This window comes from Cololabis saira, chromosome 11, assembly GCF_033807715.1.
Source record: "Cololabis saira isolate AMF1-May2022 chromosome 11, fColSai1.1, whole genome shotgun sequence".
NCBI lineage: Eukaryota > Metazoa > Chordata > Actinopteri > Beloniformes > Belonidae > Cololabis > Cololabis saira.
Window position 1 is genome coordinate 24,596,667 of NC_084597.1, and position 131,148 is coordinate 24,727,814.

A 131,148-nucleotide genomic window follows, 5' to 3' on the forward strand; every position below is an offset into this window, starting at 1 on the left:
AGTAAGAGTAAAACTTTATTTTGGTTATAAGTCATTTAAATAATTTCCTCAGCTTGTCCACCTTGAATGAGAGAAAAAAATAATAAATATCTATATCTATAGATATAGAAGAAAACAAATAGCAGGACTGTGCCCTAATATAGGAGCTGCAAAACCCAGCGTTACATTTTGATAAAGGTGTCTCAAGGATTATTCTTACTTGATGTCAGAAGTGGTTAGTTACTAATAAAATGAACGTGCATAACTCGTAATGAAACAACAAGAAAACATTGAGCAGGTCTAGCATTTACCTCATTGGTAAGTCAATCAAACTCAGAAGAAATGTTTGTCATAGATTTGTTGACGCTATAAAATGCTGACAACCTTCCAGATTTAAGGGATTGTGAATGTCTAAACATGTTTAGGACGCTGCTCTCGCCTTTTATATAGTCTTGTTAAAATATAATGATAATCAGTGGTCCATGCTGCATCTTATTACCTTTTGACTTGTTCTCCCAAGAACCTTAATATAAAACACACAACTAATAAATCAACAAAGAACACAAATGATAGCCAATTCAGCTCCTGATTATTCACCATTCTTATAGAAGCCAATAATTTTGTTACCAATATACCCACGAGTCCCTGTATTTTTATAATGTATCAGTAAAGTTTTCTGAGAAAACATGTAGCTGCTTGCCTCCTCCACCCACATTAAATCCAATAAAAGAGGAGTAAACTCGTGTAGATGGCTCATTCAGGTAGCTCTTTACTCATAGCAATACACCATTCATCTTCAGGATTCAGTGTTAAATTAAACTCTGGCGTCTTGCCTTCTGTTTTTCCTCCCCTCCATATGAAACTCCCATGTACAAACACAATCAATCCACAGTATACCCCTCGAGCAGCAATTACAGAGAATAGTTTGTTAGCCCAGCACGGCGTCCATCCTGCCTCGTTCCCAGGCCAATCCTTTATGATTAAGCAGATAAGTGCTGGAACTGGATGATAAAACAAACAACAAATGCCCACATTCCTCTCATAGCTTCTTTGATGTGTGGTGTGTGTGCCTCTGCAGGAATCTTACCTCTCCGAGTCCCCCCCCCCTTTGCTATAATCAAACTGCAGAGTCATAAACAGTGAGGGATGGGGACTATAAAAATGATCGGGGGGCTCTTTCGGCCGATGGGGACAGAAGTTCACACGTCGGAGTGGGTCAGTTTCAGAGCGTGGAAGGTGTGTGTTGGGGGGGTCTGTGGGACTTGTTTGATGCTCCTGAGACAGAAAGCAGCAAGGTATAGACTGTGTTGGGACAAACGGAGACTGAACAAGGTTATGTTTATGTATCTTCAGTTTTGTCATTTTACACCAATTTTGGACGTCATTAGTGAACATCCTGATAACCAGTACTCGAGTTGTAAAAAAAGATCAGGGGGGATGGTGGATTTTATCATATGGGGACAGATAATTTGTGCTGATTACAAATATAATATATTACAAATAATAGCACTGACCAAAACACCTGCAGAAATACTGCAGGAATGACATAGCAGCAGTTAAATGCAGCCTTCTGTAAGCTTTAAATATCCACTGGGCTTACATCAAATACATCAAAACACAACAATAAAAAACAGTTTTCTGAACTTATCAATATGCCTCTGTCCTTCATAGGATAAGTAAAATGGATCACTGCAAAAACTCAAAATCTTAACAAGAATATTTGTCTTATTTCTAGTTAAAATGTCTTGTTTTAGTAAAAAAAATCTCATTACACTTAAAACAAGACTCATCACTGGAAAAAACAACAATTTTCATCTGTTTCAAGTAGATTTTCACTTAAAATAAGTAGAAACATCTGCATGTGGAACAAGATTTTATTGCTTGTAATAAGAAGATAAATTTTGTCCCATTGGCAGATTTTTCTACTTGTTTCAAGTGAAAATTGACTTGAAACAGGTGAAAATTGTCAAATAAGTTATTTTTCTGGTAATGACTCTAAATGTTGAAATAGCACATTCATTGATGAAATGACATAAGGGATGGAAAGGGGGATGATTTTGACCGTTTTTATTTCAGGGGGGATGCCATCCCCCCTCATCCCCCCTCAACTCGAGTACTGCTGATAACATTCCTTGGATAAAGTTGTTTTGGACACCCTTGAGGTGACACGTTTTCCTCGCAAGAACTGATAACTGTTTATTATTTTTTTAGGGAACATCTCTGAAACACAAGCAAAAATCACAAGATAGTAATTGATGAGAGGTGTTTAAATGGTTGTTCCTGGTGCTGTTAAACTCTTTCCCTTTTTTTGTTGTGATGGACGTAAACACGTCTGGATGGTTTTCATATGCCTTGTAGTGTACAAGCACTTTCACTGTAAGCTTCTGCCATTGGAAATCAATCATGTCTAACAACGAGTAAGTAAAAGCATGAATCAATAACAGTTTGATTGGTGTCTCACTCTCCTCTTGAGTAAGGTCACAGGTCCTACTCTTGACCCCTCAGCGACCCTTGTGCTGAGAGGAAATAACACTTTCCATCGTCCCAAACCTTCCCATATTAACTGATTGGCCTTATCAGTTGACACATCTGGTTCAACTGTCCTTCACTGGCCCTCCTCCATCACACTCTCTTGTCCCTCCCTGGCACTCGTTTTATCACCCCCTCGCTGAGACAGAGACCCAGCCCCATCTGTCATTACAGCACACGATGACAGATCCTCACACATGCTTGGATTTTTACATTTGACTCATCCAAGGGCTTACTTTACTGTAACCGATTCAATATTTCTCAAATGAGCCAGCCAATCTGCATGCACGCCACAGTGGATGAGATGATCTATGGCAGCGCTTTAATAGATTTCCCAGGCCTCTGAGCCCAGCTAGTGTAGAGGAAGGGGGTATAATCTGTGCAATAAAAACACAATTATTCATTCAAATTGCTTGATAATTTATGTTACTCACATGTTCCAAAGCATTAAGATTAATTTCTGTGCATTAGTTAGTCTGAGTGTGTGAGTGTGTATGCGTGTATGTGTATTTGTGTAAATTAGCTGGGCTTCTTTTAGTATAACTAATGGAAATGCACACAAGAAAGGCTCTGTTAGGCGGCAAATGCCTTAAACATATTAGTTTTAAATTTGCACAGTCATCTATAAAATCAGAAATCACATCCTGCCCAACTGTAGCACCTTCCGAGGCTGAAAAATAAGGCTGGAACGTGCCGACGCCAGACGTTCCTTCAAAATTGATTGTCACCGAAAGAAACTCAGTCAAATGATTACTGAACTTAGCCCAATGGAACTGAATGATATTGATATGACATCATTTATTTATCCCCACGAGTGAGGACATTATATGCTGTTGCAATTGAGACAAAATAAATGCAAGATAAATACAACCTCAAATTGAAGTAAAACTCTAATGTTGAAAAGCTGTAAAGAGGTCTCTAGAGATTGGGCACGATGTGCTGTGATTGTAGTCTGGCAACTGATCTGATGACATCCCATTCAGCAGCATCAGCAAGACCGATAGAAATTCAAAGATGAGAGTTCAACAGGCAGGCAGGAGAGATGCTCTTGCATTACACCATTGGTGGTTAACAAGCGCCAAAATCCCTCCTCCTTCACTCTTTCCCGCCGTCCTCCCGTATTAGTATTTTCCCGTAAATTTCCCGTTTTATAATATAATAATTTTTAAAAAGGGTCTCGCAAGGTTAGTGGCAGCAAAGGGAACAAACTCGGAACAACAAATCAGACCAGGTTGTCGTGCGACATCTTTTCTTGTTGTTGTTAAGTGGAGGTCAACCGGGGATTGCCTGGGTCGCGGTCCACCGCCACACGTACGAACACACACACACACACACACACACACACACACACACACACACACACACGCATGATCATATACATACATGCATACACACACATAGACATACACACTGGCTTGTTCACCTGCATGCTGGCTCTGTAGTTTTTGGGGTTAGGTAGCGGTAGCGGTAGCTTAGCTCAGACTGCGATCAGATCTCAAGATTTGGGTCGATTGCCGTTCATGTTTTGGTCGGCTCCGTGCCGGTTTCGTGTTTTGTTTGTGGTTTTTTGTTGCAGATTTCCAGTGCTTGACGTGTGTCTCCGTGTGTTCCTGCTGGATTGGCAGTGGATGTCGTCACCCCCCCCAACCCCCCCCCCAAAAAACAAAAAAAAATCACTGGGTAAGTGTATATTTATGTATGTGTATGCGTATGTATGCGTATATATATGTATATATATTAAATATAGTAATAATGCACATATACCTTTGGTTTGTACCGTCATGGTATCAATCATTAATATGTGTGCAGACAAGGTAAAAAAAAAAAAAAAAAGTCGAGGTCAACCGGAGGTGGCTCTTTGTTGAAATGGTTACCATGGTTACAGCGCCACCTAGCGTCACGGAGTCAGCCATGCTCTGGCCATTTATCCGATCTCTGAACAGCATGTAAACTCAGGCCACGTTTACACATAGCCGGGTATTTACAAAAACGGATATTTTACGGATACGTTTTTCCCCTCTACTTTTTGAAAAATATCCTTGTTTACACGAACCCGCATAAATCCGCTGTTGAGGTGCTATGATCATCCAAACCTGCAGGGGGCAGTGTGACGAGCACCGTAAAGTCATGCTAGCCAATCAGAATCCTGGAAAAAAACGTCAACAAATGACACGTGTGAAGCCTGAATAATATGGTTCCGCGTTAAATCGACGGCGTAGCCTACGTACGGTGCGCGTCACCGCGTACCCTACGCCGTAGGCTCTGCGTTGGTGTAACTCGGAACCATAAATCAGCCAGTTACTTCCAAGACGGAACGAGAGTCTTTCGTTTGGAGTGACAGAGAAGTGGAGTTACTTTTAAGTGTGACTTTAGAATAAAACAGGTAAAATACAAGAAAATATTGACGGTGGCCAAACAAATTGTAAACACAGGTTGCACACATGACGCTGGTGACGTTTCTGTCTCATAATGTGATGTTCTGAAGCCTAAATCTCTGTTTCCCTCCGTTTACAAGCAAACGTGAAAACTGAGTTTTTGAAAATCTCCAGTTTGGCCGGAGTTTTCAGAAATGATCGTTTTTGGTGACTCTGAGCTTCGTTTTCGTGTAGACGAACGGCCAAAACGCATGAAAACGCCACAGTTTTTGCTCCGTGTAAACGGGGCCTCAGACAAGTGATCCGGTCTTCTGCATGTCGTTATCTGATACGATCAGAAATCCGATCTCTTTGCTGCATGTAAACTACTGTTTCTGCTCGTCTGAAAGACATAAAAAGTGTTGGGGAGCAGAATATGTGTCTCTTCTGCTATGCAACGGTGTGTACTGACAGTGCTAAAAGTATGTCAATTTCTTGGCGCCAGTGATCTCCCTTTCCCCAAGATGATTCAAGAAAGAGATGGTTTAACCCCCCATCTTGTTTTTTTTCCCCATAAGTGTTCAATGTCTCCCCTTCAACTTGTCTGAATTTTGAGTCTTATTATGTTGACTTTTGACTTTGCAAAATTCAATTAGATGCTCCCACATGTAAGTAAACTTCACTTGGCATGGTAACACTATTTGATGAATTACCAGCAGAAATCCCGTGACTACAACATCCAAAGAGGCATCAAAAACAATTAAACTAATCCCAACTCTACATCAGAATTACCAAAGCTTTGTTCTTTGTAGTTTATTTCCCCATTGATGATAGGTTTTCATTTAACTTGTTTAATTAGGCACAAAGCTATACTTAATTAAAGGTAGAACTACTTCGAGAGGTGTTGTGGCCATTATTCAACACGTGTGGAGCGTCCCCTGTTTCTCGCTGCCTCTCCTGAAAACCCAGGTTAAACTTTAAACTTTAAACAAACATAGTGGGTGATGTCACTATAGCAACATGCAGCTTTTATAGCAGTCTATGATCCCAAAGTAAAGATTAGTTTCAGTAAAATGCGGCAAATGACAGATTTATACCAAAAGTGAAAAACCAGTTTGTGTGGATAAGTTATCGGTAACAAGCCAGATTTGGCCATTTTAAATGTCTTTGAGATAAGATTTTTGTATTTTTGAATATCAAGTTTGATACCTTACTAAACTCTGTTGGTTCATTGTAATTGTTGCTAGCTGTTCCGGCTGCTCTCAGAGCTAACTGAAAAATTAACTACTTAAGCATCTGGTTAGCGCTGTAGCAGTCATCAGCTGTGAGCAAAAGCAGCTACCTGCTCGTAACTGAAACTTCTCCCATGGACCCTTTCATAGCGGTTGGTTAATACTTTTGAAAATTCAACAAGTTCCCCAGAAATGCTAATTGCTAAGTAGCTAAAGAGATGACAGCTAGCCATTGGCACTAGAGATTGCAATGCCAGAGAGCAAATCCCTAATCTCCTTCAAATCTGCCCTAAAAAACCACCTACAGGAGGCTGCTACTCGTAACTGGGAATAATCAAAGCCTCGACTGCACATCCCGCTGTTCCTTCTGATTATTGCTTCTTGTTTTTGTTTTTGTTTTTTTGTTTTGTTTTCTGCTTTTGTTTTGTATTACCTAGCTTATTCTATTTGTCTCATCACCTTTTTAGTCTCTCTCGGTGCAAAATAACAGTAATTCCCCCCTTTTCTTTTTTTTACAATCTTCCCTACAAAATACTGCTTCTTACCTGTATGTCATTCAATGTTATATGAATTTAAAAAAGGTCTCCAATGTAAACAAGTGTAATGCTTTCTTGGAATAATGCCTTTTAGTTGACTTTGTATCAGCAAATCTGTACTGTCATGAAACTGTACCTGATCATATGCAATTCTTCTAATAAATTCTTCAATCAATCAATCAATCAAAGCTGAAGTGGCCGGCATGTCTATTGGAGGTTCCTGTCTGGCAGATTTACTCTGAACTCCTGCTAGTGGAAACATGCCTTGAAGCTCACCCCTAGTGATGATTGAAGAAACTGCACATCACAGTTCACAAAAAATGTAATGTTTGTCTACCTATCACATAGCAGACTGAAGTGGTTCCGGCTGGGGTTTTATTATTGTTAATCCTTAGGATAAACTTTACTAACTCTTGTACTTCTCTGGTAAGTAATTTTTCCCTTTGAGCTAACAATAGTCTACTTATTTCACTTGTGACAGGGACACTTGTCACTTACTCTTACATTTAGGAACAGCTCAACTCTGCATAAGTTCTTGGTCCAGATTTACTGTAACATTAATATCCACTAAAACACAAATGTTAGTGACACATAAGTGGAGTTTAAACTTGACTGAGGCAATGGGTGTAAAAGCCAGATTGGATCCACCAAACTGAACAAAATAATACACAAAGGACATCATCAACAGTATTCGTCGAAGACACTCTATTTTAAAATAAATATAAACTAACAATCCTGAAGCTGTTGTTTGTGTCCTATTATAAATACATTTCAGAAAAATGCACAGTAAGGATTGATTTGTGCACAAGCCTCTGTTCTGCTGCACTTAACTAAGTGAGACTGTGTGCACCGGGGAGGGAAAGGGAAATGTTTGGTTTTTATTTTGTTTTTATCTTGCATGTCTTTTATGTCTTATACTGAAGCTTTGCGAGCTCCAGAGAGGGTGAAACAGGGAGAGGAGGAGAGTATTCTCAATTTCCTTTCTAAAAAGAAAATTCATTTGCAGTTGCTAATGTAATGTCATCGTTGTGTTTACTGAGCGTGGATGATGTATAGGGGATGTTGCATTGAGTGAGACTGCTTAATGATGCATAGAATTAAGTCTGTGGCTTTCAGCTGAGCTCCCTTCTCTCTCATACACTCCTCTTCCTCCCTCCTCTCTTTCATACACACACACACACACACACAGAAACTCAGACTCCTTTCCTCTCTCCTTCCCTCCCTCTCACCTCTCTTTCCGTTTAATCCCCACCCTCCTCCTTCTCCTTCCCACCGCACCAGCCTCTCTTTTTCCCTCTGATGCCGGCTGTCTTGGACTGTTGGCCACACGTTGCTCTGTTCTGTTGCCTAACTCCATCAATCACTCCGAACGGAGAGAAGAGAGTGTGCACATGTGCAAGGGGAAAAGAGAGGGGCGATAAAAAGAGTAAAAATAAGATATGGTTGGAGGAAACAAGGGAGATGAAAACAGACATTGAAAAACCTGGAGGGAAGTGAACAAATGAGTGGGAAGAACATCTCTTACATTTAATGATCCGCTGTGCGCGGTGCCAGTCCAGATAGCGGCCCCAAAACTGTGTGCATACATGCAGTTGTGTTATTTCTGGGTCTTACTGAGCTGCGACCAAGGAAAGAAAAGATAATGATGATGATTATGATGATGTGATTTTACTGCTTACTCTATGTAAATGGTTATTACCTGAGTGAAATGACTACCTGAGTGGGAGGACTGCAGTTCTAGATGAGCTGCAATAAACAGAAACGAAGTCAATTTGTCAACTTCTTAACAGTTGACTTCACTCTTCTCTTGTCGTCTTTGTCTATTTATAGTTAAGAATTATTAAGAACCTTTCTCTTTAACTTCCATTAAATCATTTATATTCCAGACTTCAACCTCGTTGACTCAGCAGTTGAATCTTAGTCTTTCTTTCTGCTGATGAAAATCTTGCATGAAGATCTTGCGTATGGGTGTGGTTTTTCCCTTGACAAGTGGGAAAGATGAAAAGGATAGGGATGAGTTATACACAAACATGAGTAAGGATCAGAGAAGGTAAAGTTGCCTGAGATTCTGTACAAACTCTCAATTTAATTCACAAAAGTTTAGATATTATTGAATTTCAAAAGCAGAAATTATAATTGCAAGAGTTTCAAAAACTGTTTTAACTCGTGGAGCAATAAGTGTCATGAGATTTTCACATGTGTAAGTAAAGCAAGGTACAGTACTCGATAGCGTCTTTGAAACTTTAAAAACATCATTGAAAGTACATGGCTTTGCTTGGCTTACCCTGCTGCTGTGAGGAATATTTGAGTTATTTTTGACCAGGATATGTCCTTTTATGCTAAAAGCAGTCTACTATTGCGGGATTGAATGGTCATGTGACTGCTCTGACCAACTCCCTCTCTAGTCGGTCATTAAATTACAGGATATGGTATGGAAGGTGAGCTGGAAAGTTGCATATTGGAAATATTTCCAGAATAGCATACTGTTCAGTTTGTTTTTTTGTCTTTTTTTGTTTGCATATTGCAGATTGTGTAATTACTCATGCATAATACGTTGTAGCAAAATTAACACCAGAGTGAAGTGTCAAAAGTCTGGAGTCCATTCATTTGTTACATCATTAACGTCACCTTATTATTAGGATTCCAAGCAGCTCTCTGAAAAGCCTTCAATTAACCCAACAATGCAAGGTTATTATAACAGAAATCAACAGGAGCATCATATTCATTCAGTTTCATTTTTTATATCGGTTCTGATAAAATACAAAACAAACTTTGAAATTCTTTGAAGGGTTATGCGTCATCGTATTTCAAGAACCCATCGTTCAATAACTCAGTTCCATGTCATCCCAACAGAACACTTAGCTCTCACACTGCAGGTTTACTTGCAGATTGTAGAGTCTCCAAAAGCAGAACGGGAGGCAGAGCCTCCAGATAGGTGGTTATGCTGTTACAAAAACAAAAAGAGAGCTGCAAGCCTGTTGTATTGTTGGACTGCGTAACGGCAGTTTACAACTGTTAGTGTTGAACCATGCTGCACCCTAATGTCTAGGGTTAGTTGTGGGGTTTTATTTTGGACCCAGTGGCAACAAAGTGTTAAATGAATATTGGTGAATAAAGGAAATACCAAAAATATGTTGGTTGTACCAATTTAATTTGTGTGGAACCTGTTGACCAACTAAAATTAGGTCACACTAATTAGTATAAAATAAATTGGATGAAAACTTATTTTAATAAATTGAACTTAAATGTATTATTTTACTTCTAATAACATTCATGTTTAAATGATAAATGTAAAATATGTACCCTGTAAATATATTATGTATGTTCATGTAACATAACTGAATTAGGTTGGATAAGCTTAAATATCTATTGTCGATCATAAGTAATTGTATCTAGTTTGGTCAATTCACATTGTGTTGATGTAATTCAAGTTAGATGACCTTAACATTTTTGCTTTTAACTAAATAAAACTACGTAAAACAATTTTGTGGAACCTGTTGACAAAATAATTTTAATTAAAGTCAATGTTTCATTATCAGCCACCTGCATGTCAAAGCAGCTCTCCATTTGAGTTCAGTTGGGATTTTGTGGGAAAAATATAAAATGCTGATCAAGAAAACAGTACACTGTATCAGCAGAATAGCAGAATATGCAGGACCTTATTTGGATAGTCCAATGCTGACCTTTAAATAAATAACAAAAACTTTAAACATTGCTGCAGTTTGCAAAACAAATGAGTGTTTAACATACAAACACAGATGAATTATTGCTTTGTGGTTGAAAGACAAAGTAAACATTTTATTAAAACTTAAAATATTATAAACATTTACTTACTATTCTCTGAATTTGTGATGGCTGCCATTAATGTGTTGCTGTGTGTGTGTGATTTTGATCTCAAGATATTAAGACATGATTCCAGCTGAGATGAAGTCAATATTCCAAACAAAATGTAAAAAAAAAACAAAAAAAAACTGTCATTTTAGATGCTGTTGGATGTTGAAAAGTATTCTTTTGAAACATAAGTGTGCTTCCTGCTTGGTGACAAGCTTTTTGGGAATGGAAATTATGTTTGATAATGAGAAGTCAGCCTGAGACAACGTACAGAAAACCTTTTTGGCGATCTGCAAATGTTTTGTTTGTGTGTTGATTTTCCAGCTTCTCTTTCACGTCCCACCGCTGCATATCTCACTCCGTCACTCACTCCATTGCTCCGCTGTGATCCAGCTGTCCGCCCCATTCATCATCCCGCCGCTCTCCCCCTCACAGAATTATTATTTCTTTGATGTGTTACTAGTTGAAAACAAATCCATTTTTCTGACCATCAATTCATCATTTGGAATGGGGAGTCACACTTGAGTTGTAGGGGCGACCACATTTCCCCAACTTGCACTGTGCCCGTGTGTGTGTGTGTGTGTGTGTGTGTGTGTGTGTGTGTGTGTGTGTGTCTGCATATTAGACGCATGTATCCTGCTGAGATCAGGGCTGAATGCAAGATGAGATAAATCTGAGGTAGATAGAAATGAAAGGAAAAAACGAAGGCAGGTGTTGTTAGGGAAAGTGAGTGAGAATGAAAGGTGTGTGTGCGTGTGTGTGTGTGTGTGTGTGTGTGTGTGTGTGTGTGTGTGTGTGTGTGTGTGTGTGTGTGTGTGTGTGTGTGTGTGTGTGTGTGTGTGTGTGTGTGTGTGTGTGTGTGTGTGTGTGTGTGTGTGTGTGTGTGAGAGAGAGAGAGAAAGGGTGCTTCGCTGTTCTTGTAGTCGTCCTCCTTCACCTAACGTCTGTGATAATTTATCACTCCTTCTAGCTTGGCTGACAAACTATTTGCAGGAAAATGAGTTTTTCCGCCACGGATTTGTCCTCTGGGAATAGAAAGGGGAGCTGCTGTGTTTTTATTCCATCACACACACACACGCATGCATGCACGCACACGCACACACACACACACACGCACACACACACTTTCAGATGGTTGTTCAAGTGCGCACCCACGCACGCTTGTGAGATCTCCAGCATTTATTGGGGGGAGGGGGAGGTGGTTAAGATAAATGAGGTAAATTAATAGAGTCACTGAGGGAAAAGATCTGCTTCCACACCAGCAGATCTGCAACTGACACACGAGGGATGGGGGCGCACACACTTTCTCCCTGTTCCTCCCTCCCTCACCTGCCTCCCTCCCTCTCACACTTTCCTCCTGATCCCTCGTTTGCCCTCCCACAGATGACAAATGTAACACTCAGACAAACAGCGATCAGGACCGTGCAGCATAATGTCAGCTTAGATCAACACTGGGACAAAAGCAAATATCACAGCATCGACACTGCATCACAGGCACTCAGCCTGCTTGTGCGTGTGTGTGTGTGTGTGCGTGTGTGTGTGTGTGTGCCGCTGCTGCTGCTGTTATGGCAGCTGGCCTGGGTCACTGGATTCCAATCTCACTTTCAACCTCATCAACCGAGATATCGACAGTGTGCTTGACGGAGAATTACGCGACAGTAAAGGCCTAATTACATTGCTATTACCCTGGGCTATCCATAATCGTCAAACACGACGCATCAGTGGGACATCACAGCAGTAAATCTGCATGCGCCCCCTCTCTGTCTCTCTTAATGCCTGTTATCATTACAGTGTTAACATTTCTTTCCACTTTATTGTCTGTCTACGACAGAGTCAACCAAATATACTCAAGTCAGTCACACTTTCATTATGTTGCCTGAATTGACTGAATGGAAATGTTTGGGTTGTAGTGGGAGCTGCAGCGTTCACTGTGGGTTGCATAACAGTGGGAGAATACAAGCGTATTGTAGAGTGAACATCCCACTAAATCCTGATTTTACTTTCAAACCATTTTGATCCACTTAGTCATCAACGGCTGTGTGGCCAGAGGAGGCGTCTCTATCTGCATTCATACAGCCAATTCACTTCGCTTTAGCGGCTTTATTCCACCTCGATGTGCTGAGTTAAATGCACAGAGGCTTAACATTTCATTCCACTGCTGACAGGGCCCTGTTCGGTCTTGGGAGGTAGTTACAGGGCCATGTCAGAGGTGAAACAAGTACTGTGTGAAATGTCGATCCAAAAAAGGTGTAATAGGGGTGTAAGGATGGCTGCAATGGGACGGTGAGAGACAGCCTGCTGTTAGGAACTTAACAATAAAAAGTTTCAAGAGAATAGCTACAAAGAGAACAGCAAAGCCTGAGTGACAACAAAAGTAAAAATGCTGCAGAAAGAAATATCAACAGGTCTGCAGCTATATTGGTTGAAGAGGCAGAGGCAAGCTGGTATGGCCGTGTTAAGAACTTTGTCACTTAACTTGCAGTACTAGCCTCTCAGCGAACCCTGCTGTCTGGCTCAGCCAACTGGAGGTGTCCCCACATACTGATGTCAGCCCTGCATCTCCCCGTTTCAGCAGCAGAAACACTACCAAACACCAGCAATGACTGCAAAACTGAGGCCAGCATTGTTGTGTAACCCAGTCAAACCTGGTACAAACTTGCATTTTTGTATTTGACTAAATAAAGCTCAGTGAACAAACTGACATCTTAGAAGCTTGCTGCTGCACAACGATGCACTAAAGGGTCCATCTTCAAACTGTAGAAAGCAATATTGGGCTTTCATGGGGTCATTGTGAATGCACAGCTGGGGAGTGGAGGTGGAATAAAGTTAGGATGTACACGGTGTCTTCACAGTGATCTCCATGTGAAAGTGGCTTCTTCCCTCCTCCACTGGCCACACAGACAAACTTATTTAACCTGCCTATCTATACATGGGTTTTACATTAGTTTCTGCCGTACTTCTCAAGTTTCACGTGCATACCAAAATTTAGCAGATACTTTACGTAAGACAACTTATAAGAGAACTTTGTTATGGCAAACAGTTGATAACTTAAAGTGGAAAATGTATGTTTCTAGAGGCATTTTACACTTTATCTGTTCAAATCACCTTTACATTTGGGTAATAAGAAAACAATTGTTCTGAGACTGATCAAAAAAATTAAAAAAATATCTGTCATGTGTGAAGGCCAGGTCACGGTATAAGAAAGCAAAAGTATTCTACTTGGGCTGAAGGCTATGATTGATTTGATTCTAACCAGCCATAAAACCAATATACATCTCAGAAGGACAGGAATCTACTGCTACTACTACTGTCATTTAGCAGATGCTTTTATCCAAAACAACTTACATCTGATAGAACAACACAATTGAGAAATCACATATAGGAATCTAATGAGTTTAAAGCAAAACAATTTGAGCAGACAAGGTGTGAATGTATGAATGAATGCCTCTTATTCATCTTTAGCATATTTAGCAGGTCTATAACAGAAACATTTACTTTAGGATTTAATATACGGGGACTGTGAATTATTATATTTCTTTGCAAACCATGCCCTGCTTGTTAAGATATTTCCGTCCTGATATTTCAGGCAGTGGATGAACAAAGAGAAATACTGCCCTCACCTTAATACCAAATGCAAGGGTAAAGTTTGGTGCATTTAGCAATGAAAAGTGACCTTTTACAGTAACAAAAAGTACATTCTTCCAGACTCATTTACAGTGAGGCTCAGATAAGAAAGGACACGTGAAAGTAAGTTCTGGGTAACAAACTTTAATTACTCGCCCATTCATGTTGTTCAGTTTCATTTATTTCATTAGAAGCTTTAGATATGACACTTTAATCAGAAGTAAAAAAAAAAGTGTTCTTTTCCCGCTGTTTAGATATTTTTCTACATCATCACTATACTATTCTCAAACAGAGGCTCTTTAACCAACCATTTGATAAACTCTATCTCTTGTAAAGGAGCACCTGAGTTCCCGCATGACACTTAACTCCACAACCCTGCAAACCGATCAGCCGGTAGCCAGCTTTGTGATGCCTGTCTCTATGGCGATAGCCTCTGACTGACAGGCATGACGACAAGGTCCACCAGCCACTCTGATCAAAGTCTCCTGCAATTACTAGTGTGAGTGGATCAGAGAGCACAAATGTGTGTGTTTGTGGCCTGTGTCATCCACACTGAGCTCACTCATGTAAATCATCAAGGTAATGACCATGTATTCTGATAAATTCCTCCACCTTGGTGGTGGTTTAAGAGAAAATGAAGAAGGATACAGGAAAGCACCAGTGACAAATCATCAAAAGGCTGAGGAAATAATAAACATGAGCGCGATAAAGTGAGAGTTCACTTCAGACCACCGGTCCAGGTCACATGTGGACTAAACCCATCTAAACATGCTGCTCACACCAAGCCCCTCTGTTGCTAATGGCTCTTACTGCCCGTATGCTATTGTAGGCTTCACAATAGCGATCATGCTGGGATTTTGTGTGGGGCTGGCCGGCAACAGTTATTAGTCCGCTAAAAGAAATCTAAAGGGGAACACAGTCAAGAGAAGAACAAGAAGATTTGGTGTCCCAATTGAAGGACAAGGGTGGTGGTTGGAGGAAAATGGAAAAGGAAAGTGGGGGGGGCAGGGAGTGAGGTCAGAGGGTAACACCAAAGCGGAAATGTGGGGGCATGGGGGTAACAAAAGATGTGACAAAGCTCAAGGGAAGGTGGGCAGTGCACAAAACACAGGGAGATGAGGAGGAAAAGATGAGGGGACAGAATGGAGGGGAGCTGCAGCAGATGGTAAAAGCTGGTCCAACAGAGAGGGGCGGCACCGAGAGCATGGGCGGAGGGGTGGCTCAAAACCTGTTGATGTCATGAGCAGCCAGGTTCACATTAAAAGATTGTCTTACAAACTATGCCTCTTAAGGAGGAAATGTTGTGTTTTTTTCCTCCTCCAGCATAGAAACGTCAAATGAAATGAAAAAATGCCCATAAAGACAAAGAAAGAGGTGCTAAATAGAAACACTGGGTGAATAAACATTCTTTTTTAAAGAAATACTTTGTCAGTTGAAGTGCGGAGAGTTTCAATATCAACACAGCAAAGAGCCTGAGGACCTGCATGCGCAAAATCATTACCCAACACATTACTGAGGTGTTTCTCATGGCCTACCTGTGAGTCTCATCTGGACAAGCTGACCACAAAGAGACATGCCCCATTAATAAAAGTTGTAAGTGAGCACATTTCACGCAGTACGCTCCTAGGGAGCGAGCGCAGGAGCAGGAGGGAAGCGACGCATCATACGGGAGCGCGCACTGCCAGTCGGGCGGACGCTCCTCTGCCTCCGAGAGGCCTGGAGGATGAGAGGGGATGAGAGGGGCTGCAAGCACCAATTACAATAGAAATCGTTTGTAAGATCAGTTTTTGTTGTTGTTTTTTTTTCCAGTATTTTTTTCTTCTCATATTACACACTGTGTCGTTTCTTCCTCCAACAGCGGTCCGACACCAAACACTACGGGGCCTACAGTATAAACAGGAAAATTGTTATGCATGATGTCTTATCTCCAGAGTCGGAAATGTTTGCTGCGCTGACCTTTTACCCTCATCTCTGGTTGCCACCTGTCGCCGCAGGTTACCTGCTTTTTTGGCAAACACAAACTTTCCTCCAGGAAGTAAATCCGGAGATAAACAGAACACAGGAAAGGAAAAAAATAAGAAAAAAATGTTACATCTTTACTCCGCCTGATTATGCGCCCAGCTTTTCTTGTTTATCTTGCAAAGAAAATAGCATAGCCTATATATATATATATATATATATAAATATATATAAATATATATATATATATATATATATATATATATATATATATATATATATATATATATATATATATATATATATATATATATATATATATATATATATATATATATATATATATATATATATATATATATATGCTTTGTAACGACAATTTAACTGACGCGCATGCGTTCAAGGACAGTCTGAAAAAAGTCATATTTAGGAATACATTTAATGTATGATTTAAAATCCAGAAAACGGAATATCTTTCGAGGGTTAGCATCAAATAGTCTTAGAAACCTTAAGACCTTAAGTTCTCTGCATCCAGTCTTTTTTTTTCTTAGAAATTCTTCTACTTCTTCTCATATTGTGTTTTTCCTCTGCCCCTTCCAAATCCCTTACCAATATAAACGATATACACAGCACGTTTTCTATGAGTTTTAAAATCCAGATTCTATTCAAAAGTACTGTAATTTATATTTACAGTTTTATTTGTGGGAAGACACGAAAAATAAATGTATATAATTCTATGGAACCCGGTATAAATTGGGCTTAAATGTTTTTCTCCCATGTGTGGTTGTCTTTTGGGGATTTCTCTCGCCATCGAATAACTAGCGTTTTTCTGGTGCAGAGTTAAATAAACTGACAACTTGTTTGTGTCCTAAAAATAAAAATATCTCACAGTTCCTATTTTACAACTCACGTTAAAACGGAAAAATATTAAACTTAAGGGGGGAAACGCAGAAGCTTTGGGTCTGCATTGATAATTATAGGCTGCTCGTAATGTTGGCCCTTGGCAAATGGACCCTTATAATTACGCACTATTTTAATTCACATTCGTTATCACGGTGACAGATACCGATCAGTGAGTTTTAATCCCTCGTTCAACTTTCGGCAACCTCTGTGTGCCTCTTGTGCCACCTCTCCCTGCAGGCACTTGTCTTTTACGCGGCTCTCTGGTCACTTCACACAAAAATGTTTCTGTTTCCGACTAATGCTACGATATCCTTTACTGTCTTGACGGCTGTATTTATTTTAAAACAGTGTCCCTTTTGTCCCCCAGAGTCTCTGATGTAGCCTAATGGCAGAGTTTTACAAAGACGAAACAATCCCCATCTGCTTGAGGAGCATTTTGCATCCCTGTTCTTAATTTGATCGCTTACAATCACAAATCTATTGTAACAGGCTTTAATAAATTAATTTAATTCCACTTTTCCACTTCTGGTCGATTTATCTTGAGTCCACGTGACTTTATTTTGGAGGCAGACAACATGGTGCCAATGGGAGTAATTTAAGGTGTTGTGTTTGTTTTACAGGTTTGTGAGAACAGCGTTAACAACATTTAAATCCACCAGGATCCTGACACCCTGCTGCTGTCACGCACACGCGGGCCCGGGTGAGGGTGCACAAGGTGAAATAAAGACGCTTCAAGTCGTTTTCATGCGCAATACCATTTCTTTAATGATTTGTTTGTGCAGCATTCAGCATAGAGTTAAACTTTACTAAAAATCAAAATTTTATATTTTGTAACATTATTTTTACTTTCAGACTTGTGGCAAAATATAATTGTTAAAAGGCGGATCAGTTGAGGAACTGTCTGACAACAAATTACCAGATATCGTGCGTCGGGAGAGGTTCACTTCTAAATATCAACTGAATTAAATCTGCCGACGCCTGATCCAGATGTCAGCGATTTTGTTGTCTTCTTTTTAAACTTATCTTTGCACAACTGACGTGACTGAAGACGAAGCTGGCACAGCTAGTCCCTGAGTTACTACGTTTTGAAACGTGATTTTCTGTCAGTGTTTAACCTTCTGCGTGCCAAACTGCCGACCATGGTCGTCTGTCGATATCGTTTATCTAAAATAAGTTGGATGCGTGAGAAACGGTGTCACACCACTGAAAAAAATGTCTAAGCAAGGGTCGGATGGAGTTAAAAGTAAAGTGTGTCCGCGCATCGCTCAGTGGGACGGCTACCAAAACACAGGGCCACCCATCCTTTCAAATAAAAAAAATCTAATAAATAAAAAATCAAGTTAAGGGAGGGTGGAAGGAGACGTTGTTCTTCTCAGTTCCCATAAAAGCACACCTCCTCGACACCAGCTGTCCAATGGGCGCAGTGCGCAGCCCTCCGCGCAGCCCCGGTTGGATAAAACCTGCCTCGCGTCTGCTCCGCGCACACATCACAACACAAAGCAAACACAGTCCAGTCCAGTCCTGCCTCTGCAAACACAGCCTGGAAACGCGGGCACCTTACGCATCAAGGGTCCCATCCTTTGGATAATAAACCAACAATCGTCGGGAGCGCTTTTTTTCTATTTGGAGGTCCACCCTGGAAAGGTAAAGAGTCTTATTAAGTCGTGTCTTATGGAGTATTGTGTCCTTCAATGAGACTATGAGAAATGAAAAAAGGAACAGTTAGCCATAATCTTGACTTCAAAGAGACAAATAGCGGAGACTTAAACTCTCTAGAAATAAAACAGAACGTTTCATATTAGCATGTTGCAGCGAAACAGAGAATAACCAGTAATAACAACTGATTGGAATATAAGTGTATTTATCTGACAGCAGACACGTGTGTGGCAAACGGGCACAAATCAGATTTAAAGGGAAATTTAAAGCCGGGCGAATTTTCTGCAGCATAGGCTACTGATATTTAGGAGCTGTTTTGATACATCTGCACCCAATCTGGAGCTAGAAATAAATCCACCGTAGGCTGCTATGTAGCCCATAGTTTCGGTGAATTACAGCCCAGAGGAATAGTCTCATCGGCTGAATTTTGATCTCTGTCAATTAGCTATATGCTGGTGTGAAGTAGAACATTTCTGTTCAGCACTGTAGAAAATCGTTAATCAATTTGAGTTTCTAAGCTTTAATTATAAGCTTTTTTTATAGAAATAATAATAGCATAAAATAAATAATTGTTCACAGTAAGACCCCCTGTAAGTTTTTTTGTTTGTTTGTTTGTTTGTCTGTTTGCCTTTTAGCGCTTACTAGTGAAACTGCTTTTAACTCTTGTTGCAGGTCTCAGTGGTTTTTGACATCCCAAATATCAGACCGAAAAAATTTCAACAAAACCCATATAACTGGAAAAAGAACAACAAAAAGGCAGATTAATTTAGCTAAATTAAAGTACATTGACTTAACAGTTGTAATTTTTTTACAACTTTTTTTTAAATAATTTTTTATCTTGAATTTTTCTCATTATTACTTTAGTTGATTTAGAAATCCTTTTCACAGATTGATTTAAATATCTGTTTTTAAAATTTCATTTAATTTCCTTTTTCTGCATTTCATAATTGATATAATTTCCATGATATAACATTTTGCAAATGTATAACTCATAAAACGAATAAAAGTGCAAATAATGTAAAGAGAAACTGACTATTAAAATGTGTTTTTTTGTTTTTTAAATGAGACTAATATCAGATTGTAAAAATACAACAACATGCTACAATAAGTCTCAGTCAAGTTTTTTCTTTCTTTCTTTTTTGTCAACTTTTTGCATCAAAAGGTTTGACAGTTGTCTAAGCTCCTCAGGGGAATATGACAGTAGGCTAATTTGTGCCTCAGGAAAAAATAAAACAGTGAATATAAACGTGACTTTTTTTTTATTTATTTCACCCATAACTGTCTTTCTTCTATTTTTAAAAACCAGGAACAAATAATCGTCACTACAGTGAAAGTCACAGGTCTCATATATTTATTCAGAAAAACCAAATACATTTGGTGCTTTTCTGTGCATACTTAAAGGCAATTGAGGTTTTTCTCCGTAAAAGTACTCTGGTCTCATTTTAATTCATACTTTTGCATTAAGTGAATCACTTTCCATCCATCCATTATCTTTACTTATTCCTATTTGGGCTACTTTGCTTGTCTCATTTTATGTACATTTCTAACTGAATGTCCTCCTGCAGCGGCTGATCTAATAGCTTCTCCAAACAAGGCTCACAAGTGCTAACCAGAACATACAACACAGATTTAACATCCAATGAAGACTTAAGAGCCTGATAATTTGCCTCATCTCTTGTCTCACTTGTCGCATTTTACTTTTCACTCACATCAAAGCTTTATGTTTTTGGATTTTAAAAAATACCACTCATTCTTTTTGGAGTTCAGGACCCCAAATAAAATGGATTCATTAGTAATGATTTAATTGTGATTAAAGGCACCCATCAGTTCCATTTATGATGCAATTGATTAATGCTAATATTTATTTATTTCAAAACAGTCACACAAGTGTGGCTGAAAGGGGGAAAAAATAATTTAAAAAATACAAATAATATTGTTTTCAGGACTTGCAGGCTCTCCCAGTTGTTACTGTGTGCAAAAATATACACACAGATGATTCAGAGACAGAAATGTAGAGCAACACTTGCAGGATGTTAGAAAGACACAAGGGACATGTGAGGACCAGTTTAGCGTAATCTCTGCGTGAGGCATCACAACAAACAGTCAGTTCCACATCTTCTGTCATCCTGCAGGTTGTGATCAGTGGCGTACTCAGCAGCATACTCATGTCAGACGAGGTCAGACCCGCAGTAAAAGCACTTTAGGTGGGACAGCGGTGGAAGACAGCATTGCATTTAGCTGGTGGAGCGAGGACCAGGAACTCAGGGAAATGTCCAACAACACTGGAAGAGGTAAATACCCAACATGGGTCAGTTTGCAATCCTCCGACATTTATCCTTACTCCTCCTATATTCCACTTCTGACCGGCTCATCAGAAAATCTGTAGCTCTTTCTGGTCTGAGTAGTACAGAAAAATTCACATTTTTATGAAGACAGGTGATTTTCAACTTCTGCATGTTTTTTGTCATGAGAACCTGCATCTCTTTACATACTACTCCAACTTTTAAGATCATTTTTTCACCTTTAAATTTAGAGTGGGGCAAGAATGTGACATTGCCTACATAAAATACTTGAGGCTTACAAGGTGCACACATGTTAAATCATTTCTAAACAACCATGGCTTCTCCTTGGGGGCTTTAACATAGAAACTCCTGACTAAACAGGTGATAAAAGAAAATGCAGTAAGGTAATAATGCAGATTATATCTTCATAAAAAAATGAGTTTAACTGTAAGCCTTCATTAAAAACATTGAAACATACAATTATAACCACAGTGTTTACCTTCATGCTACAATAACATAATGCGTTCTTAGCCACTTATTAAGCGTTTTTCATTTGTTTTAATGGTAAAAAGGTTGTTGAAAGATTAAAGGTTTTTTCTGTAATAAATTCGTGCGTTCGCCGCGTCTGTGCACCGCGTACGCGCATGCGTGCGCGCTCCCGCCCCCGTGGGGGGGCTGCTCTCTTTAATATCCTGCAGGTTGATGAACCTTGGCGGGGAGATTTTTTTTTCCACACTTCGCTGCTGGCGTTAATAGACGCTGCCCTCCTCCGTCGGGGCGCCGTTTGATGTGGAAATGAAAGCTGGGGAAAAAACAGCGACTGGGGGGGTTAAACTACGAAAATGTAATGCAACGGTGATGAGGACAGTGGAGCTGTTTGCCTGGTAAAACAGTTGTTACACTGCATTTTCCTGCTTGTCATTTTGTGCGATCTGAGGATAAATAAACTCGTGTTGGATTCATTGTACACATAAAACATATTTTAACCATATTAACTTTTTTACAAGCCTTTTTTTGTCACTTTTTGTCATAATTATCAGTAACTGAGTACATATATGAACAAGTATTCAAATTACTTTGCAGGAAGGAAATATTGTTTTACAGCAAATTATATATTTTAATAAAGGAGGGTAATACACATAAAACTGGTGCAAAACGTTTGTGAAGAGATTAAAATTTAATTCATTTGATCTCAACAGTTTTTAAAAAATGTGAAGCTATGAAGAATCTTGATTTTATAAATGTCATCTTTACAATCTACTAAAAGTAAAATATCATCAGCCGCTGCACAAGCTTCATGTTTTAAATGGTTGGATATAAATGAGAGGCCAGAACATAAGACAAGACCATTCAAAATGAGGTGATCGGCTGCAAAAGCAATTACAACATTGAAGAAACGAGCATCTCAAAGAAAACATTTTGCTGTAACCTAGATTTTTTTTAAATCATATATATTTGTATGTTTGTTGTCTGTGTGATTTCACATCCAGCATTTGTTTATCTGAACTGAAATTCTTTGAAGCCATTTGAATAAAAACTATCATCTTGAGGACTAGTTTTTATTTCCAAGAATGCTAAAAAATAATTGCAAAAATAATATCTCAGTGATTTCTATTATTCAACAGTCTTATTTATTCACTTTCACTTGTGTCTTGTTTTCTTATAGCTTTAAATGGAAAACTTCAGCACACTCTCAACACTGACCCTGCTGCTATTTATGAAGAAAAACATAATCTGCTTTTATCAGATCATTTGTTAAAATGTGTCAGATTATTTTATCACTATTGTTTTCTGGAAGATTTAATCTAATACCTTTATTTCCAAGCCAAATCCAATGTGTGAAGCTGCCCAGTGTAACATTGCAACTTTATCTCAACTTTTCTCACTTGCAGCATCAGTTTCACAGTTTCACTATTTAAATGTTGCTTTCATGTCAACATTCATTCAATGTTTTTAACAGGACACGTGTATCTGTAAAACTTTCATTTGTGCTCATGTGATGTATCCATTTGTAGCAAATATGTGTCCTTTAATGAAATATAAAACTTGGTTGTCATAAATGTCACGTGAAGATGTAGCATTATAGTTTCCAAAAGTATCATCCAGTACTCCAAGTGTGTGTGCAGGTGTAAGTGAGTACAGTTACAGTGTGTGCCATGACATTTATAAGTGTTCATCCCCCTTCCTCCCCCAGGTCATGGGGGTCCTAACCAACTAGGTGGAATGTTTGTTAATGGCCGCCCGCTTCCGGAGGTGATCCGGCAACGCATCGTGGACATGGCCCACCAGGGGGTCAGGCCCTGCGACATCTCCCGGCAGCTCCGAGTCAGCCACGGCTGCGTCAGCAAGATCCTGGGACGGTGAGTCAATCAGCAAGAGGCTTACTCAACTTCCAGTTGATGTTAATCAGTGTTTTCTGACCTGTTTGCGGGACAGGGACACTTTGGTGACATCTAACATGACTGAGACTTCCTTTTTCCTTTTCTTTTTTCCACACAATCATCCTCTACTTCAGCTACTATGAGACAGGCAGCATCAAGCCCGGCGTCATTGGAGGTTCTAAGCCTAAGGTGGCAACTCCAAAGGTTGTGGAGAAGATTGCTGAGTACAAGAGACAAAATCCCACAATGTTTGCCTGGGAAATCAGGGACCGACTGTTGTCAGAGGGTGTGTGCGACAGCGACACAGTGCCCAGCGTGAGCTCCATTAACAGGTGAAAAACAAAAATATGAATCAAATAATGGACGATAATGATTATTTGATTTTTTCCCATTATTCTCCCATATCCTCCTAACATAGATATGATTATGGCACTGCTTTCACCTTCTCAAAAATATTCAACGGTGCTGTTGTTTTTATTTTAGAATAATTCGAACAAAGGTCCAGCAGCCTTTTAATCTACCCTTGGATGGAAAGGGCCTTAGTCCTGGACAAACGTTAAGTAGGTTTCTACTCTTTGCAAACACATGAACAACAGAGGTTGCTTATCATTCATATCACCCCGTATTACCCCAGCATGCTGTAGGATTTAACTTTAGGATCTGCTGTTTCTTCCATATGACTAAGCTCATAACCTTGTAGAACAGCACCAGTGAGGTAGTTATATTTGAGTTCCCTGTTTCAACCCTGTGTCTTTTTTGTTCTGTTTCTCAGTACCGAGCTCAGCCGTCACCCCTCCAGAGTCTCCCCATTCAGACTCAGTGGGTTCCACATACTCCATCAACGGCTTATTAGGTATCCCTCCACCCAACGCTGATGGCAAGAGGAGCCATGACGACAGTAAGAATTGCATCAATGACGTAATTCTGACGCAAAATCCTTAAATATAGTGGAACCAAAAACTGAGAAAATTGAGAGAAATGTGGCTGAAAACTGTACTCTGAATTTCTCATGAAATGTGTTGCTTAGGTATTTTGATATTTCTGTCTGCCATTCTGTCTACACCAGAATAAGCTTTAATCCCTCAGATAAGGCGTTAGCTGAAATGGCTTGTTTGCAGTCCTGTTGTACTTATCTTTTTCAATATATATAACATTTTCTCATCACCTGTCTGATAGATCATTTTTAACATCATAAAAAAAATTCAGTTACAGAGACTTAAGTCCACAATGAATCAGCCAGAGCAGACCTCTAATCTTTCTTTCTGTGTCTTCAAGAGACAGAGGCTAAAATGGAGCATTTCAGAGCATTTCAGCCATTCAGGTGGCAAGAAGTCTTAAAACAATTCAGAGTATGAGGAAAAATATATAATTTTTAAAGATTCAGGCATGTTTATTGATGTAATAAATTCCCAAAGTAAAAATTTAAAGTCAGCATAGCATAGACACCTTTATTTTTTTTTTAAACATTTTTATTGCTCTATCAGAGACAGCTTTTTTTTCTTCTTTTTATTGCTTTTGAGGAGTCCGAGAGTCATGAAAAACATCTGTTTTTTTGGGTAGGGTCATTTGATTTCTGTTATTTAGTGCATCCTAATAAACCATGTGTTACACGCAGGCACTTCCACGCCAAACAATTTTGGGCTATTGGACTTTCCTTACCATGAATTTTGTACCATATATCGAAGTTGTGCGAAGTCAAACTTTTGATAGGATTTGAAAATGTGTAAATCCAGGGTTCATATGTTTATTTAGGTAAATGGGCCTGAAACAAAGCTCTGAGGTACACCACAAACTAGCTCAATCTCATCTGAGGCCAGTTTTACAGTAAATACCAGCTATTAACCACTTTATCCCAGAGACATCAGACAAAGGCTAAAGTCTGTAGAGGTGAATATTAAGGTGACGTGTCAAAGTCATCAATAATACCTAACAGAAAAAGCACACAAGGCCTTTTCTCATCATGCTGAGTGATTATTTTAATGCACTGTCATGAACAGAATCCTGAGAAATACATTTGAAAGATCTTAAAACAACAAATTATTTGCAGTTTTACATTTCTTCCTGTCCATCATGTCCAGGCGACCAGGACAGCTGTCGACACAGTGTGGACTCTCAGGGAAGCGGAAGTGTTCCAAGGAAACGGATGAGACTGGATCACTTCCCCACAGCAACGCAACACCTGGACTGCGGATTTGATCGGCATCACTATCCACCTGATTCCTTTAGCTCCCCCTCCAGCAGTAAAACAGAACAGGTAGCGATGAAGGATACATTTGATGTTCAACAATAAGCCTAAAGCTAGACAGAGGGATGATCTGGAATAAAAACAGTAATTCCTTTAGATGTTTATCACGACTACTTGGAACAGGGAACCACAGAACTGATCTTCCTTTTTCCACTTGTTTATATTTGCCCACACAAGCAATATTTGAATCAATAGTTACCTCCTGTTTATCATCCCCAGACTTTGTACCCACTGTCACTCATCAATGGCACCCTAGACGAGGCCAAGACCAGCCTCTCAACGCCCAGCTCTATCATTGGACGGAATCTCTCGGCACACCAGAGTTACACCATGGTAACAGGTGAGACTTCATACGGGAGTTAAAGCGGAAACTAGGAATGGGCGATATTTTACCGTTCACGATATACCGTCAAAAAAATTCCCCACGGTAAGAATTTGTCATCTCACGGTAAAAATGATAAATTCCCCTTGATGATGTTTTTGTGTAAAACTGATTTATGGAAGGAAGGAAGGAAAGGAAGAAGGGAAGGAAGGAAGAAAGAAATGAGCCTGAAAGAAAGAAAGAAAGAAAGAAAGAAAGAAAGAAAGAAAGAAAGAAAGAAAGAAAGAAAGAAAGAAAGAAAGAAAGAAATGAGCCTGAAAGAAAGAAAGAAAGAAAGAAGAAAGAAAGAAAGAAAGAAAGAAAGAAAGAAAGAAAGAAAGAAAGAAAGAAAGAAAGAAAGAAAGAAAGAAAGAAAGAAAGAAAGAAAGAAAGAAATGAGCCTGAAAGAAAGAAAGAAAGAAAGAAAGAAAGAAAGAAATGAGCCTGAAAGAAAGAAAGAAAGAAAGAAAGAAAGAAAGAAAGAAAGAAAGAAAGAAAGAAAGAAAGAAATGAGCCTGAAAGAAAGAAAGAAAGAAAGAAAGAAAGAAAGAAAGAAAGAAAGAAAGAAAGAAAGAAAGAAAGAAAGAAAGAAAGAAAGAAAGAAAGAAAGAAAGAAAGAAAGAAAGAAAGAAAGAAAGAAAGAAAGAAAGAAAGAAAGAAAGAAAGAAGTTTTGCAGTACAGGTGTACTAATTTAATTGTTTTTTATTAATTCAATTTAATTGGTGTAGTTTAGTTAGTTTAGGTTTTTTTATCGTCATTTTTATCGTTATCGGGATAAATGCCAGAAATGATCGTGATACATTTTTTAGTCCATACCGCCCATCCCTAGCTGAAGCATCAACATCGATTTACTCACTTCTATCACTCAGTCTGTCTTTAATTTTGACATCGTTTTCATTTCCACTCATGTTCACCATTTGTTTCCATCTTCTCAACCACTGTCTGCACACACTGGCTCTCACCACCTCAGAGCCCCTACAGACACTGCAGCGCTGTCTAAAACAGGAAATGTCCCCAGAAGTGACCAACGCAAGCCCTTCACCGAACTTTGCAGCGTCCAACCTGGCATTTGTGGACCTGCAAACGCTGCAGAAACCTGTTTCTCTCAGTAGCAGCTGCAACAGCAGCAGCAGTAGCACCTCCAACCATTTCCCTAACGCCTTCAACTCATTGTCCCATCATCCACCAGCGTATGGGCAGTTCAGCAGTCAGTCTGTCATCTCAGGTAATCCAGACATCCATCTCATTCATGTTCAAAATCATTACATGACAACGTGGATGTTTCTTAAAGTGACTAATAGGACTTTTTTTTTTAAATTCATGCTTACTTATTCCTTGATGTTTTTCTTTTGTCTGACAAGAAGTCAAAAGCTGAGGAAGAAGATCCAAGATGCAAAAATTATTAAATATTTTTACATTTCTGATTTATCTTTTAAATATATATTGTTAAAATATAAAAAAAATGGAAATTAACCCATTTAACTTAAATGATTCAATCTCTTTACATGTACCCCATAAAAAGTAATACATTTCTATATGTTGATGTTCGCAGTGTTTTGTGCTGTTTTCAGGGCGTGACATGATGAGCTCCACCCTGCCGGGTTACCCACCGCACATCCCTTCTGCTGCCCAGACAACATACTCATCCTCTGCCATCACAGGCGTCGTAGCAGGTAAGATGCACGTTCAGAAATAAAAGTAAAACCAATCAATGCATCAAACAGGTAAAGAGAACAAGAACGTGAGGGGTGATGAAAAGCAGGAACAGAAGAAAAAGTGAGGCTTGGATAGAGGCTTGCAGATTAACAGGGAGACAGGCTGAGTTAATCAGTATCCTTGCCAGGATGGTAAAGCGTGTGTGTGCGGTTGTGCTCGCGGGCGCTTGCGGGCCCGGGGATGCAGGGAACAGGCCGGGGGTTCCGCCCTGCTGCCCACACCCCCCATATCCAGACACCTCTGACCACATATTGCCATGGGAACCAGGGGGCCCAGGAGGGGGATGCTGTGGGCGGGAAGGGATGTAAAGTCTGGATACGAACGAAGAGTAGGAGGTCTTTGTGGTGCATGCGTGTGTGAGCTTACTGTTGTGTGTCAAGATGCTTGCATGTGACCAGAATGTGTGTGTGTGTGTGTGTGTGTGTGTGTGTGTGTGTGTGTGTGTGTGTGTGTGTGTGTGTGTGTGTGTGTGTGTGTGTGTGTGTGTGTGTGTGTGTGTGTGTGTGTGTGTGTGTGTGTGTGTGTGATGTGCCTTTTTTATTTGAAGTCTGCCCTCCGAAGCGCGAAATGAGAGGGTCTGATTTATTATTTTTCTGGTGGGCTCGCTGTGAGGAAGCGTTGATACACAATTACTGAGTGAAGGGGTGTATGTGTGTGTGGAGTTTGGGGGGAAAGAGCAGGAGGTGGAGGAGGAGGGGGGGGCTCAGGGATTCATTCCAGCCAACATAATTACCAATTAGATATTGGAATGTTTAAAAAAGAGAGAGAGAGAAGAAAGAAAGAAAGAAAGAAAGAAAGAAAGAAAGAAAGAAAAGTGTTGGAGAGCAGGAACTGCAGGACGAAGAATGGAGGAGGAAGAGGGCATTTCAAAGGGCAGTGGCTGAAGGATACGATGGGGCCGACAGCTGAAGAAAGAGGGCGTAGAGGCTGCTGCATGCACGCACCACTGGTCTGAGGGATTTTACCCTCAGCTACCCACCTGCACCGCAGATTAATGGTTTACATGCTGCACTAACTGCTGGTGAATTATGAGCTAAGTCTGAGCAGATGCTGGCACACAGACAAACAGCCCGACTCTTCAGAGCATGTCTCTGCTTGGCTTTTAATAACAAACGTCTTGATGAATTTTATATGTGATAAACAGACATGCGTCCCAACATCTTGTATTTGCAGCAGGTGCAGACTACACGGCTCAGTCCTACAGTCATTCACCCTACACTTCCTACGGTGACGCCTGGAGGTTCACCAACTCCAGCATATTGGGTGAGCACAAGAACACTCTGACAGCAGTAACAGCATTTGTGTGGCGCATTTTTATTCCTTGGTTACCGCTGGCACAACTTATGTAACCATTCCCTATTAATATTGATTAGATGTCTAAATATGACCTCTAGAATAAAAGACGATGTAATCTGCACACAAAAATTCATAAAGCCGTTCTGAGAATTTAGAAGGACTCCCTTCTACTGACCTTGTGATTCACAAACATTTAATCGTTGCTTGAAACAAATTAATCACTGCCAAGAAATGAAGTGTATATTGCCTCAGTCATGTGTTTAGCACTCAAATGTTTTTCCTCTGTAAAAACAATGATCCATAATAATAAGTATGATTTACACAAAGCAATATTTTACAGTTACAGTCAACTTAAGGCTGTCTACCAACCCAAAGGAGCAACACTAAGCAAATAAAAGGACCATACATAAAGAATATTTAAAAATGATTTCATTAATGCATTTTTTAAAAGATTTGAATTAATCTATGGTGTAATATAGGGAGGCTTAGAAATACAATTTTCAACAATCAGCTCTATTTTCTACTTGACATTAAGTCCAAACATCCCCATAGTCTGTGTTGTATTCCCTAAGATGATACAATGTTCCTTATCAGCAGTAATAGGGGTTCAATTCAATTTAATCGGGTGGTATTATTAAAAAGAGGGAGTTGTCTATAAGTATTGTACATGTTCATGTTAGCTCAAATAACAAGCAACACAAGCCCCTCAGACTGTCTGTCAAACCTTTAATCACATGAATTCAGAAAGCCTGACTTCCAAATATAATCACCTTCCTCTTGAGATGGCTAACATCTGTGATTCCCTCCTCCTCCCGCAGGGTCACCCTACTACTACAGTTCGGCCTCCCGCACCGGCCCCCCATCTGCAGCCGCCTACGACCACCTCTAGTGCCCGCTGTCGGTAAGGACTCTCTGCAAGTGGACCTTGAACTCTGCCAACCAAGACTGGAAACTGCTGACATATAATGACGGACCGAGGCGTGAAAGTCAAAACTGGATTTGAACTTGTGACTCTCCTGACGAACCAACACCACATTCTTTTTACACCCTTCCACGGTCAACTATGTCCACTTATATGTTATTTATTTTTCAAATACCATTCTGCATGGTGACTCATGCACGTTTACACTCTCATCCAGGGCTTGTCTTCACTAAATCAGCCTGGTGATGTTTCACATGGTGCATTCTTTCCATTTAAATATTTTTAATGCAGTTTCGGCCAAAGACTTTCTTTTTCTGGTATCATCAACCCAACTCCACTGATTGAGTTAGGGAATAGGGATATGCAACTTCTTTATACTGAACTATGCCTGTTTTGTTTACTTTTTTATTTTTACACAATTTGAATCCATTCATTAAAATGTAATATCCTATTTTTGATCTACATCTCCTTGCAAAATATGTTTGTGATTAAATTAGCTGTAAATTCAGATTTCCTGCGGTGAACATCGACTGAAAAGGCATTGGCTCACTGCAAAATACACCCCTCAAAGATGATTAAAGTATCTGTCCAACTAAATGTACATAATGTAAATGATGAATTACGTATGGGACCGGTGATGCAGTTTTACTCAGAGACTGATAGGTGAATTGAAGGAGATGAGGGGGATTTAACAACAAGGCTTGAAATGTTTTTGTTTTTGTTTTTGCTTGAGATACATTTAGTTTGTTGTCATGCTGGAAGTTCTGTTGTTTGGCAAAGAAAAAAAACTGTGACTATTTTTTCTTATACTATTATTAATATTATTGCAGATGTAAATATGGAATTTCTAAAGATTTATTTTAATTAAAGCATGACAAATGGATTGTCGCCAAGAGTGATTACTTTGTCTGAAAACTTTTTTTACTATCATTATTATAATTATTATTATCATTATTATTATTACTGACATGCTGAAATGCATATTTTTTGCAGCTGTCGGCATTTTAAAAGGATGAGGTCAATGATCCTGAAAACACGCATCTGTCTAATTTCTTCTTTTATTTTCTGCATCATGTAGTTTTATTTGCAATCATTTCGCCCCTCTTTGCGGCCTCATTATTGCAGCGCGTTAACGAGGCCACGGTTCGGCGGCGCCGCGGCCCACCTGGTGCCACAGCGGCGCGCGGGACGGCACGAGGACAAAACGATGGTCGAGGCGCAGCAGCGCCCGCGGGAATACGCATTGGAATTCGTATCTTAAATGTTCCTTAATTTGAAATTACACTACTTGTATAAATATAGCTGAAAAAGTAATGTAGCTGAAAAGTTGTGATAGTACTGTAATTATTGTAAGCAGCAAAACAAGCTCTCCAAAGAGAGTTTAAACAGGAGCAATTCCTTCAAGCCATTTTCCTCAGGAGATCAAGTTGCTCATTTTGAGGTTTTTTTCCACCGATTTTAATTTATCTGAATAATAAATACAATTATAAATACATTTTAAATAGCTCTTGCTATGTCCTCAATCGACCACTACAATTTCTGCAGGATGTTTTTACCATGTAATTAAAAACATTCTGCAATTGTTGAATTAAAGGTTATAAACGCATTTGTCTGCCCTCTGAGACAATCACCCAAAGTCTTCAACATTTTTGTCAGAGTTTTATTGTATCTACTGAAGAAGATCAGCCCAGATGTCCCCCTGCAAGCAGAGTCTTTAATCTGCTCACATTTCACTGGTTTCCTTACATTATTCCCCCTTTCTCCAGCTGCACCACTGTACACTCAGCACAGCCCTGTAAACTTCAAACAATGGCTGAACCTCATCCCATTGTTTTGTCCAAGTGGCCTAGCCCTCTTCATACAGCCCATAAACATACTTGGCTCTCATTGTTTCCAGGTCCCTGCTCAGGCATGAAGGAGCACAGACATCCATGTGAGTCCATACGTACAGCGCCGCTTTCAAGTTGTCCCAAAGGGCTGGAAAAAAATGCTTTGACGGAACCTGGTTTTGGATTCCTCGGGCAAGGAAACATGGGCAGCAAACGTTAGACATTAACGGTCCCACTGCCAGGAGAGTTAAAAAGAAAACATCATACTGCAACACACAAGCTAAAGTCTCTCTCTGGGCCTATTAGTGAGGAGGTTTCGGGCCACAGTGCTTCTGGTAATGAGCCTGGCAGCACAATACAGGCAACGGGCCGGAACAGCTGAGGGCAGACAAAGCTGGCAGGACGGAGTGACTGGGACTTACATTTAACACATAGACATACTAATGCTGCGTCTGTGTGAAGTGCAGAGACAGAATGTCTATCCACTGTATGTGTGTGTTGGTGTGATAAGTCACTGCGTGTGTGTCTCTGTGTGTGTGAGGTGTACAAGTTATGTGTCCCATTATCGTTATGGGGACAAACCCAAAGACAGTAAGGGAGGCCACTGGAGAAATTCCTGCCAAAAAGGCAACAGAGGAGTGTGTGGCAATCAGTGGGATGACGGGTCGGTGTTGTCCGGCGCCAGTCATCTGGAAAGTTCTCCACTTATCTCTGGGCCGGAGTTACAGGCCAAGCAATTCAGCTCAGCAAATAAGTATTATGTAGGCTGACAGAATTTGTCTGTCCAAATGAACTGTGCTACTGTGTGTGGTAGGGCTGCTGTGCCATCCCCACCCAGTCCAGGCTTTTTTTGGCTCTCGAGAAGACACAGATTGTGTGCATAAACTGTTTTGGACAAAACTAGCTGGTGATTCTGAACCTTGTGTGGTATTTTTATGTGTCTGTCATCGATAATAGGTTTGGATTCTACTCTGGCTACATTTCATATCAGAGATTCATCTTCACGTGCTTCAGCGGATGAACTCGTCAGATCATGTACCAGCATCTAAACACTCGTCTTTCAACCTTTTTCCCACGGTTGGACTTTAAACTATCTGTCTGAGCATATTAGTAAAGTCTGAAATTGGAAAATGTCATAACTGAGTCAAACTTTTTTGCGTTTTCATTACCATTTTTCACTCAACAAAATGGTCCGTCTTGAGCATCACAGTCCTTTATGCCATCAAGTGATTCTGTTGCAGATGTCCGTCGACCTTCCACATCTTAAGGCTGCACATGATTGCAATATCAATGTAATGTGTTACACTTAACATTAACTAAAACACAAAACACATTCTGCAAGGGACTGACCGGAAAGTAATATCCTCTAAAACCATGTTTATACACAAACACTGAAATAAAATAGAAAAGGTTATCAAAGCTGCAAAACGTTTAACCTATGTGCAATAAAGTCAAAACCAAAACAGCCCCAGTTAGGCCAATGCCCCGTAGTACAACTGTTAAAATGATCTGGAGTCATCACTAAATTTAACAGACTCTTCCCTCACCAAAGCTCCATTCTGGCAGGTCATCAGACACCACTTCAATCTAAAATAGCTAACTGTGACTGAAATAAGGTGGGCATGTTCCAGGCCTGCTCGTACCACCCGTTTGGAGCTGTGCCAGGTTTAAAAACACTCTTCAGAAAACCTGCGTTTGATGTCACAGCAGCTTTGTCCAATTGTTCTTATACAGTCTATGATGAAACCTGATGCGTTGGCGTACAAAAACACGGCAATGTGGACTCCAGAGCGATGCTGATACAGCTCCAGTTTTTTTTCTTCAATTTTTTGAGTATTTTTGTGCACATAGTCAAGAAGAAAAATAAGAAACACAGACGTAATTGAATGTGATGGCACCCTGAAAGCTTGTGAAAACATTTGTTTATTCCTGCCGAAAAGTGTCTGAGTCAAGGCAATTATCTCACCTGCATACTTCAGTACATACAGTAACATAGTAAAACTATAAAAATGTGAAAAGAAGGGATTTGTTGTTTATTTTACAAGGAATTTCTTAAGCTGTTCAGATAGATCTGTTAGTATCCCTAAAAATGATCTTAAATCATTAAATCGAACCCTTTTAACCTCAGTTATTCACATTTCAGTTGTAATAAAGTTCAGCTGTCAGAAAACATACAACAGTCATCCTAGAGACTCAGGTTTGTATTTGTTCGGTCGACTGCATCTGAAGACTCTTACACTTCTTTTTTTTTTGCTTTCCTTTGCGTTCGGTTAAACCACCTGACTGAGTTTAGGTATTAACAGCTGTATTATTCGGTTAGGGTGAACATTAACATCATGGCAGAACTTAGAAAAAGAGTTGCCGTTTCATAGTGTCCACAACAAATCAGGAGTCGGTTTCTGACTGAGAGGGGAGTGAACCCTACCGTATCTAGAAATTACATCAAATTGATGATACTTCAAAATGTAGTATATATTTTTGAAAATTGAATGAGACTCAACTCTGCTTCCTCATTTTTTCCAGGAGCCTTAATATGTTTTTCTCCAGCTTCTCTGGTGGGTTTGTCTTAATGTTTCAGTTAATGATGCCAGTGACATTGCATCATTTCATGGGTGGCAACCAGACATAGCTTGCAGCTTCAATCACAGTGGCACATCTTTAAAATCTTTAGAATCTTTAAAATCTCACTCTTAAAATCTCATAGCCATCATTGTTGTCCATCGTTCATGTGGTTTGTTGTGCTAGTCTGCCCCTGCAGGCCGGAGCTTCAGGAGCTGCGTGCTGACCTGCAGTCCTCTGATCATCCCACTGCTGCTTCCACCTGTCTGTGTGGATGTCTGCTATATGCTTGCTAACATCCTGGCCTGGAGTTTTTCCTTGCCACTGTTTGGCTTAAGGTTTTTCTCCCACTAGGCTAGTTTTTACCTGCCATTTTTTATGTTATATTTATGTAATAATTTCTCGGGGGTCATGTTCTGGGTCTCTGGAAAGCGCTTAGACTTCTGTTGCAATAGACTATATATAGATTATATTATAGGCTATATAAATAAAATTGAATTGAATGGAATTGAAGTCTTTTGAAATCATGACAAAGACATCACCATTATTTGTTCCCATCAGTCGTCTTTACCCAGAACACCACAAACTCGAACAGCGTGAACTTAAAACACTGCAATCGCAGGCCCATAAAAAGGTCTGAAAACACCTGAAAGAACTTCAAATGACAGCAGCTTCCTCAGATTTCAAAAAGCCATCTTATCTCCCCCACCTTTGACTATAAAGCAACTGAAACAAATGTGCCAGTCAAACAGAGCGAAGTGGTCAAACAGAGGGTGTTTCTGTGCTGGAACAGGCAGGTGCCCTGTGTCAGACCAACCCATTAAACAGCACACAGACCCTGAAGGCAGGAAGCTGCTATTGACTGGGAGACATCAAGAAAAAGGCACCTTTCAAGGCACTCACACACACACACACACACACACACACACACACACACACACACACACACACACACACACACACACACACACACACACACACACACAACACACACACACACACACACACACACACACACACACACACACACACACACACACACACACATCCTCACTCACTCATGAGGTGGATAAAATCTTCCAGGTATCAGGTGCTGCCCTCAGGGACAGAGCTGACCTGCACGAGTCCACAGAGTCAAACACTTAACTGACAAATACTTCATTCAACATCACATGCAGTCAGGTGGAAAAGCAAATCATACCCTTTTTAAATCCCAGGTTTCCATATCAAGATGTAAAATGAATCATTTGGTCCTTACATAGTCTCATAATACGGTAAATTCAAGCTCAGATGAGCATATAACACTGGCTTGTTGCCTGCTTTAAGAAAAATTGAACCAATATGCAGAAGCAAAGTAAGTGCAGCCGATGATTCAACAGCTTGTAGAAGCAGCGTTTATCGTAAAAACCTCAAGTGTCAGTCTCTCACATCACTGAGAAGGAACTTTTTCCTCACTCCTCTGAACAATAACGCTTATCCTCATTGATATTTGTGAGTATCTCTTGTATAAATGTACAAATTAAATGAGATATGATGGAGGAGATAAGGAGGAGAAAAGTCCTCAAACATTCTTACTGCGCCCCGAATATCGATTTAACCAATGAAGCCTGTCCTTTACAGTCCCGGCTGTTATGTTTGTCCTGGACTAAAAAAGCTGCCGAGTCTGCGCCTGAGGACTCTTGTCAGACATAGGAGGTCGTGTGTGTGTGTGTGTGTGTGTGTGTGTGTGTGTGTGTGTGTGTGTGTGTGTGTGTGTGTGTGTGTGTGTGTGTGTGGCTTGAGAGGTTGAGGGCAAAAAGAGGTCATGCGTTAAAATGCCCTTAAGCAAGGCACTTGCCTTAACTCCTTCATTAAGAAGCTCCTTTGCTGGAAAAAGGGAGCATTTGTAAGAGTTACTCTTGTTTGGACTGGCTAATAAAATGAAAATTTCCGGCCACGAGAGAAGCCGCACTAATGAGTGCACGAAACCTTCTTGTTCATTTCCCCATCAGTAAGCAATAAAACAATATTTCTTTTTGAAGTCAGTAAAAATATGGGAGGTCCTGGTGTGAGTGGACGATGGATAAAAGCAGGAGGGAACGAGAAAAGAGTTAATGTCTACTAAATAGGCGAGCTGAGTCTGAGCGGAAAAACAAAACCTCCTGAAAAGACCACAGAGAGACTTCAAGGGTCCTGGACAGCAAAAGACACATCACAACAGCGGCAGTCAAGAGAGAAGGATGATGAAAGAGAAGCAGAAAAAAAGAAGGCACTCAGAGGGGGGAGCGTTTTTTTTCTTCTTCAATAGCTGAAGAGGGAGAAATCAAGTGTTTGTGCAGATAAGAGAGAAACAGTAACAAGTAGAGCGTGCAAGGCGTCTGCAGCAGATGGAGAATGTGCATCGGGAGGAGACAGCTGATGGTCACGGGGGTTGATAGTACAGTTTGTATTAGCAGGTTATCAGAGAGTTTTGGCTTCAATATGATGAGACTTTAAGAGCCAATGTGAAAGTTTAGAAGAAGAACAAGAGGTGACCTGATGTTTTAAGAGTCTGTTTTGGATGCCCACACAGGAAAAGCCTCTAATGATCCCTACTTGAGCCCTTGCCTTTTTAATTACCCGCCCAGGCCTGACTGAGATGCACAAAGCTCGAGAACGGAGCGCTGCAGACGGAACAAAAACAAGGCCAATTCTTTGGAATGGGTGCCCTCTGAACCCACCAGCTAATGCAGCCCCTGCTGCTCCAGCCGTTCATTATCGTCGCCACAGAGGAGGAGAGGGATGGCACTCCAGGGAAACAAGGCCACCGCCACTGCCGAAGTCATGGTCCACAGGCCATGTGAGAAGAGCTTTCCCTGGAGAGCTGCTCCGTGACGCCAGCAACCAAACGAGTGGCTCCGGGCCTCATTGTGGCCTGTGGGATGATTTCACTTTTCAGTTTGATTCAAAAAACAAGAAGCGTTAATGGCTGCCTCTCAATGAAACATTTCGTCACAGGCCCGAGAGCATGTAGGTTAGCCAATACGGCATCACCTTTCCGCATCCCAAGGTGTTGTGATGGCCCTGGGCTCCTGTCACTCATGTGGCCAATCAGTCACCCTCATCTGAAGAATCTGACTTTATCTTAATGAGCTCTTGTTATTCCTGAGGATGAATGAGGGGATTTTTCTAACACCATGTCAAGTAAGCGCAGAGTTCTTCCTGCTGTCTGTCTGTCCATCCAAGAGTATGTACTGTATGTATTGTACATTTTCAAGGTGAAGGAAGAGCTTCAGAACTGAGTAAATGTCCACTTGTCCAGTCTCTCTAGATCCAATCCAGACACCCAGACAGGATGGGTCTTTGTCTGTTATCTCTACTTTTCATTGTGTTTCTTAATGTCACATCACTGTCCTGTGTGTTTGTTGAGCATTTGGTCCGAGATGGGCATAGAGGAATGAGTGGGCTTAATTCCAGACATCCTGCTCATACCGTTGATCTCTCCAGGTCGACGGCGGCTCAACATGTCATGTGAAAGACCACAACATTGGACCCGTCCCGACTGAATACTGTCACACACAATGATCATTTCATTTCAGACTTTCACTATAATTTCTATATTTTAAAATCAGGCACTTAAGTTGATTTTTTTTTTTTTTTTTTTTTACACTCAACGGATCAGGAGCACAATTTTACCCAACTTAATCAGTCTTTAATAATGTGTGAGTCCGTGACAGCTCTGTGGAGGTTTTCACAAAAAAAGACAAATCTGAGGACTGGAAATTGAAGTGTGAGGACACAAAGAGAGGCAAGGTCCTCCAAAACAGATCAAACAAAGGGAAAAGAATGTTACACATACTACATTTCAGCTTTCAAAGGCTTTTTTTTATGCATTTACAAAAGGCAAAGTTCAACCCTGCTGGATCTTCTTTATACAACTGGCAAATACGATAAAATTCATTCACAAATAACTTCTTTTTTTCTCAAATTATTTAAATAGTCTGACTATTAAACACATTTTGTTCTATAAAAGAGCATTGTTTATTATTTTATACTATTATACTCTGTCACAGAATTCCAGCCAAAAAATACATGTTACTGAAATGATTATCTAAATTATATATATATATATATATATATATATATATATATATATATATATATATATATATATATATATATGAATGATGATGATGATATATGTTATCATATATATATGTATGATAACAATAAGAATAACTCTGGCATTTATAAAACTACCATTTTTATTTTTCATAAAATGCAGCAGTTATGTTTCAATACTGACAAAAGTACAGTGATGTAAATAAGGAATTTGACACATTTCAGTGTTCAAATGCATATGGATTATTTTACCTCCTTAAAGACAGCAGTGACTAAGAAGACCTGAAACAGGTTATATTTCATTTTTAGAAAAGAGTCCTTCATTTAAACAAACAATGCAGCAGAGACAGTAAAAGTAACATCCTTATTTCGTACAAAAGGTTAACAATAACAAAAGTGCAATTTGAAATATAAACAGACGACGCCCGTCTTCCCTCGGAAATCCTGTTCTATAGCGCCCTCGTGTGGTTTGCTTTTGTAAGGCATATTTTAGGCCAGTGGATAACGTTTTTTTAATTTTACAATATTTTGAGATTTAAGAAAACAAAACAATTGTCTAACAAAATAAAACAAATTAGGTCCACATACTTAAAGGCCACTCAAAAAATGTATCGAGCTCTCACCTCCGTCTTTAGAGGACTGGGGATCAGCTAGGTGTCTTTCCTTTCCTTTTTTTTTTTTTTTTGTTCTTGTAAATACGCAAAGAGATCAGAAATTCAGAAAAACTCCTTGAGGAAGTTTTCAGATAAGTCTCTTTTGGTTCCACAAATTGACAAAAAGTATAAATGTTCATTTTTAAAGGTCTTAACCGCTCATCACACCTCAGACCTCTTTCTTCATTCGAGGAACGATGGTCTTGCGATAAGTCCGTCTCTCTGAGATATTCCGCCTGACTTTGATCACTGCCGGAGGAGCTATCTCCAGTTCAAGAGATGGGCTGGAGTGAGACTTTTTCAGCCCGCCTTCCTCCTCCTCCTTCTCTCCCACTGTGTCTTCACACACAGTTTTGTCAAACAAGTTCAGGTCACTGTTGCTTAATGCATGCTTGTCTGTCTTCACACTCTGCCAGGCTTCCAGCACCTGAATGTAGATCTCATAGCGACTCACCTGTGGTCGAACAACAGACATTAAATCACCTACACATTTTTACACACTTGTATGTAATATCTCACTCAGGGCACTTTTAGTACCTCGTGATGAAGGTACTCTGCTCTGACACGGTGTTCCTCCAGGTCCCTGGCTTTAGTTTTCTTTCCCTCTGGAGGGTTTTCCTGCTGGTGTGACAGGTCAGCCTTGAAGGAGTTTAGCATTCCTGTATGAGACTGCAGCTGGCGTTCCTGCACGGGGGACACAACAAATATAAAATACACATACAAATTAACTAAGAGCAGCTGATGGAGGCTGGAGCTAAGGTCGCCATGTGGCTGCCTTCATCACCATGCAGCAGTTTGTATATGTAACGTTACAAAGTCTTATATTTAATACGTGTATTACCCAGAAACAGAGATGGCTCAAGACATGCTGAAAAATGTTTGCACAATGCATAAAGATGTATATGGTAGTGACAATAATTTTAAACTAGTTGAAGCTCTGGATCTTTAAAGCTTTTGTTATTATGTTGCTTACTGACTCAAGCATGAGATAAGCTTTTGTTATGACTTTAAATAAGAGTTTTGATGGATGAACTTTCAGCATGCCTGTAGTCTGAGAACTGAGACTCTTGCATTTAAACATGAAAACAAAAACATCCAAAATGTTGATGTCAAAAGAGACACATATAAAAAAGTGGCAAAAAAACATCTCTATCATAAATAATATTAAGCAGCTCACTCCAAAGTCTTTACCGTTCCTTACTGCTTCCATATTTAACATTTTAAATACATTCTAAATTTTAAAACATTTTAATATAGAGGTCTGGGGTAACAATTATAAAAAATACACTAAACTCACTGTCAATATTACAAAAGAGGCCAATCCAGATCATACATAAAGTCAGGTATTTTGAACATACAAAATCTTTTCAATCTAAATCACTGAAACTTCAGGACCTGTTTAATTATCACACAGCACAGATAATGTATAGTTACATTTTAGATGTATATAGTATGGATTATTATTATTATTATTAGTAGTAGTAGTAGTAGTAGTAGTAGTATCATTATTATTATTAATACACTTTTATTACTGCTACCTTTACTGTTTTATAATGGTACTATTGTTCTTATTATTATTATCATCATTGCATTATTCCATAGATTATATATTTAGTAAGCATAATACGATGCATGTATATGTAAGGATATGGCAAAAAGGAGAGTTTAAATATGCATAGCTTCTTCCTGCTCCTTCTTTGCATTTTTCGTGGCTTATTCTCTGTTTTATTTTATTTTATTTTATTTTATTGTATTTATGTTCAAATACACTTTCAAATCACATCAAAAGAGCAAATATCTGCAGAAATAATAATAATTAAAGCTGCAAGCAGCAATGAACGGGCCCTCGCACTCACGTCAACCGCCCCCCATAAGCATATCAGAAATGACACCACCCACGACTTCCTATGTCAAACCCTTCAAAAGTTATAGCAGAAAAAAGGGACGACCAGTCAGAAGAAGGGGCGGGGCTAATTCAGGGCAAAGAAGATCAAGGACTCATTACAGAGTCCCATGACACCACCCACGACTCTCTATGTCAAAACATTCAAAAGTTATAGCAGAAAATAGGGACAACCAATCAGAAAAAGGGACTGGGCTAATTGTCACCAATTATGGTCAAGGACTCAATGCCGAGTCCCATGACACCACCCACGACTCTCTATGTCAAACCTTTCAAAAGTTATGGCAGAAAAAAGTATTCTAGGGGGCGCTGTTGAGCCGTGAGGACACGCCCATTAATGCAAACCATGAAAAAAAAAATCAGATCACTCAAATGAACGACGATCATACAGTACAGCTGTATCTCATGGTCCAGAATGTATGATATTATATTAATCTATTATACCATATTATATTACATGTTGTTATTTCATATTAGCGTACCCAGTAATATAGCATATTGTATTATTGCATTGTATGTTGCTTCATTTCATATATTTTTGACTGTATTATATTGTAAAATGATATATCATAGCGATTGCATTATTATATAATTTCAATTTATAACACTAATATACAATTCCTCACACACACACTCCTTCCAAATGTTTCTTTTTTTTCTCCATTATGACAATTGTATGCTGTCATCCGTTATGTTTTTTGTTTTTAAGCTTGTTATGTCTGTTATTCAAATATATTAATACATTCATTAATATGCTATACTGTATTTTGTATTGTGTATATTGTGTGTGTGTGTGTGTGTGTGTATATATATATATATATATAGTGTGTGTGTGTGTGTGTGTGTGTGTGTGTGTGTGTGTGTGTGTGTGTATACCTGAAGTGTGACTACCTGCAGAACGTATTTTAGCATGAAAGCTTGCATATTTAACGTACATCAAGCATCCTGTATCATAGCTACATGTCTGCCGTTTGTAACAAAGCAAACCGCGTGAAAATCGGTTGAAAATCAAGTGAGTTATAGTTATTTTACTTATGCAGACACCTCCTTCCACAATAGAAGTGAACGCTCTAGAGTTAAAGCGATACCGATCCAAGATGGCGGCCACGCCCGACGTTCTCAGGCAGTCAATGCGGCGCCTCGACCAAGATGGCGGCCGCGCTGAACATCAGCCCCTCCCCCCGCGGGAGCTGCGCGCGCAAACTCCACTCAAATTCAAAAGTTATGGCAGAAAATCGGGACAACCAATCAGAAGAAGGGGAAAGAGAAAAGTAATGTGCGTCGTCACAGGACAGAGACGAACATTTTGATGTAAAAAAAACACAAAAATTGCTGACAAAAATTTTGGCATATCAAGCCAGGCTTGAACTCTCGACCTCTGGCAGCAAAGACCGCAATAATCTGGCTGAGCTAAGTCTCAGCTTATCCTTTTATTTGACCTACTGGGTTAGGACAGACCAACATAGCGATAAAATGTCTGGAACTTTTTTTTCCTAATTTTTTAAATATTTGTAAGTTATAAATATTAGTAAAACCCTACTATTTAAATTATTACTTTTTTTGTAACCATTCTGCCAAGGTTGTAACCGGGCTGAGCCGGGAATATTTCTGAAGTCACCACATTACAGGGAGCTGATTGGTCGGGGGGCGGGGCCGTCATCACCCTACTCGCCACTGATTGGTCGGGGGGCGGGGCCGTCATCACCCTACTCGCCACTGATTGGTCGGGGGGCGGGGCCGCCATCACCCTACTCGCCACTGATTGGTCAGGGGGCGGGGCCGGCAGACGTTTGAATCAGGAAGCGGGAGTCAGCGCGAGAGCGACTGGCGGCTCGCGGCAATTTTATTATAAAAAAAGGACAACCAATCAGAAGAAGGGGCGGGGCTAATTCAGGCCAATGAAGTTCAAGGACTCCATAAAGAATCTGATGACACCACCCACGACTCTCTATGTCAAACCATTCAAAAGTTATAGCAGAAAATCGGGACAACCAATCAGAAGAAGGGGCGGGGCTAATTAAGGCCAACTAAGCTTAAGGACTCATTACAGAATCCCATGACACCACCCACGACTTCCTATGTCAAACCATTCAAAAGTTATGGCAGATAAAAGTATTCTAGGGGGGGCTGTTGAGCCGTTAGGCCACGCCCATTAATGCAAACCAAGAAATATCAAATTTATCGCCAAGTCTGTCTTGCATGCAAAATTTGGTGACTTTTGGAGAACTATCAAATATGGACCAATCACATGAAGGGGGGGGCGCGCCTTTTGGCGTCTAGCGTCGCCACGGTAACACTTTTGAAAGAGAAAAGTAATGCGTGGTGTCGCAGGATGTAGATGCACATTTTGATGTATAACACACCTGGGTGCACGTTACGGTTCGGGCTGAATTAACTGCCGAAGGAATGGCATAAATTTCGCCAAAATTACACAATTTATTCAAAATGGCCGACATCCTGTTCGGTTTCGGCCATGGCTCCAAGAGACTTTTCTTTAAGTTGTGCCATGATACAGGTGTGTAGCGATTCTCGTGCATGTACGTCAAACCGTATTGTGGGGCTTGAGGCACAAAGTTTTCCGGGGGGCGCTGTTGAGCCATTTTGCCACGCCCATTAATGCAAACCATGAAATATCAAATTTATCTCCAGGCCTGGCTTGCGTGCCAAATTTGGTGCCTTTTGGGGAACTATCAAATATGGACCAATCAGATGAAGGGGGGGTGCGCTTGTTGGTGTCTAGCGTCGCCACGGTAACACTTTTCAAAGAGAAAAGTAATGCGTGTAGTCGCAGGATGGAGACGCACATTTTGATGTATAACACATCTGGGTTCACGATACGGTTCGGGCTGAATTAACTCTCGAAGGAATGGCATATATTGCTCCAAAATTACGCAATTAATTCAGAATGTTCAAAATGGCCGACTTCCTGTTCGGTTTCGGCCATGGCGCCAAGAGACTTTTCTTTTAGTTGCGACATAATACAGGAGTGTACCGATTTTCATTCATGTACGTCAAACCGTATTATGGGGCTTGAGGCACAAAGTTTTTTCTGTCGAACCAATCAGATGAAGGGTGGGCGCGCTTTTTGGCGTCTAGCGCCGCCACGGTAACGCTTTTGAAAGAGAAAAGTAATGCGTGTTGTCGCAGGATGGAGACGCACATTTTGATGTATAACACACTTGGGGGCACGTTACGGTTCGGGCTGAATTAACTTTCGAAGGAATGGCATAAATTTCGCCAAAATGACACGACTAATTCAAAATGGCCGACTTCCTGTTCGGTTTCGGGCATGACGCCAAGAGACTTTTCTTTCAGTTGCGCCATGATACAGGTGTGTACCGATTTTCGTGCATGTACGTCAAACCGTATCGTGGGGCTTGAGGCACAAAGTTTTCAAGGGGGCGCTGTTGAGCCATTTTGCCACGCCCATTAATGCAAACCATTAAATATCAAATTTTTCGCCAGGCCTGACTAGGGTGCAAAATTTGGTGACTTTTTGGGCACGTTTAGGGGGGCAAAAAGGCCCTCCTTTCGTCAGAAAAATAATAATAATAATAATAATAATAATAACGCGAAGAATTCCTACAGATACAATAGGGCCTTCGCACTGAAGGTGCTCGGGCCCTAATAAAAAAAAATACACATGACTTTTACATTGTGGCCATACTATGTTTTTAAGTTGCCTTTTTTGAAGTTCTTAATATGTAATGTATGCAACTGCTGAAAACACCCCCCATGGCTCTAAAGTTAAAGACTTGATATGGAAACAAATTATTGTGACAAAGAAAAGTTGAATATAAAGCAATACATAAAGAGGAAAAGCATGTACCAAAGTGTGAGCAGACTGTGAAGCAGGGAGGATCGGTCTGAAGAACCTCCTCTGAGAGCCGACGGCAGCAGGAAACGGAGGTGACGATTGAAGAGCTGAAACCAAGTTGATCCGGCTGATCCACGAGTTCATCTCCACTTTGGATCTGTGAAGGAAAACATACATATGCTTGCACACTTTGGCACAAAATGCCTGTGCTGTAGGTCAAGTACAAACATGTTCATGCAACTTACGAAGCCTGAAAGAGGAAGACTCTCCAGTCGGCCGTCTGCAAACGGAAGACGTGCGGCTTCTTGGTGTAGTTGGCTGCCTGCTCTGCCAGAGAGTGATGCACACTCACCACCTCCTCATAAGTCTGCTGATCACTCCGGTAATTGTCCTGTCGCAGCACACGGACACACAAAATAATCATGTCAAATAAAATAGGCACAAGACTATAATCTGAAGACCAATAGAAGCTCAGTCACTGACCTTTTGTAAGTAAAGGACCATTCCCCTCAGAACTCCATAGAAGGTTTTCCAGCCTCTCTTGCCCCAAGGAGCTGCCAAAGACACATTGACATACAGCAGACTTAGTTAATTATAGCACTTATAAGTCCTTGCTGCAAGTAGTACCCTCCATCAGAACATGTCAAGTTCATCTCAATGTGATGCTGCACAATTAAAAGGATAAATTGACGGTGATTATAACTACTGATACTTGTGTCCTAAAAATGTCAGTTAAAAGTAAATCTCATTACACCACTAAATAGTCTAGTTTTTCTCAAATTGTAATTACCTTTCTTTTTTCATTTGAACAGCAATTGATAAGGGAAATATAACATTTGTTCAGATTCCTGATTAGTTGACACCTGTTCCTGACTTTTATATTTAATCAGCTACAATGCTGATGAAGAAAAAGAAAAACACATTTTCTGTACTAGAGAGTATATATTTAGGTGTCTGGCTTGAGTACCAACTCAAAAACTTTGACGTAGCCAAATCATCTTCATTCTGGACGGTAAAGTCTGAAAATGTGTTATTAAGTGGTAACTTTACCAAAAGCATCAAAGCAGAAGATGACGTGGATTGGAGTGCAATTTCTCACTGTACCACCTAAAGCTGGGTGGCATTAACAGATTTGTACAGATATGATTAAGTAAAGATGCTTTTGTACTATATTCCTGTGGTATTTTGAGAAAAACAAAAGCATTTTATTGAGACCTGGTAATAATTAATTAGGCGATTGTGTCAACATTTAAAATCTGAAAAACTTTCCTTATGAATTAACTCTAAACTAATTGTAATCGTAGTCTTTCTGGGTGCTGGGTGAGGGGCTGGTGGGAGAACTGGACTTGTATGATTATGGGTGTATATATGTATGTGGAAATGCATGTATCTATACATATATGGACAGTAAGAAGTATATGTGTATATGTATGTTTTAAATGCGTATAGAAATATTTATGAGTAAAACTGCTTGTAATGACCACAATATATATTTATACTGTGTACAATTATTATTATTAATTTGTGTACCTTCTGAGTCAAGATATTTGATACTTGCACTATTGTGTTCGAAATAGTTTTGAATTGAATTGAATTCCAATAACTCTTTGTTTTCAATTGAACGTGTATTTTAAATGTAACTAAACTGTTTGCACAGCCACGTGGAGAGAGTCCACTCCACTTCAGCAGCCCCTGCAAAGCCTCAGACGTTTCGTCATCAACATATACGCAGCGTATATGTTGATGACGTGATTTAGCGTATAATACGCGACTGAGTCTGCAAGGGCCGACGCCGCGTGGATGTGTTTGCGTCACACTCACTGCGTTTGCCGTCGATGTCGGCGTGGAGCTTCCTCTGCAGAAATCCCTGTTTCATCACAGAGGCCTTCTTGTCGACGGGGACGTCTTGGAAGGGGTTGGCTTTAGACCGCAGAGTCGGAGCATCACCTGCACTTTCTTCCAGCAACACCGAGGTTTTAAGCTCCTGCTCATCCCTTGAAGACACAATGGAGGAAGAACACGGGTGAGATTACGCACGGAAATCACGGATCAGGTTTTTGACTTTTGTCAGTCTGTGCAGATACTTACACGGCCCACTCCAGCGCCTCGCTCTTTATTGAGTTGTAAAGACTCTGCAATAATCATAAGGAGACATAAATGTTTAATAATTTCTTTAAAAAATCAGGATTTGACTTCCCTCGAAATGTTCAATGAAAAAGAAACGTGGCGTGCTTACTTTCAGCAGGTCTTTGCTGAAGTTTTCGCCCTCATTCATCCCATCCAGGTTGGAGACAAACTTAGAGGATGACATGGATTTTCCTACATGCTGTTTTCACACACACACACACACACACACACACACACACACACACACACACACACACACACACACACACACACACACACACACACACACACACACACACACACACACACACACACACACACACACACACACACACACACACACACACGTGAGGGAACCTGCAGGGCGTCGCAGAGTCAAACCGAGAATGTACAGCCTGGTTAATCGTTTTTACCTGTCCGTGCAAGTCAGTGTTGAGAAGCATCAACGCGCACGTCAGCGCCAACACGGCCCCTGAGGACGTCGAAAACGGCATCAATGACACAAACATCTGTTTTACGTGCACTCCCCTCGCCGTATCCTTCACCGTGACACATTTATATCATAGTACCAGTCAGACTCACCTAAAGAAGAAAAGGAGGTGGGGTTGCAGTGATGGAAGCGGGAGGAGAAATGCTGCAGCACCCGCTCTCTCTCCTGGGTCTCTCCGATCAGTATCACCACCTTCAGAAAGGATCTGAGGAACAGGGAAGGAAAGAGATGGACTCACATGCTTTTTGAGTCTGTTTAGCAAGAGACGTCAGAACAGGTTATCTCAACTCTCCTCTTCTGCTGTTCTTACCTGAGGGCATGGTCCAGAGTTTGCCCGGTGAAGTCAAAGAATTTGAGATATTCCTCTCCGACAGCACGACTGAAGTCGTTACTAAAAGAGGAGGAAGAAAAAAAAATAGAAAAGTTCAGAAAATTGCAACATTTACTCAAAACCAAAGCTGGTGAAACAATTTCAGATATGTAACCATGATGCTTTACAGGAATAAAGGAACGTGGACTAAAATATCCAATTAATAACACCATTAGATATGGAACTATTTATTTTATCATTTTCACCTGAAAAACTTTATCTCTACAGCCATAATGCTAAAATTAACAGCTCTGGGCTTTACAGTCTCACTCCAGCAGTTAGTAATCTGCTTTTTCTTTTCTTTTTAATAAAATAACCCATTAATCTTCCCTCACAGATGTATATTTCTTAATTTTGCCACCAAAACAAAACATTGAGTACAACTTCGTTTTCCTTATTCAATAAAATGAGGATCTGTGAATATGTTAATCTGAAACCACCATAGTTTTCCCCCCAGGCCCAGATGACACTGGCCTGTCCTGTGTCCTCCAACTCTTTAACATAAGTCCTCATTCACAACACTTTCAAGGCGGGACAGTCTCGTCAATATCCCATTTTGTTTTGCATGTGAAAGACCCCAGAGGCATTTTCACTGCACCTCTTCAAATACCTCCCAACATGGTTACATTTCCACAACAAGGGGAATATTAGATTTGTGTGGAGAAAAAAAAAAGAAAAGTAGATGGAAATTTCATATGGAAGACATTCAATCCACTGGAGACTTCTTGGTTGGTGAAATGCTTTCACCAACCAAGTAAGTTGGATGCTACTACACCTAAACTGAGAGAGTTTTGTGGATAGAAGGAGGAACATCTTTTTTGGCTATAGCAGCACAGAGGGAGCCAGTATTAGAAAAAAAAAACATTAAAGGAAGCGCAGCATCAAGTTTTTTGATTGTCAAGAGAAGTTAAACCATCCGAGCCGAGCAAACAAGCGTTTCATCAGGAGTACTACAGCAACATATCAAATCTATGTTTTATAGGTGATTTTATCCATCATGATATCATGTCATGAATGTGAAAGATGCAGAGACTGAGTCGCCGCCTAAGGAAATGTTCAGTTATTTGTAACGCACACACATGCATCACTTTTTGTTTTTTTGGTTAAATTTGTAAACCTTGTACCTGACACCATGAAAGTAGTGGTGGAAATCACAAGTTTCATCTCAGTACAATATTACATTGTTTAACTGAATGATGCTTCGATGTTTACCAATATTACAAAGACTACCACAAGCTGATTTTCATCGATGTGAGACGATAATTGAACCCAATCACCTCCATTAACAGTAAGCACTAACTAAAATATCATTTCATATTCTCTTTCTGGGCTCAATATGTAGATTAGGGCTGTTCGATTTTGCCCAAAAATAAAATCTCGATTTTTTTCTCTCAAAATCCAATTTTCGATTACGATTACGATTATTTTGTGAATTGACAAAAGGCAAAGAAATTATTTCAAATATGCTGTTTTTTTATTGAGCCCCATTGGGCTTTAAGTGCAAACTTTGCTCTTATTAAACCAAAGATGAATGAATAAAGTGCAAAACTATGTAAAATAAGTTGAAAAAAAGTTTTAAAAAATATAATAAAATATAAAGTTTTATCTCTGGAAAAAAAAATCAGCAAATCAGCAGTTGCAAACATACAGTAAGTTATATTTCCAATTAAATAAAACAAGACATTTTCTAATTAATAATAAAACTAAACTGGGTCTTTGCATGCTAAATAATAATGCAACCCATGAAGGAGGTAGAGGTGTGTAATGTCAGTCATTACATTTGCTATTCACATTTGCAAGTTTTTTGCAAGGAACACGAGCCGGTCTAGCGCATCTGGCTTGAGGGATGCCCGGTGGCATGTTACAACGCCCCCTCCTACACTAAAGAGCCTCTCCGATGGGGCACTTGTCGCAGGTATTGAGAGGTATTTCCATCAATCATTAATATGGTATCAATCATTAATATGTGTGCAGACAAGGTAAAAAAAATAAAAAATAAAAAAATAATAATTAAAAAAAAAAAGTGAAAAATCGATTTTACGATTTTCACGTTTTAGCATCGTTCTAATTACATAATCGCGATTACGATTTAAAATCGATTAATCGAACAGCCCTAATGTAGATCATTGTATATAATTGTTATCTTTTATGTGATCTACAGTGTTTATAACAATGTGCCAGGGATCCAACTTTAATATAAAAAGAGTATATCAATATTTAAAAAAATAAGAAATATTTTAAGAAATAATATAAACATGTGAGCTTACTCTTTATCTGTGTGCTTGACCACATCTGTGCGCTGTATCCCGTCTAACTTAAAGAGCCGCTCAGCGAGGCGGCGGGCCTTCTCTCTGTCCACCTGTCCATTCATGTAAGGCTCCGCTGTGTCAGGGGTTTTGTGTTGCTCTCCATTTCCCACAACTCTCTCTACAACTCCACCGTCAGGATCTCCAAAATCCTCGGCAGGATCCAACATGTCAGCCTGTTTATCCACCTGGTGTAAGTCGGCCTCCTCTGTCTGCTGCCTAACCTCGGTCTCAGAGGACAGCTGTTTTAGCATTTCTGACTCATCCGATCGCTCAGTTTGCACGGGTTGCTCTGAAAGTGTCTGCTGAGGTGAGTCTGTCATCTGCAGTGACTCCTCATCCTGCTCTGATGGCCCCATCTGCTCTGGCTGCGATGTGACTCCAGGCTCTTCAGCTTCAGCAGAAACCGTCTGCTCTGACAGAGCGGAGTCTTCTGGATGCTCAGTTTGTTGAAGTCGGGTGGACTGGTCTCCCATTTCGATTTCTGATGACGGATCTAGCTGCAGTGACTGTTCTAACTGGTGGCCTAATTCATGTGACACCTCTGTTAGCATCCGTTCTGGTTTTTCAATCATGTCCGGCTGCTCAGGCTCAGGGTGTCCACGTTGCAGTGGAACCACACTTTCCTGTGAGGCCGTTTGATCACACTCTTGTTGCTCTAAGCAAATAGTCTCTTCCAGATTTTCATTAACTTCAAGTCCCTCTGGGGAGTTTTCTATCTTTTCTGAATCTTCCACCTCCTGTATCAATGTTTCCTTGTTGTTGTCTGCAACATCTGGCTGTTGGTGGGCTACATTACGATCTTCATCTTCACACATTCCTGATCCTGCTATCTCAACTGTGAGGTTTTCATGCAACCGTTCCAGCGTCTCTGCGTCCTCCTCGGCTCCTGAGTGCCCACTATCCTTCAAAAGGTCTGGCTCCTGCAGATCAATCAGCTCGTCTGTGGTTGTGGTGAGTCCAAGATCTTCACCCTCCAGTGGCTCTGCAGAGACGTCCCTACTGATGGAGAATGAAGTAAAGTAAGTTAACGTCACCTAAACTAAATTAGATTAATATTGCAGTTGTTTTGTTTTGTTTTGTCTGGATTTTCCCCAAGATGGGCATTATTAGAAAAATTTGCTGGTTATGTAAGTGGTTAATTTTTGGTGGTTAATTTTATCATCTAATGAATTAGTTCGCAGTTTAATCAGGTAATTGGTTGCTTGTTTAATCAGCTGGTTGTTTAATTGGTCTGTCAATTGATCATTCCTACAATCAGGTGGTTGGTTGTTTAAATCGGATAGTCTTGTCAGTGGTTGACATTTCCCCCAGTTTGTGTTTCTGTTTTCCCCCGCCTGTCTTCCATCTGCCCTGATTGTCTGAACCTGTGTCTCGTTACCCCCTTGTGTATACCTGGTCTTGTCTTTCCCCTGCTCCTTGTAGTTCCGTACTGTGCTTCCCTCCATGCGTCCTGCCAAGTTTTTGCTTAAGTTTTTTTATCCCTGTTTTTTGATCCTGCCAAGCAGCGCTTTTGTTTTTTGTAAATAAACCCTTTTCTGTTGAACTCCTGCCTTTCGCTCTCCTGCATCTGGGTCCTCACCACACCAGTCCTGACAGGTCTTTGGTTGTTTATTCTGTTGGTCATTTGGTTTGCTGTTTAGCTGTTTGCTGTCACTGTATTCAAATGTACACCGGATCTCAGTTCATTAGTGTATGTTCGGGATGACAGGAGATTCGCGTCACAGATGTGCAGCAACTAGGGTTGCCACCCGTCCCGTAAAATACGGAATTGTCCTTTATTTGAGAAAAAAATGTTGCGTCCCGTATTGAACTAATACGGGACACGATTTGTACCGTATTTTCATTAACTTTTACACCATATTCTAGTTGAATTATTGAAATAAATGAACCTTTACCCCATATTCTAGTTGAATTATTGAAATAAGTTAACTTTTACACCATATTCTAGTTAAATTATTGAAATAAATTAACTTTTACACCATATTCTAGTTAAATTATTGAAATAAATTAACTTTTACACCATATTCTAGTTGAATTATTGAAATAAATTAACTTTTACACCATATTCTAGTTGAATTATTGAAATAAATTAACTTTTACCCCATATTCTTCACCTGTAGGCTATATTATACATCTGGGCTGATGTGGACATACATAGCATAGGAGGATATTTCAGTTGCTAGTATGGTTGTCTGTCTGTACAGTCATGCAAGTTCAATGCTATTAAAGCACTTTAAACTTTAAATCAAAGCATTTAGCTTTTTCATATAAAATAAACACATTTTTATTCAGTTTAGAAGTTTTGGGGCTTTTTTTTTGGCTCCTGCGCTGCTGAAATCCGGGCGTCCCTTATTTCTATTTCTGAAAGGTGGCAACCCTAGCAGCAACTCAGTTTTAACAACTCTTTTAGCAATGTGAAGTTTCTGACTCCTTAGGGAGTAAGTAATTCCTAAACGCAAAATGGGGTCCCACTCGGTCCTAGTAAGGGCTATCTAATAAAATGTCAAGTGAGTGAATGTCTGTCAAAACTACTGGGTCACTTCAATCAAAAAGATTTAATGCTATGGATTTGATCGTTATAAAATTCTTATTCAGCCTGAAGAAGATCAACCTGTCTGTAGATAAGACCTAAATATTTGCTATACGAGATAACTTGGGAGTGTTTTAGTCTATCAAGCTCCTTATTAAAAGTATCAACTAAACTGTCTCGTCTTGTCTTGTCTAAGTTAACAGATCTCTACAATAAGTGTTACAATGTTTTAAAACCAACTGGAACTCAGAAGTAAACTACTTTTTAGTAAACGGATTAGTCAACATTGATTCATCATTAGTTGTAAATAGGGGTGGGCAAAAATATCGATATGGCAATATATCGCGATACTTTTCCCGATTCAATATCGATATTCAAAATTTGAATATCGATTTTTTTTTTTTTTTTTTTTTTTTTTTTAATTTTTAATTATTATTATTTATTTATTTTTATTTTATATTTTTTATCCCCGATCTTTTTCCCATTATATCACCCAGTGCTCCTACCTAAGTGACAGTCCTGGGCATTGCCACTCTCTACCAACCCTGGGAGGGCCCTGCACTGAGCTCAGGTTTTATTTCACGTTTTATTTCATTTTATAATTTATTTTTTATATAACACAATTGCCTGTCCTTAAAAAATGAAAAATAATGGACAGAAGTTTATTTATTTATTTATGGATTTATATCTATACTGACTGATCACTGTGCCTGTCCTTGGTTTTAGTACCCATCTTTCTTGTGTTTATTATCATTTGCCACATAATTAAAGCAACCTCATACTAAATTTCCTGTATTTCATATGATGTAAATAATATGAAAAACATATACAAATATGTTGTAACTTTAGCTTGTATAGTTATAATAAAACATTGTTTTGACTCAGTTTGTCCCATGAATTGTCACTATAATCTGATGAACGTGCAACTCGGATTTTAAGATCCATCACTATCATCTGATGTACATATATACAACTTGGATTTTAAGATCCATCACTATCATCTGATGTACATATATACAACTTGGATTTTAAGATGTGTAATGCATTTTTAAATTTTTCAGGGAACTATGTAGAATATAATAATCGGGATATCGCATAATCGAGATATCGCAATGTGTATCGTATCGTGGCTCAAGTATCGTGATGCGTATCGTATCGTGAGGTCCTTCCCAATACCCACCCCTAGTTGTAAACAAAGACATAATTAACAATTGTCCTATGCGTCATAAAAAGGGGTTATTTAGGCATGGTGGGCATCAGTGTTAAGTATTTGTGCTTGACAGTATTTCCCCATTAATTCAATCACATTATTCGAATAATTAATTCAAATTTCCTGTTCCCCTTTTCTTGGATACTTACACAGCTGTCAAACTGCCGACACTTTCCTCACTTTCTTCATCACTGGACACGTCAGTCACACCCTGCTCTTCTTCAGCATTGCCCTCCTCGCTCTCTTCTTCAGTTTCGACACCATTAGCCAAAGTTGGTTCACCGTTTGAGTCTTCCTGTCCTGTCAGCAGAACATCCTGTTCCTCTTCTGGTTTTACATCCACAAAAGCGTCCACCTCATATTCTAAGCCTTGAATCTCCTCGAATGTTTCAACAAGATCAGAAGCTACTGAGCGTCCGTCACCTTCCTCTGACTCTGCCCTTGGTGAGATCTCTGAAATTTTTTGAACATAAATACTGTGAGAAACCCAGAGACCAAAAATGATGAACGCGTTCTCTCAAACCCGAACAAACAAATGACATATGAATTGCCATACATCACTTACTGAGAACTACGTACCGTTATTACTGTGTAACAGCTCGTGTGCCGAGTCTTCCTTTTCCTGTGTCTTCAGCTCTTTCACATCTGCAGAATCACATGGCTGGAAATTGCAACACAGGCCATTGAACATAAGTTGTGAGAGAAAAACTTGTGATTGCCAGTGGGTTCACGAGTAGACTCTAAGCCTCATCTGACCAATATTATATCTGCTCTATTCCTCCCACGTGCTCGTCCTACGACACTAAACCAAATGATTGACACAAAATGACAATGAGTGAGATGATAATAAGTACAGCCAGCAAATGCCGGGTTTATGACACTACACTTTATCTAAGTATTCTCACTCAGAAATAGATCAAATAGATCAAATTACAGAACATAACAGTTCTTTATATAATCCTCACATACCTCAGCGTATCCTGCAGTCCATTCAGCGTCTGAGATAAGAAGCCATGAATCAAACGCATCGTGTTCCTCTTCGTCGTCTTGCGTGAATAGTTCAGCATTAATATCTTGAGGCCGGTGAAGTGATGGGGAAGCGCTGCGTACAGTCATCCCACCACCAGAGTGCAGCTCATTAGCCAAGCTGCTGTCAGTCATGAGTTGAGGCGTTTCTGCAGAGGGATCTGGCATGTCCCACTCCACCGTAGCAAAGGAAAACGGAGGACTGGTACAGGAGACAGGGCGCATCTCCCATACACTTTGCGCCCACTCTTCTGCTCCCTCGGGCATCATGAAATCTGTGTTTGAAGAGCTACAGTCTTGATCTGCCTGCTGTGTCTGGTCTATCTGCATCTCTGTCTCATCCAACATATTGGACTCCTGTTCCCCACTGATCCATTTGTGATCAGATGAGTCTTGACAAGGCTGATGAAGCAATGATTCTTCATCATCGGGCTCAGGAGTGCACACGTTTTCCCGCTCCATTAGTGCCTCTAAGTCCCTTCAGTTGTCGCTCTCGGTGGGTTTTGGTGAAAGGATGTTGAAGCCGTGAATGCTCTCCGACTACAAAAGGTCCTTCTCTGCTGCGTGAGTGGTGATCATCTTGTAAGGTGTTATCGCTGAGAGACCTTGAGGCACATCACAGCATCTGATGTGACCATTCACGGGTCCGTTTCCAAAAGAGAAGAAGAAAAGAAACTATGTTATTGTTCAAAAATAAAGTTAACCACACCCCCATCCAAAGCAAAAATAGAAATAAAAGTTATAAATGGTATGTGTGGTCTGAACAGTCTGATGTATAATGACAAAAACAATGTTGTTTTCAAACTGATCTTTGTTATTTTCTGGGGGGGAAACTCCCCAAGGAATATATAACTAGCTGACGGACAAAAAAGGCATTCATAAGACTTTGTAGTAAAAGCAGCATTTGAAATTCTACGCTCACCACTTGCAGAGAAATATAATCCAGTTATTGTTTGTTTTTTAACCCATTCTTCTTAATAGTCAGTTGGCTTTACTCCTTAGTATGTCATTGCAGATGTGCACGCAACACACTTAAGTGAAATGACAGAAAAGTACTTCCTGACCACAGAAAATCAGCAGAGCGAGTGAGCAAGACAGACAAAAAGATACAGAGGCCTGTTCTGTAAAACACATTACGAATCATGCAGAGGGTGGGGTTGAAGGGCTGTTTCTGGTGAACAGTTTAACTGCATTTGTCCTGGATTTATCATTTTATCACCATGCTCCACTGTGACTGCGGCTGATGGATAAGACTGTCTAAAACATGACCCTGAACTTGGTTTCACTGAATGTTGTCAACACAAACAAAGGACATCACTCCAACAACACCAGCACCAGCAGCCAACCCTAAACAACACACACCACCTGTGTTTTTACACAGGTGTGTTTTTAGGAAACTCAAATGTCACATTTAACACATTTATCATTACGGTTAAGTTGATCTCACCATCATGTAGCTCTTCCTCTTACTGGCACACTTTTTATAAGACCCTGTATCTTCATTATGCTATTCACGTCATGTAACCCAACATCCGGGATAAACTTCGACCACATTTCCTGTGTGGGTGCTCACTTTTCAGTTCCTGTCAGGGTGCAAAAATTGCTACAGCAATGAAGTTCGCAAAAATTAACACAGAAAATCTAAAAATTACTGTTTGACATTCAAAAAAATTAAGAAACACAAAGAACTAATGGAGTTCTTCAAAGAGTAATACCTCCAGATGTCATAGACTAATGAGGAAAAAAAGCGAAAATGCAATGAATAAGAACAAAGTGGGTTTTTTTATTGTTATTTGGACTATTTGAATATTATATTGCTCTGATTTAAAACCGTTGCTAATCTATGATCAAATATATTGTTTTCTATCTCAACAGTGGTCTTCCACTGCAGGTGATGTTATTTTTTGCAGCATTGTTGATGCTTTGAATTCAATAAATAATCTTTAGATTATTTGGAAGCTTTCTAAAGAGAAAAATGTCTCAACACCATAAAATTAAAAGCACTAACATAAAAGGACAGGCGAAGCACTGTAAAATAAAAAAAAACAGTTCAGTTGAAAAAGAAAAAGGATTTGATTAAATGCTGCGGGATAGGAAGTTTTGATAAACTATCACAAGGTGAGGAAGTAGAAATTTAACAATCATACCTGAATGAACAAAAGTAAAAGAGGAACAAGACATAATTGTAAAATGAAAAGCTGTGACATTAAGTGTAACAGTTACATGACAGTAAGTCTGTGAACCATCCCCATGAGCATGGCACGGACACAAGTTTTAGAAAGGACCTCAAAAGGTATCTCATTAGAAAGAATCTGTCTTGACAGTTAAGCATGACTTACCCCCACCAGGCGCTTAAAAGCAACATCATATGATCTGCCAGCTTGTGAGGCTTTAAGTCAAGACTCGTGGGAGGGAAAAACACCTCTGTGTTACAATGGGTTCCTGCTGCTGTCAAAGAGCCATGCACCTACAGACACATTCAACACTGACAGAAGCACACCGGCAACACCAAGCTGATTGTGTCTGCTCCGCTACAAACAAGTCCCACATCCACTCTCCTAAAGTCTCTCATGTGGCATAAAGGTACATGCAAGTCCTAGTCCTACTCTGGTCTGGTCTTTAATCTTTCTTCTTTGAGTTTCTTGTCCCTGTCAGGATCACTGCCTCCTTCTCTGCTCTTAGCCTCACAGCAGTAAACTCCAGGAGGCCAAGGGGGAAAGCTGCTGAGTGGCAACAAAGAGGAAAAGAAAGCTCATTTCTGATTGGCAGATGAATCTGGAGCTGTAAGGACACCTGGGAGGCCACAGCCCACGCCCACACCCCTAAAGGCATGCGAGCATACAAATGCAGACCGAGTGAGGGGAGTGGTTCAGCTTCATTCCAGCAGACACACCAGAGCAGATGTGGTAAAACCTGAAATCAGCCTCGGTCAATTTACACAAGTCTTTAGCTATGCAGCGCTTCTTTTCTATTGATTCACCGGCTTTGTCTAAGCTGTTATCAGAAAAGCCAGTTTGACACTTATACTACACATTCCTCAGGGTTTATAAAGTTATGTTAAAAAGAAATTAACCTACATCCTTTTTCAGTTATAAGTTTTTACAAAGCAGGAACTTAAATTTACATATTCAACTGATTCAAGTAAATACAAGCTCAAATGAACAATAACACGTGCCACTACTTTTAGAGCAAAAACTATTCCAAAATGTAGAAGTAATTTTTGAAAAGTTAATTTATTACTTCCACGGGAATTAAGAGGGTAAACAGCAAGTAATCAAATTCACTGAACTAGTCTGACCCCCTCTGTGAAACCTTGTTTTGTCAGGTCTGCAATATGAAGTTGTCTGTTAAAAGGAACCCTGGCTATTAAGACATGTAGGTCTTAAAAGATAAATGTTGGTATCAATTATAACAATGTGATATAAAAAACCTTGTTGATGTCTTCGTTTTTATAAAATTTGAAAATATAATTTAACTCGTAGGTCGCCATTGTTGTTTACACCGCAATGCATTCTGGGTAGTGACGTCAGACGGTGGCCACTGCTAGCCCCCGTCCACTGTTTTGACACCCAGAAACAGATGAAAACACAGCTAAACAGGTGACGGCGCACCAGAAACACAGATCAAAACACAGCTAAACATTAAGGTGACGGCGCACCTACAAAAAAGTAAAAAAAAAAAAAAAAAAAAAAAGAAAGTACCCCACCATTAAGCATGAACTATAAAAACACCATAAAACTCAGACAGACTAACAGACCACACGTTTCAACTAGCAGATAGCCGATGCTACAATAAAAACCCCAGCCAGATCTGGCGTCATTAAATTAAATAAAGATGTTCTTGCCTATTTGACGCGAAGTCTGCGCCTCCCGTTTCGTCAAAGTCCCGGGCCAGTCCCCTCAGCCTCTGGTCTGTCATCAAACGGTGGACACAGCACCGAGGCCGGTTTTAGGGGGGGCAGGGGTGGGCTATGCCCACCCAAACGTGCATCCTGCCCACCGGCGTCTCCATCCCGGCCAGAGCGGAGAGCGGATGGCGGAGCGCTGCGAGCTCTAGAGCCACGGCTACGCAGTCTACGCAGGAGCCTAATGCACTGGTAAGATGCGCACGACATTGATCATTTTTGCAGATCTCCCGTGCATCACAGAACTTTGATCCAGTTTGCCTGAACCGAGACGTCTTATGGGCTCCCTCGTCAGCTTCCACGGCCGGGAGAGTGCTGCTCATCTATGTTTTAGATACCTGTCCCAGTTAAACTAACGCAGCTTATCTTCCCAGAGCCACCGGTCTACGTCATCGCCCCCAGAATGCATTGCGCAAGTAAAACATGGCGCCTCCCGCAGGTCAAAATATGTGATAAACATTGTAGATTTTTAAAGCAATTAGATTATTTTATGTGTTTCTAACAACATATTTTAGTATAAGAGAACAATTGTGGCTAATTAGGGACTACAAGTCTTAATAACCAGGGTTCCTTTTAACACAATACCAAGCAGGAACAACATCAGCAATAATTTTTGAGAAGCAATTTTTAATGCCCATCAATCTGAGAAGGGTTACAAGGCTATTTCCAAATTATTTGGACTCTTATCATTCTACAGTGCCAACGATTATCTATTTGTGGAAAACTTTCAAAACAGTTTCTTGTCTTCTAACGAGTGGACTACCCATAAAATACATCAGAATTTCAGACCATACAGTGCTCAAAGATACTGCAAAAACCCAAGAGGTATTTCTCAGACTGTTAAAGTCAAGCTTGGCATGTTATGTTAGTGAGAAAACAATCAGAAAACATATCTCCATACCAGGGTTGCTTGAAAGCCAATTATCTATACAGCTTACAAAGGTGTATTAGAACAAACCACAAAATGTGTGTCATTTGGACAGACATGGACATAAAGGATATAATATGAGTATAATACACAGTGCCACACAGAGCCAAAAATAAACACAGGATATCAACAGAAATACTTCATATCAACTGTGAAACACAGAACGGCGGAGGTGTTAAGGCCGGGACACACTAACCCGACGGCCGACCATCAGCAGAAAAAGCAGTCAGGCTGAAAGTCGGCTCTCGTCTCCCCAAGTTGGTCAAAAAATACTCCCGAACACACCAACCCGATGCCAACTAGAACGTACATTCTGCACGTGAGCAAGGCGTAATACGTCCCCATAACTGCAAGCAGCGCTAATCTGTAAGGTCGCACAAAAACAAAAGGAAAAAAGAACAACCTGAAATGAAAATCTCGGAAAATCTCTTTGGGCCCGAGTTTTTAACTGAGCCTGCTGTTTTCACGTCTGAAAGAAGTGAAGAGGAAAATACAATACAATCAAACACAAGCCAAATTCAAACCGATGCAATGATAGAGTGTATTCCAGAGCCGACTCTACATGACGGACATCAGCACGGGTCACACTCGCCCAACTCCAGTCACCGACTTTGCCCGACAGCGACAGTGGATTATCGGGTTGGTGTGTCCCAGCCTTTACCCTTCAATCTAATTTTGTAGGATCTGGTCACCTTGCAGTAATTAAATCAAGCATGCGTTCTTCTGTAAACCAAAGTATTTTAGAGTCAAATGTAAAGCCATCTGTCCAACAGCTAAAGTTTCTAGCACACCAGAATGGCAAAAAATGGTAAGAGGTGAACGGTTTAAATGAGCTCGTCTAGGACTAGACCTCTCTGAAACGCTACAGTAGGACTTAGAGAGCTATGTATAAATGAATGCAAGTAAAACTGAATGCAGTGAAGCAACACTGTAAAGAAGAGTGATGTGATTTGGGACATTAGTTGCATAATGCAGAAATAGATTATTTCAGATTATTATTCCCAAAAACTGTCCAATAAACTTGTGAATCAAGAACTGTACTTTTTTGCACAATGCTTGCACATTTTGGCTTATATTTTGTTCAGTATGCATATCATGTGATCATCGAGGTGCTCAAGTGAGGTCGAATTTAAATAACAATTTACATAATAATAATGACACTGGAATAAAATAATCTACAAATAGTATCTCCACTTGCTTGTAATGAGACTTGAACCATAATGTGACTGATACACCGCACCTTCACCTCAGGCCAATAAAAAATGTTGCTATTCCTCGACTGACCACCGGATGCTGACACCGAAAGTGAGTCAATCTCTACTGACCTCCATGTTCAAATATCCAACTTCCCAGTCGGGTTAAAAAAAACAACATAGAAAGCATTCATCGGCAGCTCCTTAATCTGGGAGTGGTTCTGTACACAGATCTGAATTTTAACAGCTACATTAAGACAGTGGTGAAGTCACACTATTATCACCTAAAGAACGTGTGGAGGATTAAAGGGCCGATGTCTCAGTAGAAAAACTTGGCCATGCTTTTATCTTTAGTAGACTGGACTACTGTTCTCACTAAAACATCCATCAAACAGCTGCAGTTCGTTCAGAACCCTGCTGCCAGGTCCTCACCAAGACCAGGAGGGTGGACCACATAAGTTCCTAGATATTTACACTGGTTTCCTGTCCGTCACAGAACAGATGTTGGTTTATAAATCTCTGAATGGTTCACAGCCAAAATACATCTCTGAACTCCTGGTCCATTGTGACACTACTAGAACCCCCAGGTCGTCTCGGTCATGCCGACCTTCTGTACCCAGAGTTACAACCAAACACAGTGAGGCGGAGTTCAGCTTGTATGCTCCTCCCCTGTGGAACAAGATCCCAGAATGCACCAGGGGCCTGTACTACGAAGCAAGTTCAACATATCCAGGATATCTTTTCCTTATCCAGATTCACTAAGCGGGACAATTGCAATCACGCTAAGCGGTCACACGACGGCGGTTATCAACTCGGTATATCAACCCAGGTTTCTCCAATCTGGATATGAGCGCGTGCACATAAAAGGGGCGGTGTTTTCAGCGCATGACCAATCGCAAGCATGGAGAAGTCCGCTGTCAGAGCCGCTTATTTCAGTAGCGAAGAGCAAACAATAATTTTACGGAAATATGATGAGTATAGGCATATAATACAGGCAAAAAGCAACACAGTTGCAGCTGCAAAATGCAGGAAAAACAGCTGGCAAAAGATCGCTGACTGTATAAATGCGTAAATTCATAGGGATATAAACATATATTTGAATATTCTGGGAATCTTAATCTTAAACTGTAAACCATGATCAGCAATATTAAAATAATAAAAGGCTTGCAATATTTCAGTTGATTTGTAATGAATCCAGAATGTATGACATTTTTTTTGTTTTTGTGTTTGCATTACAGAAAATCACAATATTCTAATTTTCTGAGACAGTCTGTATATATTGGTTCTATAACTATTGTTGTTGACCGATAACTTGTGCTGATGCTGTACCAAAGAATTGGGTTTTTTTATTTATTTTATTTAATTTTTTTATTTTTCAGGAGGGGGGTATTTAGTATTTTAAAGTGACTTCTCAGAATGTTCGAGGGACGAAATTGAAAAGCCCTTTTTTGCTATCCCCTTACAAATGCATCTTCTTTTTCATTTCTTCTTGATTTATTTATTTAATTGGTATTAGTTTTGGATTGACTGTACATCGGATTTTGGGTGATGATTTGTTTTATTTATTCATTGATTGATTTATTTTTTATTTTCTCCTCCACCTCTTTTTTCTTTTTTTCTGGATCGTTCATACAGGTACTCATCAGGGAAAGCAAAGGGGTTTTGGCGGTCCCTGAATACGCGTTCTCTTCGGAGGGATCCTCTCAGGCTCCGCGCACCGAGCTCCACTGGATTCTCTTCGAAAGGGCATGTCATTTTCCAAGAGAGCTGATTGGTCAGTGGGCGGTGCTTTTACACCCGGCGATCTGTATCTCGAACATAACCTGCTCCGGAGCAGGTTAGCGGTTCAGCATAAGTTACCATGGTGATGTGGCCCGCTAAGAAGTGAACCACCGTCGTAGTCCTGAAAACCCAGGGTTAAACCTGAAGTTACCTCGCTAACCCCAAATCCCGCTTCGTAGTACAGGCCCCAGGGCTGCTGAACATTTCCATTGCTTTAAGTCAAGGTTGAAAACCTCTATTTACTACTGCCTTTCATAATCCACCATAATTCACTACAACCTTTTTTTCTTGCACCTCATTTATTATATTCTTTTGTACTTATGTCTTATGTCATCACGCACTACTTATCACCAGTTCATTTGTTTACTGTTGTGTCATTTGTATTGCTGCTTTTATGGATGTTTTATTGTATTTTTAATTGTATTTCTTGTTTTTATCCTGTAAGGTGACCTTGGGTGACGTGAAAGCCGCCTCGAAATAAAATGAATTATTATTATTATTATTATTATTATTATTATTATTATTATTATTATTATTATTATGTCTTTAATTTCTGATTTAAACTCATGCTTTTAAATGAATTTATTTAAAATCTTGCTATTTACACTTTGAATTGTCTTGTACAGGAAATGCGTTGTACCAATAAACCTTCCTTGCCTTGCCTTGCCTTGCCTTGCCTTGCCTTGCCTTGCCTTGCCTTGCCTTGCCTTGCCTTGCCTTGCCTTGCCTTGCCTTGCCTTGCCTTCCTCCGGCCTCAATCAGCTGAAGGAGTTTATAGCCAGATCTAACATTGATTGACATTTAGGTGAGGTGTTCAAGCCAGGTATGGGCCTTTGTGTGCCCTGCCCAAGCACCAATCATCTACCTTAGTGGTTGAGGCTCATTCAGATTTAAGATTCATTGCAGTTCCTCAACTGGTCGCTAGAGGCTGTCAAACTCCATCGAGCTCCATGTTCAAATGTCCAACTTTAGAGCAGAAATAAACACATTTAAAGCCTGGTTCAAAAAACTGTTTTGGTCTCAATCATTTGATTTCACACCATGACAACTCTGAGGGAGGTGATTTTTTTTTTTTGTACCACACAAGGAGAGTTTATGTAAATCGATGCATTTATTTTTAATATGATTGATTGACAGTCGGCTCAGCCAGTGGCCAGATATTATCACTTCGTTATCTGTAATCATCATGCTACAGCGCTTAGGGAAGCAACCAGCCGTTTTTACAAACCCAGCCTTAGCCAAATGCAACTATAATTTTTTATTTCACCACTGAGAACATGCTAAACATTATTTCCTGCTGTAAACATCTGCCGGCAGCCCTGGAGATATTTTGATAGGGATCTGCTGAAGGAAAAGCTAACTTTGATTGACATACTGTGGGCGTGTTCGTGTCATACGACCCATTGATGTTAATTGTTTTATACAGCCCATGATTGAAAACTACCCTTCACACAAACCCATTGGTGATATCAGGGCTCGTATGTCCAGAAGTTTTACGGTGTATAATAAAGCATTAGCATTACTTGGCGTTAATGTGGATCCAGCTGCTATGAGCAGGTGGTGGCTGTACTAGTTTGTGTGTATGTGTTGAAGCAGTTTAAGCTTTACCTTAGTAATTAATTTCTTGGTGAGACTTTGATTTTGGTTTTTGATTGTTGAAAGGTTTGTAGTGTTCGGCTTAGGAATACATTTATTTTATCCTTTGCCAGAGTTGCAGAGAACCGGAAGATAGATTAAAAAGACCAAAACATAACTTCTGTGTTATTGGCTGGCTCACACTCTTACGCAGGCAAACCTGCATGATATGGAGGTATCACCCATGTTTTACGTAGTCTAGCTCTTAATCACTTGAAGTAGTTCCCTTATCTCAAGCATACAGCGACGGAGAGGAGTCAGCCCAGAGCGGTAACTTTTGTACAAGGCCAATTCCACAATTTTTGGAGAGAAAGAAGATGAAGAAGGCTGGGTGATTGGGACCAATCACGGCTCCAACGAAGGGAGGGCTAAGTCTAAACCACATTTCCTCGCCTTCAGTTTAGCCAATTATAATGTAATCATTTATCTAATATTTGCACTTTTGTCAGTATAAAACGATGATGCAGATTCTGTTCTGTGGTCCATCTGGGAGGTCTGCTGAATGGAAAAGGTATGTGTGTAAGTTTACTTTGAATCTCCAATAAGAAAAACGTTAATTGAGAGAAGTTGGTTGTCTTCATTTCCAGAGGTGTCAAGTAACAAAGTACAATTACTTGGTTACTTTACTTAAGTAGAAATTTTGGTTATCTATACTTCACTGGAGTAATTATTTTTCAGACGACTTTTTACTTTTACTCCTTACATTTTCACACAATTATCTGTACTTTTTACTCCTTACATTTTAAAAACAGCCTCGTTACTCTATTTCATTTCGGCCTTTAAAAAAAAACTATCCAGTTAAATTGCGCCATCCGGATAGAGTGAATTTGGTTGTGGTTGTTTCAGATGTTCTTGTCCAGTTTTGTTCTTACATCCGTTGCCCTCAGATTCCTGCAACTAAACTTGGATGTACATTCCAATAAAGGTTAGGATAAATGATAACATGCCTCTGAAGTTTGACTTTTTGCACCATTCCAATACTTATAGGCAACTAGTCATCATATCTTCTGCTCTCTGAAACACATGTTAATGCTCAATAGTACACATATATGGTTCTTTAATATATTTGCATTATACTAAGATGCATTCATTTTCAATGGCTTTTGTCCTTAATGGCTTTTTCCCCCCTTACATTACTTTTACTTTTATACTTTAAGTAGTTTTGAAACTTGAGTAAAAAACTTGAGTTGATACTTCAACTTCTACAGGAGTATTTTTAAACTCTAGTATCTATACTTCTACCTGAGTAATGAATGTGAATACTTTTGACACCTCTGTTCATTTCCAACTACTGTAAGTGTTTTCTTTCTCATATCAACAAACACGCAGGTTTCAAATACCTAAATCTTAACGGAGCTCCACGTCAGCAGGGGGAGCACGTGGCGTAAGAAACCAAACCAGCAACCTCGCGTCGTCATCCTCTTGCGACTGTCTCTGTTTTTGTTTGTTCCGCATCTTCCGCACACGGCAGCAGCAGAGCAGACCGCACATCTGTCCGCACATCTGTCCACATCTTCGACCGGGCTCAAGCACCGTGCAGGGGAGCTGTCTGCTGCGGGGAAGCAGCTCGGTCCAACATGGCCAAACCGAGCGATCTGAAGAGCTCCCTCGAGTCTTCCTTGAACCAGATCTTTAAAGCGACCGTGAACGACATCCTGGACTCGGTGGACCGGAGCCTGTCGGAGTACCAGGGCGCAGTTCGGAGGATCCAGTCCGAAAACGAGGGCCTGAAGAGGCTGCTGTTTGCGCAGAGCAGCGCGGAGTCTGCTCCTGCTCCAAGAGGTATGCTCTGGTTTACTGGACCCTGATCCTGATCCGGACCAGAGGCGAGATTAAATACAATAACAGTACAGACTGCTGCAAAGAGGGAGCGCTTATACATAAACAGGTTGCTTGCAGTAGTAGCTATTACACTATAATTTAGTAAAGGTAATGTACATTGAGCTATAGCCTACGTATACATTTTAATGCCAATAAAATGGTCAATTCTTTATAAAGTAAAATGTATACATATGGTTCCCTAAACATTTTATAAAGCAAGTTCATGAAAACGTTGGTTCACATTAGGGCTATGCGATTTATCCAATTTTTTTTTTTTGTGATCAAATTTTTATTTCTCTTTTTCCTTTTTCTGAAAAAACAACATGGTGCAAAAAAAAAAACACCAATACATAACAACAAAAAATGAATAGATAAATGTAATAACAAAAAAAAAAACAAATGCAAAAAAAAAAAGTAATGCCCATATTATTAAGTATAACAATGCAAAATTAACACATAAATTAAGAGCAAAAATAAATAAATAAATAAGTGAAAATAAAATCATAAACCCAGACATTACCCACCCACCCCCTGGATCCTAGCAGCTTTAAATCACATCAATGTGTTTATAATATAACTTTTAACATGGCATACTTAGTTTTCCTTTATCACACTAAGGACACATTAGGGCCGTGCGATTTATCCAATTTTAATATTGATTTCAATTTTAGCTCAAGTAAATAATTGAAAAACTAGTTTATTTGCCACATATTTAGTCATGAAGTCTGAAAGACGTGTATTATCGGCTAAGACTTTACTTGTCCATTGGTGAGAAATTAATTTAGCTTTTTTGGGTAACAAAGTTTTTTTTAGTGAAGAAATAAGTGATATGTGATTATTTGAGCAGGTTCAACAGATTTTGCTCTGTTGGCATGAATAATTTAAAATGTTTTCCGATTTTTTTTTTATTATCATGATAATAAAGTTGAATAAAAAAAGTCTAATTCTGCAGCAAAAGCAGACGTTTCATGTTCCCAAATAGTATATTTTGGTGAAAAATAACACAGACCTCCAAGAACACACAAATCTGAACTCCGTTATACAGTAATGATTGTTAAAACAATATAAAAAATAAAATGTAGTTTTAATTTAAAAAATCTAATCCAATGGGGCACGGTGGCGCAGCTGGTAGTGCAGCCGTCTCACAAGAAGGTCCTGGGTTCAATTCCCGGGGGGGACCCTGTGGGCGCTGAGTGCGTGTTAAGTTCCTCCATGACCTCAGCACCCACACCCTGGGTGGGGTTGGTGAAAGGGCCTTTCTGTGTGGAGTTTGCATGTTCTCCCCGTGTTCCCTTGGGTAGCTAATGTGAGCTACCCTCACAAAAACAAGCAGTCCTGGGCTATACATGCCCCCGCTGGGGACAGATGGGGTGGGAGGATCTGGCCGGAATAACGTGATCCTTCCACGTGCTACGTCCGGCCAGAGAAGCCTCACCCTTTCTGGTGAAAAGAAGCGGCTGCTTCACTCCTCAGGCAAGGAGGAGACCTGAGCTCAGTGCAGGCCCTCCCGGGGTTGGTAGAGGGAGCAATGCCCAGGACTGACTTAGGTAGGAGCACTGGGTGATAAAATGGGGAACAAATCGGGATAAAAAAATAAATAAATAAAGATCAAACTCCAAACTTTATACCTTTTCCTCGCACATGTTTATACATTAAGACATCTATATCTATATCGACATCTTCATGTCCTGAACAAGACAATCAAATCCAATGGGACACGGTGGCGCAGCTGGTGGCGCAGCTGGTAGTGCAGCCGTCTCACAAGAAGGTCCTGGGTTCGATTCCCGGGGGAATTGAGTGCGTGTTAAGTTCCTCCATGATCTCAGTGCCCACACCCTGGGTGGGGTTGGCAAAAGGGCCAGTGAAAATAAGAAAATCTAAAATAAGAAAAAAAATCAGAGAGAGAATAGTAAAAAGATAAATGTTTAAATGCCACAGTACTATAGAAATGCACAGCAATCAGTATAAGTATGCTCCCAAAGATGTAAAAATATAGAAAATGTCAGGTTAAATTCTCACAATTGAGAAATTAATCATACCTAATTTCCAGTTTAATTGTTTCACAAACAGCTGCAATAAAAATGTAATAATTCAATTCAATTTTATTTATATAGCGTCAAATACAACAGATGTTGTCTCTAGATGCTTTCCAGAGATCCAGAACATGAACATAAACATGAACATGAACATGAACATGAACATGAACATGAACATGAACATAAACATAAACCCCCGAGCAATTATTATATAAACAATGGCAGGTAAAAACTCCCATAGTGGGAGAAAAACCTTAATAATGTCATGGTTGTGGTTAGTAATGTGGCAGTTACATATTTGCATGATAATGTGCCAAGGATGAGGTTGTTGTTTTTTCTTTTCATACTTTTTTAACACTGTTTAAATATTAATTAAATATTTTAGTTGCGTGAAGTGTAACGACTATAACATAGTCTGTCTCCTGTTCTTTATTCTGTCTGTGAATTTTCAGATTCGTGTGAACAAGATGTTGCTGAACAGTTTTCTGTGTCTGAATGGATCAACCAGCCCCTCAGCTCCACCCAGGGTACGTTCAAGGTGTCCATATGCAGCAGTGACAAGAAGAGCTCCAGGAAGAAAGGTGAAAGCAAGACAAGGAAGAGCAGCTGCCCTGCCTCCGTTTTTCTGCAGACAGATCAAACTGTAGAACAACCAGTTGTCAATGAATCTGTCAGAACACCAATTTCTGTAAAAGTAGAGCCTGACCTGGATGAAAGCAGGGCTATTGACCTCTCCCAGACATCACTGCTTCTCAATTTGGTGATGAAGCCTATAAAAATAGAGTGCTCAGAGGTCAGTTGCGATGCTTACAAACATGAATCGACATCTCCATGTCCTGAACAAGACTGTGGAGGCAGTGACAGTGATGTTAAAGTCACCATTGTTCCTGACAGCTACATGCAGGATGAACATTTTATCAAGACAGAAGACGAGGAGGAGAATAAACTGCTGACGTATAGCGAAGGCGACAGTGTGTACACATTGAGATGTAATCAAGAATCTGAAGTAGATACAGATGTAGCAAGCAGAGAAGACGTGGAGCCAGAGGGAGTGAGCACAACAGAAAATGAGTCGCTCACTCCTGCTGCAGCTGAGAACTTTTTTCAATGTCCTACCTGTCCCAAGACATTTAGCCAAGAAAACTCCCTAAACGCCCACATCAAGACTCACAGAAATGAAAAATCTCACCTGTGCAACACCTGTGGAAAGCGCTTCAGCCGGGCCGACCTCCTCAAATCCCACAAGCGCATCCATACAGGGGAAAGACCCTACAGCTGCAACATGTGCAGTAAAAATTATGCCCATCCCAGTCAGCTGAGGGTACATAAACGGCTCCATACTGGAGAGAAGCCGTATTCCTGCTCGTACTGTGGGAAACGCTTCAATGAGCACAACCAGCTCAAAGTCCATTTGCGGACTCACACCGGCGAGAGACCGTACAGCTGCCAGCAGTGCGGCAAGACCTTCAGCAACGCAGGAAATCTGCGGATACACGAAAGGATTCACACCGGCGAGAGGCCGTATTGCTGTGCCCAATGCGGCAAAAGATTCAACGGCTTGGGGGACTTGAAAACACATTATAGGATCCACACGGGAGAGAGGCCGTACAGCTGCGAACTGTGTAAGAAGACTTTCAGCCAGGCAGGCCATCTCACCATACACATGCGGATGCACACGGGAGAGAGGCCGTACGGCTGCGATGAGTGCGGCAAGAAGTTTACAGTAGCCAGTAGCCTTAAGCTGCACCAGAGGACTCACACGGGAGAGAAGGAGTACACCTGCTCATACTGCAGCAAGAGCTTCAGCAGATCTGGTCACCTGAAGAGACACGAGCTGGTCCACACCAAAGAAAAGGTGTTCCTCTGTAACCAGTGTGGGAAGACCTACACCGATCAGTCTTCCCTTCATAAACACCTCAAGATGCATGCTGCAAAGGAGCAGAAAGCACAGAGTGAAGGGCGTGTGACTGAGACTGATACAAACCCTGCTCAAGCCTCTTCATCTGAAACACTTTCCAACATAAAAGAGATTAAGACCAAATAGTTGGAGATGAGTAAATATGGGTTGGAGAATGGTTCATGTACGTGCTCTTATATAATAATATGTGAATTTTCTAGTATTTATCAGACCATTAAACATACATTATGTGGTTGGTGAAAGGGCCTTTCTGTGTGGAGTTTGCATGTTCTCCCCGTGCTCCCTTGGGTAGCTAATGTGAGCTACCCTCACAAAAACATGCAGCAGTCCTGGGCTACACATGCCCCCTCTGGCCAACCGGGGACAGATGGGGTGGGGAGGATCCCACCCTGTCTGGTGAAAAGAAGCGGTCGGTTCACTCCTCAGGTTAAGGAGGAGACCTGAGCTCAGAGCAGGGCCCTCCCAGGGTTGGTAGAGGATAGCAATGCCCAGAACTGTCACTTAGGTAGAGCACTGGGTGATAAAAATGGGGGAAAAATCGGGTATAAAAATAAAAAAAGATAGAAATAAAAAAACGCTGACTCCCAGGTCAAGTTAGACACCTTCCTTACACATTTTTACTCTGAAATGATAAAACAAACAACCAGTAGGGGTCAGTATGGACCCTTTAATCCCTGATTATTCTTTCCTTATGTAAAATAGAACTGTTATAGACCATAGTCACATTTTTAAGATAACTGATCATGTCTACATAAGTGTAATTATTGTCATGAGTCCTTTGTATGAAACAGCTGGGGAAAACTAACAGTGTCATGTTTCCACATTGTTTTCCGCCTTTTGGTAGAGTTGACTAACTGATAGAGCTGTCACTTTTGATTGTTATTTTTAAAAGTGTGCACCTTTGATGCATTTTGGACAATTCATTGCTCCTATGTGCAATTTTTGTTGAAAAACCCCAAAAGCTTAACTGATATTTTTCATAATTTATTGTCTTGTATTAATTTCCAAAACATGACTCTTTGTGATGGTTGTGTGAATTATTACATTATTAGAAGCTTTATAATAGTTTAATTGCATTATACATTGACAAAGAAACTCTTGTTAAATTAATAGTTGCAATTATTTGTATGTATATTAATCTTAGAATATACTTAAACAACCCTAGCTCTGCTCAAGATCATTTTCTTGAGCATACAAGATAACAAATAACTAATCAGCATACACTTAATTAATATGATGCTATATATAAATAAACTGTAAGTTCAGAAGTCTGATCAGTCAAGCTGACAACAATCTATTAGTGTAAAAATGTAAGTGATAATTCTGTGACTTTGAGTATGAATTAGAAATTGACCTGCCTTCAGATTACTGGCTGTTCTGTAAGTGATGCTGAGTTCAGCTAATGTGTATCATCCAGATGCTGTGTTTGTGTTTGCTCACTCAAAAACCAGCAAATATTTGTCCTTCACTTTCAATGTCCTATCTGTGTAAATGGTCACCTGTAGCAAAGGGATATCATGTACTGAGTTTTTACTAATGGACTTATAATGTGGTGATGATGTCTTCTGTCTAAATTAAAAATGATGTATGATTTCTATGCTTTTTACAGTATTTATTTTTTCCAGTGTGTACCAGTTAATCATTCCCAAAGTTAGAACCATAACCCACGGTGAGGCATCATTTCATTACTACTGTTCTTGTTATTTTAACCCAGGTCTTATGGTTTTAAGTTGTTCTTGTGTTTGTTTTAGCATGTCTTGCTTTCTGAACCTACTTTTAGGATTTTATGTTATACTTTTAAACTCTTTTAGTGTGTATTTTAACCCCATAGCCTATTTTATCCTGCTTTCTTGTAGCTTCTAGCTCCAGTGTTTCCTCATGGGGAGCCTCCATGCTGGGAGTGACTCTGGCCTGCAGGGGGTCGTCCTGGTGATCGTTCTGGCCTGGATGGGTGTGGAGCTCTGCACCACGGCTTCACCGCTGTGGTGTGGACTCCTCTATCCGTCCGGGCCGGGATGGTCTCATCACCCCTTGTGGTTGTGGGTGATGAGACCTCCTGGCGTGGATGACTCCCTGATACCGTTTCCTCACCTGGATCCTCAGTGCTCAGCCGTGCGTGCGTGCGTGCGTGCGTGCGTGCGTGCGTGCGTGCGTGCGTGCGTGCGTGCGTGCGTGCGTGCGTGCGTAAGGGGAGGGGGGGGCATTATTAAGTTTTATGTTTTATGTAAAGCGCTTTGCGTTGCATTTTTTATTTTGTATGAAAAGCGCGATACAAATAAAGGTTGATTTGATTTACTTTGAACGTGATATGCTTCCTAAAAAGACACTGCATGCAATGTACCATGCACGCATACCGTGTTCAAAGCATTTCACTTATTGCATTCATTATTTATATTTTTTTCTTTTTTTTTAAGTTAATAGATAAAACTATATTAATCTGGCTGTTCTTCGTTCGGACTAACTTGGGGAAAAAAGCTTTTAGTTTCTCTGCACCCTCTGCGTGGAATACCCTCCAACTTGAACTAAAAATGCCTGAACTTGTGTCTTTTGAAGCCTTTCGCTCACTTTTTAAAAACCGACAACGAGAATCCTTTCGGCAGTGCCTGTGTTTTTAAACTACATGTGCCCTTGTTCTTAAATTTTTAATTATTTCTGAAGTTGTTGTTTTTTTTACATATTATTGAAGTCACCACTATTGCACTTTATTTGCTAAACAGTTTGCCCTCTCATTTTAATGTTTATTACGTGATTGCTGTTATTTGTGTGTGGACGTGTGCTGCTGCCTTCCTTGGCCAGGTCACCCTTGAAAAAGAGGTCTTGACCTCAATGGGTCTTTTTATCTGGTTAAATAAAGGTGAAATAAAATTTAAAAAAAATAACATTGTCGTTTTAGACACTTCCATAATGAGCATTGTCTCCTTGGTTCTTCATGGATTCTGTCCAGATTATCGTTTTCTCAGTCCAAGACGTCCAGAGTCGGATCTGCATATTGAGTTAATTAGTGATATAACTGTGGCTGTGAGTGAGAGCGTTGTCTGATGTCTGCCTCTCCGTAGTTTTCCTGTGATTGATTGGTAACATATTCAAGTCACTGGGGATACAATCCAGTGAGAACTTTCACAACATGAGATTAAGTGAAGGATTAGCAGAAGTGCTGATATTACCCATAAATCATTAAAAACCGTCCTATAAGAACTCAGCAATTTGAGATGCACCACAAAATAAATTTCTTGTCACTAAAGTTTTCTTTAGTAGTTTTCTTCCAAATCAGACATTTTTGCTTATTTTATTCAGACAAGAAAATATACTGTATATTCATAATTATTTAAAAAAATACATCTGTAAATATGACACATAAAGCTGCTGAAGATTTACCTAGTTTATGCCTTTTATGCCACACAAACAGGCATTACTATTCTATATGCAACAAGTGCATTTGTATATGCTCAGGATCAGCATAAAGACATGATACATTTTCTGAAATATTTCAGAAAATATTCAGTATGGTTTAATCAATATATACTGACAAGAACAAGATAACATTTTAGTTTTGATGCATGTTCATTAAACAACAAAGTCACCTCAATATTTAGTCTCATGTTTGAGCTGAGATTTCTGCAAAAATGTGTCATGTACTTGATTGACATTATTTTATAATAGAGATATAAATAGTGCCGAATTGCTCGCTACGTTCAGCTCATGAATCACATCGAGAGGATTTAGTCCTAATCCAGTTGGCCCAGGTTCAGATCTCAGTCTGTGGCCCTTTGCATATCTGCTGTTTTTTATTTTCTTTTAATAAAGGCCACTATAGTCATCCAATTTTTCAAAAATGTGTTTTAAGTTTTAATGATAATTTTGAATTTGAATTTTAAAACTCAAGCGGTTACAGTGGTTACAGAATTGCATGACATAGTTAAGCTACAGTACGTTGTCACAGAAGTAAGCATTTCAGAAATTGACCCACAATGATTTACTAAATGCTAAAACAAAAGCAGGCTTTAGAAGAGAGCTATGAAAAAGACAAAAAGAAAGACAGAGGACAGTACCACCAGCTGAGTAGTCGATTATTTTGTAATGTACTTCAGAGTTTTTCAGAACAAACTTGATTATGACACAGCTGTTATCTGAAACCATCGTTTTCAAAAGCTGCTGCCACACAATGTCTATTTTTTACTATGACAGACAGAGACATGCAGAACACATCTGGTTCAACCATTCGCAGGAATGAAAACTCATGCAGCCAAGATGTCAAATGGCATCTGTTTAGGCATGATTATGATAAGAATTTGTGGTGCGTCTTGTTTCTTTCTTTCTTGAAATTTTGAAAACCCTGCCCATAGGAATATATGTACTTTATGACCCTCCCAGTGTTTTGAACTATGCAGCACCAGTAGCTTTGGTCTGAAGGGCCATTATGCCACGTTTCTGTATGCCCTCTGAAAATACATGCTCCCTGTGTGACGGACGGAGGTATGGGTTTAACTATTGTCCTGTGTTAGCATTCTGTTACCATCTCCCATGTTAACGGGTCGGTTTTGACCCATGTTTTAAATCATCTCTAAAATACACTAAAAGCAATTATCCATCATCCAATTTGTTTATCATCTCTTTGTTACGTTGTTAGGCTTCCTTATCCATGAAAATATTGGTTTTAATACTTTTTGTGTGGGCCTCTGGGCCTTTTTTTGTTAGTATAGCCCTGGATTTCAATTTTAAAAACTGGTAAAATGAGCCTCAAGAGAATCATATTAATAAATAAAAGGTTGTTGTGTTACCTGGCTATTACTGAGAGATTTTAGAACACATCTTTTAAATACATTTGTTTCATTTATTTTTTCATTTTAATATTATTAACTATAGTAACATCTATGGTGTTATGGGTCAATTTCGACCCATATACATTTACCTCAAGGAAATGGAAAAAAAAAAAGTATTTTTTCAGCAATAGAACTTTAAAAAATTGTTACAAGTGATATTGTGACCCTGCAGGCCAGTAGTCAAATCAAGGACCACACGTTTTCCTTGGTTCTTCTCAGGGATGCCACTCACATTTTTGCCTATGTAAATCTGTAGGTTCCAGGCATAGCTGTTTTTGGCATCGCAGGCTGCCCAGATTTTTATGCCGTACTTCCCTGGCTTACTGGGTATGTATTGCCGGAAGGGGCATTTTCCTCGGAAAGGGAGAAGACGTTCATCCACTGTCACCTCTGGCCCTGGGTTGAACATCAGTGGAAGGAGCTGCACCCATTTCTCCCTGACATCCCTGATGGGGGCAAGCTTGCCAGATCTTGCTCTGGTATCCCTGTTGTCAAATCTGAGGACTCATGATATCATTCGAAAAGTCTGAAGTGAAATTGTTGCCCGGAAAATATTTCTGCCTGTCGATGCATCATTATGAGTGGCCTCATTGCAGGATCTGTACACTCCAGCAAGAAGAAGAACACCAATATAAGCATCCAGGCATTCCTCATCCATGTCATGTGGACCTTTTTCCCTTCAAGGTTTGTCATGGCAATTATGACTCTTTTTATTGACAATGGCATAAATAGCTCAAGACATGTTTTGATATTTCTGACTCTTGTCAAAGCAAACCTTGTGATTCCAGGGGGCTTTTTGATGAGATTTTGCCATGTACATCTTGAGGTACTGAGCTCCAAAGTATCTTTCCATTTTTGGACTTGAATTTTTCACCAGGAGAAGCTTCAGCACCAGTGACCTCCTCGTCAGACTCACCAGATGTGTCAGTATCTTCTGGATGATACTCCACATCATCTTCCTCCTCAGAATCCTGCTCCTCTGCATCACTACGCTGCTCATTGTCGTCTCTTTCATTTTCAACAAAAATATAGTCCAGAACTTGGCTTACTGTAAATCTTCTTCTCATCTTTGCATGCTGCAAACTGGAGATGTGCACTCTGCAAGTGAAATGAGTGAATTGACCCTACATGTCTGGACATGCTCGACTTTATTTGTTTTGTTTATGTGCAGGTAAACTGGAAAACAAAAATCCAAAATGAGAATCCACTGAAGCTCACATGACTGGGAGAGGAGCTGGCTGTCTGACAGTGCACTTATGATTTCAGTTTTGGCTCTAATTATTGCTTCATAAGCTTATTTTATATACCGGGTCGAAATCGACCCTAACCCCACAAAGGTAACAATTTCAACCAGAGCATTTTATAATTTAGTGAAAAAAGTTTAGTGAATTTAAAACCTAAGAACGGGTCGGTGGTGACCCTAAAAACAGACTGCTCAGTGCTTGAACACCTGCTAGTGACTGAGGAGCAATTATATTTACAGCAGCCTACTTTTGTACCCTTTGAAGTTTCACTTTATAGCCAAACAATTCATTTTCTCAAAGTAACCTGCCTAACTATTAATGGTTTTCCAGTGCAAGCAAGCACAGCACACATTATCTCCAAAATCCAAGACACAAATTCATATAATGAATTATTTCTACTTGCTTCTGCCCGTTCACTTTATATTTATCTATTTTTTTTCTTTACATATCTTGCACTTTATACAAGGACCAGTACCTGGGATGAAGCATCTGTAATTTCATTGTTATGAAATATGAACAATGACAATAAAGAATCTTGAATCTTGAATCATGATGAGTCTCCATCATCTCTGACATTATTTGCAAAACTAATTTTCCCTGTAATGAGTTGGCATTAGCAATGTTAGCATTGTTAGCAAGGGGTGCAACAACCCATCCATAAAGAGCTGCACTTTCTTGCATTGAACACCAGGGGCATCATCCATATTTCATATGGATTGACATAAGGGAAGTTAAAACGAATGATTCAGTGCATGCAAGGTAAAACACACTAGAAGGATGAATTTTTCCAACTACCCCAGAGATTACAGAGGTTCCCATAGAAAATGATATACTACTGGACATCATGTCCAAGGGTTGAATGAATGAATGAAAAAAAATTTATTGGTCACCACCAAGCATGAACACTTAGGTCACGACCAAAGGGGCAGGGCTGAAGCCTCGGCTTATGAATGCCCCCCCTTCTTACATATAAATATAAATAAATACAACAAATGAATAATAGCTAACAACAACAAAAAACATATGCATATTTACATGCATACCTAACTACTTACGTACTAACATACGTAGCTACACATATATCCATACATGTACATACATATATACGAGCACATTACATATCCACATACATATGTAGGCCTACACTACACATGCTTACACTTACATACATGCCTGTATCTGCACACACATATGTTAAAAAAAAGGATTATTTAAATTATTATAAAAATGATACTCAATATACCCATCCTTTTGTTTCCTTTCTTTATGCCATCATTCCATTACCCGGGAACAAGTCTGTACTTATCCATCATCATGTCTTTATACCTTTTTTTTTTAAATTCAACACATTTTTGCTATATTTTAATTCTTCTGGCAATGCGTTCCATAACCTCACTGGTTAAGCACTAATTAGATTTTTGAAGAAGCAAGATTGTCCATATTGGTTGGATTGCTAAAATCCTTCAGTCAGCATGCGATAAAAACTACATGTGTTATGATATAGGCTATCATGTATTATGGGAGCCTAGATGCTGAAAACAATGCAAGAAAATAATTTATTCTCTTGTATTTTGCAGCTGCTGAAGAGTCATTAAACTTTTCCATCAAATAAAATGTATAAAAAAACAAAACATTGTTGAACTTGTTCCTACTGACTAGGTGTCTCGCTAGTCTGGCAACAGTTAGGTTTCCATGTTAGGGTTCTTTTGGACAGGTAGAGCAATGGCTGTATGGTGCTGCTGAAGTCCATCAAGCCGAAGGCAATATAGTGAATGTAGCAGCGAAACACGTCAAAAGAAAAGTAGGTTTGGAATGGGAACAGTGCGACTGGTGGGAAGTAGTTGAACACAATGATGGCCAGAATAATTAGGACCATTTTAAAGGCTCTCTTCTTCACAGGGTGCATGTCATCTCTGCCAGGCCCAGACCGCCACAGCGCCCAGAGAATCACTATGTTGCAAAACCCCATGAAGGCAAATGTCATGAGGATCATTGCTGTAAAGACTATCTCGAAGTTGTCAATGTTACCAACACATTTAGCAGCAGCGTACGCTAGAATAATCACCCAGACCACAAAGGCTAGGACTCTCCTGTGATGACGGTCCTTGAACTCAGTGAAGGTGACAGGGTGGATCACTGCCATATAGCGGTCCAGGCAGATGCAAGAAAGAAAGAGTGGCGAGAAGTCCTTGATGCCATAGAAGAAGCGCAGGACGTACCAGGTGCTGCTGGTTGTATGGAAAACTATGCTGACCAGCTCTAACGGAGGAATGAGACAGAAGAACAAATCTAGAACTGCCAGATGCATGATGAAGATGTCGGAGGTGGAGGAGTCGCTCCTGTCTTTGTTAATCTGCCACAGCACCATGAGGTTGGCTGGGATGCCCAGGAACATGTTCATGAACTGTAGACTGAGATACCAAATAAGAACAGCCGGCATATGGTTGCATTCCTCATAGATTGTCTTCTCGGCACCAGTGAAGTTTTGCGCTTTGTGAAAGATATAGAGCACAGTGGAGTTGAAGTATAAAACTCCCATGGCAGCTGGTCCGATCAGTCAGAGTGCAAAGATCTGTTCAGAAAACAAATGAGACAGGAAAAATGTTCAGTTCAGCTAGACAATACAACTAATAAAAGTTTTACAGGGTTGATTTTCTGTATCAGGACAAAAACCATCTTGTTATTTTTAGGTATTAACCTTTGTCCTGTGTTTGCATTCTGTTACCATCTCCGATGTTAACGGGTCGGTTTTGACCCGTGTTTTAAATCATCTCTAAAATACACTACAAGCAATTATCCATCATCCAATTTGTTTCTCATCTCTTCGTTACATTGTTAGGCTTCCTTATCCATTAAACATATTGGTTTTAATACTTTTTGTGTGGGCCTCTGGGCCTTTTTTTGTCAGTATAGCCCTGGATTTCAATTTTAAAAACTGGTAAAATGAGCTTCAAGAGAATCATATTAATAAATAAAAGGTTGTTGTGTTACCTGGCTATTACTGAGGGGTTTTATAACACATCTCTTAAATAAATTTGTTTCATTTATTTTTTCATTTTAATATTATTAACTATAGTAACATCTATGGTGTTATGGGTCAATTTCGACCCATATACATTTATCTCAAGGAAATGGAAAAAAAAGAATTTTTTCAGTAATAGAACTTTAAAAAATTGCCACAAGTGATATTGTGACCCTGCAGGCCAGTAGTCAAATCAAGGACCACATGTTTTCCTTGGTTCTTCTCAGGGATGCCACTCACATTTTTGCCTGTGTAAATCTCTAGGTTCCACCAGGCATAGCTGTTTTTGGCATTGCAGGCTGCCCAGATTTTTATGCCGTACTTCCCTGGCTTACTGGGTATGTATTTCCGGAAGGGGCATTTTCCTCGGAAAGGGAAAAGACGTTCATCCATTGTCACCTCTGGCCCTGGGTTGAACATCAGTGGAAGGAGCTGCACCCATTTCTCCCTGACATCCCTGATGAGGGCAAGCTTGTCAGATCTTGCTCTGGTATCCCTGTTGTCAAATCTGAGGACTCGTGATATCATTCGAAAAGTCTGAAGTGAAATTGTTGCCCGGAAAATATTTCTGCCTGTCGATGCATCCCAGCAGTTATGATTTCAGTTTTGGCTCTAATTATTGCTTTATAAGCTTATTTCATAACCGGGTCGAAATCGACCCTAACACCACAAAGGTAACAATTTCAACCAGAGCATTTTATAATTTAGTGAAAAAAAATGTTTGGATATTATTTTGTTGAAATAGAGGTTCCTGACAAAGTCAAAAAGCCTTGATGCAATAAACGCATTTTTGTGGTAGTTTTATGAATTTAAAACCTAAGAACGGGTTGGTGGCGACCCTAACAACAGACTGCAACCTCAATGTGTTGCAGAAAAAAATGAACGCAACACATGACCTATTACACCGTGTCATGATTTCTTTTTAAATGTAAAAACGAAACCAAAATGCAGAAGCAACCTGCTCATTGTCTCCACAGGAATGTAAAGAGTAAGTACTGTATCAGCCACTTGCTGCTATCAAATGTATTTAATTCCCTAATCACCAGCAAGCGTGAACACCTCGATAAAAAGGTTTTGGTACTGAGATATTCCGGTGTGTGTTAACACTGCCAAATAGGAAAGACATCAACAATGATTTTAGATAAGCAATTGCTGCTGCCTATCGGAGAAGGGGCATTTGGTTATAAAAACTTGGATAGACAAGAGAGAAATGGAGATATATTTGAGTGTCATATACAATGACACACAGAATATCATCGTAAAAAAACTAATATCAGCTATGAAGTGCAGAGGTGGAGGGGTAATGATTTGGTCTTATTTTGCAGACACAGGACACAGGGAAAAACACTAAAGGAATTAAAAAAACAGGTTTGGGAGATGGAGATAGATGTTAAGGCTTCTTTTAAATATGCAATATCTTGGTAAAGCTTGATAATATAGTATATATTCTGTTTAAATACGTGTATTTGTATTAAAAAAATACCTTTGATCTATATCCTAGATACATTTGTACCTTTTATCTGTATCCCACTGCTGCTGCAACAATGCCATTTTTCCATCCAAACATGATAAATACAATGAGTTTCTAATTTTTACACTTTAACACCTAAGTCTCAGATGTTCATCTGCAAAATCGTCATCAAGATAAAGTTTGTTTATGTTTTTTGTTTTTGACTTCCTTTTTGTGGTGTAATTTTGTGTTAATTTGACCGTACAGTACATTTTGTGTTGTTTGGTGATTCAATTTGAGTTCCTTTTTAGATCACACATTTAAAATTTAAATGTATGAAATGGAACATCTGTCTATATATATATATATTTTTTTTTTTTTTCGATTTTTTCCACATTTTATCACCCAGTGCTCTACCTAAGTGACAGTCTTGGGCATCGCTCCCTCTACCAACCCCGGGAGGGCCCTGTACTGAGCTCAGGTCTCCTTCTTAACCTGTCTATATATTATTTTGGAGGTTGTTACTGTAACAATAACAGAAATTCTAAAAGGTCACAACAAACCTTTTCATCCCCCTCAATCCAAAAATACTTCACATGCAAATATACCTTTTGGAAACACCCTGTGATAAAATAAAATCTATATGAAAAACAACTTTATTCTAGACCAGGGCGGGGCAAAGCCGGGCCTCAAGAGCCGTCCTGTCCTGCATGTTTTAGACCTTTCCTTGCATCAACACAATTCAGCTTGTTATCCAGGCCTCCACAAGTCCGTTAGTGTCACAGTAACTTGTATCAGGGTGTGTTGAAGCAGGGAAATGTCTAAACCATTCAGTAAACCAAAACTCTTATTGAGAAAATAAGCAATAAAGGAATCACAAATTTACAAAAACAACATGTGCAACCAGGATGTCGAGCCACGCTGCAACGTTTAAAAAAACGTGTAAACATTTTGACTAAATTATCATCCATGCCACCCTCTAAAATGAAAGATTTAAATTTAAAAGTTCCTTACCTTTCACTGGATATCAATCTTGCATGAAGGGATCTGCGCTTTGCAGTCCAACTATCTCTGTCACGCTGATATTAAAAGCACTTTATCTCATTTCCTCGTCTCATTCTGCAACCCGCATTCATAGGTCCGCTGTCAATAAAATCAGCTGGATGTCAGATATAGGTTTATGAAAATGGCAGGCAAAATGCTTTGCATGTGCTCCTATTTGTTATGACTACGTCACGCTAAAACCACCAAACCCATGTATCTAAGAGAGACACATACATAAGCAGCATAACTGTGAACTGAGCCTCTTCTGCAAAAGAGCAAAGGAGACTGTTGCAAAAAATAAAAGACACAACTGCATGACTGAACAGCTCTTCTAGAGATATAGACATGTCATTACAAAAATGAACTAAAAAACTCTGGAAGCCAAAGACATGAGTGACTCACCTGTTCTACAAGATACAGCAACAATTAAATGCTCTTAATCTTCCACAAATATTGAGCCCCCACCTCAAAATGAATAGATAAGATCTTTTGGAGTCTGAGCCAACACTTCAGGGATCAATCTGATTATCCAATCACAGCGTGAAGAAGAGAGTGTGGAGGCTGAGGATCTCCCCCTGGATTCTGTTGTGTCTTTTGTTTGGCCCCTTTTTAAATCATTAAATGTATGAAATAACTTTAGGTTATTAACTGAATGCAATGAACATGGGAAAGTAAATCAGTGGTGAAATAGGAATTTAAAGGTTAATGCCGTGGGTCAGAAATACAGAGCAGAATGGAGTAACATGGAGGACGTGTTGTGGCAAGCCGTCATCCATTCACACTGATTGGCAATGATGCAACAAACCTATGGTGCCAGATGGAAAATCGGCAGTAAACAACTGATGCAACAGTCCTGAAAATCATATCTGATTAAATTTGCTGTAATAGTGTGTAATACGTTACACAATGCTGACGCGGTTCAAGGTGTTTGTCTGTCTGTGATCGCTTGTACGTCCTGATTCGGATTTACAATCTGGACTTGGCAGGTGACCCCCGACCTTCTGTGTGACACTTACTGTGTACAGAGCACTGAACAAATTAACAGTGAACACTCAGATACAAATTACACACAGGCTACAACAAAAGCCTGTTTATTATTCTGTCATCCATCACTTCTTCTCCTTTACCATCCTGTTAATTGGTGTTTGGCTGCCATGTCTGTTTAAACAGCTTTACTGCTTAACCACCCAGTTTTTTTTTTCTTACCTTTGTGTTTCTCTGTCTGAACTTATTTGCACTAGAATGTCCAGTCTTAGTACAAGATTTACCCACTGATCTAAATAGAGTTGGAATAAGCTCCTAAATGGGAAAAAGCAGGTAAAGAGATCACCTCTGCACTTATTGACTTTATGAGCACAAGTATTTTTTGGTGCAGAGACATAACGGCAGATGTTATACAATAGAACAGGGGTCGGCAACCCAAAATGTTGAAAGAGCCATATTGGAGCAAAAACACAAAAAACTAATATGTCTGGAGCCGCAAAGAATGAAAAGTCTTGTATAAGCCTTAGAATGAAGGCAAATGGCGAAAGGAGAAATGTTGAGAATAAAGTCAAAATGTCGAGAAAAAAGTTGAAATGTTGAGAAAAAACTCGAAATGTTGAGGAAATAGTCAAAATGTCAAGAAAAAAGTTGAAATATCAAGAAAAAAGTGGAAATGTCGAGATTAATGTTGAAGTACAATCTCGAGAAAAAAGTGGAAATGTCGAGAGAAAAGTGGAAATGTTGAGAAAAAAGTCAAAATTTCTAAATGTCGAGATCAAAAAGGAAAGGAAAAAGGAAGAAAAAAAGAGAAAAAAAAGGAAAAAATAAGAAAAAAACAAGAAAAAAAGGAAAAAAAAGAAAAAAAAAGGTAAAACATTTTTGAAAAAGCTCCAGGGAGCCACTAGGGTGGCGCTAAAGAGCCACATGCGGCTCTAGAGCCGCGGGTTGCCGACCCCTGCAATAGAAACAATGATTTACTTCTGAAGGACTTTTTGTAATAAATAAAAACAGCAAACAAACAAGACATTATTACACTGGCTTTTTCAGATCTTTTTCCCTATTTTAGGTCCGGTAACCGTAATACAGTTTAGTTATCATAGCTCAGATAGTTCACTACACCATAGTTTAAGTTTCAGACAGACCGGCATCGAAAAGTAGAAATACAAAAAGAGAAGCAACAGAACGGTTGCCTTTAGAAAAAGGTTAAATTCTGAGAATGTATAAATCTTTTAATCAGTTTGTGTAAAAGGTATTACTTTTGCAAAAGCGACAACAACACCAAAAAACAAAGGTGAAAATCTAAGTTTTTATTCGTGCTTGGGCTTGGTTTAGCGGTAATCTAATTTACCTGTTTCAAACTGAACCGAGGCAGCTCTGTTTAAAAACACACACACATACAGAACCACAGTTTCTACTGTTTTATTTTTAAACATCGCTTGACATTTTTGTTCTTTCTGTTGAAAGCAGAAGGAAAAGAGCTTCACACGTAATGTAGTCTGAGCAGCAAGTTAAAGTTACAATCAAACAAGTGGGAAATAGACATGTGCAGACATCCCAGCAGTACCAAAGATTTATAACAAAATCACTACAACTTCTTTTTTCTGCCACCCTGCCAACTAAATGCTTATGTACACGTGTGGGGTGGCTTATACCTTTCAAAAGTCTAAAACCATCTGTTTCCAGCCTGATGCTGGTTAAAAGAAGATCTGTACAAGGAGAATAAAGGTTTTAATATTGGTGCTAACATTTAATCTCCAGGATCTAAATCTCTCCAACGGACAAATATTTTGAGTTTAAAACATGATGTTAACTGTAAAGACATGCAAAGGATTTTTTTTTTACCACTAGCTAGTAAAAGGACCATTAACTGTTGCTGTTTGTGACGTAAAATCTGAATCATCTCCCAACACATTCACCATCTACCAAACCTGTCCTCCTCAACTTTCTTCAACATGCAAACTTCCAGATTCCTCTTAACCATATCTCTTAATTTCTTGTTCAACTGTTGAACATGTCAGTCTTTTTTCTTTTTTTTTTTTCATACAAGCACTGCAGCCTTTAAAGTTTTCTCCCAAAGCTGCGTAAGTGACTCCATGTGAGAATTCAAAAATCCAAAATCAGTTTGGCCACACAGCGTGGGTAAATACAGATTGAGCTCATGAATGAAAAACACGTAATTATCTGTAAAATTCACAGCATGCGGGTACGCATGCTGCTTTGTACTATTTTCTGCTTGTCACATCCAGATAATATCCATCCTTCCATTATCTATACCTCTCTTTGGGTCAAAGGAAGGGTGTAACTACTGATATCAATGCAAAAATAATCATAATTACAGGAAAGTCAAAATCCTCCTTCACCCTGTTGGCCTCAGTGTGAAAAGAACAGGAATTCCAGAGCCTAGTTTTTGCTTATCACTCCAATGCTATTCTGGAGCGTTTCCTAAATAAAAACACATCTTACACTGATGTTGTGTAGGACATGTGTGAAAGGGCAGACCTTAATCTCTGGATAAGGTCAACAGTTCATATGTGGAAGAAGAACTTAGTAAATGTCTCAAGGAATTATATATACTGATATAAAATACAAACTGGTCCGAGGATACATCCTCTCTCAGTGTTTGAATAAAATGCTTAAACTTGGAGAAAACATCTGGGAAAGATCTTACTGATTACCGTTTACATGGAAAAGAGGGAGAAACTAAAACATGGGGGCAAACTGTCTCTTATGATGCATAAAGCAATGTACCAAACTTTTTAAAATAGAAAAAAAGTCACCAGTCACAGCAAGCAGCTGATGTGCAGCTGACGTGTTTTTACTTGCAGGAGTATGGCCTTTATTTCCAATAGTAGCGCCCACCCCCCTCCCTCCCCCCGGAGTACAAAAGATTATTTTTTTGTGCGATTTTAATGTAATTATGGCAAACTTGCCATGAATTTCAAGTTTCTCTGTTCGTTTTGCAGCTGAGCAGCAGAAGTACAATTAACAGTCTTTTGGGAGTTTGGAGGGGAGATGCCACAGGTGATGCAATCTGCAGAAGAAATGGATGATTGGGATCATGAGACCCATCCAGTCCATGAGTGTTCATGTCTTTTCAGCCTAGCAGGAGTGTTTCTGCAGGAAACCTGAAGGTAACCAGTAAAAGAGTTTTCATCTGGACTCCCTCGAATCTCGTCGGGTCATACAGGTAGTGCGTGCTTTGATTTGGGGTGGAGTGGTTGTAGTTTAGGGCGAATGGCGTGTTAATGCCATAAACGTGTAAACTGGAATTACTTTCTGGATTCCTTCACACCAGCATAGTTACTGTGACGTGACATCATGGCGATTCCTCGCTGGATGTGGAGTTTAAAGATGGTTTTGGGTGGAGTGGAGTTGTTTTCAAATAAAAGTGGAATCCATGGTGCTCGTGTCTTGCGCACTACGAGCTCGAGCCTCGAAAAGCTGTTTTATCAGCGCCGACTTCTCCTGCTCCAGCTGGGTGATCCGCTCACTTTTCTCCGTCACCTCCTTGAAGATAAAAAAGGAAAAAAGTACTTAAGTGAAAGTGGAGGAAAAACAAAAGAGCAGTACTTTGGCTGATGTAATGGATGACTGTGCTGAACCTGAGTGAGAAGCCGATTCTGGTCCTTCAGTCTCTGGATGGCTTGAGGAGGAGCTGCGGCCGGGGGCTGGGAGTTAACGGATGGCGCTCCAGCATGAGCACTGCTGGGTGAAAATGTCTGCTGGGAAAAGAGGGAGCGATGGTAGACAGAACCACTTTTACACACCAGCTCTGTCACAGTTTACATGTCTAACTTTGTACACCAAGCTTCCTAAAACAACTTTGTGAATTTGAAGGTCAAATGTGTGTTTTTCTTCCAAACACTATTTTGAGAATTAAAATTAAATCATTAAAACCTGTGCCGTTTCCAGTATTTGAAAGAAACAAAAAAAGCATTTATTTATGGTCCTTTATTTATGGTCAAAATAAATTGTATGGCACATCAATAACTGATCACAGTCATCAAGTGGATCAATAATAAGAATTCTTTTAGCCATTTTCAAGGGATTTTCTTGGAATTTATAACATGTAGCCTAAACAAGAAATCAGTCAATGGCCGGGTAGCTCTCTACAAAACTAACCTCAGAGCACATGAAATCAATCACCAAGAGATTCTTGACCCAAATATCTTCAGCTGTGCAGCAAATATTCAGATCCTGTGATCCTGACAGTTTCAGTTTGTGTTTAAACTTTGCAAAATGGAGCAAAGTTCACAGAGGAAAAACTGAAAATCAATCACTAAATAAATCTTTTCAGCCACTTATCAAAAGAATGTTGCTGACATGTGTCTAGCTGTTATGTTTTGTCCATTCTGTTTTCATAAAACAACTTTAAAGTGGTCATATTATACCAACTTTCACTCATCTAGTTTCAATTTCTGGCACCTTTAGAGTACATTTACACCCAGCAAAACTACAAAAACCTGCAATTATTATGTCAAAAACTGAAAATATCAAGTCAAAGCTCTTCCTGAAAACGAGCAGGGTTCCTCATTAGCCGAAGCTTGCTGATGAGCAGCAGCAAACGGCTCACATTTTCTTATTTGTGCACACTTGTGTGTCTTAAAATGTTGATCGAGTCAGAAAATATTTGCAGCTAAGAACTATAAATGCTAATAATGCTGTTGGGCAGCTAATTTTGACTGTCGTTACCAAAATGATGGCTCTGTTGGTGTGAAAATTAAGTAAGTGAAGTTGATACCTTCTTCTGAGAGATGTGTTAGTGATTTTTTTTTCTCGTTAGAGTGAGATAACAAATAGAATTATATTATCGAAACTATGGCCATGATGTTTGCACTAAATACACACATGCTCCAGCTGCCAAGACAACCCAGACAGTTTACTTCAGACTCTCAAGCTTTTAGCATCAAAACAGGACACAAATGATCAGCTTTAGTCTTTCAGTAACTCCAGCAGAAAAACTGTGTCATGAAGACAACAACACAGATTTGACCCTTTATTTTTTCCTCGGCTCTGCTCATGTTTAAGAGGATAATTGGTGATGATAACAGAGAAAAGTCCACACAAGTCTCTGGCTTCCCCAAAGTGATCTATGCTCTATAATTTGTTAGTAGAGCACGTATCACATAAAAACGATGGAGCATGGGAGTTAAAGGAGACATAACGAGAACAGGAGCCAACAACAACTCCTTCAAGCAGTATTTTAATAAGGTAATAAGGTAAAAACATCTGTATGCATTTAACACTTACCACTCCAGCGCAGGAAATCAGGTCATTAAGGCAGCGGTTGACGTCTTGTAATTTAGGGATGAGAACATTCATGCGACTCTGACTGGCTTCAGTGAAGAAGTCCTGTTAGAAAACAAATAAATAAATAAATAAATAAATACATACAACTATAATTAGAGTGAAACTTCAGAACAACAAGGCCTTTTCTTCTTGCAGAAGTTTCTCTTTTGTATTTTGTAAGTGAATTTTATACAATTAAAAATATTTTAAAATCATTGCAGCATTTAAGTTCAATTTTAACTCATCAGTCGGACTTGTTCCTTAAATGCATTTCACTTTTGCAAGTCCTGACCTTTGAAGGGGAAAAAAAGGAGTAATGGGGTTTTCCGTTAATGAGGCTTCAGTGGATACCTGTCACATCTTCTTCAAGATCTTTTCCAGTCAGATTTGCCTGTTTAGAAAGTGCTATGACTATTTCCACCAGAACGTTTCTTGGCCTTTCAGATTTAACTTTCATTGTTTAATTACGTTGCCACGTGAGAACAGAGCTTAGAAAAGCCAATGGATGCTTATTGCTGGGACAAGCTCTGATGAGTCAGAACATAAGATGTAAAATATGAATCATCTGGCCTAAACAGGCACCGTTTTTAAAATCATCAACAGTTTATGTTTGAAGCAGGTTTTTAAACATGCATTTGGCTGCTTCAGTGCAGTGTTTAAACTGACCGTGCAGTGGGAACTTTGTCCAACCTGTCGCTGTCTCTCTGTAACATTGTGAATCTGGCCCTGGTACCATTCTCGAGCCCGCTCCACCACCTCCAGGCCCGCCAGCAGGGAGTCCTTCTCTTGCTCCAGCTCCTTCATTTGCTTCAACTGTGTGAGGTGAAAGTTAAAATGAGGATATGTTGTGACAATAAGGGAAAAAGGATACAGTGGGAAAATATAAACAAGAGGAAGAGAACAACTTTCACTTATTGACATCCTGTGAAAAGGGAACAATTAATTTCCATCGCTAGAAGAGTTTTCCGACTGCTGCCAAGACTAGATCTGATCCTGATGTGGCCTGCCAGCAGTCTGCATGCTAGACAAATGCCCGTCTTTTCACAGGGGCATCTGCAGCGCGCTCTTTTGTGCTGGCTGGGACAATGGCGCCACACCAATTGCAGCGACCTCACTCACATCCTGAACGTTTAGAAGAGCAACGAGTCCAGCGCCATGGTAACCGCGCAGCAACCTTAGAATGGGGTAAACACTGACTCTTCTTTAACTGCAGCTTCCTCAGTACATGTGTGTTTGTGAAAGAGTGCAAAGGAGAGAACTGTGAGAGAACTTGCATGTGTGTGAGAGTGTGTGTCTGCAGCCCAGCAAGGCTGTTTTGAGTTGTGCTGACCAGGCTGTCCATGCGGCTCATTGCCACAGTCCAGGCCTCATTGCTGGCATCCAGCCACCTTGTGTGTGATTTTTCTATCCACCCATCGCTCCATCCCTCTGGCCCTGTCCTACTCACTACATCCCCTGATCATCCCTCATTCATCAAGAGAAATGTTGCAAACACAGACTGACAACAGATCAAAATCAGAGCCAGTAGCATTTTTTTTTTATTGTATTATTCTTCCCCAAAAGCCTGAAGAGAGTGTACACAGATGAAGGGAAAGAATCGTGAGGATTCGTGTCTAGAATAAAGTATGACCAGTGTCAGGCTGTGTGAATGTGGGCCAGAGGCAGAAAAACTCACCGTTTAAAATGACAGAAAGGGAGCAAAGAAGAACAAAACAGAGTGTGGAAGCAGAACGGTGAAGTGATGAATGGTTATGGAAAACTGTACATGTGTGTCTGTGCTTTTTTCCCTGTTTGAATGGGCAGCCGTGAATACACACGAGGGTCGTACAATAACATGACACCGATTGCACAAGCTGTTTGGATGAAAAAAAAACAACAAAAAAAAACACAAAGAACTTTACAGCGCTTCGATCCTGGTCTACAAAGAACTGTGGGGTTAAAGCATGACGCAATAAACAAGTCAAAACTCTCCAAAGTTAAGAGAAGGAACACAAAAGGCAAGCGGATGAATTATCTGAAATGGTTATGTTGTGAACCTAAGAGCAAGCACTCTTATATCAGAGGCTTTTTGATGAACATGTTACATTTTATATCCAAAAGATATTCAAGTTAGAGAAAAGAAAAACAACAACCACTAAATCACTTCAGTTGATAAATATTTTGCAACTTTGTCGATGAAATTTGGTGAAGAAGCATGTACATTTAGGGGCTCAGCAAAACGTGTTCCTAAGTGTCCTAAGCAATGCCACTAAAATAATTTCCGAGCACAGAAAATAAGAGTGTTTACAAGGATGCATTTATAAATATACAACAGTGCAACCTACAGTTGCAATACTACTCACAAAATGCTCTCAAAGACAACCCTCAGTGATCACCTCTCCTGTTCCTGCCACATCCATCTCTCCCTCTCGTCCTACTACTCACCCAGAGAAAAAAGTGCAGGGCCTTGCTGCTGTAGAGGCTGCTGCTGAGGGGGATGAAGACAGTGGTGTAAGCAGCCCACACAGCTGTCCAGGCTGGGCTGGGCGGGCCGAAAGAGTCCTCTCCCTCTACCAGGCCCCTGGGCCCGACCCGGCTCACTACCATCAGGGCAGCAGCGGGCCGAGTCGGCCTGGGTGGGAGGGACGGAGGGAAGGGGGAGGAGGAGGAGGAGAGGGGCAGGGATGAAAGGAGAAGGTGGGGAGTCGGTCAGGCAGCCTCTCAAGACACAAAGGCCAAGGAGGGAGAAGAGACAGAGACGCGACAAACACGAAGAGAAAGGGAGAGGAGGTGAGCAGGGAAGAGTGAGAAATGATGAGGAAGGGGGAGAAACAGAAAGTGAGAGGAGGCATGAGCTCCGGGCCGGATGGTGGGAGGGACAGAGTGTGAGGGGAGGCACAGGGCACAGCGATGGGAGGAGAACATGTGGGCCAATTGGAGATGAAATAACCTAAACTGGAAATTATTTTAGTACAACTCCCAAGTGTTTTCACCTCTTTTACAAAATAAAGAAAAATATTCAGACAAATACATTTTCTCCTCTTAAGCTTTAATCTTTATTGTAGCCAATCAAAGTTTAAATTAGTTGCCTGCATCTCTCTGAGTGTTTAAACCTCTGAGCTTCCCCGGAAATGTCTCTTTGATGCCATGCCTTCTGTTTAGTGTGATTCTTTTTTGTTAAAATTAAAGAAAAATGCCCCAATGTACTTTACAGAAGAAATATTAGAAGAAACATAGTATGCCCTTTTTATGTGTTTTATATAGAGGCATTAATGAAATATCAAAATACCACAAAGATACAATACAAAAGCACTCTTTTCAAACATATTTTAAATCTCTCTTCATAGCAGCTGTTTTTTTTAGGCGCATGGAAGAATGACACTCCTAAAACTCTTTCTTGGAGAGTGCCTTTTGAACCAGGTGTTGCAGACCCTAAACTTCAGAGGTACAGTACAACAAATGCAGTATAATGTGGTACTGGATGCAACAATGTGGAAGCTGGATAATTGACCACTCTGCTGGGTCTGTAATGCGCCTGCACTCCGCAAATCTGAAACACACCACTGAAACACCTATAGCTTAGTTTAGTAAACTATACAAACATAAGCTTTGGTCATAAATTGAAAAGGATTGTCTTTTACACATCAACACATGTTCAGAGTAGCCCTCAAACCTGAGGACAGAGTTGTTTTATGCCAGAATTTTCAGACTTTCAGCAAAATTAATCAGAACAATAACCAAAGTATTTCACAGAATTATTCATTTTAATACACAGCAGAGAAAAAGTCATGTCAAAATAAACAAATTAAAAAAAAACAGTGATTTCTTATTTATTTTATCCCATTCGAAAAACTAATTGTCAAATTTTACACTTTTCTTTCACTTTAAGTTGCTGTAAATTTGTTGAAATTATCATATTCACCGCTGTCTCTTGTTACACGTCTTCTAATGTGATGCCCATGTGGAGAAAGTTTGACCCTAGTTTCTCCACCAGGCACAGGGACAACTATTATAACATTAAAAAGCAACACAGTTCTCTCACAAATGTAGTATATATTCTAGTATCTTATGTATTATTTACCAGAGATTATAAAAAGGTTTATGACATATTTATTACATTTGGAAACTTTTCATCTTGTCATTTAAATGTAACATAACAACTTGATATTCTGTAGACACGAGTTGTCCTCAGAGGACCACAGCCAGGTCCTAAAGAGGCAAAAGGCCATTTCTTGACTCCAGTTTAAGGGTTTTTTAATTACAAAAATGTGAGGTGGGATTAGGATTCTTTTTCTGTTTATGGATGCAGTTTGAGCTAATCTGTCCTCATTCAAGAGATGCTTTAACAAAAGTAGCAATGACAACCTGTGTGTGAGTGTGTTTTTCCACTAACCATTCCATAGTCAACTCCATTGGAAATGGTGTGCCTCCTCTGCTCTTCCCGACTCCGCCCGTGTCGTCTGGAACCACCTGAAAATCCTGAAGCTGATTCACTCTGAGACCTCGGTAAACCGGATTTTACAACACCTGCACACAATGTGAAGGAGACAGTTTCAGCAAGACGGTGTTGAATGCAGCCTGTAATTCCTCCTGTACCAACCTAGAAAGCTCTATTGCCAAAAAGTATGATAAAACAAACATAAAAAAAATGTAAAAACATCTGAAAATCAGTTTCACTCTAATCATTGTGAACGTTTTGTTGGAAAATAATATACTTTTTACCAGTGTGTAAATAATATTGTTTTAGATTTGGACTTTAAGGTTACAATAAGACTGTGTGTCACACATCTGCACACCATGTTGAATTATGCATTTGTCAAACTGCATTAACTACATTAAGGCAGTTGAAAAAAAAAAAACCCTGTTATAATAATAAACCATAAATATAACAGACTATTTATATAAGAGATGAGTATTTATGGCCTTGGTTGACTTTGTGATAGCAGCAGGAAAACTTCTGCTGCTGCTTTATACCACAGGAGGGAGCTGGAACCCTTAAATGTGTCCTGTATCTCTTAAACAGGATGATTTTAATTACAGTGAAGCAAATCAGTTCTGATAAGTATTGCCCAACTGATTATTTCACTAAGATGAGTTCAGTGAAGATGAGGAAACTACATTGAGTAAATGCACACATGACTCTGAATCCCACTGCCAATAATATGTCTGACATTTCTCCAACTCAAATTCTTATTTCAAAAGTCTGCGTATGAATTTCTGAATATTTCTTCCATTTTTCTGAGATGTTTCTGTCACAGTTAAAAGATAGTGATCTTATGAAAGGGACGTTTTCTCCAAGAGACCAAAAATAAACATGTAAAGTTTTGCAACTCATCCAGATATTTCAGGATGTCTGCTGTATTCAGGTATTTATCACCATCCGTTTTTTTAATTTTATTTAGGTGCCCAGCACCAGCACTCTCCTTAGACAAGATAAGCCATGGTGAAAGAGAGAGAGAAAGAGAGAGAGAGAATGTGAACGTTTGGAGTGTGTGATGAAGTTGGGGATGTTGGGGAGGATTTCACTGCTGCGATGATTCAGTGAGCTCTGCTCTGTCTGCTTTAATCTGGACTAATCCAACAGGGTTTAACAGCACGTGAGAGACTGTATCATAGACACTGGTGTCCATGGTGGTCAGCATGTAATACGCTCATAAATATCTGGCACCTAAACTTCAAATCAAGGCAAGTTTATTTGTATAGCTCATTTAAACAAGGCAAATCCAGGTGCTTTACATGATGAAAACATGAAGAGTAAAGAGAGAAAGAAAGATTTTGAGTTACAATGCAGTGGCATAATATAGAAAAGTTAAGACAAAGCTAAAATTACAGTGTAGTACTGAAATTTGTTTTTAACCTTAATTTAAAGGAACTGAGGGTTTCAGGATTCCTGCAGTTTTCTGGAAGTTTGTTCCAGATCCGTGGACCACAAAAGCTGAATGCTGCTTCTCCATGTTTGATTCTGATTCTGGGACACAGAGCAGACCTGAGAGGTCTGGATGTTTGATTTAGCAACAACAAGTAATATTTAAAGTATTTTAAAGTCTAGAGAAAGTCTGAGATACAGGGAGCCAGTGTAAGGACCTCAGAACTGGAGCGATGTGGCCCACTTTAAGGTAAGATAAGACTTTATTGATCCTGCAGAAAATTCTTAATACCAGCACTGTGGTTCTTCCACAGTCACACAGTATTTATGTGGATGTCATTGAACACCTTGACACTGGCAATTGCAGCGCTGTGGTGAGCATGAAAACCTGGCTGGAAGATGTCAAAGCAGTTGGTCAGAGTTAAGAAGATATTTAACTGTTGAAACACAATTTTTTCCTCTTTTTGTGTGCCTTTTACATAACATCTTTAAAGGTATTGTGACATCATTTTTAACATGCTTTTAACACTATTAAAAGTCTTGGCCAACATCCCTCAAATGTGTCTAAAAGAGTGTAACAAGAAAAACTTCACTCTAGTACTCCATTCCTGGCTTTTTATGACAGTGTTTTTTTGCGCCGTGAAAAACGGGTCCTTTTCCCCCTTTCCTGTCAATCATTGCCCCGCTCCTCCTCCAAACCTCCTCCAACCAACCGCTACACACTTCTGCCGGCGTCTCCACACACACGCGCGCGCACACCAAACCACAAACACCGACACACAGCCCAGACAGGGCGACTACAGCCCGGGGATGAAGTCCAACCGGGACCAGAGGACCGGGACCGCAGCTCCCCGCGAGCAATACGCTCACAGCGGCGTCGGAGAGCTAAGCCGGGAGCGACAGGCGAAGCATGCACGGAAATCCAGCAGGGCGAAGCAGACAGTCCACAGCAAACAATCATAAAAATAAAAGGCATGCAAGCAGCAGTGTCTCCTTATCTTAAGTCCAGTCAGTGGCCGCGGGTCTTCTTAGCAGTTTTCCTCCGGTGATTAGAACAGAAGAGGCTCTAAACAGCTCCGTGTTAAGCCTGATTTATGGTTCCGCGTTAAATCGATGCAGAGTACGGTGTGCGTCGCCGCGTAACCCTACGCCGTAGGCTCTGCGTCGGTGTAACGCGGAACCATAAATCAGCCTTTATGGTGCGCTGGAGAGGAGAGGAGGCAGGGAGCTGGGTGGAGGGGGCGGTGATTTAGCGGGTCGTTACGTAACGACCCGCCACCAAACCACATGCGCCGTTTTTGCATAGTTATGCGAAAAAATCCCAGAAAGCACACAATACACTGAATGTTAAAAGTTCGTTGTTTTTTGGGTGTAATTGATGTCAAGACACCCAACAAAACAAACGAAAAATGTGTTTTTCATGTCACAATACCTTTAAAGATTTGGGTGGGGGTTGGGGGTGGGGTCCCTGTACTACCTCAAGATTGCAAGATCTCTTTGTTTTTTCTCTTCGGTATGTTTTGTAAGATAACACAATTTTGATACCATCTGAACCTACACCAGCACAACCTTCAGTGGGGGGTATTTTTGTTTTTGTTATGGTTGTGATTTACATAAATGTATCGCTGTTACTTTTATATTCATTGTGAAAAATAATAAAAGAAGATCTGAAACAGAAACACAACTTTTTCGATAACCTTATTGATGAACAGAAGATTTGAGATGGGTCTGTAATTTTGCATTAGCAACTTGTCTAGACACCTGACAAAAGGGGATGAGTTTACTATTTGAATCAGATCAGATACCATGATGCCAAAACGTTCTTTACGTTGTGCGTAAAATATTGAGACAGCAGGAGAATGAATGTAGCTGATCCACAATATCCTCCAAGTTTTTGTAGTTGATTGGGTAAAATTTTGTCCAATTTAGTTTTGATTAGACACAGCACTGTTCCTGGTCTAGATATTGATGTAGTGACTGCTTTTCATTGTAAATGAGGGCTCGCCCTCAATGATTTTTCGAGTTTAAATAAAGATATATAATTTTCAAATCTTCAGGATTTTCTCAGATGTTGGGAAATTCCTTGCAGGCCTTTGTAGAGTGGAGTTGAGATGCTACTGACACAGTAGCAAAGACAAATATTTTTAGTGGGAGCAATGGAATCAATAATATGTGAAATTTTAGAGTGGAAGTTATCTAATTATTCATTTACTGAGTTACAGGACAGAGTGGAGGTGGTAGAGTAGACTTGGTTAAAGGTTTCAGTTGAGTTGCCCTTAAAAACAGGTTGTTTTTTTTTATGACTACTCTTTGAGTGGCTACTCGAGTGGATGGAAACTGTGCTTTCAAAGAAAACAGAAAAGTAGTCAGATAGGGTGACATCAGTCACTAAGACCTTGGAAATGCTAAGACCCTTTCTGAAGATCAAGTCCAAAGTATTCCCCCATTTGTGCATTGCCTGTTTCACATGTTGAGTCAAACCAAACCGTTTTAGCACATCACATATAGTTCTTAAGCCGCTCTGTCTTGGGAGTTGTCATCCTGGATGTTGACAACTCCAATAATGATTAAACAGTTGTAATTAACACATATTACAAACAGCAGGTAATTGAAATCATTGTAAAAGTTTGCATTGTGTTTTAGAGGCTTGTAGACATTCATAAAAATGGCTTGAGACAGACACTTTAGCTGAACGGCCAGATATTTCAAAAAGCCAAATTTTCCCCACATGACCTCACATGTGATTACTGACCGTTTCAATTTACAACAATGAGCATTACGATGCAAAAATGACAAGCTACAATCTTCTGTGAAAGCTTTCTATGGAAATGTGGAATCTGCCTGCTGATGTTTGCACCCATGCAGCCAGACGAACATTACTGAAGCAGGGCCTGCATGCTGTGAAGAACGTCCCTCTCATACTTGTCCCAGATGTGTTCCCACAAAACTCACAACTGACTAGACTTTTTCCCTTCTTTTAATTTTATAGACCTGGGATCCCCCCAGATGAGTCGGACGAAGTGGCTAACCTGCTTAGACTACTGCCCCTGTGACCCGACCTTGGCTAGGCAGTGGAAAATGGATGGATGGATGGATCATTTGAGAGACTTGGCTCAAAAAACATACAGCTGCTGACCAGAACTAGCCTTTGTGTCTGACAAGAGAACCCCAGATTAATTTCAGGAGGGATTAAGCTAAAAGTGAAACATTTGGCACATGAAGAATACAAATATGCAACCTGCCGAGTTCAGGACTCTGGATTGTACTGCTTATCCTGCCAATGAGGGACAGCCTCTCTACAAATGGGATAGCACTAACAAACTTGCAAGTTTCAAAGGGGAAAATGGATGAAGAGAGGATGAAGAAAATTGCATGTTGTCTTTAAGAAATTCATGTCAAGACTACAAAAAAAAAAAGAACAACAAAAAAAAAAAAAACTATCTCCAACCATTAATGCAAAGATTTTAACTGTGGCAAGTTATCTGGTCCAAAGTTAATAATAAATAATACTTTAAATGTATATATTCTTACCTTTATCGGTTCAGGGACAGAACCATTTTTCTGTTATATACAGATTACACAAATGCACTGGGCCACTTCAGCCAATAGGGACCCCAACGCTGCAAGCTTAGCCTCAAAATACAGTATTTGGGGTGAATTGAAATGGCCCGTCTTTGTTTGCCCGCAGCTAAGCCTCTATAGTGATAAATGTGAATAAACGCATTTAAGTGAGTAGCTTTCATGCTTAAAAATGTAGTCTTTTGAGTACCTTTTCTACTTTTGTGCTGCCATCTAGCTCATCTAGCCTAAGCAAAAAATGTATAAGTCAGCCTGTTATTTTTATTTTGCAATCTCACCTTAAGATCTATAATTTAAATTTAAGCTTAAAAAATCTGGTTTGTTTTATTCTTAAGAAAGTGCAACAGATTGATGCATCTCCATGAATCATTTTCAAAGTGTTGAGAAGGATTTGAACTTCCCTCATCATACCACAATTTAATGAAATAGTGGTCCCCAAACAGAATCTTACACAAAGCTCCCAACTAGCCATAAACACCCGCAGGTACGGCTGTAATGAAATGAATGGCAGCATCTTAATTTAACCATGTATTGTGTCTATCTGTGTGTAAACCACCACTGTCCTCAGTACCAAAGGTTTAAAGAGTAAAGGCCCTGGGGGTTTGACAGAGATAGTGAGACTGTATCTATCATTATCGCAGCAGAAAGGCTGTGACTGTGCAGAGATGAAGCAAACTCAAACAGACTCCAGCTGAGTGTGCTGATGTGTGCAAGTACGAGCCAGAAAGACAGAGATTGTGTGACTGCTCTGCTAGCAAAATAGAGCAGTGGGCCTGTGTGAAAGTTTGGACATGTAAATGAGCAGCTGCTCCTCCAAGGTACATCCAACACATCCAACACAGGAGTAAATCAGCCATCTACTGTCCATCAGATGGAGGGCCATCTCAGGCCACGTTTACACGTAGCCGGGTATTTACAAAAACGGATATTTTCCCCTCTACGTTTTCAAAAATATCCTCGTTTACACGGACCCGCATGAAAACTCTGTTAACGTCATGCCAGCCAATCAGAATCCTGGAAAAAACATCAACAAATGACACGTGTAACTTCCAGTTAAGGCTGATTTATGGTTCCGCGTTACACCAACGCAGAGCCTACGGCGTAGGGTACGCGGCGACGCACACCGTACGGCGCGCATCGCCACGTACCCTACGCCGTAGGCTCTGTGTCGATTTAACGCGGGACCATAATTCAGGCTTTACTTCCAAGACGGAACGAGAGTCTTTCGTTTGGAGTGACAGAGAAGTGGAGTTACTTTTAAGTGTGACTTTAGAATATAAAACAGGTAAAATACAAGAAAATATTGACGGTGGCCAAACTAATTGTAAACACAGGTCGCACACATGGCGCTGGTGAGTTTCTGGTGCATAATGTGACGTTCTGAAGCTTAAATCTCCGTTTTCCTCCGTTTTCCTCTGTTTAGACGCAAACGTGAAAACTGAGTTTTTGAAAATCTCCACTTTGGCCGGAGTTTTCAGAAATTATCGTTTTTGGGGGCTTTGAGCTGCGTTTTCGTGTAAACGAACGGCCAAAACGCATGAAAACGCCTCCGTTTTTGCTCCGTGTAAACGGGGCCTCAGAGAAGACTGCCCACTCTCCAAAAGAGAAAATATCAACATGAATAAATCTGAGTTGTCTGACATGATCGGGCGTTGCCTAGGGTTAACAGCAAATGGTTCAACTGAGGACTAAAAGACTGAAGCAGACATTCAACAAAGCCCTGTTTAAGCTGTGACATAATACTAACACTCGAGAAGTGTCTAGTCAAAATCCAACTGTCACTTTCATTGAACCTCACTGAAGTTAGGTTAAGGACTACCTCCACTGTTACTATTCTTAACCACCAGAGAGGTCCAGCTGACTTGACTAATGCAGACATATATAAAACTTGGCAGATATTATTCTCTTGTTTGAACATGATGCTTCAGGGAATCCAATTATATCGTTATAATAGGGACATGAAGTTGGTACGGGCACAGTGGACTCATCAGCTCAATTATGCATGTAATCAAATTACTTTCTATTTCTCTTTCAGCCAATTAATGCCCTTGATGAACTGGCGACCTGTCAAAGGTGTGTCCCGATTCTCACCCAATGAAATTTGGGATTGACTGCACCCCTGAAATGACCCTGAATGGGGTGAACTGGCACGGGAAACAAATTGGATGGATGGATGGATGGATGGATGGATGGATGGATGGATGGATGGATGGATGGAATTAAACTACAAGGGGGGTGGTAGTCTAGTGGCTAGAGCTGGACTTGGGTCTGGAGCCCCAGAATGGCAACCAAGATGAAGCCCCTTTGGCCCCTGAGAAAGGCCTTAACCCTAATTGCTCCATGGTGTGTGTCTCAGACGTAAGTCGCTTTGGATAAAAGCAACTGCTAAATGACAGTAGTAGTCGTAGTAGTAGTAGTAGTAGTAGTAGTAGTAGTAGTAGTAGTAGTAGTAGTAGTAGTAGTACAAGCAGCTGAATTGTTGGATTTTAGGAATTATGAGCAACATTTAACCACTATTAATATTCTAACAGCTAATGAGTTACTGAAGTCAGATTTTGCAAAAATGGAGTTCGTCACTGCAACTCCAACTGAAATACAGATCTATAATTTGGTTGATATTAGGCCTGTGTGGAAAAAAAAATCGATTTTCTGATTCTAAATCGATTCTCATTCATTCCTAAAAATCGATTTGTATGTCTAAAGATCGATTTATTTATTTTTAATTTATTTATTTTTTTTCATCATTACATTTTTGCCTGGTGAACTTTAATCCCAGTAGTCACATCATTTAAGTCACACATGCGCGTGGTGTGGAACTATCAAACAATGAACATGGCGTTGAAGATCAGCCGTAGCATTAACAAAACTCCTGAACTAAATGAACTTTTCTTTAGAGAAAATGCTAGACATTTCAGGTTAAATTTCTAAATGTTATACTAGTTATATTAGTTAGTATGAAGTTCATATTATGTATATTTACTATAGCTTGTTTGGTTGCTCTGTTATCGGACAGGGACACGGTCATGAAATACCTGAAAAATGCCAGGTGCTTCATGGCCAGCTGTGTGTCTGGTGACAGAATAAATCAGACAAACTAAAATAATTTGTTTACTGCTTGAGCTGTTGCAATTTCTTTCTTTTTTTGCACTTTAAATGTATATTGAAAGGCTTATTTGAGTTATTTATTTCTTAGTTATTTCACAATAATTATTGTGAAATTATTATTTCACTAGTTATTTTACAGTCATATAATTCAGGCAACACTAACCCAAATCAATATCAAATCGGATCGAATCAAATGGTGATAATCGATTCTGAATCTTAAGAATCGGAATCGAATCGATTCTTGACATTGATATAGGTTTCAGTTTCATGGAATCCTTAACAAAAGGAAATAAACAATGCCAATATCATGCTTGCATGCATTTGGTATAGTATACATCAACTATCTGGATACTGATAACAGTTATCTTTGGTACCGCGGTTGAATTGGTTTGATATTGGATATTATGAATTCAACACCCATAAAACTTGTGATACATACCACTGATTTTGGTCAAACCACTTGTGATGTGTTCATGGTCATCTAGACTATATATCACAAAACAGTAATTATTAAAAAAATCATATATATGGGCATATATATGGGCTGATTTAATGAGGTTTAATGAATTCAACACCCATAAAACTTGTGATACATAACACCGATTGTTTTCATTAAACCTCATTAAATCCGCCCATACTATGATTTTATAATAATTACTCTCTTGTCTAGATGACCATGAACACATCACAAGTGGTTTGACCAAAATCAGTGGTATGTATTACAAGTTTTATGAGTGTTGAATTAATAATATCCAATATCAAACACTTGTTTTGAGTAAAGCTGCCCAGCAGAGCCACTCACATGGTTCGGGGAGCTGCGGCGCCTCCAGCGCCAGCGCCTCGGCGGCCCTGCCCGCGCCCTGCTGCGGCTGCGGGGGTTGGGGAGCCTGGCCCGGGTCGGCGCGCTCCAGACTCCGCCCGGACCTCTCCGAGCCCGCGTTGTACCGCGCCTGTCCACAAGCGGGGAACCCTGAGCCCTCCTCCGCCCTGGCCCGGCTCTGCAGGGAGGACGCCCGCTGGGTGTTGGTCCCGTTGCTCGGCCCCAGAGGCCGGACCTTGCTCTCCGCCAGTGGCGTCAATTCAGTGGAAGCTAAGGTATGGCAAAATTACGAGTCACAGAACTGAACTAGAGTATCAATCAACACGTCCAGCAAATACTAATCACAGAAGTCTGCCATGGAGCTTAGAAAATTTGAACTTTTTCAAATGCAGTCTCGCTCACTGCAAAAACTCAAAAAAAAGGAATATTTGTCTTATTTCTAGTTAAAATGTCTAATTTTTAGTCAAAAAATCTCATTACACTTAAAACAAGAGTCATCACCAGAAAAATAACTTGTTATTTTACCATGTTCACCTGTTTCAAGTAAATTTTCACTTGAAATAAGTAGGAAAATCTGCCAGTGGGAGAAGATTTATCTTCTCATTACAAGCAAAACAATCTTGTTCCACTGGCAGATTTGTCCACTTATTTTAAGTGAAAATCTACTTGAAACAGGTGAAAATTGTTGTTTTTGAGTCTTGTCTTAAATGTAATGAGATTTTTTTTGACTAAAAATTAGACATTTTAACTAGAAATAAGATAAATATTCTTGTTAAGATTTTCAGTTTTTGCAGTGTAAAATAACTAGTGAAATCGATCATGTTGTTCTGATTTGCTTTTGTAGTTATTCTATATGTATTAAGTAATAGAATAAAATCAATACAAATTAGGGCTGTTCGATTAATCGATTTTAAATCGTAATCGCGATTATGTAATTAGAACGATGTTAAAACGTGAAAATCGTAAAATCGATTTATCACTTTTTTTTAATTTATTTATTTATTTATTTATTTATTTTTTACCTTGTCTGCACACATATTAATGATTGATACCATATAAATGATTGATGGAAATACCTCTCAATACCTGTGACAAGTGCCCCATGGGAGAAGCTCTTTAGTGTAGGAGGGGGCGTTGTAACATGCCACCGGGCATCCCTAAAGCCAGATGCGGTAGACCGGCTCGTGTTCCTTGCAAAAAACTTGCAAATGTGAATAGCAAATGTAATGACTGACATTACACACCTCTACCTCCTTCATGGGTTGCAATGCATTTTTATTTAGCATGCAAAGACCCAGTTTAGTTTAATTAGAAAATGTCTTGTTTTATTTAATTGGAAATATAACTTACTGTATGTTTGCAAACTTGCTGATTTGCTGATTTTTTTTTCAGAGATAAAACGTTATATTTTTATATTTTTCAAACTTTGCTCTTATTAAACCAAAAATGAATGAATAAAGAGTTTTGCACTTTATTCATTTATTTTTGGTTTAATAAGAGCAAAGTTTGCACTTTAAGCCCAATGGGGCAAATGTTCAATAAAAAAACAGCATATTTAAAATCATTTCTTTCCCTTTTGTCAATTCACAAAATAATCGTAATCCTAATTGAAAATCGGATTTTGAGAGAAAAAAATCGAGATTTTATTTTTGGGCAAAATCGAACAGCCCTAATACAAATAGACACAGAGTAATTCCATAAATGTATTAAAAAAACAAACATTTACATTTTCCCTTGAAGCCCAGGTGTAACGGCTGCCGTACCTTGCCATACTGAATTGCCGCCCCTGCTCTCCGCCCAGGCGGCTCTCTGCGGTTGCACGGCCGCCTGGGCTTTGCCGTTGACGCTGTTCTCCGGGTGGAGCATGGAGAACCGCAGCCCCGCCACGAACCGGTCAAACGTGAGGCAGCCGTGCGGCGGCGTGACCCGCCTGAGGCAGCCCAGCACCCCGCCCGGCAGCGCCCGGGTGTCCGCTCCCTGCCAGCGGCTCTCGATCTCCGAGATGTGGACGTAGCCCCGGCCGCTGTCGTCCAGGATGTCGAACAGCGTCCGCAGGCTGAGCAGGAAGGCTCTGGGCAGCCCGTCCGTGGAGAACTCCGCCTCGCCCGGCGGCATTTTGCTGCTTTTGAAGCCGTCCACCGAGCCTTGGATCATTTCTTTCCTTGGCCCAACTCTGGCATAAATCCCCGACGTCCCGTTCAGTTTGCAGCTCGAGTCAGCCGCTATCAAAGCCATGACGGTATCGATCACTCCCACTTATCATTCAAAAACAGCAAGTTACCTTAATCAGAGCTACTATGCAGTACAGAAAAAGCTGAAATATAAAACGAGTAAACACAAAAACGTGTCCGTGTCGAGTTATTTTGCCTCCCAGGTGTCGATAATTCAAGGTTTAAATCACTTTCCCGTAAAGCTCCTCGGAGCTCCTCGCAGGACTTTTCTCTTTTCTCTGCTGCCACGCACCGCCCTTCAAACCTCCGTGCGCGGCCGTCCCGGGAACGCTGATTGGCTGCAGCTAGCACGAGCTCAGCGCTCATTGGCTGCGGCCTGGTGTTGGCTCTAGTTTAAAGCATGAATTATGGTTCTGCGTTAAATCGACGCAGAGCCTACGCCGTAGGTTACGCGGCGACGCGCAACGATGGCTCTGCGTTACTGTAACGCGGACCATAAATCAGCCTTAGGTTGTGCTTTTGTTGTCAGCTAATACTGCAGAGACGTTATTCATAAAGTCTGTATTTTATTATACTCGACTCCAGAAAGCGGTCACCTTATAGCCTCTGAGTTACTCTCAACTCCAACTTCTATGAGCTGGAATAGATTCAACTGTTTAGTTAAAAATCACTTATTTGAACCATTACCAAATCATTTTGATCACTTTTCTTGACAATATTGAATTATCTTTCTGCTCTGCAGCAAATAGGAACTACTTGAAAGTATTGCATGGTCATAAAATAGTTATATGGCTGTAATATTGTAATCCTGACCTTATGCGTCACATGAACGCACATCCCAGGTCACCTCGTTTACATTTTTTTTCCTACGGACTCATTACTCCGGCACTTTAGAACCAACTTGTAAATTTTTTCCTTTAATATTATTTGCTCTTTTGTATTGCACCAATCACCACAACACATTCCTTGTGTGTGTTAAACTACTTGGCAATAAACGTCTTTCTGATTCTGATTACGGTATGTTAAGAGTAAATGGCATGTTCCCTTGCTTTATTTTGTAATTATGTGTAAATACATCACAAGCTGTGTTGTTTTCACCATTCTCAACACCCTTTCAGCTTTGATGACTTAAGGTTTAGATTTTCTCTAATTCACAATGAGGACTTCATGAGTCACATCTTTGCACAGACACATCTTCATTTCTGACCTGCCAAGACATGAACTACCATCCTAGCGTCATCTGCAAAGATTGCACAGGTCATGAAGAAGGTGCTGTAATTATTGCATAATTCATATAGTTAGTTTTCCTGTCAGACCAGATTTACAGTGACATTCTTTCTCCGCTGTTTGTGCATGTGCAGTACACTTGAAGCTATTGGAGGAAAAATCAATATGAGTTGTTTTTAACACAGTAATTCACAATAGTTGATTATGACTGGAGTCTGTTGAGAAGCCCCAAATACATGACAGGAGTTAGATTATTTTTTTTTACATTTAAAAAACTTTGTAAACTCTGAGGTTATTTTGGGTTTAATACATTTAAGGATACATTTTTTTTACACCAAAGAAACTGAAACTAGGATGGAAAAATGGCTCATTACACACACATATACTGTCCGGTTGCAGCTCAACTCAGCGTGATCATTCAGGGTCAGATAACAGTGCTCACTCCTGCTCTCCCTTGCTCATCTTATTTTGCACGTGCACGACTTTTGTTGCTGCATGAAAAACGCAAAAACTCACACACACAGACTCCCATTTTGTAGGCTTATTAAGCCATGTCAGTATTTATCATGAATGCCAAAAAGCAAGTCCATCCTGCCATTTGGTTCATGCATGCACACTGATCCTCTACTCAGCTGTCCAGCTGTCTTGTCTCACACACATACACACACACACAGACATAGCCTCTTCCCTCATTATGTCTATTTTGCAGTCTGTTTCGCTACATCGTCCCCTTCAGATGTATCAGTGTGCATCTGACAAAGGATTTGAGGGCTTATTCGGTTCATGCAGCCTGTTTTCTTTTTACTTTATAGAGGAAGTCAAAAGCTATGTAAAAACCATGGAATCTTAGAGGTGTTAAATCAGATTTGAATTACAGTGGGAGGACGACGGCAAGAGGAATTAAGGGCGGGGGTGGATTCAGACTGAACAGAGCTGGAGAGGAAAAAGGAAAATAAAAGCAAAGCCAAATCAATTTTCTCCTTTTCTGTTTCATTTCCAATGAAATGGCACAAGCTGGTATTGTCAGCTCTTCAGCTTGTTCTCCTCAATTTGAAGGCTTGGACTTTGGTTGCTGCATTTACTCAAGTTTTTAAGCATGCTTGAAAGACACCATTGTTTCAACAGCTTGCACTGCATGGTACAGAGTTTATATTGGTAATACCTTATTGTACAAATACATTCAACTACACAAAGAAACAGGAGTGCAGTTTAAAAAAGGCCGAATGTGGTCAATCACGTTTTCCTGCCAGGACATAATAATAACAATTAGAAAGCCAAAATTCAAATGCCTTATTTGCATTTATCGCCTGATGTTTTTGTTTTGTTTTCATGAGTAGAGCAATGAATCAAAAGCCTCTCCAGTTCATCAAAATTCCAGATACCTTAGCTTCAGTCAACAAGTTCAAAACACAAAAGTTGAAAACATACTTAGATAGTTGGTTCATGTGGTCATGCAACAAAAAATAAAAAATATATATTTAAAACGTCCATTTCCCTGAATCCAGGTAGTGCATGATCTTAAGTGTTTTAAATGTAGCTCCAGTTTGTATAAGTGCGATGGTGTTATTGATATTAAGTTCTTTGTAGAGAAAAGTTTTGGAATCTAGCGTAAAGTTTCTAACTTGTAACTAATCACTGAAAGAAAATTGGATTTATAGTTATTTTAACAAAGTGCTATGCTGCAAATCCTACATGTTACATTCGGTTCTGATACAGGTTCAGGCTGGAGCACCATTCTGACAGCTCTTCACTGTCTTTTGGCATTATGTTTGCCAATTTTTTTCTCTTCTGTTTTGTCAAAAATGAAGACAGGCTGAATCTTTGTGTTTGCTTCAGCACACAATATTTATGTATGAAAACATACTCAAGAAGATTCAGCACATTTCCTCCAGAATAAAAACATCATCATAGAGTTTATAATCTTTGCTGAAATGGACTTGATTTTCTACAAGCAGTGAATCAAAAATGTTGCTGCACTGCTTGTTGCACTTCCCGATACTCAAGTGTTTAAAAGTGTTTGAGGTTATAACTATCACAGAATATTGACTATCAATATCCTTCAGTGTTTGATGTAAACTGTAAGCTAGATCCTTTTTGGATGCCAAAAGAAAGGATTTGTTCAACAAGAATAATTATGAGCCAAACCAGATCTTCAAACAAACTCGGTTTCTTGGATCTTTTAATTCACTTGGATTAGAAATTATTTTGACGATTGATGATTTTGAAAAAAAATTAATTCTGGCATTAACCAGGGTCAAGTTGGAAGAGTATAAATCTGTCATTAATGTGGTCTAATACTGAGCAGTCCTACATGAGTTAACTTGTAACCAGCACAACTGTCATTCACTCTTCATAGCCCCATATATTTTTAATAACTTTGCCAAAAATGATAAAAACACAGTAAATGGTTGGGCTGACTTTATTTAAATAAACAAATGAGACAAACTCAGCTGTAAAGTTATAACAGAGTTGATAGAGGGGTGGAGGTAGAACTTAAATGCCCTCTGGCAAACACATTTGAATTGACCGAGGCATCTGCTGCTTCCTTTTCTCACTGTAGGAGATATAGGAGAGCAGGAAGCAGGAGTTCCCAAAAACAGTGATTTTTTTAACTAAACAAAAAGCGTTGCTTAGCAGGGTGGCAAAAACCCAGAACATGAATCAACAAAAAAACCTGACATGGAAACTGTATATGTTGGAATTTTCTTAATGTTAAAATGCACAAAAATGAGAAGTTGCAACAAGTCTTGTATACATGCGGGCTTCATTGCAGTGCCACATAAATGATCACAACAGATTAATCCTGTAGTGGCTGAAAGCAGCAGTGGTAAAATATTTCCAAAGATTTGCTTGACAAAGATTTACTCTATATAGTCTTTAAAGTTCATCTTAAGATCACATAGTTCAAAGAAAGAATCTGGTAGTGAACCAGCTTGACCCCTCAGTGGTTTGGACAGTGCAGGCTTAATTCTGTTGCATGACAAACCAACACATCCAAATAATAATAATACCAGATCACAAGCTTAGCATCAGATTCCTGCTCTAAACACCCAACCCAATGCCCAACCTGCGGTTTAGCGAACCCATCTTTTAATCCAAATGTTAAAGCTGTTATGCAATTAGAAACAGACACAAACCAAAACATAAAAATCACACACACACACACACACACACACTTGTGTAGCGCATAAAGAAAGATGAAAAGCACTTCAATTATAAATTATAATACACTTTTCACAGCAAGTTCTAATTTGGTATATTTTATGGATAAAAATAGTAAATAATTGAATATGTTTACTCCATTACGTCGCCATATTTTGTCTTCTCAGGTCCTTTTGATCCCTTTGGTTGAGGTGCTGAAAGAGAAATGTAAAAGAAAGGAAAACTTAGATCATAAAACTCTAAAGAATCTTAATTTAACCTCTCAGAATGGATGTGTACAGAGACTGAAAAGGCCAGGAAAACAAATATAATTACTTCACATCTGCATTACCTATTTAAACCTGGTCATTATTTTTTATTAAAAAACAAACTCATTTTTTAGAGGAAAACAAAATATTCTAACCTGCTGGTGGCGATCTGTCTGGGACTTTGCCTGTCTCTAGCAACAACCAAAGATCTGTGCATTTCTGCGTTTCCCAGCGAGTCACTGCATAGCTGGCCACTGATGATGCCACTGTGAGGGGACAGGGGTCAAATGAGGTAAGCAGAGGCTGCAGAGAGGATCTAATGTAACAAATCCCTTGATTCATTTAAAGCAGCACAATGTAACTTTCAGCTTTTGTTGAGTTTGGCGGCTCCTTTGGACAAAAGCGGTAGTGCTTTCCCAGTAGTGTGGAAGGGTTCCTACCATCCACCTCCAAGTTACATAGTGCCAGTGAAGGCGATACAGACCCCTCAGACCATGACAGAGGTGTCATTAAACCTGTTGTAAGTTGATGTACCATCACAATGACTCTGGAAATATTATATTAAGGTGGAAAAGTTGCATTGTGCTGCTTTAAGTGGGTTTTAATAATGTACTTTTTTACCTATTGAAATTAGTAGATTCCACTGGAGAGGGTAAGGCAGCTTCATCTGTAGAGCCTTCTGAATGCCAAAAAGCCCTGCAGCCCCTGTAACAACAGAACAGGAGGCAATTCAACCTTACATCTTGCAGTAAAGGAGATTTTAAAATCTACATTTGTGTTCACAAAACTGCTCCCAGGTGTTACGCTATAAAGTTTTTTTTTAGTAGATCATCATTGTTGCTGATGCTCTTCCATTAAAGTACAGCGGTCAATATTCATAGGGATCAAAAAGACACTTACATTTAATGGCAGAATTTTAAACAATATCTGCTTTTGTCTTAGTACAACTGCGATGAAATGTCTTGATCCACTTCAAATGCTGACTACTGTTTAATACAGAGCAACTGCCAAAAACAATTAAACAAATAGTTTGCTGTGGTAAAAATTAAAAAAAAAAAAATGTTAACTAAAAGGTTAACAATGGGCTGTGTATTAAAAACCAGGTATATACAGATGGCAGCAAATTAAAAGAACAAGCACAAAATGTCAGAATTCTGATACAGATGCATCTCCATGTGCCTGTCATTGAATTGTGTGTTGAGGTTAAAAACATAGTTTTTCCAAAAAAATAGTATGTTGCTTGTTATTTGACTATGTTATGTTCAGTTAAACTAACACAGTTCACATTCCCAAGTTCAAAACTATGGAGTGAACACGCAGGACCTGGACAACGGGACATTTGATCCTGCATGAGAACCCTCAGACGTGGTCAGAAATGTTTCATGACAGTAAAAAGACAATATATTACAGCAACGTTTTTAGTAATATGCACTCAGACCAACTTCAGTGATTTAATACAGGGAATAATCATATCATGCTCACATCTACATCCTGAGCTCTCAGCTCTGAATACATCATTGTGATCAAGGAATTCATACGTTGTAGCCTTATTATAACGTACTGCTAATTGTAACTGTTGACTGTGGGACCATGAACAAGTTAGAAATGGTTTGTTAGTGGGTTTCTATTAGTCTTGTTTCATGTTTACAGGTTTTTATGGACACTGCTATGAATTAGCTATGAAAGTTGATGTGTAACATTTAGTGACCAGATTGGATAGGATCAGGAATGAGAACATCAGAGGGACAGCACATGTTAGAGGCTTTGGAGATAAAGGCCCAATCCCAATACTCCCCCTACTTTCTTTCACTAGCCCTACTTTCTATCACTAGGGCACTTGAAATCTTCCCAGGGCCCTGTCCCAATACACCCACTACTCCTACTTTCAGCACAGCCCCTAAAATCAGGAAGCTGAGAGCCAAAAGCTGTTTTAATTTCAGCTGTAGCGCTGTTAATATGCCACTTTATTAAGTTTTAATATTTTTTCAGGCGTAAAAGTAACCGTTAAGATCCCCAACCTGGGCTCAGTTTATCCAAATAACGCCTGTTAAGAAATTTGACCCGATGTTTTCAGAGATGAGAAGAGCCGCCGGCTCGGAGCAGCAGCAGCCCGAGTACAGACGTGATCGCGCTGCGCCGTCGTCCCGGGGAGAAACCTGCATCTCTGTGGAGAATTACTGCTGGCTGAAATAAATCATTTAGGAAGATAGATGTTGGTTTAATAGATGAAATCTAACAGTTGTAGCTACGCCTGATAAGAAATTTGCTCCGAAAATTTCGAGATTTCTGCCTGCCTGCCGGCTCCGGAGCTGATTTATGGGTCCGCATTAAATCGACGCAGACCCTACGGCGTAGGGTACGGCGTACGGTACGGCGTAGGGTACGGCGTAGGTTAAGTAACCTACGCCGTAGGCTCTGCGTTGGTGTAACGCGGAACCATAAATCAGCCTTTATTCTGGCGAGGTTTGAAAAAGACTTCGCAACAACGGGCAAGGGAGTGATTATATACATTCACTGAGTGAATATTATTAAAGTAAAATATATATTTCTCGCTAGAAATGTAATCAAAACGCATTTTTATGCAGAAACTCAAAATATAGATTTTATTCACTAAAAAAATAAGAAATGTCCGCCATGTTTTTTTTTTGATTCAGTCCGCAAATGACGACGAAAAGCATTCTGGGAAATTTTTCTGTCCCTAGATCAATCTAGAGTGCATCCGAAAACACTTGATCCGTACAGCCAGATTCATAGCCACTACACTACTTTTCTACACTCCTCCTAGGTGGAAAGAGGAATTGGGACACCACTACCCTCACGGGAACGCGCACAATTTAGGGTAGGGATGAAAAGTAGGGGTAGTGATAGTACTGGGAGTCTGGGACAGGGCCAAAGTCAGGGAGGCCAGACTGAGATGGTTCAGGCACGTCCAGAGGAGAGATAGTGAATATATTGGACTGCCAGGCAGGAGGCCCAGAGGAAGACCAACGAGGAGGTTTATAGATGTAGTGAAAGACATGACGGTAGTTGGGGTAAGAGAAGAGGATGCAGAAGACAGGCTCAGATGGAGGCAACTGATTCGCTGTGGCGACCCCTGAAGGGAAAAGCTCTCTTTTAAAATGTTACATAAGTTTTACCCTGCTAATCTTTATCTTCTTAAATTCAAAAGAGATATTTGTGTTGACTGTTCGTTGTGTGAAATGTCCCCTGAAACACTGGTACACCTGTTTTGGCAATGTCCCTACACTAACAAATTCTGGAAAGATGTATCCCGATTTATTATAGATAAAATTGACTCTGACTTCACTCTGTATTGGAAAAACTTATTGTTTGGTTTCATCAGTAATGAAAGAAACAAATCTAAAGAATCTTTTGTAATCAATTTAATAATTATTCTTGCAAAGTTTCATATTCATAAATCCAAATTCAGTCATTCAAACCCCTTTTTTTTAATTTTTGAGAATGAAACCAAACAATACTTGAGTTCCATCTCTGACTCAAATAACAAAAAAGATGTCAAAACTGTTAATTTATGCTCTCTATTTAATGTGTTTGTTTAAAAATCCCCCTGGCTCCTGTGTCGTTGTACTTTTATGTATTAATGACTGTTTTGTATGTCTGTCTGTTTTTGTTTTTTGTAATATGAGAACTATTCAATAAAGCTTGTAAAAAAAAAAAGGGAAAAGCTGGAAGAAAAAGAAGAAGAAGATTTGTAATAGTATCAGCGAGCACAGTGTTAACCATATACGATGGATAGCTTTTTAAATAAAGTCGTTAACGACGATAGTGTTTGTGTTGTTGCAACTTTTATTACAGAAAAGTGTCAATAACACACATTTATTGGTGGACTACAAACCTTACCCAGTATAAAGGTCCCAGTCCCCTTCATGAAGGCATGAGACTGACAGGCAGCATAGGTCTGTAGCCCCTGAGAGACCAGAGAAAGTGGACATTAGTCAGAGTAAATGTCCTCCACAGATCAGCATAACATGGAGAAGAAACACAATCTCACCGGGTGTTTCGCCGCTAAATCGTCGTCTACTTTCGTCAGACCGATATTAACCATGTTGTCCTTTAAAGCGTCAGATGAAGCGTTTTCAGAGAAGTCACTCAAGTCTTGTTTACATACATAACTGTACTGTTATGAAACTTCCGCGTGGAAGACCAACGACTGCAGAGGAGGTGGGGAAAACCACCTGTACAAAACACTAGCGACACCTACAGGACAAACGGCGGTACTGCGACAAATAGCCAACTTGAAATCAGGCTGGAAATAATAGAGATTGGTTCAGGGGAAACAACAAAGTTATTGTGAAACAGATATACGTATCATATTAGAAAATACAAAGAAATATTATACAGATCTTATGACAATAAAAATAATAATAATAATAATAATAATCTCAGAGTCTCAGAGTAATCAATCACTGTGCAATAATAATAATAATAATAATAACCACAATCATATGCTGTAACAATGCACCTTTCAATAATCATGTCTAGCTCATACTGCTGCACCTTTCACTTTAAAAAAAATGGTATATCTGTTAATAAGAGCTGTCATTTACCTATTTACAGCGAGTGAAAATAACCAAGTCAAATTCCCTGTCTTGTTTATATAATAATAATAATAATAATAATAATAATAATAATAATAATAATAATAATAATAATAATAATAATATCTGTATATATATAAAAAAATAAAAAATCTAATAATAATAATAATACATTTTATTTATAACGCACTTCATATTTAGTAATCTCAAAGTGCTACAAAGCAGAAAAATAAAACATGAACATTTAAAAAAAAAAATACATTTAAAAACAGAGCATATAAAAGATATATTTAGCTATAAGCTTTCTTAAAAAGGTGAGTTTTCAGGTCACGTTTAAAAGCCTCTGCAGTCTGTGGGGCCCTCAGATGGTCGGGAAGGGCGTTCCACAGCCTCGGAGCTGCAGAGGAAAAGGTCTGATCGCCCCTAGTGTGGAGCTTGGTTCTGGGAACTTGGAAGGTGTTTTTGGATGCAGAACGGAGGTTGAATGAGGAGGTCTGGAGGGTGAGTAGTTCTTATAGGTATTGGGGGCATGTCCGTGAATGCACTGATGAGGGAGGAGGGAGAGCTTATACTCAATTCTAAGTATAAACTCTCAGTATTATATGACAATATTGATATTATGGCAAACTTGCACATTAATACAATACCTACAACTACGTCCAGAGTCCCATCTTTATCTTCCATACATCAGCTCGACTGACCTCTCTGTTGAACTCTGGCACCACAGTAACATGAAAGGACCAAAGGGTTCTGCTGGAGAGAATCAAACTGCTGCTGAGACAAGTAACAACACAGAGGATAAAGTTACCAGATGGGCTGCACATCTGTATCTTGTTAGACAAGAGTAGAATTTGTCTATAGGAGCACTGTATGTTTCAAGCTGGGGATACAGAAATCCAATTAAAAGTTTCTCTCTTATCCAAGCCTAATTAAAACATGTACTTGAGAGATAGAAAGCAGGGACGTTCGTGTACAGGGTGGTGGTAGTTTTAGTCAACATTACAATTCTGATTTATCAATTTGTTCCAGTATTTTTCATGGGAAAATATTATTTTATTACGTTAAATGTGTGCAAGGTTTTCAGCTACTTGTGATTGAATGTTACATCACAGGATGAACATACATTGATGAAGCCTTCAAACCATTTTGACTTGTGTTACAATTATGAAGCCTAACTATGAAGTTTGCATGTAAAAACATATTTTGGTGACTTTTTTTAAACACCAAATTCAAATTGAGTTTAAACGTTATACTTGTCATTATATACTTTTTTATCATTATTATTATTAATTATTTATTAAATAAGAGTCTTGAAAGGAATGCAAATTACTGCATTCTGCACTTATTTACTTTGCAAAGAAGTGTGACGGTGCGCTCGTGACTGTTTTTTCCCTCTCTGGCCCCTGTGCTCTCTCTCTCTCTCTCTCCCTCTCTCCCTCTCTCCCTCTCTCTCATTCACTCTCTCTCTCTCCTACTCGCACGGGACTGGACTCTCCCATTCTTGTGTTTATGAGTATGTTGAGGTTTATTATGTTTTTGATTATTGATTTCAAGAGAGGGGTATTTTTGTTTTGCTGTTTTAGATAACTGTTTATTATGTGTTTAATTAGTATTTCCTGTGTTTGTTTGTTAAGAAAACACATAATTAAATTTGGTTTGCCTGAGAGAGGGGCAAAGGAGATTTAAAAATGCTACAGATTTGTGTTGGGAGTTGGGGACATTGAGCTGGAGTCTTTCACTGAACATTGAGGTACTGAAGTACTCTGGAGTTGGAAATTATTGTTTGTGGGGTTTTTTTCTACTCACTGGGTATATTTTTTCAGTCCTTTTTCTCTTTGTTTTTTTTTGTTTGTTTGGAACTTGGTGATAATAAAAGCACTGATAATGGAAGTTTTTGGACTAAGCCATCATCATTTCTAGTTTGCAAAACGAACCCGTGACGCAAGAGTAGGATGGCTGGTCGAAGGAAACGTCCATCCATGCAGCACAAGATGGAGAGCAGGAGGAACTGGCAGCCTTTGGTGGAGTAGAGGGGCACAAAATAGCTGCAGCAACACAACCTATGGGTGAGCTGCTTGGGTTGATGAAAGACTTTGTGGCTGGACCGCAGAGGAGAGAAATGGTGTTACTGGCTGAAGTGAGAGAAGTCTGTGCGTCTTTGCCAGCACCTGGTCATGTTGAGTCAGTCCATGGTTGAGCGGAGGCCTGAAGCTTCCAACCCGGCTCCCATGTCACTAGGAGAAGGCTCATCCATGACCTTAAGGGTGGACCTGCTGACACCCGCTCCCTAACGACTCCACAGTTCACCCATTGACTCCTCTGGGGTGAACAGGGGTGAACAGCAGAGAGAAATTCCCAGGCCAGACATCAAACCCTACGGTGACCCCAAGATTCCTCAGTATGTGGCTGAGAGCAGGGGCGAAAATCCCGTTTCATAGTTGGGGGGGACAATAAACAGTAAAATTTTAGAGAATAAATCCAGGGGGGGACAAGGAATAAAAGTTTTAGCCTTCCTTTAATACAGCATTTTGACATTTTCAACTCTATCTCGTAAACAGGTAGAAGACCTTTCTTAGAGCAATACAAAACAATGGTATTAGGTGGAAGGTGGCAATAATACAGCACATCTGACATAATACACTGCAAAAACCCAAAATCTTAACAAGAATATTTGTCTTATTTCTATTTAAAATGTCTCATTTTTAGTTAAAAAAAATCTCATTACACTTAAAACAAGACTCATCACTGGAAAAAAACAACAATTTTCCCCTGTTTCAAGTAGATTTTCACTTGAAATAAGTAGAAAAAAATCTGCCAATGGAACAAGATTTTTTTTGCTTGTAATGAGAAGATAAATCTTGTTCCACTGGCAGATTTTTTTCTACTTATTTCAAGTGAAAATCTACTTGAAACAGGTGAAAATTGTTGTTTTTTTTTTAGTCTTGTTTTAAGTGTAATGAGATTTTACTGTTTATTATTATTTTCGATTTCGGTTTCGGCCACAAATTTTCATTTTGGTGCATCACTACTAAATACTACTGCATTGTTCCAAAATTATTAATTCTGTCTCAAATTATTCTAGGGGGGGACAGCTTTACTAATGGGGGGGACTTGTCCCCCCTGTCCCCCCTGGGATTTTCGCCCCTGGCTGAGAAGGATATTGAGAACTACCTCCTCCGCTTTGAGCGCCAAGACGTGGGGATGGCCGCAGAGTGTCGCTCAGCGGGAAGGCACTGGAGGCCTACACCACTACGGATGAGGAGAGGGCTCATCTGTATCCAGACCTAAGGGTGGCGCTCCTGGTCAAGTTCGCCATCTCACCAGAAACTTGTCAGCAGTTCTGGTCCAGCATGGTCCTGCCGGAAGAGAATCCAACAGAGACACCTAAGACCAGCGCAGGCTAGAGTGTCCTAATGAAAGTTGCAGGTTTCACTAACCCAGCTGTCAAGACCGGGTACACCCTGGACAAGTCACCAGTCTGTCATAGATTTCTTCTTTGCCAATTAACCAAATTGTTATTCTCCATTTTTTTAAATCCAACTTGAAGATTTTCCCAAAATATTTAGTAATTTCAAGAGCTGGGGTACAAAGAGTTTAATAAAAACATCAACTCACAATCCATTACTATATGTCTTTTAAATGAGGTCACACCGATGAGCGTCAGTGTCTATGCTCTTCAGTTTGCATGAAAGCACTAAAGGAAGAGCACCGACACCGCTCTCCTTTATTTGAATCTTGTCCTCGGTCATGTGGAAAAAATTGGGCCGCCTCATTAAATATCTATTTCCTCACGAAGAGATCTCAGCACATCAATATTCCAATTTCTTTCAAACTATATCTATAGACAAAGATTATCTAAAAGCACCATCTTTTTGAGAAAAGAAGAAATAAAACACGTTCAGCTGAAGCTAGCAACTGGGAGAAAGTTTTTTTCCCAACTCAAAGACATTTTTGTTTAAAATCATTCTTGTATAACCCATTTTAAATCACCCCACAGCATCTCAATGGGATTAACATCAGAGGTTTGACTGGGTCACTGCTGAACTCCGTCTCATTCTTGCAAGGCATTCCTTGGTGGATTTATTGCTATGTCTTAGCTTGTTGTCATGTTGTGTGGTTCACCTCCACTGCAGCTGAAACTTTTCCTCCTCAAATATCTTTTTGAAAATGAAAACATTAATCACAGATTTACATTTGGTACCATTGCTCAGATTTACATTTTACATACTTCAGCTCAAAGTCATGGTCTTTGTCCAACTCTTATCTGGCCAACATCCTGCTCTGAAGATCATTTTGACAGCAAAGGTTTCCTCCTCTCAGAACAAACTTCAAAGTCCTGTGATTATTCTAGGACATTTAGACACTTCCCGGTGTGTAACGTTCTTCCTGAGGGGCCCTGTTGTGATCTTTGCTGATGCTACAATTGAATATACAGTATACTAAACTTCTTCAAAAGCTAATAGACAGGAACCTTAAAAAAAAAAAATGCGTTTGATGTGGTGCATCAGCACAAATTTTTCCCTCACATTTTGCAAGAACTTCTTTTCAATTGAATTGATCTATAATATTCAAGATGAAATGTCAGTATTTTGAGCTCTATGAAAAGGGGAAAAAAATGTTTTGTGGCTTTGTTTAGATGATGTGGTTCCAGTTTACTGCAGTCATAACAAACTACGCTAAATAGATTTTTCAAAAAGCCACACCAACTTCATGAAAAATCTGCCCACAGTAAACCAACTACAACAAATGAGGTTCGTTTCATTTTATTAATCATTTTAAACAATGGAAAAGCAGCTGTCAGTTATCCCCAACTGGACTTCCATTCACATATTTTAGCTCTTTGTTTCTAAGTAATTAATGCTTATATTCTTAGAAAAAAACAAGATTTCAGACAATCTGTACACTTTCAATAAAAGAAAAAAGTACACACACCCTTCGCTTCCACCCATCTGACAATATGCTGACATGGGAGCCAAATTTTAGTGCAGTGTCAAAAACCTGTCTCTCTCACACACACACACACACACACACACACACACACTCATAAGAAAACAATCGAACTGCATGTACATGTGTGACATACATGCTCAAGTGTACGGACTCCTCATCTAAGACACAAAAGGACACATTATATAGGTGTGCATTGTTGGTTATTTAAGGAAGCCAGGCAACTGAGGATGAAGTTGAACAACTTTACTTTTTTCATGTTTTAGGAAACAGAAATGGTTCAAGTTAACAGAACTCTCCAAAGTAGAGGAGACCAACACCCAAAGCTTCGGGGATTCAAGTTTTGCACTCAAAGAAACATTTCCTGTGGAAGATATTAGTGACAATGGTGGTCTGCAGTGTTATCATGGAATAACTCAAAAGGGTAACTATGAGGACTCGCTCATCTTTTCAGGATCAAGGAGAAAAAAAAATTAAATTAAGCAACATGAAGAAATGTTCAATGTTCAGTCCCCTGCTCCATCCACAATACAACGAAGGTCCCACAACGACCACTTCTTCTAATGTTCACCTTCAAATATCACCAAGAACACAGCCCACAATTAAATGGTTTAAATAAATAAAACTCCACTGATAAAAATTCTTTGAAAAGAAATAAAATAACCTTTAGAGCTTCCCACACCTTCACAGACCATTGCACAAACAGATCATACACCTGCAGATGTAAATGAACACAACTGAAGACAGGAATTTGTTACAAACCAGCAAACTGAGACGGTCTGGAGGAATTTAAGCCAGTTGATAGCAGAACCAAGAAACAGAAGGCAAAAGCAGGATTTGGTAAAGATAAATCTTACATCTTGTTTGCATGTAATCACTAACAAACTTTATTGTGCCAACATGAACACCATTTGTGGTCACAATAACATTGTTTGTTCTGTCAGTAGGAACATGAAAAGGCCTGTTAACATCCAGAGCATCTTTTATTAAAGAGTACCCAGACAATTCTGAAAATGCAAATAAGTAAATAGGAAGAGGTAAATAAGCTTTACCAAACCAATTCAGAAAAAAAGTAACACATCTCATATATATATATATATATATATATATATATATATATGAGATCAAGAAATCAACTAGTACAAAATTAGGCCTTTATTTGGCAGCTACTTCAATTTTAGAACAGTGACAACGTTTTTAAACCACCAATTTCTGATTAAATAGAACATTTAAACAGGCTAATTATGGCCCCTTTAACAAGAGCAGTCGGGGCACGGTGGCGCAGCTGGTAGAGCAACCGTCTCACAGCAAGAAGGTCCTGGGTTCACGCTGTGGGCACTGAATGCGTGTTAAACCCCCCCCCCCCAAAAAAAAAAAAAAAAAAAAAAAAAAAAAAAAAAAAAAAAAAAAAAATCGGGAAAAAAATATTTAAAAAAAAAAACAATGTGATGAACATCAATACTGGTAGTGTGATTCAATCGGTGAAATCTATCTGATGCGTGTCCGGTTCGGCTGTGTGGCGAACATGAAAGGACAGGAGGGCGGTGGTGATGACCGTGAATGCAGCAGCATGTGTATGAGAGAGATCAGAGAGGGAGCGATACAGTGAAAAGGTCCATGTCCTGTTGTACCAGCTGAGCAACAGACACTGTGGCCCTGGGGTCCTCCCCCACTCCTGTTAATGAAGACATTGTGACACCCAGCAGCTGGGTGGAGGAACAAAAGTGGATGACGACAACAATCTGTTCGACTGTGGTCCAAAGAAGCTTGTCCACTTTATCAACGAGACAGCTTCTGCCCTCAAATAGGAAACCATAGCAGCAGGTTGAGCTCGAGGTTGTCCCTCCTCAAGAACAATAAAGACCAAAACAAAAAAATGAAAAGCAAACTATGGAGAATTACAAGTTCTTGGAAGTGGCAGATGTCTTTCCTTTAGCCTCCTCCAATCTTCTTACCCCTGAATTGTCGATCAACATTGTCCTCCGTCATTAGTCTCTCATCAGCAATTCCCCCTAATTTTCCCACTTTGTCCCGCACCCCCGTGAGTAACCCTGTCCCACTGTTCGCCCTCCTCCTCTCCCAGTCGAGGAGGGCAGATCATCGTTCGGGCTCTGACTCCAGGGCCAGCACCCGCTTACGCTCGCGACACTGCTTCTTGTGGGCTGGCCAGTCCCTCTGCTGGCACTGGGAGCCACAGTAGCGCGCCACCTGGCAGCGCCCACAGATGTTAAACTCCCGCAGCTGCAGAAAGACACGGAAGCACATACATTTGTTTTTGCTCTGATGGTTTGATTACTTTATACCTTAATATCTAAACCAGTGGTTCCCAAACTGTGTGCCACGGCACACTGGTGTGCCTTGAGGCAAGTCCAAGTGTGCCGTGGGATTTTGTGACAACCATAGCCTACTGCAATATAGTATACAACTAGACAAAAATAATTATTTTAATTTACTATATACTACTTTGAATGCACCCATTCCATAATACAGAGGCAAACTTTATCTAAAAACTATTTAAAAAAATCCTCCTGAAATGGGTGTGTTTGATGAAATTTGATAAAGTTTAAATATTTTTGTGAAGTATTTTGTTAATAAATATTTCATGAGTGGAATAGTTGTCTTTGTCATATCTTATTTGGCATTAGTAAATAATAAACTTAACAGATAAACAGATGATATTAGTGATAACACGTGTTATAAGGCTATTTTGCACAATAGGTGTGCCTTGAAATTTTTATTTGTCCTTTGGTGTGCCTTGGGCACAGAAAGTTTGGGAACCACTGATCTAAACACATGGATGGAATATACAACTCCTTACTGAACTGTTCAAATAATAGTTTTTTTACTGAATGTTTCACAATAGAAGCAGTTACAGTACATACCCTCCTCTCAATGAGCGAACATGGGGGGTAATGACACTCATAGTAGGTACAAGAGCACTCCTCTTCCTCCACCAGCTCCCCATTAGCATTATAGTAGCGCGTGCGGCTCAACTCCAGATACTGCTCTTCCACAGGGTCGGCAGGGACTTGCTGGATGGCCAGCCAGTACAGAGACTGCTCTCTGGATGATATAAGCAAACAGGAATCACATCTTAGCACTATATTCTGGTATAGAGCAAAAAATGTTGACCTCTGCATGAAAAGTCACAAAAAAATATTCAATTTATCCAAGCCCTTTTCTACCACTGAGAACTATGAAATATTTACATATCCGCCCTAGTTTTTAAAATCCACATGATCATGACTCTTATTCCAGCCAAATACAGATATGGTCTTACCTCTGCTTGCTGGAAATCTCCTCTGGCTTCGGGCTCCAGCCCACTGGCACCAGTCTGAGGTTGTCTAGCCGGTTGTCTACAGTCACAGAGTTAATGTGGATAACTTGAAAACTAGGGGCAATGCCTCCTCTGTGCTTCTCCCTGGATAGAAACAGAGAAATCAACCATTCAATCAACATCTAGATACTCAAGACACAGCTTCACCTGGTGGATAGCTAAACTGGTCCCACTGAGTGCAAAGTGGCCTAAATTTCATTCATCTTAAATACTTTTGAGAAAGCAGTTGGAACATATTCATTTATATCCTTTTGTCCTAGTTAAAGCCTTTTAGGTAGATTATAATAAGATGAAACCCGCAAAGATATTCCCATTTTATTAAAATTCTATTTAATTTTTTTGTTACTATAAAAGTCCCTACCCATTTAAAATGACCTACAGGCATCAAAGTGGCCACCATGATAAAAACCATCCATATTCTCTACATGCTAAAGACAGGAGCTTCAAGAAAGCTTTAATTCTTCCTTTACTGTCTCCTTTGGCATAGGATATGACGAACCATCCTTAGGGGGGAAAAAACTATGCTGCTCCACAAAAATCTTTATGACATTTTACTTTGTCAGCTTTCTTCTTGTAACAATGGAAATGTCAAAACTTGATAATGATGTAATATTTTCGCAGAGATTTCTGTTAATGTTGCTGGAATGAAAAATCACCGGGGTGAAGGATCTAATGCACTTTCTGTGGTCCATCATTGAGGCAGTTATGGTATAATCAATGCTACACAGCAGCTGAGTCTACATGGAAGAACTCCCTGAGCTGTTCTCTTTTCCCAAGTCCTAACACGTTCTGTTTTTTGTTGGGCTTTATTTTCCTGTTGATCCCACAACATTTTCCCACCCAGTAAGATGATGAAAAAAATCCTCACTTTCGTCAATTATTCTTATTCATACTTGAGAGGAACAGTTTACGATCACACTTGAATACAAGCCAAATTACTTACCAAAGAAGCTCATGTAGTGGCCTTCCTGCCCAGCGACCTTTGCCGATGTCAAAAGCATAAGCAAAGATCTTTGCACCATTTCCATCTGCATCTACTTCCATCCGCGCCTGCAAATTGAATAAACGCAATTATATAATTCTAGTTATTATTGACCCAATTCTCATCAGAATATCATTATCACAGGTAAAAAAAAGTTAGGACAAGTTACCTCAAAGGCATAGTTTTCCACAAGTGGTATGTCCTGCTCATCGATCAGAGTGTATTTTGTCTAAATATGAGAAAAGTGGAAAGAATATTTTAGTTTTGACATGAAATATAATGATTTTTTCCCCTCCCTAGGACAGATGAGCATGTAGTCATAATTATTCTAGGAGGTTTTGTGCAGGACCTAAGGCAGAAAAACCAACCACCATTCAGATATTGACAAGAAGCAGCTTGAGTAGTTAACATGTCTACAAAAATAATGCCACCAAAGCATTTAACATATATCTGTCTTTGAGAATCAAAGGAAATAATTAGCCAGCTGCCCTCTGTAAAGGTTACCAACATCTAGATAAAGTTTTTGTGTAAATCAATACACACATGAACATATCTATAAAAAGGTCAAAACATCCAATCCATGGTCATTTTGAGTGTGTACAATATTGGGGATTTGTATTTGCATGTGAAGTTTACAACATTAACAGAGGGAGTATCCATAACAGGAAGACATAAGGAAAATGAGATGAGGCATTATGATGGCTGGAGGGTTCCTGGTTCAACTCCTAGCACGGGATTTTCAGTGTCGTGTTTGTATGTTTGCTCTGGCTTCCTCCCATAGTCCGAAACCATGTTTATCAGGTGACCTGACCCTGGATAGGAATAAGTGGGCATGGATGGATGAAAACAAGATGCTCCAGCTCTGGGTTGCACAATAAAAAGGGGGCAATGACAACACATTTCACTTAAAAAAAAAATGTATATATGTTAAGAGCTGTAATTTTCCTATTTACTGTACAGTGAGCGAAAATAACAGAGTCAAATTCCCTGTCTTGTTTGACTGACTTGGCCAAAGAAATATGATTCTGATAATACAAGACTTAGATTGATTTAAAAAAAAAAAAAACGAGTTAACTGCAATAACTGGCAAATGCAAGTGATAGCCCCAGTTACCATGATCATGGCACGAAACTACACACTAAAAAAAAGTAATGAGGGGATGTTGTAGTGGATTTTACACAAAATAAAAACGTGTAAGAAGATGTGTTCAACAAAAGGTCCAACAAAGCTGGTCCCCCCTGTCTTGTGACACCAGCTCTGTTTATACATTTTATCTGTCCTAAGTCATCCTAAGTCACTTTTTGTAGTCTCATATCCGGCACTTTAAAACCTCATATTGTACATTTCTGTTTATACTTTTTATTTTATTGTTTATACATTTTATTTTATCTCTTATATATTTGTTTTTATATTTGTATTGTGTTGCACCAATCACCACAACACATTCCTTGTGTGTGTTAACAAACTTGGCAGTAAACCCTTTTCTGATTCTGAGCTCCCACCACAACTCAGTCCCAGTTTGATGTCACATCACGGCGGGGAAGATTAGCAGTGGTGGACAGTAACGTAGTAAATTTACTTGAGTACTGTACTTAAGTACATATCCAGAGGATTTGTTCTTTACTTGAGTATTAGATTTCTTTGGTACTTATTACTCTTACTTGAATACATTTCCAAGACAAATATTTTTACTTTTACTCGAGTAAATTTCTAGGAAGGCTGAAAAGTACTCGTTACTTTCAGGTCTGCTCTTTTTTCTTCTTCCCTAAAATCCTATTGGACACAAGCTGTTTTTGTCAAAGGAGGAGACCTATCACAGTGCACGCTCTCCACTGGGATGTACGTAAAGCAGAAATACGTCAAGCCTCCTCAAAACGATACTACCAAAGTAGCCTGCGTTTGTCAGGTTCATTTGGTTTCAGTTCATGATTGTTAATAAACTCTGCATCATCTGCTGTCCTCTTATGATCCCATTCATTTGATTTGTTTTTGGTGTTTCTGCAGGTTTTATAGAACATTGTGGTTCTAAAAGCAGCACATCAGTGCAGCTGGTTTCAAAGAGTTAATTCTCAGAAACAAGAGTTGAAAGATCCTTAAATTAATTTAGAAAAAATATAGTAATTTACTGATGTGGAAAATAAGAAATGTACTCTTACTCTTACTTTTACTTAAAGTAAATTTAAAAAAGCATTTACTTTTGGATACTTAAGTACCTTTAAAAGCAAGTACTTTTCTACTCTTACTCGAGTAATATTTTGACTGAGCTACTTTTACTTGTAACGGAGTAAATTGTGACCAGTAGTATTTGTACTCTTACTCAAGTACTGGGGTCGAGTACTCTGTCCACCTCTGCTCATATCCGGCACTTTAAAAACTTCATATTGTACATTTCTGTTTATACATTTTATTTTATCTCTTATATATTTGTTTTTATATTTGTATTGTGTTGCACCAATCACCACAACAAATTCCTTGTGTGTGTTAACAAACTTGGCAATAAACCCTTTTCTGATTTTGAGCTCCCACCACAACTCAGTCCCAGTTTAATGTCACATTAAAGAAGATTATTAGGTTTATTAAGCCAAGAAAAAAACAACAACAGTGTTCAATTCTGGGACATAATTCACCGTCAGACTAAATGTAGTTTGGTCGGTGCTTTGTCACTTAGAACCCCCGTGGCTAGCGAGGCTCAGTAATGTAACCTACGATGGATACTTTTACACTATTTCAGCAGCAATGCCGCCTGAATCCCCTCTAAAAGGTGTTTATTGTCGTGTCTTTATGGCTATAACCACGTTATAACGCTAGCACGCTAGCTGGTGTTAGCTCGGTCCGGCTGCTCTAATCCGCTCCTACTGGGTCTAAAACGAGGCGGATAAACCCCCTCTCTCCGCGGGAGGGCTAACCGCTCTCCCCGCGGCGGAGCCTCGTCGACTAACGGAGGGTAGCTGTAGTTTTTAACCGTGGCCCGGCCGCACATGGCAGCCTGGGACCCCGCTCACCTTCCCGGCCACACGGCCGAGCCGCACGATCCCCAGCTTGAAGTCCGACATCGGGAGGACGGGCTGTGGCGCCGCCGCGCAGACACGATACTCGGGCTGAACCCGCCGGGTGGGTCGGCCCCCTCCCGCGCTGCGATGCCGCTCGTAGGGGGTCAAGACAACAGCAACCGTCCCGTATCCGGGTGTCTCCGGCCGCAGCCCAGCCTCGGTGCCTCGGTGACACACCGCCGCCTCCACCGCCTCCGCTGGCGCAGGAAACCCGTGCGAGGAACGGCTGCGGGAGGCGGGAATAAGAGACACAATCAAGGCGACCAATCGCGTCGTTTGTTACTGCGACGAGTCCGGCCGTGGTATCCAATAGGAGACGGAGATGCTCAGAGACACGCCCACTTCTGCTGTGACTCCACCACGCTCTCGTGACCACGTCCGGCCATTCTGGCGCGAAATGCTTGGCGGCTCATGAGTGGCACATGGGTGGGATTGTTTCAGAGGCATTTAACGTTAGTTTATTCAGTGGTGTAAAGTAACGAAGTACAAGTACTTTGTTATTGTACTTAAGTAAGATCTTTGAGAATTTGTACTTTTATTGATACTTCCATTTTTCTGTACTTTTACTTTTACTTCGTTACATTTTCAAAGAAAAAATCGTACTTTTAATCCGCTATATTTAAAATTGGACACGTCATTACTCGCTACAAATTAAAGTCTTACATTAAATGAAAATGTAGGCTATTGCCGTGAGAACAGCACAGCGGGGGCTGATTTATGGTTCCGCATTACACCGGCGCAGAGCTACGGCGTAGGGTGTGCGTCGATTTAACGCGGAACCATAAGGCGGACGGGAAGGAAGGGGGGCGAGTGAATTGCCCGTGATTGCCCGGCGGCGGCTCCGTGACGAGACACCTGGGGCGGACGGGGAGACTCGGCCTCCCCGAGAAGGAGACGCATCTCCCGGGGGAGTTGCGCTGCAGAGGCGGGCCGGAAAGGCCGGAGGAACCGCCGTTGCGTCGAGGACCGATGAGGACTGAAGCCGGAATTATGGTTCCACGTTAAATCGACGCAGAGCCTACGCCGTAAGGTGCGGCATAGGGTACGCGGCGAAGCGCACCGTACGGTGCGTGTCGCCGCGTACCCTACGCCGTAGGCTCTGCGTTGGTGTAACGCGGAACCATAAATCAGCCTTGAGCGGCAGCCGACGCTCAAGCCGACGAAATTAAAATGGGGTAATGGAAACAAACGCTAAAGGGGTCAGAATAATATCACCCTTATTTAGAGTTGTAAGCAAATTCTTGGATTCTTAATTTCTTTGCAATCCTTTTGAAAATTATTTTGTACTTTGAATTTTGTACTTTGTACTTTTTACTTTTTACTTTTGTACTTAAGTACATTTTACACCATGTACTTTTGGTACTTTATTATATTTAATTTGAGGTACTTTTATACTTTTACTTAAGTAATTTTCTTAATGGGTACTTTTTACTTTTACTTAAGTAATTTTCAAGCAGAAAATTTGTACTTTTACTTAAGTGCAATATTTTTGTACTTTTTCCACCTCTGAATTTATTTCCAAATTCGGCTTCATAGAGGACTTCAAGCATGTAATGCTTATAAATATGGATTGTACTAAATCATGGAATCATCGTGTCAAATACTTTTACTGTTTAGCAATAGCCTAAGTTGGTCCTCTTTCCGCAGCAATGGAACAGAGTCTAATGATGGCGCTTTTCCACTAGTACCAACTCGGCTCTACTCATCTCAACTCGGCCTAGTTTCTTTTCCATCAAGCCTGAATTAAGGTTCTGCGTCAAACCAACGCAGAGCACAACGCAGACTTCTCCGTCACTCCATTTCGTCGCGGTGCAGTACCCCCCCGCGACTGCTAGTTAGCGATCTTTTCCTGAATGGTTTATCCGACTTTTTCCGGTCACAGTGAATGAAAGAGATAAGGACAACTATTGTGCAAAAAACCAAAACAAAAAAAATCACACATACACGAAGACAAGAGCGCTTAAAGTTTGCGACTGCTTCAAACCGGAAACCGGAAATGCCTTGCTTCCAAGCGAACCAATCACAGTCCTCTCGTCTGCTTGTGGTCTGCGTCGTCTCGACACGTAGTTACAATTTTCTGGAGGTGCACATCAGTGACGGCTTCAGTGATGGCTTCAGTGACGGCGTGTGGTCTGCGTTGACGCAAACCACACGCCGTAGGCACGGCGTCGTTTTGACGCAGAACAATAACTCAAGCTTAACAATTCAGCACCTGGAGCAGAAGTAGGTGGGTTGGAGCGAAGCTGCTGTGACGTATTTGATTGTGTGATCTAAACGAAGAAGACAACCACACTAAAGATGTAGAACATGGAGGAGATGATATATATGTGCTGCTTGGTCTGACTTGTGTTCGATATCAAGTAAAAAAAATGGGAGTGATAGAAGCTTCAAGTGGTGACGCTTTTACATTTTTTTTAGTTTGTCTCGGCGCTGCTGAAAAGTCCATTGGTAGCCGCGAGCATCTATGAAGTGACAGAGCGGCTGGTAGATTTGGTCATTCCTTATCGCCCATCTAGATCCCTTTTTAATTCTCTCCTCAGCCACCAGGTTTATGAACATCTGCACCTCAGAGTTGGATCAAGAAACAGACTTTTGCACTGCCATTGCCTGTCAAATAAAATGAACATGAAGCCGCTGTCAGAGTCGCTCTTTCGCTGATGTCCGCCTCCTGACTCAGACGTCTGACTCCAACCCCCCGACCAATCGGTGGTATGTATGTATGGTATGTAGTGTGATGAAGTCAGATACGGCCCGACTCAGCCACTTAGAACCTCTGCAGAGTAGTTACAGAAAAAGTATCTACTCGGCACGGGTAGAACTCTTGTGGAAAAGCGCCAAATCAAGTGGAGTCAAGCCGAGCCGGGCTGAGTAGGTACTAATGGAAAAGCGGCATAAGAATTCAATCAAATCTGAGCCACAGTTGCAAACGGCTACAACCAGACAAAAATATGGTCACCATTTCCTTGGTGGCGCCTGTGCATGGCCCGCTTAGAACTTCGGCAGAGTATTTACAGAAAAAGTATCTACTCAGCACGGGTAGACCCCTATTGGAAAAGCGCCAAACTGAGTGGAGGCGAGCCGGCGGTGGGTTGCCTCCTTCATACCTCTCCCCTCTGTGGGGTTGCGGGTGGCCTGGGTTCCATGTTCTTCCTGGTCGGCCCCTGGTCTCGCGGGTGGCGGGGTTGCTCCCCCCCCTCCCCCACTATAGATACACTTCAGGTGGAGCTTTGTTTGGTTTATTACGCACACATACACACATACACACACACACTAGTTTTTACTAGTTTTTAAGTGTCTTACCCTATCGACCCTCGCGGACCCTGAGGTCCTCCAATGCTGGCCTTTTAACGATACCAAAAGTTAGAACCAGGACACACGGGGAGGCGGCATTCAGTTATTATGGTCCCCGATTGTGGAACAGCCTCCCGGAGAACCTCAGGGCCGCAGAGACTGTTGATGTTTTTAAAAAGAGGCTCAAGACCCATCTCTTTAATCAAGCTTTTAACTTACTCATTTAACTCTTTTAATTTTTTTATGCTCACCCCTATTTTTATTGTATCTTACTACTCTGTTTTATATTAATTTTTAGTTTATCCTGTTTTATTATATTTTATTTTCATTGTTTTATCTCAATGTTATATCTAAATGTTTTAGTCATTATTTATGGTCTATTTTATACATTCTATTGTCTTATTGTTTTAGTTTTTAGCTTTAGCTTTCTAGACATACTTTTATGACTTTATGTTATGTTATACTTTTTAAACTCTTTTAGTTTGCATGCTTTCTTGTAGCTTTTAGCTCTAGTGTTTCCTCATGGGGAGCCTCCATGCTGGCAGTGACTCTGGCCTGCAGGGGGTCGTCCTGGGGCTGGTTCTGGCCTGGGTGGTTGTGGAGCTCTGCACCACGGCTTTACCGCTGTGGTGTGGACTCCTCTATCCGTCCGGGCCGGGATGGTCTCTGTGGAGGAAACCCTTGTAGCTGCGGGTTATGAGACCTCCTGGCGTGGACGGCTCCCTGTTACCATTTCCTCACCTGGATCCTCTGTGCTCAGCCGTGTCTACACCGTGTGTCTGCGTGTGTGTCTGTGTGTGTAACTTGGGTGAATTGTGGTGTGCTTGTGTCTGTCTGTGTGTGTGCGGGGAGGGGGGCAGGGCATTAATACGTTTTATGTTTATTTGTTTTATGTAAAGCACTTTGTGTTGCATTTTATGTATGAAAGGTGCTTTATAAATAAAGTTTGATTTGATTTGAATAAAAACCCAGCCTAACCTTTAGTTTTTTCATTAGGTTCTCAATATGTAGTCTAAAAGACAGCCTATCATCCACCCAAAAACCCAAGTATTTGAAGGATGATACTCTTTCAATTGAGTCATCTCCTAAGGTATGAATGCCAACATTATCTGAGATCTGGGAGCGAGTTCTAGAAAAGATCCTAAATTTGGTTTTCTTAGCATTAAAAACCAACTTTAGACCATATAATGAGGCCTGCAGCTGTTGAAAGGTAGTCTGGAGCGCATCAACAGCCTGACTCAGAGAAGAGGCAACAGAGTAGATTATTGTATCATCTGCATAAAGATGCACTTTAGCTGTGAGCATGTCCTTCCCAATGTTATTTATAAAAATAGAAAATAAGACAGGGGCTAGAATAGAACCTTGTGGTACTCCCTTTGAGATCTCCCTGAAGCTTTTTTTATTATTATTATTTATAATTTTTATTTTTCAAAATGAAGACAAAAAAAAGAGGTTAACAACACCACATTTCCACTCCCACTCCCCGAAGCTTGACCTATGACCTGATGATGAAGTGATTCTGTTTAAAGGGGTTTAAGGTCTTCTTTCTGGTAGTACAAGAGGACCACATGCTGCTTTAAATGTTTTACCTGAGTAAATCGGCATGCTGTAATGGGTGATGGTTTGTCACCCCAAGAGTTGATAATACTCAGACCATGCTGTAGTCATTCCATCATGTAGTTCAATTACAGGACCATGAGACTTAAATTATAGCTGCCCAAATCATGACAGGAACACCTCTGTGATCCATGGTTTTGATTCAGGCAGTCGGTATAAAGGCTTATTTTGGCTCCATGCATAACGTTTACTGAACTGGTTAAAAGTCTAAAGGGTGATTCATCTGAGAAATTAATTTCTTAAGTCTTTGTAAGACATGATGGCTTAACAAGATACCAGTTTGCCTCTGCAAGTCCTCGACAATGCATTTTTATGCTCCATGGTCTCCATCATTCTGTTTTGGCTTCCCTCCTGGTTTCTATCCTTAAATTGGCTTCTGTTGATTTTTGGTATGCCAGCATGACTTTAGACACAGTTCCTCATAAATCAGGAGTTTTTATTCCTGATGCTCCAGTCATACATGCCTCAGCAATTTGCCCTCTTCAGAAGTTGGCACGGTCAAGCAAATTAATATATACGGATGTTTATCAGTACTGATAAACATCTTTGTAGAAGCTGTTTGTAGATCGAAGCTGAAAAGATCAATGACACACAACACACAGGAGAATATTCTTTACTTTTTTGTTTCGTTTTTTTTGCTTAACAGATGTGCAATTTTCGTGAAAATTTTCTTTGGTGATCTTGTCTGGACTTATATTGTTCTGTTTAACTGCTTTTTTTCCTCAAATTCATCAACATTTTCAGCATTACTGGTTAAGTGGTTTGATAACAATCATTTTATATTTCGAGAGATTAGTGTGTTTTGTAGCTGTTCGGGGTTGTAATGACTTGTATCTGGAATTCCTAGGTGACATCTAACACCTTAAAACATTAATGTTGATGCTGCAGAACAAAGGCGGACATATCCAAAGTGTTGAGGCTCTGCAATGCGTCTAAGTTCAGTGAGTTTCACTATTGGACCTGAGATTTGTGCAATGTCTTAATATTGAGCTGTTGTATATAAAGTCCTTGCTTTTGAAAAGAAATGTGCAGATGTGACTGTATTTTATCTGATTTTCATCTACTGTTTTTATATATTTCTTTTTTTATAACATTTTAAATCATGTTCTTTATTTATTTTTTAATATCTTTGTAAAGCATTTTGAATCACCTTAAATACCAGAGTTCAGAAAAGTAAACAAAAGCCATTAAATGTTATGGATGAATCCCACCTTGTGTAATTACCACCGTTTTCAGCAGATATATATATTTTATGTCCAGTTATCACACGATCTGTCATTTTCATCCTTATATTCACATCGCACACACCTGTCCAGTGATGAGTATCAGTAAGATGAGTTCCTGTTCAGTGAAAGAAGTGAGCCAGCACACCCTGCAGATCAGGAGCTGTATTACAGATACCTTTGATCTAACATCTTTTTTTAAACA

The 131,148-nt window shown here is 39.9% G+C and overlaps 7 protein-coding genes across 11 annotated transcripts; 2 read left to right on the plus strand and 5 right to left on the minus strand.

Annotated features, from left to right (window-relative positions):
• The first annotated feature begins 18,451 nt into the window (after window positions 1-18,451).
• On the plus strand, window positions 18,452-30,630 carry pax8 (paired box 8). Of its 3 annotated transcripts, none has more exons than XM_061734114.1 (12): window positions 18,452-18,591; window positions 20,736-20,894; window positions 23,080-23,245; window positions 23,401-23,598; window positions 23,750-23,826; window positions 24,039-24,164; window positions 25,345-25,520; window positions 25,731-25,851; window positions 26,844-27,098; window positions 27,445-27,546; window positions 28,763-28,852; window positions 29,704-30,630. In XM_061734114.1, the coding sequence occupies exons 2-12, from the start codon at window positions 20,873-20,875 to the stop codon at window positions 29,772-29,774; spliced, it is 1,404 nt and encodes a 467-aa protein (XP_061590098.1). In that variant the 5' UTR covers window positions 18,452-18,591; window positions 20,736-20,872; the 3' UTR covers window positions 29,775-30,630. The 3 variants fall into 3 exon arrangements, with proteins under 3 accessions (XP_061590098.1, XP_061590099.1, XP_061590100.1); XM_061734115.1 differs by having other exon boundaries at window positions 23,104-23,245; XM_061734116.1 differs by lacking the exon at window positions 26,844-27,098.
• A 7,720-nt stretch (window positions 30,631-38,350) lies between these two features.
• Window positions 38,351-57,228, minus strand: LOC133455193 (PH and SEC7 domain-containing protein 4). 2 transcript variants are annotated; one of them, XM_061734112.1, is made up of 17 exons: window positions 57,050-57,228; window positions 56,158-56,293; window positions 54,654-55,335; window positions 54,264-54,345; window positions 53,834-54,137; window positions 49,903-50,940; window positions 47,576-47,656; window positions 47,358-47,470; window positions 47,189-47,247; window positions 46,885-46,974; window positions 46,737-46,780; window positions 46,470-46,642; window positions 45,132-45,202; window positions 44,894-45,039; window positions 44,661-44,805; window positions 39,466-39,612; window positions 38,351-39,382 (listed from the first exon to the last, which is right to left on the minus strand). In XM_061734112.1, exons 3-17 carry the CDS (start codon window positions 55,170-55,172, stop codon window positions 39,098-39,100), a joined length of 3,297 nt encoding a protein of 1,098 aa, XP_061590096.1. In that variant the 5' UTR covers window positions 55,173-55,335; window positions 56,158-56,293; window positions 57,050-57,228; the 3' UTR covers window positions 38,351-39,097. The 2 variants fall into 2 exon arrangements, with proteins under 2 accessions (XP_061590096.1, XP_061590095.1); XM_061734111.1 differs by lacking the exon at window positions 56,158-56,293.
• Window positions 57,229-65,540: 8,312 nt separating this feature from the next.
• Window positions 65,541-71,881, plus strand: LOC133455195 (zinc finger protein 479). Its single transcript, XM_061734113.1, has 2 exons — window positions 65,541-65,934; window positions 68,462-71,881. The coding sequence occupies exons 1-2, from the start codon at window positions 65,730-65,732 to the stop codon at window positions 70,051-70,053; spliced, it is 1,797 nt and encodes a 598-aa protein (XP_061590097.1). The 5' UTR covers window positions 65,541-65,729; the 3' UTR covers window positions 70,054-71,881.
• A 5,758-nt stretch (window positions 71,882-77,639) lies between these two features.
• hcar2 (hydroxycarboxylic acid receptor 2-) lies at window positions 77,640-78,530 on the minus strand. Its single transcript, XM_061733173.1, has one exon. It carries the CDS (start codon window positions 78,528-78,530, stop codon window positions 77,640-77,642), a length of 891 nt encoding a protein of 296 aa, XP_061589157.1.
• Window positions 78,531-83,832: 5,302 nt separating this feature from the next.
• On the minus strand, window positions 83,833-103,563 carry sapcd2 (suppressor APC domain containing 2). Of its 2 annotated transcripts, none has more exons than XM_061734118.1 (7): window positions 102,893-103,563; window positions 101,112-101,399; window positions 92,153-92,286; window positions 88,447-88,593; window positions 87,742-87,843; window positions 86,094-86,210; window positions 83,833-85,998 (listed from the first exon to the last, which is right to left on the minus strand). In XM_061734118.1, the coding sequence occupies exons 1-7, from the start codon at window positions 103,362-103,364 to the stop codon at window positions 85,870-85,872; spliced, it is 1,389 nt and encodes a 462-aa protein (XP_061590102.1). In that variant the 5' UTR covers window positions 103,365-103,563; the 3' UTR covers window positions 83,833-85,869. The 2 variants fall into 2 exon arrangements, with proteins under 2 accessions (XP_061590102.1, XP_061590101.1); XM_061734117.1 differs by having other exon boundaries at window positions 86,094-86,213.
• Window positions 103,564-106,925: 3,362 nt separating this feature from the next.
• On the minus strand, window positions 106,926-112,103 carry tmem141 (transmembrane protein 141). The gene is made up of 5 exons (XM_061734119.1): window positions 111,950-112,103; window positions 111,799-111,865; window positions 108,559-108,642; window positions 108,093-108,203; window positions 106,926-107,883 (listed from the first exon to the last, which is right to left on the minus strand). The coding sequence occupies exons 1-5, from the start codon at window positions 112,001-112,003 to the stop codon at window positions 107,822-107,824; spliced, it is 378 nt and encodes a 125-aa protein (XP_061590103.1). The 5' UTR covers window positions 112,004-112,103; the 3' UTR covers window positions 106,926-107,821.
• A 6,724-nt stretch (window positions 112,104-118,827) lies between these two features.
• Window positions 118,828-125,005, minus strand: zmynd19 (zinc finger, MYND-type containing 19). The gene is made up of 6 exons (XM_061734121.1): window positions 124,765-125,005; window positions 121,932-121,991; window positions 121,724-121,830; window positions 120,724-120,864; window positions 120,326-120,506; window positions 118,828-119,684 (listed from the first exon to the last, which is right to left on the minus strand). The coding sequence occupies exons 1-6, from the start codon at window positions 124,813-124,815 to the stop codon at window positions 119,541-119,543; spliced, it is 684 nt and encodes a 227-aa protein (XP_061590105.1). The 5' UTR covers window positions 124,816-125,005; the 3' UTR covers window positions 118,828-119,540.
• Between the last annotated feature and the right edge of the window lie 6,143 nt (window positions 125,006-131,148).

Bases quoted from the DNA above. Each gene is read 5' to 3' on its own strand.
- LOC133455193 (XM_061734111.1), bottom strand. From the start codon at position 55,172: ATGGAGCGGGAAAACGTGTGCACTCCTGAGCCCGATGATGAAGAATCA. The intron at 45,203-46,469 runs GTGAGTGTGACG...TGTCTTTGGCAG, and splicing joins CGACATCGACGGCAAACGCA to CTCCTTGGGGCAAGAGAGGC. The intron at 39,613-44,660 runs GTACATGCTTTT...TCCCCCGTGCAG, and splicing joins CACAGTCTGCTCACACTTTG to GAACGCCAGCTGCAGTCTCA.
- tmem141 (XM_061734119.1), bottom strand. From the start codon at position 112,003: ATGGTTAATATCGGTCTGACGAAAGTAGACGACGATTTAGCGGCGAAA. The intron at 111,866-111,949 runs GTGAGATTGTGT...CTGGTCTCTCAG, and splicing joins ATTTAGCGGCGAAACACCCG to GGGCTACAGACCTATGCTGC. The intron at 108,204-108,558 runs GTAAAAAAGTAC...GTCCCCTCACAG, and splicing joins GAATCTACTAATTTCAATAG to TGGCATCATCAGTGGCCAGC.
- sapcd2 (XM_061734117.1), bottom strand. From the start codon at position 103,364: ATGGCTTTGATAGCGGCTGACTCGAGCTGCAAACTGAACGGGACGTCG. The intron at 87,844-88,446 runs GTCAGTTTAAAC...GTTTTCTAACAG, and splicing joins GACAAAGTTCCCACTGCACG to GACTTCTTCACTGAAGCCAG. The intron at 86,214-87,741 runs GTAAGTGTTAAA...CTCTTTTCCCAG, and splicing joins TGATTTCCTGCGCTGGAGTG to CAGACATTTTCACCCAGCAG.
- pax8 (XM_061734114.1), top strand. From the start codon at position 20,873: ATGTCCAACAACACTGGAAGAG. The intron at 24,165-25,344 runs GTAAGAATTGCA...CATCATGTCCAG, and splicing joins CAAGAGGAGCCATGACGACA to GCGACCAGGACAGCTGTCGA. The intron at 27,547-28,762 runs GTAAGATGCACG...TTGTATTTGCAG, and splicing joins CATCACAGGCGTCGTAGCAG to CAGGTGCAGACTACACGGCT.
- hcar2 (XM_061733173.1), bottom strand. From the start codon at position 78,530: ATGGGAGTTTTATACTTCAACTCCACTGTGCTCTATATCTTTCACAAA.
- LOC133455195 (XM_061734113.1), top strand. From the start codon at position 65,730: ATGGCCAAACCGAGCGATCTGAAGAGCTCCCTCGAGTCTTCCTTGAAC. The intron at 65,935-68,461 runs GTATGCTCTGGT...GTGAATTTTCAG, and splicing joins GTCTGCTCCTGCTCCAAGAG to ATTCGTGTGAACAAGATGTT.
- zmynd19 (XM_061734121.1), bottom strand. From the start codon at position 124,815: ATGTCGGACTTCAAGCTGGGGATCGTGCGGCTCGGCCGTGTGGCCGGG. The intron at 121,831-121,931 runs GTAACTTGTCCT...TTCAATTTGCAG, and splicing joins TGGAAAACTATGCCTTTGAG to GCGCGGATGGAAGTAGATGC. The intron at 119,685-120,325 runs GTATGTACTGTA...GTCTTTCTGCAG, and splicing joins GTTCGCTCATTGAGAGGAGG to CTGCGGGAGTTTAACATCTG.